A 126,034-nucleotide genomic window follows, 5' to 3' on the forward strand; every position below is an offset into this window, starting at 1 on the left:
TAATATAAAGTAGACTGTTTGACCTTAACGGGTTTGCTGATAAAAACAACATTTCTGATGTGACCGTCACGCCCTCAACTCTGCGCGATACTCAGGTAGAGTGGCGGTTCCCCTTGATATATTTTATTACAAAACTGTGTTGGTGTTAACTATGTTTCGTACATAGCTATTATCTCAAGCGAATTCAGTTCCAACTTGGCAACCAATTGACTCAAAAAGTAGTATCTACCGTCTCATCTAACCTGCTTATTTATAAAGACATTACATTAGGCCTAATCGGCCATCCTCTATATCTGTCGTACTAAGAGCTAAATCAGGCTTCATTTTAAGATCGGTTTGGTCCAGCGATTTCGGTATTTAGATGTTAAATTCCTCCTACGGAAGTTCTTGCAGATGGGCAATTAACCCATAGAGGTGGTACCTCCATGATTAGCCTACCTCTCTGAATTTCTGTTTGAAAAAGAAAACGGGGCCAACCTAAAAAAAAGTCCGCCCACAACCTTTTTATAGACTCGATAGTCCTAAATTCTTGTTACTCAAATAGTAGCTCAAATTATCTCAAATATAACTCAATAAATGTCAGTAATGCAAACATTAACATTAAGGCTACGTATGGCACAGTTTATCAAGACAAAATGGTTTTATTCTGTCTAAATTTTTATTTTTAAATGCTGTATTTTATAGACGCTTTGCTTCATGCCTGGCTATAATAAGTAAACTGACTGACAAGAATATAGGTGGCGCTATAAAATAAGAGAAGAGAAACAAATAATTACACAACACACACACACACGATGGTATAAACATTTCTTCCTCATGTGTTTCCACAGTTTATTTACAATAAAATGTCATTGTCAAGTAGAATAACACAGGTAAAATGTTTGGGTGCCATTTGAAAATAGTTAGTTTACCATTCAATGCTTTCTTTATAAGCAATTTACCCAGACATAGTTGCGGTAAAGATTTATAAATCGGAGCTAGGCCAATCATCCAAAAGAGGACTCCTGCTGCTCAAACGCATTTCGTTGGGTGAGAGAAGTAATCTTTGTTGGGCCTAGCTACCACTGTCTTGACTGTGTAAAGTGGTTTTTTGGGTAAGGTTAAATAATAAAATATATAAATGTATCATTGTATTGTCTTTATTTACATTTTTAACATTTTATTTTTTTAATGTGTCACGTTTTGTATATTTTGTAAGATCATTTTAATCCAGACCTTTTTATTTGAATTGCCCCGTGTGGGATGATTAAAGAATTTTGAATTGAATTGAATTAGTTGTATTGTTTATTGTAACTTTGTATGAGATGTACGCATACGCAACAACTATAATTATATTTTAATTTCACCTCAGGTAGCCTAGTTTGGTAGGGCTTGGTATTTGTAACATTTATTAAACCAAAATTGCAATTAACAATCTAAACATATCCTATTTTGTATAATTTAACTTTATAATGGTAGGGCTTTGTTATAATTGAAAGGGCTTGGTATTTAGGACGACCCAATATTTCCCATTTACTTTATCCATAGTAGCCTACATTTAGTATTTTCGCGATGGTGATGATACAACGTTGATAATGTAGTACAATCATGGAGGTATATATAATGGTACAATATAGTAATATCAGGCATTACACTTACTTCTACAGCAATGGTTAACGTTTGGTCGCATGTGGTACCTTGTAGATGCATACAAACAACCACCAGGTAGATTGGCTGCGATGGTAACACCCTTTTTAACAGGCAAAAATAAACCGATATACCATCCATTAAGTAAGTAAATGTTTAATTTCTGTAATTTCCTAAAAGCAGCCTTGATAGGGATAAAAACTTTCTGAAATCGCCCATCATATTTTTCTCTTTTTTATAAAGCAATAGCACAGTATAGATCCATTTTTACTACACTCTGCATTACTTTACATATAGTAGTATAGTATATTAAAAATCCAATTATGTCCATCATAAACAAGTTGCTTAATTTTTATTTAACACCTCTTATAAAGATTTTTCCACAGACTCTCAGCTTGAAACAGTTCCCAAGCATGTGCAAATATAATTTTGACTGTCTTTTTTTAGGTGATGTCGGTGACCATGTGGTTATTATAAACACCAAGCATGTTGCATTCTCATTAGATAAATGGAAGGAAAAGATATACCATCATCATACAGGGTAAGAAAGATTAAAATGTCATTCACCCTTTTAAACTTCTTAACCATTACCAAAAATAGCTAATTATCATCGTTGTTGTACTGGTCAGATGACAATTAAAATCCATGCTTCATTTTTCTACTATTTTTATAGATATCCAAGAGGTTTCAAGAGTATGCCTGCCTATAAACTTCATGAACAAGATCCAAAAAAAGTGAATAATTTAATTTATGAAACACCTAAGTAGATTGTTTTCATTTGATTGGACAATTGTTGGTCAGATAAATAAAGTCCTGCACTATAGCACGCGCGACATGTATGCAATAGAGTGCTGCATTTTCGTGGAAATTCAATAGCGCCGCATATTTTTTCTTGGCTTTTGCATAAATAACCTTCAAAATGGCGGTCAATCGGACATAACATTTTTGGCTTCACCTCGTGAAAATATAACCGTTTATTTCTCACCTCATGAAATTATTTGCCCCATTGCACTCATAAAAATTAATTATTTATATACTTTTTCTTATTTCCTATACTTTTAATGGCACACTATTTCTGGTTAAATATGCTGTACCATTTAAATATTCTTATTCATATTTTCCCTGATACTGCTTGTTTGTAGATAGTACATAAAGCAATATATGGAATGCTTCCCAAAGACTTGAGACGGAGAACTATTATGTGTCGTCTGCATTTATTTGAAGATGATGTAAGTATGGTGTATAGGTTTTAGGTTAACATGAATATTTTGATTCCAGTAAACAGGTCTTGGCACCATATTGCCATATTTACCATTCAAACATACAGTAGGCTAAGTGAAGTACTTACTCACAAATTCTTCACTTAACGGAATTTCTTAAATATTATATATTGACTTAAGTAAAAGTTTAATTTATTATATGTGTTTTTTCTAGAATATACCTGAAGATATACGAGAGAATATAGTGGAACAAATAAAAGGACCGAGAGAAATTCCACGAACGTTACGTGAATATACACCAGAGGAGATTGAGGCCTTTCCAACTCTATGGTACCCGTAAGTATCACTTTAATTTTAAAACATTTATCAGGCTGTTACATAATAATAATATATATTTGTTTAACATACATTTTATCAGCAACGCATTTCCTTTGTGTTAAGATGAGACATTGGATTCATTAAATATAATCACCCAGCTTTATAGCCTTCTTTTACAATAAACACTTGGACTTAGTTATTTAATCATGGTAAGTTACTGTAATTTTCATGGGGTCATTATCGCTATAGTTTGTGGGTAACCCAGATAAATCATTAAACCTGTACGGGCTTTATTATAAGGCATGTGTGTTTCAGAATCATTGTATTACAAATTGTGTCCTGGTTGGTAGGTAACTTCTTCAACTACTTTTGTTTTTTAATAGAAACGAAACCATAACTTTTTAGGCAGGTACCTCTCTAGTGTTAATATAATATTTCCATTAATATATTCATTTTTAGAAATGATCCTGTGAAGAAAAGGTGATCTTTATCATATCTATGGAGACGTGCTCAACTCAATAACAGCCATGGACAATAAGTTGGAAGTGCTAGTTTACTTATGCAAATTTATGCTAATTAGTCATCATGAACAGGTGCTCTTCTTGGAATTTGATGAAATATAAGATGTGTGGTGCTGGAGTATTTAACAATGTATTGTATTTCCATTGTACAAATAGTACTGTACTACTACTATAAACCTACTGTAAGCCTGTAGAAACATAAAAAGGTTACAAATATAGTATTAAACATAACAATTTTGAGTGAAGTAAAATTATGAGTTATTCTAATTCTAAACTTTACTTTAAGAAATTGCCATCATTTTCAAATCAAAAACATTTCTGTTTTATAATTAATAATCAATCATTCGCATCGTTGATCATTTTAAATGTTAAAATTTAAAAAATGATTGGAAAAAATGGTAAAAACGGCTTATTTTGAGATGAACTAGGATAAAAATAAGAAGGATGATGTCCTTGAATACTAGTTATAATGTTGTGAACGTTTGCTGCGCTTCATCAAAATAAAGTATGATGTTATACAAAATGAAAATAACTGATTTCAATAATGTTTAATACTACTCGTATGATTTAACCTGTTAGTGGCGGTTTCATCGCTGTTGGTTGTCAACTGAATAAAATAAATAAAGTAAATGACCATCAATTTAACATCCTGACAGTACTGTACTCAAGTTTTTATTGTGAAAGGCTATCAAATCTGGATCATTGAGTCACTTGTGGATCTATAAATGTCTATAAAGGCCAATACACAGACGAGCGGTAACAGTAAGCGGAAAACTGCGTAGCTTGTCCCACTATAGGTTTCAGCGGAACCCTCCGCTCCGCGCTTTATGTAAATGGTCATAAGGAATAACATAGACTATATTTTGTTATTACCTTTACCGCTCGTCTGTGTAAATTGGCCTTAATGCTTGGTTCCCACTTGAGACGCAACACAACGACGTAAACGCAATTCGCAAACGTATTGACCAATTACAATGGATGGATTATTCGAACGGTCTTGTCATTGGTCAACACGTTTGCGTTACGTCGTAGTGGGAACCAAGCTTAAAGTAGCGGACGGGCGGTTTCCGCTCAGGATAGATACAGATTCTATGTGGGGCAAGCTATGCGGTTTTCCGCTTACCGTTACCGATCGTCTGTGTAAATTGGTCTAAAGTGGATGGAAACGGAAATACATAGGAGGGTGTTATCCACCACTGGATCTGCTACGTATTATTACTTTAAATTACAATTACAAACATAGTTTTTTTACATAGAAATTGTCTGTGCTGTAATTTAATACAAGCATTGTATCCTCGTTTATGGTTACATATGACAATAATATTCATATATACACAGTTGAAAAGAATAACTTACTATTAAAATATTAAAAGCTCCCGGCATTGGTATAATTGTGTTTTGCAATGTTTGTATTAATCTCCATTAAATTAAATGCTGGTAGTCATGGCGATCACAAGCAATTTCGCTTCATATCTAGGCAACACGTGCATTAGAGTTGGAATTTTAACTGTAATAAAGCGATCCAGTGATAATACGTTTACATAAGATGTTCTCATTCATTAACTATCATATCGGTACGTTTTGTGTACACTGTATTGTATATGGCCTTGAAAGAAATAGAGGGCGAAACTTGTAAGTCGTCAATGTATAATTTGTACACCCTTACAATATTGAAGTGATTGATACATTATCATACTGGTATGATGGATATCTCCGACGCCTTTTGCAATTCTTACATTTGACGTAAACATAATTTAATTTCATGTAACCAAGTCAGTGTTGGCCTATACTGTTACTGTATATTAAATGACATACACAAACAGCTTGAGGCAACTAAAGATAGTAAGTTTATAGTCGCTACGCAACCAATCGGGACTTCGTGCTTTTGTAGATCTATAATTATTTCATTGTTTGTTAGCGGAAGTTTTTGCCAGTATAATATCTTGGGAATTGGTAATATTGCGTATTGTTGACTTGTACCCTGACGACTGAACTTCTTCTACGGTAAGTGTGTCTTTTAAATTTTGTCTTTGGAGACCTTAAACGTAAGACATATTGACCCTCAAAATTCAAATTAATTGTGCGTAGTTTAGTTATTTATTCTGAGGACAATTGTTATATTTATTTAAAACAGGGAAATGTAAGTCTACAACAGTAGCAATAAATAGAAGGCTTCCATGTCGGTTAATAATAGCATTTTAAGTATGCATTATAGGCGTATCTAATGCTAAGTTTTACATCTCCCTGCATGTACTAAGTTTGTTTGATAGCCTTAAAATCGATATTTCGAGTGGACACATTTAATTCTCTACCAGTAGACTTACTAAAGTGATCAATATAAGTCAATGTTTATCCCCACTCATTGCGATGTACATGCATATTTCTAATATGAAATAATCTTGATTGTCAAAAATTAGAGGCCCAAAAAGTTGGTAAAACTGACCCAAAACGAAAATTCAATTCTTTGTAAGATAAAAGATGTTCGGAAATTATCATTAGGTAATAAAGATTTATATTTAAAAAAACATGATTTTATTGTAGATACGATTTAAAAATATCCTAAGATAAAATCCTCATATCGAGCGACATAAGAACGTTTCCTACAGCCATTAACGGATACGGTTAAAAGAAAAAGAATTTTATGATTGTGTTATGTTCGTCAGTGTTTATATATTATAAACATAGTAAATAATTATAACAATCGTGAATTTTCTGTAAAATGTAAAACTATGCCTATATATAAGCTACTGTAGACATTATTACACCCGGTCTGTCTGCTTAGAATACCATCTACAAATGTAGGCCTATAATGATCGTATTATAGAATCACTACTGTACATAATGCGATGAAAAAGAAACCTGAACCTATGATGATGCTAATAATAATGTTATTTCAAATAACACGGTAACGAGATATCGAACGCAAAATAGCAGTTAAATGCTATTGATTGAGAAATTACTGTTTCAAGGCGATTATCTGTTAACGACACACTTATCGATTTGTATTGCTTAATATCCTACACTTAAGAGTAGGCTACGTGATAAGAGTGAGAGAGTATATAGAGCAAATAGCAACCACAACCGCCAATATTGGCTATAGCATGAGTGACACAATTAACAGCTACATTATCTATTTTTCTTAACAGTTAGATGCTGTTTTGGTTGTGTTTTGATTAGCTACCTTATGTCTACCAGATTTGATATCGTTAAAGTCAACGATGAACTCAGTAACACCACGAAGACAACGAACTAAACTCCGCCTTGATCGAGACCCGATTTTTAATTTGAAAAGATTAAAACTTTCTGGAAGAGAACTATGTGACATTCCAAACGAGACGTTCACCATGGTTAAGATTGAGTATTTAGATCTGAGCCCGGAACGGGAGTCATGTTTGCATTGGCGCTTACCCGAAGTACCACCACAAATCAACAAACTAGTCAATTTACGAATACTTTGTGTCGATACAAACGAACTTATCTGCATTCCGCAAGAGGTTGGAGAGCTCTATAATCTAGAGCGTCTATCCATAAGTAACAACCTTCTCACTGATCTACCGCCTTCTATTCAGAACCTGCAGCAACTACAGAGCTTACACATGGCTAATAACTACTTCGAAGAGATACCACGCGAGGTGTTCAAACTGAAAAAGCTGGAATTCCTCGACGCTAGTGACAATAACCTAGTTGTTATTCAAGAAGACATTGGTTTACTGGTTAAACTGGAGACGTTACTTCTGTTGTACAACTCAATTCAAGAATTACCAGATTCACTCTGTAACTGTACAATGCTACGAAATGTTTGGCTTGGTGTCAACCAGCTACGATCACTGCCAAGGAACTTTGGAAACCTCAAACGTCTAGATTGGGTCGATTATGCTCATTCGTCAAATATTGAAGGCAACCAGTTAATTTCACCACCGATTGAGGTTTGCAGACGTGGTGCTGCTGCAATAGAAGAATATTTCAAAAACCACCAAGAAGGTGAACAGGGAGAGGCTTAATACTGATGAACGAACGATGGTATGGTAGGTGACCAGTTTAATTTAATTCCCCCAGCATTTTCAAAAGTATTTACATTGCTTTTCTGGTGCAATTTTAAACTATATTAGTCCCGTTTATAGTTTGCCGTAGTATAGGAAACGTGTTTTAAAAAAAACCTCAACCTCTACCACCAGGATTTTTTTCAACTTTAGATAGATCCACGCCGGTGAATTATTAGTCTCCATATTAGACTATTCTCATGACTTGTCATTTCATACACTAGTATATAAATCGTATTTCTCATTTTCTTACAGCTAAAGCTGAACTCTATTAGTGGTGCTAAATTAGGCCACACACTAATCTACACAAGTAGAACTTATAACAATGTGAAAAGATAAAGGGAAGCAGAAATCGTTGAAAGTTCTCAACATCAAAAAAAAAAAAAAAAAAAAAAAAAAAAATCTTAGCATGTAGAATTCGCGGGGTAAACCAATGCTTACAGATCGATTTATTTACTGTATAAAACACCTGAATAAATTCCTGTCATTTGATTGGAGGATTGTGCGTCACATGGCGGGCAATAATACGCACTATTTAACGATCATTAAATAGTACTTTTTTGTATAATATGATAGTCCATTAATAGTAAACTATGGAAACAGAAGGTTCAGAGTTCAAACCTTCATAACTAAATAGCTGTGAACACTATTTATCTTGCTTACTATTTTCTTTAAAACTGTAATTTATTATAATATATTTTCATCAAAATTATACTTATTGTTATAATAACATTTTTTAAACGCATGTTGTTTAATCTGTTACTGAATTAGACATGTTATAATTATAAATAAATTAATGTTTAATTAAATAATATCTTTGCCAAAATACTTTATATTATGTGATGGAAATAAATAGTAGATAATAAATTATAATTAATAAATCGTTTACTGTATATGATTATTGAAATGTCTAGGAGGAATAATACGCAAGCATGAAACATCGAAACATCACACACGACCTTATCTTAACAATCAAATGTACACACACTACAAGAAGTACCGTAGTACGTTTACCGTTTCAAGCTATCTTTGGTATAATGATTAACTTAATTACATTATTCAAATCACTGTAATGGCAATTCCAATATAAAATAAAAATCACTTTGGTGAAGCTATTGTGTGAACTCTTTTTGTAACCGTCACACAACCAAGTAGTTTTATCGGATACGGTAACTTTTGACAAGGAGTCCATCGATTTAGGACGGGATCATAGCATTCTACAGTGTCAATTGGCGAATTTGGTTGACTTTCCCCTCCTACAACATATATCTTATCATTACAGACAGTTGCCGCACACAAAGCCCGTGTACTGTACATGCTTTCCACTTGGCTCCAGGTGTTCGTCTTGGGATCATACCGATGTACAATTCTAGACAAACAACCTACCACATAGATGTAGTCATTTAGAGTGACGGCGGCAATTCCCGATAAAGCGTGGGGTAACGGCGCGACTTCGCCCCATGAGTTAATTTGGGGGTCGTAACGTCGTACTTTATTTGATGCAGACTCCCCTGTCAATGCTCCGCCCAGCACGTAGATATTTCCTCGGAAAGTGACAGCAGCTGGAGAGCTTAGCGCCTCAGTTAACGGTGCAACCTGTTAAAAAACACCACATGGTTAGCAGTAGAATAACAACTAAAATGGAGTTCAACAACGCATTGAAGGATCAACAGAAAGGGAAGAAAGAATATTTGAATATGCCTTAATATCCTGTAACAAAACATGCGAATCATCACATAAAGCTCTGTCTACACTATCAAACCTTATGTTATGTGATATGGCCATATGTGGTAATGGTATGCCACAATATGGCAGTGATATGACATCATCATGTCCATATGGGCACATCACATTTTTTGTCACATGAAGTTTGATAGTGTATACAGAGCTTTATACAATAGTAAATTTAACGCATGCGCATACGCAACACATACCTTTTCCCATTTATTTTCCTTGGGATCAAAGCGCTCCACACTGGAAAGTCTTGATCGTCCATCGTATCCTCCGATGACGTAAACATAGTTCCCTAATGCTACCGATGCATGTCGTTGTCGAGACTGGATCATAGCAGACGATTCAAACCATTTGTTCCGTCGAATCTATACAGAAATAAAACAATTCATTTAATATGTAATAAAATACTGAGAAATATGCATTGATACATTAGACTTCATTGTAGTCCACAATCTGAAGTACGTAGATGTCGTAACCATTGCTAATTTGGTGGATGTTGTTGACAGGTCTATTATTTTAAACTGTCATACTGTACTGGCTTTATATTAATAACATCTCATGTTTCTTCGAAGACCAACAACAATTATGTATATTATGCCATTATATAGGAAGGTTGTGTCGTTTAACACATACCATATAGAGAGCAGTCGTCCCTTGCATGCCTGTTACATAAATATCGTTTCCCAAAGCCACAGCACTACATGCCGCCTTTCCTGATTTTGGCAGCTCAGTAAGAGTAGCCCACTTTCGTTCCACTGGGTCAAAAAACTTCAATTCTTTCATTTTCATATTCGCTGGACCTACACCTCCAACAGCCACAACCACCCTTCTGGAACGTGTATTTCGGTATTGCCGTGGTAACATCATCTGGTCACTATGCGCACGTTGCTGTGAAATTTTGGTAAACTCTGCGAAAACATCGGAACGAGTTACGATTTCTTCTGCTAGGATTGTATTCCCGATGTACTTTGCAGGAAGAAGGTGCAACCTTAGCTGTTCTAGAAGATTCGACAAGTAAGTATCTCGTTTTGTTTTATCAAATTTAATCCATCGTATTATAAGTTCAAACACAAGTTCTTCACTTTCAACAATCAAATCATCTGAGCTGATATACTTGATGATTGTATCGTAAGTCTGTTCTAACGGTTCGTGTTTTTTACACACTTCGTTGAAGTTATCAAGCGCAAACCTCCAGGCATCATCAGCCAGATTTGGACAAGCAAGTCTTTCAGAAAATACGTACAGATCTAAACAGTTTTCGGGGGTAATGTTTCTTGATAAGAAACCTATGCAGGCGTTTCGTACCGGTAGCACTTGGAAAAAATCGGAAGCTTCGAGAAGACATTGGACATTTTCACGAGTAATTTCAACTGATCCAGTATATGCAAAATCTAAAATAAGTTCTAAACTTGTACTAGTAGCACCTTGTATCTGCACCCGTTCTTCTTTACTTTCTTTCATATCGCTAGTAAGCATTGTTTCAAAATATTTGCTCGTTGATATAAGAACACAACGATGACAGTGGAACTCTTGCTTACCAACGCTGAGAATGAGGTCTATAAACCGCCCGGTCTTTCGCAGTTCTTGAAGACTTTGGATAAGGTTTGAGGCATGATTCTCCTCAGAAAATACATAGGGAGAGTCATTTTCATTGTAGACTGGCGATTGACGTTTGGTATTCCGGTTTGGTGAAAGACTATTGGATCTTGCCATTTCTGCTAGTTGAACACATCACAGTATAACCTGCACAAAGAATTTTATAACATTTTATATATATATATATAGGCCTACAGTATTAAACACAATAGGGATTATAGGGTGTACGATGGTCTAAGTGGTCTGGCCATTTGTGACTAATTTAAAAGATCTGAGACCGTCTGCAACAATAGCTTTTTAATCCAACAGGCTCGACCTTATCCACCAATAGGCCTATTTGATGTAAACATTGTTCTTAACATACCATAGTCACATCTATGTCAACAGCAAAATAAAATAAATACGGCCGTTTCTTCGGTAAATTTGCTTAGCTCATGTGTTTAACAGACATTGTCCTATATACGATTGCAGTTTTACACATGGACTGAACATACCTACGTTAAATAAGTATTTAGGGGGAACGTTTGCTTGAGGTACTATTAATGGACCACATCGATTTTGTTTAAATTGATTGGTTTTGAAATTGTAAACTTCCCTTTTCTTTCGAATTGAATAATTGTTTATTGATGTAGAAAAACACAGGTGCATCAAAAGACTCATACATTGTTCATTAAATGTAAATTTAAACAGATACTACATGTATATAATTATTCAGTTACATTGTATTGATTTATAATAGAGGTGTTATTAGGCCGACATTTACGGTATTTTAGAAGTTCCAACAACATCTTGCTAAATTTATTTTGAAATTTACAGATTTAGAGATTGAAATCGTGTTGAGTGTTTGGGGTAAATTGCATTTCCATTGATAAAGTAACATATTAAGTCGACTATGCAGTTACATTAACTCATTGATAAAAAACATTATTTCGCGAAAAATAGCAGAAGTTGCGATTAGAGTGAAGTTGAGAGCTTTTCAATAATTCAGCTTCAGGAAATGTTCATTAGATCTTTTATGTCCACGCCTATAAACATGGAAACAATTCAGCTATTAAAAATATTTTTATTTTAATAAAAGCACACACAGTGTGACTTGAAAAAACAGAAAGATACTTCTGGCATGATTTTTATTTTTAGGTAGGCATTTTAATTGTAACATACTGTGTGGTGTCACTGACGAATTATGTATTCGGCGTTCGATTTTGCTTAGCGAGATTTTCAAAGCGAAGTTGATAAATCAAAACATTATTTTAAAGTGTTGTTGAATCATCAATCATTATATCATTACACGTGTTCAGGACAACGTGCTGAGTTCGCCATAAAAATCAATAGTAATAATAGTAAGATCCCACGGTAACTTAGTCAACAAAGTTAATAGGCCTAGTAAACAATTGTTTTTTTAGTTGAATAGGTTTCGTCATGGAGACATTTTTCCTGGTTTTGTCAACTGAAAATAATAATTTTGTTATTACAGTATATCATAATTAGTATATCTATAGTATTTAGGCCTACATCAAAATATGAGAGATGGCACTGCATTTTTGTTGTATTAAAAATACCATTATTTTATAATGACGTGCTTAAATACATTATGACGCAGAGTACGCTAACAATTGACTTTCTAAGCAAGCTGAATGTATTCATATATTATGCTTATATAATTATTATAATTATTTTATTTAATTTATACAGAAATTAGCAACATGTTTATGCGCAGGCTCCTACAGAAAAAGGCTCGCATTTAGTATACAATCAATCGGGATCCTGAGTAGTAAATAATGCTAATATATAAATGGTAATACAGTAGGCCTATATACTGAACACATTTATTTATGTGATGTTAGGGTTATTTTTAATGAGCATCGAATATTATGAAAACAGAATGTCCTCCCGTTTGTATGCTTGCTAACGTTAAGGATAGGCTGCATAAACATGTATACGAATCGTACACAAGAAAACGTATTGTATTCACGGACAATAAGTATCTCATTAATACAGTTTACACGGGTAACCATGGTGTTGCTTGACAAATTGTCAAGCATATCAGTAACAGTGTGAACGCAAAAGAGTGATATAATTTGTAAATCATACCTTTTAATCTCGTTATAGGCCTACGTTGCTTAGTCGTGTAGCTGATCGTCTGTTAGTAAACATGTTCTGTGGCCTTTTCACGTTCTTAGGTCATCGAATTTTCGGTTCACTGAAGATTCATCAAATAATCGTATTGATTTCCATTACGCGTAATACAGAAGCTCTTTTGTTAACAATGTATTGTCGATGATGTCATTCCAAACCACCTAAGTTGCTAGAAAATGAATAGCTGTGATTAACCATGCATTGTTATATAAAGCAAGCTCATACATTTCCAGTGAAAACAATTTCTATAACTTTTCCCAAGACTTTACCAGAGCCTCCCAGAAGCAGCACATTTCGCCAATGGTTCTAATATTTTAATCAACCTGAAACTGTATTTTTATTGTTTGTTTACAGTCCCACAGCCCAAACCACACCCACGCCTATATATCCATCAGCACGTTGCCAAAACAACGACCAATCAGATGTATTTCTTTTTTCAGTGGGCGAGACAAGTTAAAAACTTCAACCAATGAAAAACTACTTATTTCGTTTTCTTGTAATCATGCCAAGCCATGGAAGTCTACTATACCAGATTTCAGTGTGTATGTAGTTTATAAAAAAAATATAAGTTAGGTTTGCAGTACACCATGTGTTTCCAACAGGAAATAAAGTATGGTTGAGAATGTCTTTTCGGTTGATATGCACAACTGTCTTCTGGAAAATACTAGGAAAGTACCGCAAACCTACCTGTACAGCTGTGCTTATTAATCATGCAAACCTTTAAACAATATTTTTATTCTGTTCTTATTTTGTTTTAATTATTATTATTATTTTAGGGGTCATTGTGAGACAAGTTTTACTTCTGATTTTGATCCCTAAGATGGTCTTATATTAATTGTCGATTATTGTTTATTGAAATATTGTTTGTTATATATTATTTGTAATGACCATCTTTAAATAAATGTTTATTGAAACTTGAAACAAATATAGTAAACAACTTATTATAAAATGGAAAGGATACAGGAACATAGTTTATAAACCTTTTATTTCAGTCAAGCATTCTTCAAAGAATTCCCCAATAATTTATAATACTGGATAATTTTTTTGGTTTTGTTTTTTTTAAATAGAAAAGTCAATGTGCCTCTTGTGCTAATTTACCCTGGATCTCCAAGATCACAATTAATTATATTTCAGTAAGTCAGCAAATAGAACTAAATTAAAACATTTTAAAAGGCATGTCCAATGTATTGAATTGGTTGTGTTTGAAATGCCCTCCAGCATTAATTACATACAGAGGATTATTTAGGATTATCATAATCTCTATCAGAGGATTATTTAAGATTATCATAATCTCTATCATACATAGGATTATTTAAGATTATCATAATCTCTATCATACAGATTATTTAGGATTATCATAATCTCTATCATACAGAGAATTATAATAATCTATATCATACAGAGGAGTATTTAGGATGATCATAATCTCTGAATAGAGAGGATTATTTAGAATTTTATAAAGCTTATACCAAGGAGTTGAACAACTCCCTGCTTATACATAGTATAGTCACTTTATTTTACGTTAAGTACAATATGAGATATCTTACTGAATTATCAGTAGAATCAAATTGTCATGATCAGTTAATATAATTGTAAATTAATATATTTCATGATGTCTAGTCAAATTTCAAAATCGAGTACTGTCTACTTAAATTACACAATTACAATTGTGACATTCATTTTAATGATTTACTTTTAAAGTTGAACTGCAAACAGAAATAAACTTTGTTCCACTGCAGGTGACTGTAAAATTGTTTTTCTCAGTTAATTTCAGTGCATGTAACTGGTCAGTTGAGTTGAGACAGCCTTTAGTTTACTATAGTCTATTGCAATATCTTTTTGACGGTCTCTTGCATCACTCAAACTTGATTCCTTGTGCTAGCGGCAGTTCCTTACTATAGTTGATTGTGCTAAACAAGAGGAAAAAAATGAGTTAGCATTGGACGACTGTATAAAATAATAAGTATATTAATAATATTTTTAAGATATAAATATTATTAAATATACTGTATAAATGGAGAATAATCTTATTCTCTTATTAGGATAAAATAATTTAGTTAAATTTGGGCATTTTTCTAAAATTTCCCTGTACTAGTACTACTTTTTTTCAAAAATGGTATAATCCCACCTTCTGATATTCAACAGTTTGTACTCAAGCCATTAAAATTATACTATTATAATAATAATTGGTATTGCTAGCTAAACAATACAACAATACAAAAAAGTATGTTATAGGAGTATTGAAATTGTGCAAAAGTGGGTAGTCAAATTATATTAGGTAATTGTTACTCTTCATAAGTTCCCGAAGGTCTTTTAAAATTGCACAAGATGTAAAGTTGGTCAGTATTTTTTCATATTTTGAAAATAAGAGAGAGATAAGAGAATATATATATATATTTATGTTAGACAGTGTTGGTAATAACTCACTCCAAATGACAGATACTGTTGATTAGGCTGTCATGATTTTGAATATTATTAAACTTTGAATATTAAAAATGATCATCTATCAATCAACTGAGATTACTATAAACATTCCAGCCATCAACTTTATATATTATTATATTTATTTCTTCTTAAAAATATGTTTTTTTACCATGTTGATCTTCTCATGTACTGTTTCCATGCATCACTGCCAGACTCACGGCCACCTCCAGTATGCTTTTCACCACCAAAAGCGCCACCAATCTCAGCTCCACTGGTCGGGATGTTTACATTAACAACCCCGCAATCGGAACCATGTGGTCTGTGAAATATTACGAAAAGAAAAGTTAATTTAAAATGTGTTGCAGCAAGCGATCCATATTTTGAATAGAATAATAGAGTAATTGTTGACATTTTTTCGCAAGAGAATTGATTAAAATTTGGTAGCCTTCTGCTTATAATGAAGACAATGGTTAGGCTTCTCACCCCATCCACTGGAAGATTCTTTCTAGGTTCTGGGTAAAGAGACTACTTGACAGTCCTTGTTTAACTTCATTATTCCAGGATATAGCTTCTTCTAAACTTTTGGTTTTTAGAACATAAAGAATCGGTGCAAAGGTTTCTGTGTGTACAATATCAGCATCATGCTTTAAACCACTCATAATGGTTGGCTCCACATAGAAACCATCCCGGTCTATTCTCTAAAAAAAGGAAGGAAAGACATAATCTTTCAAAAACAAACAATGTGGAAACAGTGTGCTGGACTGAACTTGAGCAATTACTATAAAACTACAATGTTTATAATGAAGCTGTAGCTTGGTGGTTAACATGGTTAAGGACCTAGTACTGTACCATGGTTTTAACTCATGGCTATAACTACTCCACCCCCTAAGCTTACAATGAGACGTTTTATAAGCACGGTATACATCATTCTATTTGGGCCGATTAGAAACAGCGCCGCCAATGGTTACGAAAATGTTATAGCACCTCTGGGGTACAACAATCACGGCCTCTGCATATTACTTCTTTCATCCAGTTTTAGCTTATAGTTTATATATCCACTGATATATTGCGTATTTATAGCGATGGACAATTGGGAAGAAGATGTTCGTGAATGGCCGATTTTAAAGCCTGTAGTACTAGGCCTAGCAGTTGATACTTCCGGGTTTAGGTTGCCAGGATCTCGTAAATTTTACTGCCCGATTCTCGCGAGAATGGTATATATTTTATCCTTCCTGTAAATAGCAATATAGTTGATGTTGGATGTGTATGTAACACTATGTGACACTTTCAACTGCAATTTTAAACAATGACATTGTTAAATAATGAGTTTTGTGACTTACTTTTCCTCCATATTCTAACTTAGCACCTTGAGCTTGTGCATCCGCTACTGCTCTATCATACAAATCAATCCCCATCTGAGAATGCATCGGTCCATATAATGTGTCCGCTAATAATACAAGAATAATACATTTATATACAGTACCTATTCAACTTTATCATTGATGACATTAGTCTTTCTTTTTGACCAAACCTCAAGCACTCACACCATGCAACTAAAACAATTGGAAAGTCTCCACATCATCACGAATGCTGAACATCTTTGCGAGACAGAGAACACTTAACAATCAGAGCAATTTTTGGCCAAAGTATGTATAGACTTATTTTATTTTACATGTATGCATTCTAACTTTTTTTAATCTGTTTGAGAAATTTACTTTTATGAATTCTCTTGTATCTTTATGTTAGAATGTCGTCTGTATAAATTTGTTTTTGCTTTTTAAGAGGGCCTAATCAAGTCAGCTGTACTCTAGTAGTACAACTGTAAAACAAAGTTGAATAAATAATAAATAAATAAATGTATAAACTTGCACTGATAAGATTTAAATTCTGTTATTGCAGTTCAAATCTTGACACAAGATTAAACAAGACAAAAATCTCCTACTAAAAACTGTAACTTAAATGAAGCAAAAATATCAGTAAACATTACTTATAGTTTCCTACATTACAATAAAAAACTTTAGATTATATTGAAAGATAAATTCTTCAACAGAATACTTAGACTTAATACAGTGACCTAGATTATTAGATAGTTTATATCTAGGTTTAGCGATTGTCATTCATGAACCAACATACAGAAGAGCTTTAGTGTATGCTGAATCTATTTTTACTTATGTTTAGGCATCAAATGACATAAATCTGTTAAAAAAAACTACTTTGGTTTAAAGTAGATTACATAACACAAGCCTGCATAGAGAAACTCCTAAAGCATAATGTGACATACTAGAAATAAATTAATTGTATAATATATATTATCAATACATTTTAACTAATTTAAAGAAAGTACATTTTAAAGAAAAAATCTTTTACAAAAACTAGGGGTGGATCCAAGAACTAAGGTTGCCCGCTACCCTTTGAGAACTTTTGTATCACTGAGGTTCTAGCCACTTTGTCAGAATTCATTCAATATACCCTTGAATATTACCATATTAATTCATTTTTAATTCATGTTTCATAAAGTACAGAAGAAAATATAGATTAAAACTTACTACGAACGGAGTGTGGGGAAAAAAATGGAACTTACCCTCAAGAGGATTTCCAATACGAACTTGTTGGTAGGCCTTCTTTAGTCTTTCAAGTACTTGGTTGTGTACACTTTCATGTACAATCTAAAGAAAAAAAATAAATTAAACAAAAAAGAATTTGGACACTCATAAAAAATAATTTTAAATGATTCAATAATAGTAAAATAGAATTTATCCTTGTCATTTGATTGGTTGATTACAACATGTGACATGCCCTGCGTTATTTGGATACATCCTCATGAAAAGATGTTCATTCATTTGTTTTTATTGTTGTTGTGCAATGCGATACTGGTGACTGGAACTAACCAGTAGTGTGTACAATATTGACTGTAACGGCTCTACTCCGTGACCATATTTTACAGTTTTATTTTATTTTTTGTGTTCTTCATTTTCCAATTCAACATGTGTGCAACAAATGTATTAACTAATCATTTACTTTATAACAGTAGGTGTATTATACAAAAAAATAACGTAGCTCTTATTCTTAATGTTATATAAATCAAAAATTAAAATAAAAGTGTATACAGTAGCATGGTATAAACGTATATCTCAAGTACACCAGCAGTGAATTCAACTGATACTATGTTTCTGTCAATGATGGCCACGTGTCTTCAGAAGAAGACAGCTATAAGAACATGGACGTTTTGTCTTCATGGAATTGCGGTATTATTATTCCTTCTGAAAGATGGCCTAACTCCACCAGTAAATTCATTCATTGAATAAAATGTTCATATAAAGAACTATTACAACAATTGTATGTAATGGCCACTAGCAAAATCTTAATATAATTATTTTAATTCATTTAATTATTCTGACTTCAACATCAATAGCATCCAACCAACAGCATTGCTAGTCTCACTTACCAGACGTCTTGTTGTGGTACATCGTTGACCAGTTGTACCCACAGATGCAAACAGAACAGCAGGCACAACCATGTCTAAATCAGCATCTTCCATAACTATACACAAATTGAATATATGCATCATCAATGTAATATAATGCTAGGTACACAAACCAGGGCACTTGTCAATGACCGCTAACCTCAAAACCCATTTGAACCTCAACAACGATGCAAGCATTTAACAACCTCAATTTAAAAATTGCCTTTTCCTAAATTACAGTTAAACATGCACAATAAATGTTTGCCTTTCTTAACAGCCACATCAATCATCTGTAAAAAGGCTCTAATTGACTCTTGCCTTTAATGCTGGTCATAACTCACAAATCGATTTCCTCAAAAAACGACGCCTTGGACCTCGGAAAGCAGAAACTTTACAGGCCTCTTAAAACTTACAGCCATTAATCACACTTAAACGTTACATTCGACAACTGCATATCAATTTCATTTGGAAAACTTTTCTCAAATGTTAAGTTAAATGGTTAGTTTAGCGCAAAAAAAAGTATTAGTATGTGAATACTGATTATAAGGTGGTACATTATTGTTTGTACAGTATGGTGAGTACCAGTAAAATTAGGTTATGGTACATTGTTTTTTCTGAAAAGGAAGTAAAGAAAGGTTGAGAATGTCGTTTTTGGTTGTTATGCTAACACAAACCTAACTTTTGTGGTACATTCTGCCTCCTGTATAGTTACCGTTTAAAATTAAAAATTCTTACCTATAATAGCGTTATTTCCACCAAGTTCTAAAAGAGAGCGCCCAAAGCGTTTCTGTACAGCTGTACCAACTTTGTTACCAACCTAAAAGCAAAAGTAAAAATCAAGTCTTATGAAAACAAACAAATAAAAGTAACGTTATTCCATAATTAAGAAAACAACAGAATAAATGCAGTAATAAGAAACTTGAAACTTCTGTAATTTATTTGTCATTAGCTCATAATTATTATTACTAAAGCTCTGTCTACACTAAATCAAACTTTATGTGAGAAAAAAATGTGATGTGCCCATATGGACGTGATGATGTAATATCACTACCATATTTGGGCACATCACACTTTTTTGTCAAACTAGTTTGATAATGTAGACAGGGCTTTAGACGAAAAATATACACTGTACAAACAACAAGGCTCAAAATCAACTCTAGGAAAGTAGCAATTTTATAGTCGGTTTTGGTAGTTGAATATATAAAAACTAGCTAAATGTTTGATGGTTGTAATGTAAAAAAAACAGTTACATATCAAAAGTACTAGAGGCTCAATAATTACTGTAAATTTTAAATGTTAACCAAAAATTGCTAGTTAGGTCATTTTGTTTTGGATAAACTAAGTAAAGTATATTTCTATCTCTGTACCGTAATACTTATTTATAATTTATTTTTTGTCCTCTTTCCGGCCTCTATTGTTGTCCTGTTTTTTTGGGCTGCCTGTCACACAAGCTTTGCTTTTTATGGATTTGCCACTCTTAATAGTTTAAAATCAAATTATTGTAATTTATTATTATGGATTTAGAAGAGAAGTAAATGTTACTTTTGACTTTGACATGGCCTCTAAGCATTATTTTCAGTGAACTGATTTACAGTAGCCAACAATCATTAATAGTGTGACAGCTGAAATTGCATAATTACTGGTATAAATAAAATGCAGATAGATCGATTGCCTAAGGACACAATAAGTTGGCAATAAGCATGAGTTAAACTCACCTCTGTGCTTCCAGTAAAGGATACAAGTGGAATTCTATTATCATGCGACATGGCTTCACTAAAATTAAGCATATAAATAAAAAATAAAGTAATGTCTGCAGATAATTTGAAAAAAACCTACACAAAAATAAAGGTACAATCAGTATAATATTACAAAGCAAAAATGACAATACATACTGTATATATATAATGTTTCAATATAAAAACATATTCTTGTTTTCATAATTTATATTAGTTTTATTGGCTACCGATGCGATCAAGGGGAAATATCCGCATCAACAGACAAAGTGGAAGAATTGGGTTAATAGGATGATCCTAATAGTTTGAACAATTTTACCGATGAATTTAAGGAAGAAAATTGTTGTTTTTTTCAAAAGGAATAAATTGATAGAAAATCATAGAGTACTGTAGGTTGAGGAGGAGCAGTGAGTCTACAGAATAAGCTTTTTTTATGGGGATAAAAAATACAAATAAAAATGTTTCCAGAATATTTCGAATTATCTTGGGCTTTTGAGAAAGTATGATATGAATGATGACCGCTTCTTAAGTTATGATGTCACATATGCCCTTTGTAGATTTTGAAATTTACGGTACTCTAGGTAGACTATGATTGGCTAAACTAATCTTGGACACTGGTTGGATGAAAACAGTGACACAGCAGCCGCTGCTCGTTGGCTGCTCGTTGTAATAAACATCAAATTTCTTTTAAAACTAAGTATTATTTAAATAGTATGTATTAAGCTCTGTCTACAGTATCAATTTAGTTTGACAAAAAAAGTGCTCAAATATTTTTTTTAACCATGTTTCATGAGGGTAGCTCATCCAGCAAAGTTGATTATTGGGGCCCTGAATACAACAATACAATACAAAATACAATTTATTACACATTAAATATGGTAGTGATATGCCCAAATATGACGTCATCATGTCCATATATAGCGGCGCATCACATTTTTAAGTTTGACAGAGCTTTAGATTATATGTGCCTTTAATTAACTTGTAACTTACCCAATGTCAGCACCTCCATTTACCATTGTGCAAACCGCTGGTGAAATTCCATTTTTAATTAGCGTTTCTGTCATAATTCTGGAAATTGAGGAAATAGATGTGAAAAATATGAGAGAAACTTATAAAATAATATAATACAGGGTTACCTAGATACCACCATCCTTGAATTCTGTACATATTACATTATTTTGACTCCGATGCTACAGTATGTAGGATCTTTTCTCCACACTTTTATTTTTTAGATCAGAAATTGAGGCCACTTTTAAAAATTGTAAAAACTTTTATCTATTTGTTGGAGAAATGGTATCTTCAATATTACACATTAAATAATAATAATAATATCGAATATTTATAAAGCCCTCTTTACCAGAGTCTCACAGCGCAACATGAAAAGAATAACTATTGAAATAGGTGAGTTTTTAGGAGAGATTTGAAATAAAAAGTGGACGGAGTACATTTAAACAGTCTTCCTATTAAAGATATTTCTTTCATTTCATGTTTAAAAAATAACAGTTAAATAGCCAAGAAATAAAATGCAAGCTGGAAATATTAGCATCATGATGGCTATTACATTTCACCAAAGTGGAATTTAGAAACATTAAAAAAAACATTTAAGATAATGAAACATTCAATGCCATAGGCCATGTAGTGTAAAAGAGATAAATCTTTGATTACAATCAGTATAAAATGTGAAATAACCTACTTTGTTATTGCAACACTGACAAGCGGTGTTGAAGGGGCGCCTTTCCTGCAACATGACACCAAAAAAATTATTTTAGGATTCGATTACAGAAGAATATTGATTCCTAAAGAAATTTGAACTTTATTGAAGGAGCAATAATACTACAAGAAATGCCTGTTTATAATATGATGATAATGAACGCTTAATAGATACAATTGTTTAAAGATAACGAAAAATGAAAATTAATCAAATCAGACTTTGAATACCGTAGGTCATTTTGTAGTTTTAATAAAGTTAATCACTTTCGAAGGTGAAAAAACACAAAAACAATGTTTTCACTTATAAAAAGACAAAATACGGTTACGTTCAACCAAAAACACATTGGTTGGTAGCCAATTTGACTATTTTCTGCTCTCGATTACATTTTTGGTCAATGTAAACTACAGTATTACTGTATTAAAATGGCATATTCAACAGGGGATAATATATCTTACAGGTTTGCATGGCGAACAAACAGTAGTAACGTTAGTTTGCGGTACAGGTTTGAGAATGTCTCAATGTTTTGGTTGTTATGTCTTTTGAATGAATAGATAAAATATAAATAAAAACTGGTCTTGACAATGACTTTAAAACTCACCATAATACTGTATTCCCGCAAGCCAATGATAAAGATGTATTCCAACCATACACAGCAATTGGGAAATTAAAAGCGGTTATCACACCAACGAGTCCAATTGGATTCCACTGTTCTAACAAGGCATGGCCAGGACCTGGAGAAGACAAATAGTAATAGATTAACTTTTAATACGATAAAGTTGTTCATTAAGGCAATTTGAATTATATTTTACATGGTGTGTACATGGATAATAAAATCATAAACTTTAATAAGGGAATTACAGTACTTTCAGAAATCATTATTTAAATAATAAGGATTAAGAATGATCTATTTTAATAAATAATAATAATTGGTCAGATTAGAGAGATATTATAATAAACGCTATGGTTAGATATTTTGCCTAACTCTGACATACACATCAGTACTTTGATAATTCTTCAGTAATTCTCCACCTCTCAGGTGGGACATTTTGTTTTCATTAATATGGTGTAAATTTAATAAACAGCGAGTCCAAAACTGTACACACATTGGTCAGATTTTCTTTTATCTCTAGGTCTCGCTAAGGTTTTTCCATTAAAAAGTTAAGTTCAAAATTCACTTGACATGATGCTTTAAGTTTTTAATATTTTTCTTTTGTAGACGAGACAACCTTTTGCTTGCCCATTTGATTTCCCCTTTTTTGATTTCTTTTAATGAACCTTATCATCGCTTTTCATCAGTTTTAATCTTAGTATTTTGAGTTGGAAAGATTTTCAAACAGTATTAATAATACTTTAAATCGTTGAGTCTGATTACAGTCGTGAAATTTCACTATGGTACAATGTGTGGTCAAGCAAAGTAAATTACAGGAATATGATTATATTGAAGTTTCAATTTGATTTAGTGTCTATCTGATGACAGGTTCATTTAAAACATCTTTTTTAGTTCATAATCTAGAAGGTCGGCAAATATATACACATAATTGAAACTAAGAGTTTGGTTATTTCGTTTGCCAGCAAAACAAATAAATCATGTTAGTTTGTCAATTAGTCTCATAGACAGTAATGACAAGCAGTAGCCATGGTAACATATACAAAGGATCATGGGATTTTTTGTTGATCAAATTTTAAGGCAATTCCATATAACTTGATTTCAAAGAGATAGCACATTTGGAAAGTCTGAAGTTTTATGAAAAATAATATGGTGAGTGTAAGGTATGTTTATTATTTACTTAATAATATTCCCACATATATTTATATTTCTTAGGATACAATTTATCTTATTATTATGTATACTCTATTCTTGTTTTAAAAATTGCATTTTTTTTTAAATTATTTTTTAAAAGGCAATAAATATCAATTGTAGTTGTTTTAATTGAGTGTACAATGCTAGAACTTTGGACTATCACAGGTAAACCTTATAAAAGAAATACAATATACAGCTGGTGTGTACAAATGTTTTTGTTCACGTTTTGCTAGAAATAAAGTTAGTTATTATGTTATTCAATGTGTACTGAATAACAATTGCAGTTTTAATTGAGTACTTTGGAGTACTGTTTGACTATCACAGGTAAAGCTTATAAAGAAATAAATGCACAGCTGGTGTGTACATGTTTTTTTCATGTTTTGCTAGAAATAATGTTGATTAATAAGTTTATCAATTTGTACTGAATTAAAAACAAAATTAGGTTTGACACAGAACCACTCAATTTAAAAGCACTAAAAACATTGTAACAAATATTTACGCTCTGAAGGGAAGACGTTGCCACCAAACATTCTGGAGAGTCCCACGGCATAGTCACAGACATCTACAAACTCCTGAATTTCACCTTCTCCCTCTGGTAAGATCTTGCCAACCTCAACTGAAAGCTAAAAATAAGAAATAAATAATAAATTTTGTACATCTCACAAAACTTTGTAAAAGATACTTAATTTCAGCTTTTGGCTGCCATTGTATTTTTTAATGTTTTAGGAAATAAAAGAAACAATTTTGTTTTGGTCAAATAAATGAATGAAATGAATGAAATATTCAGTAAAATAACAAATAAAATAAATCCCTTTCCATTTTAATTTTTAAAAAAAAAGAATTTTGGTTGACCTTTTACTTTAACAATTTTATGAAAAGAAATGGCCTTCTTTTATGATCAATTGATTTGTATGATCTTAAAAATTGTTGGATAAAGTACTTTGACTCTACTTCAAAAACTCTAAATTTAAATAAGAATGGTTCCCAGTTTTGTATTGTATTTTCATTATTTAAACTTAGGTCAATGATTACATCTTCATTCATTCCATACGTTTTAAATTCTTAAAAAACTGTTTCCAATTTGAACGTTTAAGCTTACTGTACCGTACATCAGTAGTTTATGATAGCATTTTTAACATTTTTTAGTGGAGCTGTAGCTTTGTGGTTAACATGCTTGCCTTCCAATCCCAATGTGCAGGGTTCAATCCTGACTAGTGCCAAGACAGTTACATCCTGACTACAGGGGTTTAGTAGTGTCAAAGTTACTTTATAGTGCCATTAGTGTTCAATCCTAAGAGGGATGTACTGTAACTCTGGCTATTTCTAATCAACTCTCTAAAGCTATGTCAACACTATCAAATTAGTTTGACAAAAAAGTTTGTGATATGCGCAAATATGGTTGTGATATGACATCATCATGTTTTTTGTCACATAAAGTTTGATAGTGTAATGTAGAGAGAGCTTTTAAACTTAAAAGTTTCAAATGAGACTTAGTTTATAAAAATAATAAAGTTTATTCATTGCTCTGTAAGTAATATGTACCAATGTGCTTACGGTTTCCTAAGAAGTCAATTCGGGTGTAATTCATTAGGCGCCTAATAGTATATTTAAATTTAAAAGGCAACCTAAAATTTATTACTCCAGTAAGCCTATGTTGACTTCACAATATAGTTTCAATTATCTATAACAATTCAAGTCAATTGAACCTTTCAACCCTTGCAAGCCCCCTACTTTATGTATGACATCCTTTATTGGTAACTTTAGTAAATCGGGCACTCATTTTAAAGGGTGAAACAGTCATACAATTTATTAGTACAATTGCTTTACTATCTAATCCAGGTAAAATCAAACTAAATAGGCTAAAAGCTTAATTTTAATTTGTTTTGAAAGACTAAATTGAAATGATTTAACATTTGTAGCAAAACATAATTGAAAATGGATAAATTCAATAAAGTTTAAATTCAGAAATGGACGAATTTTAATTGGTTTGGTAAAATGGTAGCCAAAGGGACTTTGTTGCCTAATTTATTTTGGAACATATAGTATGCACAAATGTAAGCTGGGTTTTAGCATCAGACATAATGTCTCCTACAGTTAGGAAGAAGATGATAACAGAGTACCTGAAGGCAATAAATATTACTATAGCTTATCCTTTATTTATAGCTGGAGTAATGCCTTAGGTGTTAATATTTCACTGTTAAGAATGATATTCTTAGTACAGTAAAAGAAGTGGCTCAAAATGATCTCTTTGTTGTAATCCACTTAAATTAAACTCTGTAATTCTGTTTGATGTAATTCAAAAGGTATCCATGTTGCATTAAATAATAACTAGAAAACTAATTAAATTGAGGCAAGATAAAAGGAATAAAAGGCAGGTAAATGTAACCGATATATTAGGTGAATTAAATGTCAATCCCTAGTATTTTCTTGCAAAAATATCACATTAAACAATCTTTGTTTAAGAATAAATTTACATTTGTAACAGTAACACACAAATATTGTAGAATGTATTTTGTTTTCTGTAGAACTTTTATTTTGTTTTATTAGTATAGTAGCATTTCATATGATGATTCACCAATTTCTGGTGCTCAATTTGATATATCAGTCAAAACAAAATGTTATAGCACCCCTGTATGTAGGGGGGCAGATCCAGGATTTTGAAATAGTGCAGGCTCGAACACTAAGTATTTGAGCCACATGGTTGGGCTTGTGGTGAAGCGAATTTCGGTAAATGATGGGTGGAAATGGTACTATCACACATAAAATTCATGATAAAATGACACTGTCTAGCTGGCCTGGAAATGACACATGTACAATATCGCTCGCAGCAATCAGCAAAACGATCATACTTTTTCTGACCGGTAAAAATACAAATAAATTGAAAACTGTTAAAAGAATTACTAACAATTGCTTAGATGATATTTGTTTTCACATCACAATCTCTTAGAGTCTTATTGACTAGATTGAGACAGCTTCAGAAAATACATAAAGTTTCAAATGCATACCAATTTGCCAAGCTCTGTTTTCTTTTCTCTCAAGGCATCTCCGATTTGACGCACAATTTCTCCTCGTTTTGGACCAGGTACCTATAAAATTAAAGGTTAATATTTTTTAGTAAAATTATGATTATTGCTGCAGAAAATTAAATCACACATTCAACAAAGAGAACAGGTGGTTTGCATGCGTATTGATTGGTGCAGGCAATAATTGTCCATTATTACGGAAAATAGAATTTTGTCATGGCGTAGAAATAATTGTTCTCCTAATATTCCAAATCGACCGTGGTATGTGACAGAAAATAGCAGGGCAGATCCAGTGTGTACCTTTGGATATAGCATATCATTTTAATTCTTGCCTCCCATTCCCACCTTTTACACCAAAACTGTGACAGCCTTTAGCATTGGGATAGCTTTGGTATTAAGAGATGACTGGTATGAATTTTTTACTACAAAATGAGAATGTATGTATACCTTAGCCCAATCATGCCAAGCTTCAATTGAATTTTCAACAGCTGTATTATATTCTTCCTTCGTTCCTTGCTGTACACGGGCTATTGGCTTGCCATTGAACGGGCAGACTGATGTCACAATCTGTATTACATAAAAAAATATCATCATGCTCATCATATCAATCTACTAGCTGAGGGTAAATAACATCATGAATATACCTAAAATGTAATTGTAGTCTTTCTGTAGTCCAGTCTTTATGTCCCATTCAATGTCTCCAGTGTGGAATTGCCATTTATTTATACAGTACCTACTGTAACTAGGCCCTATATTTATCTAGTAGATTATTATATTACCTATAATATTATCTAATCAATTCAATTTGTCAGCATTAAAATCAGTTGTAATTATGAGTTTACTGTATTGTGTTATTTGTTTTTGTGCATGTTCCTTTTTTTGTGGGTGGGGGGGGGGGGGGGGCGGGAGTCTGTCAGCCTTTTGAGTAGGTATGGCGGTTTGGGCCTAATAAATAAAATAGCCTAGCCTAGCCTAGGCCTACTAGGCTAGGCCTATACAATTATTATTACTTCTTATTACTAATATTAGTATTATACCAGCTATGCCTAGCATGGACGGTTAACCCATGGTCTCTACGCCTAGGCCTAGCTAGTAGTGGAACACACTCAACGTATCCGTGCCTGGCTACTAGGCTAGGCTTAAATCCTCACCTCGCCGCTACCGCACCAGCTCCCATTAAAGACACCCTTATTCTCGGCATTTAAACCTAAATCTTTTAGAAATGCAAATTGCGGATCACTGTCTATTAAAAGAGGACCATCTGTGCTTTGCATACGCTGACATATTGAAGCAGAAACGGTTCTTGAAAGTCTTGAAATTGTCACAAAACCAACACGTCTGCAAGCTGCCTGTAACGCCATGATGAAAAAAGAGAGAGTAGAGCAAGACAGGGGGCGTACTCCATGAAAGTGACACACCTCCAACACACCCCGCGGCGGTCCTGCCCCTCATCATAATCAAATTAATAATAACATTTTCAAAATTGTCGTTCTCAATTTTTTTAATCATAATAATCATACTATAACATTTGTTATTTTAATAGTGTTTAAACATTACACATTATTTTTAATGCCACAATTCTGTTATATTTATAATATAATATTTATAAATGCCTCAGGATCCTTAATTTGCATTTGTCTTTGTGACAATATATTTTTATACATCCTTTTAATGCTGAATTATGCAGTAATTACAGTTTCTTACATCTGTTTTTAATATAAAATAGTCTTGACCCAACTATGAACGAAAATATTCTTTCATTGCGGTTTAGGCTTACTGGCACTTTATCTCCCGTTACTTTTATGCTGGTGTAAACTAGACAGATCGGAGAGAATTGATTGTCAATCAATTCTCTTCGATCTGTCCAGTTTACACCAGCATAAAGTAACGTGAGATAAAGTGCCAGTAAACATCGATTACTAATAAAAAGTATACACGTACGTTGATTGTTTACGTGCATCATTGACAAATACTGTCAAATCTGTCAGACCAAAACAACTAAAAACGTTATTGACATCCTGCAAATAGATAAATTATAAACAAAACAATTATTTCTTTAACAATATTAGTACGCAGTGTGAAAACGACACAAATTTTGAATACCTTAATTCATTTTTTAGCCGCTCTCCGTCCGATATCTTCGCAACTCAAACAAGTAAACAGGGAATTTAGCGCAGTTGAAGCGTCAAGCCACCAAAACAGTTTAGGCCTACAGAGAACTGAAGAAAGAACTTAAATTTTCCCCCTGAAAAATAATTTTTTCCAATTTTTTGTATATGCCATTTTAATGTCACATAATAGTTATCCACTTTGACCAAAAATTGGATCTAAACAAAATTTATTTACCTGAAAAAACTGTAATTTAAAGCAAAAAATGGCTAAATTGGCTGCTAGCCAATGGATTTTTGGTTGAATTTAACCATTTATTATGTTATTTTATAAGTGAAAACATTATTTTTTCGGATTTTTTTCTACGGAAGGGATTAACTTTATTAAAACTACAAAATAACCTATTCAAAGTCTGATTTCATTGATCTTCATTTTTCATGTTTTGGGAGACAATAGGCCTACATCTTTAATTGATGAGTTTATGAATCGACATCTCAATGATCGACTATATCTAAAAAAAATTTCAGAAGAAGATTGAAAATTCAATTTAGTCTTCATATTATCAGTAGATTTGGTACTTAGCCTAAGTGGAAATCTACGGTTTGTTTCACTTGAAACTGAAAGAGAAATGAAATTATCAACAAAGAAACCATAACGAAAAACTGCTACTGTAATATCCTGATGTGATAGAGGTATATAATATTATTGTTCGCAAGCCGGCTCACTTGCGATGGTCGACCTAACACTTAAGCTGTACACCGGGCCGGCAGTTTATTATGTAAATGTCAAACATTAATACTAGTTGTCTGAAAATAAAAACAACATTTTCTACTTTCTACGTTATTAAAGCGTCTGGCTATTGTTTTAAAATGATCATAATAAGTGAAAATTGTTAGATAAAAGAACATAATACTATGAAAACGTCGCCTTATGACGTCATTAAATTGTTTCGGGCAGACAGATGAACGTATTTTTTTGGATTTCGGATTGTTCGTAAAGTCATCGTCAACTACCAGGTGCCTCTTAATGGTGCAACTAACATTATACGTGCACGGATACTAACTTTTGATGGATGTATGTTTTACAAGTATCACCAGCTATGTAAAATCATGGAGAAAGTAGGTCGCATCTAGCTTGTTAGAAGTGAAATACAGATTTACGTTTTAATACTGTTCATATTATATACATCGATTATAATTATAACATGCAGTGTATTAATAGTAGCGTGGATGTCAACGAACCTCATATATTAAAATAAACAATAATAAAGGTAATTGTTTACAGCCGTAAATTCCATGCTGCCACATTATAATACTAATGAGAATTCAAAACTTGAATTGGAAACATCCAGACAGTCAGGGGAATCAAAGACCATTTCCCATTAATAATCACACTACAAATTCTATCTAGCATATGGGCCTGTTCACTTGTTTCTTATCATCCTTTTGTCTCTTGACAAAATTGTGAATACGTAGGTCTTTATCTGGATTTGCCCCTGATGAGAGATATAATTATGATATAATTTCAACTTATTAGCTTGATACTAACATAAAAACAGAGGCGAGGTACCCTCAAACGCACCCTCAAAAACTTTTTTATGCCTAGGCCTGACATAATCAGTTTAAACTCAAACACAGTGAGAAAATTAAATCTGAAGTAAAGAAATTAGGTCTCGTACTAGGCCTAACGAATACTTTGGAAGAAGGCATGAACAGTTTTTACACGTCGATACATCACAATCACAGGTATAATGATAGAGCTCGAGTAGGCCTTAATCAACATTAATAGCATCCGTCAATTCAATGCATGCACCCAAAAATACTCTCTTACACTAAATCTCTCAGTTTTCAGCGGTTTAATTGTAATTCATTTCCTCTCTATGTAACAATTCTACAAAGTAATTTTAACTATTCGGCCCACATTCTCTTCTCCTTCATCGCTAAAGTGCCTATTAAAAAAATTGAACTATTTGTAAAAACCATAACATACATATTATATATAGAATAATTACAATGGACGATCAACAGAAATATTTCACTTTTATCACTATAATAATGGTCTTTATCACTATTGTCTTGTGTTTTGACTGACTCGGTGGTTCTGCGCAATGTGGAACATGGGTATGTAGGCTTTTGTGATTTAAATCAATCGTTTAATTACCGGTAATTGACGACTTGGATAGACATTTAATTCAACGGCCTGTCACGATATGTGTAATCCTGACCACTGCGGTACATATACAAGGAATGATTGTAGTTGATGTGGCATAATACCACGCCGAAACATGGCCATGGATGGAGTTACACATTTTCGTAGTGGGATTTTATCTTTTTTCTTCCAAGTTTACACATAAGCTGTTTTCTCTGTCGCATAAAGTATATAATAATGTTCCTGTCGGTTATTTCAGAGGAAATCAAAAGCAAATCGTTGCGTAACGGCCCTTCCTTACTGTTTTTTAAATTCCAGGAACTTGAACACATGAGCTTGAAGAACAAATGTGAGTAGGAATACAATTTAATAATAATCAAAGCATCATGAGCTCCACATGGGGGAAGACACAAGTTTTTATTTAATACAGCTCACTACGTCGGTCGGTTGGTCTGTCGGTCGGTTGGTCGGTAAACACAAACTCAAATTTGAGCACGCGAATGCAGCCATGTAGGCCTATATGGCCTTGTTATTATTACTAAAGAATAATTATAATTATTTGGAGGTAAGAAATCATAACATAGGAGCTTGGCCGACGCTGGAATTTCTTGAGTAGGCTAAACGAATAACATTTAAATGTATTCTAATAATAACACGCTGACTTGACAGCTTGATATTCATATTGACGTTTCGACGGTAAAATAACTAATTTATTAAATTGTTAAAGAATTAGTTTATTTTATATGTGCCGGTAAAATAACTATACATTTTGCGAATACTTGTGAGCAATTTTGTCTCGGGTAATTTTACTAATGCTCTGTGTTTGATACATTTAGACTGGCCTACGGCATGAAGGTGCTTAAAACCTAAATTGGTTTTTGTATCGCAGCCCCATATAATGACTCTAAAAGTAAAGTAGGGATATTTTGTTTCGATTAAACATTATGGATTAAATGTTATTTTTTCGTGATGTTTCTTGCAATGTTGTACACGAACTGTGGAAATTTTCACCTTCCCGGCTCACAAAAGTTTCAAATGCAACGAGTTAATTTAAGTATTTAGTCTCCCTAATAGCGTGTTGGCTCAGCGTATTTTAACATTCTCAATCGATTCAAAGCTTCAATTACCTGTCTTTCATAAATCATTCCGTTTGAGAGGCTTACAGAAAAAATGTTGTTGATTGGTTTTGTCAGAATCGGAACCACAATGAGAAGGCCATTGAAACAACTTAGAGAATAGTATGCGCATGCGCATTTTACTCACATCAAAATATATATATTTTATTATCTCTAGTAATTAAAATCATGATTATATATACTCATAAGAAACCAATACCGAACATAGGTAATTAAGATCTTGCATAACTCATCAGAAATTATTATTTTTGGCGTATTGTATCGCACGCCAGCGATGTACGTTGCACTGATGATCTTCGTGTAATCGATCATACACCATAAACTGGAAATATAAAACATCCATTATTTGGCGCTCACATTTAGAAAGTCGGAATGGTTGAAAAAAGCCTGAATCAGGTATGCTTGCATTTTCTATATAAATACACTTTTTATGTGGACGTTTCACTTATCATTGTAACATTGTTGTAGTAAGCACCTACTGTGTTGCTGAATAGTACCGTGTCTGGATACTTTACTTTAGGCCTAGTGTTGAATATCGACCACGCACATACTTCTTTTAAACAAGACAGCAGCCTCTTATAATCCGCTCGTTTATTTCAAGATGTATAGTTAGCACGAACTAATGTTTAATTGGGTAAGTTAACAATGATTTGTTTACTGAATAAAATAATTGCCATAACCTCTTGTAAAATCATCAAAATGACGATTTAGATTGAATTGATTCAAGTCAATCCATGTAAAATTACATTTAAATGCTTTTTGGCTTAATCAGAAATTGAAATTTATAATTAATTTAATTATGTCTTGGAAATAAGAATTATACTTAGACTTAGGTATATACTGTAGGCATATAACTTCATTATTAAACCATGTTTTATACTGGAATGCGCTGGAATCATCGGAAAAAATGAAATAAGAATAATAATTTTAATAATTGGAAAAAATGAAAAGAAATTTAAAACGTAACAATTATAGGCCTATAAACTGAGTATTGTAAACAATTTAATATAGCAAAAGTAAAAACTTTATATGTTTATGGTTGTTTTAAGATGAATTGTTGTTTTGTGAATTTAAATTAAGATAATAATGTCATCTCTCACAACCCCCGCTCAGTTCAGTTCAGTTTTATTCGGTTCACTCAAAAATACAAAGACAAACATAACAGGAAAAAAGCACAAGATAACAATATTAAAAGAATGAACCGAGGAATAACCCAAGAAAATTTAAATGAAAACTTATTTCCATTGGGGTCCTCAGACATAAAAATAACACTGATAATTGCACTTAAAGCGCCCTATGACTACTAAAAGGTTAACAAATTGTACAGTAAACATGATCAAACATTAAACATGATCAAACATTAAACCGTTACATGTAAATGTTTGATATTGGATACAGTGTGGACACATAGCTTCCACTTAAATAATCAAGGAAGAATATTCTTTTTTATCTTTTCAGTAAAGTTGAATAATTATCATAAATATTTTAAATTGTGGTTAATTGAACATTGGTAAATCCTTAGCCAAGTGCCTATAAAAGACATAATAACATTTAAAAAATACCATACATACATAAAGACATTTAAAAAGTAAATAACTGAGTCAGGCATGCCTAATTGTTACAATAACAAATATAGTAAAGAGGTTCACTATATAGAAGCCCTACGTTAGTACTGGAAATAATTTGATGATGAAGTGCTAGTTTTGCCCGAAAGCTCTGCTAATGTTTCTGGTTGTTTTACTTTATCGTTATGATTTAGCTTTTTGCTTATTTTATAATGTATTTCCATTGAGATCCAGCCATTGATACCCATAGCATTGTCATTTTTTCAGCAATTTGCCTTTTGGATTTATATATAACATATATAAATGATTTGCTACAAATATTATAGGTACTTGCTCGTACATGATGGCGCCATGTTCAATGATATTACTGAAATGGCGTCACTGATGGAAATGTAGCAGTCTAAACTGCTGTTATAGAGCATTATTTAAACTCATGTGACAGTCCATCGAAAACGATTAAACACTCTAAATAAGAACGGTACGCCAACGGCCATTAAATATCCGTTCTATTTGTGTTTATTGTACATTTATTATAAATGTTCACTGTCTGACTGAGTTAATTGCGCAAAATAGCTACTGATACCACCTCTCGCTGTCGAATGGCGTTTGGAAACTTGTTTCCACTTTCAAATTTCATTGCAACGAAATGACTGTAATGGAAACGAGTAACATCCGCTAATAAAAGAGAATGCACATTTTTGGCAAGTACTGTCCGTCGACGGAACAAAGAAAGCAGGCGGAATTGAGAGTGGTAACGGACGAAACGTTCGTGAAGAAAAAGATAAATATTGCTATCCTCAACCATAGAAAAATCGTTAACTTTTAATAAATTCAAACCAATGAAAATATCATTATTTTTCTAAACGTGTTAGGGCAGAATTTTACCAACCCGAAGTATTATAAAACTTTATCTAAAGTCTCAATAAAACAACAAATCTTTGTACATTGTATATTATGTTTTGTTGGTCAAATAAATAAATGAAATGAAAAACGAAGACGAGTTTTGAATATTGAATATTTTCCCAAGAGCAATTGGTCTAAAACCATTGTTTATGGTGTCTTCTTAACTGTATAGGTATTTGAGTAATTACAACCGATTTCTAAATATACAACTGAAATAAACCTTACCTTAAATAAAAGTTGTGATTAGCAAATTTTAATTAATTAAATATTATTTTATTTGAGAAACCATCAGTCCTGGAGACTTTAAGTGGCTCAAATTTTCCACATCCGGGACATTAATGGCATTTTTGTTGTTGAAACTAAACTGAAAGATACAAATTGTTCTTTTGAGCAAGTCTGATTTTTGTGAAGTCTACTTTGTGCTAAGTTATTTTTTGCAATTCGTTCCAAACTTTCCCAATATCACCAGACTTAAGGCCTACATTTTTGTCTTCATATTTGTTGTCTCTTTCCTTAGACCCCTATGTATTAATTTTCTTCTTTTTTTTAAACTTTTTTCCCCAAAGATTAGTTATGAAAACCATTGATCATGTTTTACTTTTGAAATCAATAATTAGCAAATTCTTTTCAGGTACTAAATTGAAAGTAAATACCATGTTTATTTTGTTAGGTGTTCTATCTTGTAAATGTTGATACAGACTTTTAACGCTAAATCGAATTATTGATCTATACTCACTTCTTCCATTCCATACCTATATATGACAATCCATGATCTATACTCACTTCTTCCATTCTATACCTATATATGACAATCCATGATCTATACTCACTTCTTCCATTCCATACCTATATATGGCAATCCATGATCTATACTCACTTCTTCCATTCCAAACCTATATATGACAATCCATGATCTATACTCACTTCTTCCATTATATACCTATATTTATTATATGACAATCCACGATACATTTGGCAAACAAGATGAATATGTTATTTTAATATCCAGTCAAAGTATATTATTCAACCCAGACCTATATATTCAAAGTATCGATTAACCCCTTTATGTTTCTTTGTATTATATGTTCACTGATCAATCACCACAAATACATTTATTTAAACTATTTCACACATTAAATTCCGGCTGCTAAGCTCTTCTTGCCTTGGAATCAATCTTCATTGAAACAATTAAATCGAGAAAAAAAAAACTCCCACCGCCAGTAGCAGTAAGCAGCCACCCTTTTAAGCTATACAATGTCATAAAAATCACGTATTTTAAAACTGATACACGTTCGGATGTTGTTTTTTTAATCCAAACTACTGTTTGGTAAATTCTTTTACCACCATCTTGTTTTATATAAATGTATTATAACTATACTGTACTAGTTTGAGTTGACGTTGAAAATTTTAAACTATAACTGCTGGAGAGTCCTCAGATATTTTACAACAAACACCCAGTCGTACAGAAAATACACAGTAGATGAGTAATGTGTACCGCAGGTCCATGAGAATCATGTCTAGATTAGTACTATCCCACTTTTGGTTTATCCACGTATCGTGATGTGTAGCCACGAGTAACTATAAATTACCAGTTCAATTACTCCCAGTGGAACATGTATATGTTTGCTTGAACACGAGTTTAATTTCGTTAAATTACTCTTAAGTGCCGCGTTGCATAATTAAACGCGATTTCTGACGTGCTGACGTCACCGTTTCTGTTTTCAAGAAGTTCCCTTATACCTGGATTGTTGTATCAGCTTATACTTTAGTAATCCGAGCTAAAACTTTGCTTGGAAAGTGTGTAGGATATCGTGTAGCGCGAAATTTGTAACGCGGCACCTCCTCTGATTTAACGCGGACATAATGCAAATGTCACACTGTTTACTGGCTGTCTTTTCTTCTTATTAGTATTTGAATTGAAAAATTAATAATTCATCCTTCAATAAGTCAAGTTGAAATATGAGTATGATAGGCGCTGCACTGTGGATCCGTTGAGTGCTTAATCCGAATTTCCTCAATTTAAGATAAAATTAATATGTCAAAAAAAAATGTAAAAAAATCACCAGTCGTATTCTTTTTTGTCTCTAAAGAAATATGTGTTTATTTCATTCAGTAATGATTATTTCTATACCTGTTTGAGTTACGATAGAGCAGATAATATATGTTTTTGATAAAGTAGAAAAGCAATATTGCTAGAACAAGGCCATATACATGGCTGCAGTCTAGTCGCGTGCGCAAATTTGAGTTAGTGTTTACTGACCGACCGACCGACCAACCAACCAACCGACCAACCGACATAGTGAGCTATAGAGTCGCGTTTGCACGCGACTAAAAATTAAGTACGTACTGCTAGGTCTACTGAGTATGCTAATGACTTTTTAAAGGAGGTTTAAAACAGGGTGGTTCAATTGTATAAGTGATTAATCGTTAGCACTTTCCGTGTAATGTTACTGTGGAGATTATATAAGTGCAATAATAGGCCTAACTAATGCATATGATGTTACCAATTGTGCGTGTAACTATATATATGCCGATAGCCACCGAAAAGTATTACCGTACGTTAACGGTTATTGGTAGTGTCGATTCGTTGTCCGATAAGCACGCTACAGCCATAAACCAATAAAACCTGTTAGCAGGCTGTTTATTATTGACTAGAGCATTGGAGTGGTACTTTAAGACAGTCCTTATAACAATTCCCATCACGAATCTGATATTTACCAATATGACTTGAGACCGTCTCAATTTACCCATCGATATCAAATATTACTACAAATGATATAATTCCAAATGAACTTACAATAACAATAATGTTCATAGCGAGGAGTGAGACTTGATAAGTAAACCAAGACTGACTAATAACGGTTTCCTTGAGCGTGTTATTACTTTGGTCATATTTCAGATTTGATTAAACATTATCGACATCACGCTCGATGCGTTTGTATCATCGAAATCAAACTCGAGTGAACGTTGAAAAGTAATTGGCCAAGTCGATCGTCGGATCACATCCCCCACGCAGAACTATAACGTAGGCCTATACTGTTATTGCCAGTTGCCAAGAACATGGGAATATTCAGTCGGGTCATGTCGCGAATAGTAGGCTACATCACATCAACACAACATTAATAATATCGGAAGAACAAATTGATCGTATTTAGTTCTTAAGATAAAGAGCAAGGAATAATAACGTGATGTATTGGAGGTAAGTCAATTATTTCAAGTGCATATCACATAATACAGTGCTCTTTTCTTTAGATAGTATGCATGATGGTCATAGTAATGACTTATTCAGTAATTAAAATACTAAATATATATTATTAAGTGCGAGAACCTCGAACCGATTGGGTAGTCTAGGATAGTCCATTAGGTTCTAGACTGCATTTCGAATTTTATTTGTGTATATTTGGTAAACAATAAACTATCGTTTATAAAAAAAGAAAACAAAACAAAAATTCGACCTTATATTGGTAAAAAAATTAATATTTTGGCACACATGTCGTATACGTATAACTTTAGCTTGAAATTAATACTATTTAATCTAGTGTTTTGTGATATTTCAGTAATATAATTTATATTAAGAAATGCAGTAGGCCTAATGTAGCCTCATTAGTAAAATAACTTTAGATGATTGTCAACAATAATATAAGAATGCTTGAGCCATAAGTTTAACGAAATTTATCCTGTCATATTCAGACGTTTCGGGGCTCGCACATGGTTGAGAGAATTTGTCTAAAGTTAAATAGTTTATTTTATTAGACCTATTAGGTTTGAAAATAAAAAACTAACCTCGTTACTTGTAGGCCTGATATACATGATTTATTAAACAATCAATTCCTGTCATTTTATTGGACGATTGTGGGTCACATGGCGTGCAATAGTACGCACTATTAAACGATCGTTTAATAGTACTTGTTTCGTGTACGAAACAAACAAATCTTTTCGGGTTTGGAAAATATTTTTTTTATACTATTACTTTTGAAATACAACAGCGCCACCTATTTTGTACTTTCGCCGCGAAGATTGAATGTTATGACTTGTTTCGCGATGGAAGTACATTTATATAGATGTATGTAGATATATATGTACTAATTTAGATCAAAAAGGCATTAAAGTTAGTCTTAGATCGTTTGTAGGATTTTTATTAATTAATGGGAACATCTCTACAAGACGTGGAATCGTTGGAAAACAATAATTAGCCTAGATGAGTTCCGGTTGCCTGTCGAAGTTTCGTATTTAGTATTGCCCTGCCCACTGCCCTTGAGCTTATCTAATAGGCCTGCCTGTTAGTTAGCGTTTTAGCATTGCTAGGCCTAGGATTGTTTGGGCGTTTGTTGACATAATTACACTACAGTAGGTGTGTTTATAAAATCCATATAAATATATAATAATATTTAATATATTATTAAAAACCCAATGTTACTGTTGTAACCAATATGAATCAAATGTAGGCCTTAGGCCAAAGGCTATGCATACCTTTTATTTGATTCAAATGATGACAGGAATCTATTTAGGTGTTATATAAAACAAATAATGAATGTTTTATATTCGTGTAATGGTACAAATAATGGCATTTGGTGAATGATGAAAGGTTATATATCAACTCGGCTTCACATTCATTCATTATTTGTATACTATTAAATCATTATTTATATTAATTAATTTTGTTCTGCAGCTAGCAACTGACTAGCCAGGCCTAGAGCTAGTAGTAAAGCAGTAGACCTATTGGTGGGAATACCCTCATGGAAACTACCGTGTCTATTTTGGGTTGAATAATGGACAATCGTATGTTATTTCAGGGAATAGTTAAATTACTAAATTAAGTAAGTTAAATTTAACTCTTCCCTGGTTATTTATAATGTTAATTTGATCCATCCTGTAATTGCTGAGTTGCTCGTTGTATGCGTGTGAAATGATAATAAAAATAATAATTTAAAAAAAATTGAAACTCGGACTGCTGGATTAACAACATAAAGGGTAGACTTAGGACAAGTCTATCGATTGGGTATAACTGTTGCTACTTTAGTTTCGCTACTCATTTCCTTTCGTTTATTTATCTAAAGCATATTTCAATGAATAACAAATAAACCAAACGTATAGAGCTAAAAATTAATCCCCAAAAAATGAAGAACACAATAAAATCGCTACTGCTGTTTTGGATTATGTCTCGGTGTTCTGATTTGTAATATAAACTGTTTTTTCTTTAAAATGTTTAGACACAAATATGACTTAACGGATGCTTTCGGCCCGTCTTGTTGAAATCTCATCAGACGTTCATTTAAAATGACTATTATAAACCAATTTCGAATAACGTCTCTAGAGGGCAACATTTTATAAACGCATGATATAGACCGATTTTGTTAAATGGGATTTAAAAAAGTAGTATCTTGTAACATTTGTGATGTTCGAGATCTAGTTGAATAAGCAACAGATGGAAGGTTCGAATCCTGTAAGGCCAGATTGTTAAATATGGCTTTAAATTATTTATTAACGCTGAAGAATAAGATCATCATGCAGACATGTACCACTTTTTATTAATGCATTTCCACCAATTTTCTTGTTCCCTAATGCAATGTAATCATTACAGCCCATTCAAACATTTCGACCATTAATTCGTTAACTACTTATCATTGAACCTATATAAATATACATTTACGTAAGGTCAAAATTCGGTAAATCTCGCGTTATTTCTAGAATGTTTACTCGGTGGTATATAAAGTTGGTTCGTACTTTCGGTACTCATTTTAACTACCTGAAGTAACCATGTTTACTAATTAAATTGAGTTCGATATTTAGTTATTGACAATTAAAACGAGTTTAGGTTCAACGATTTGCCCCAAATAGGGTGTTTTCCGATCGTGGTATACACTGTCTAATTGATGTCCATCTTGAAAAATACCCGCACACAAAAATACGACGATGCTTCGCATTTTCCTATCTCCTCCTACGATAATTATTTGTAATAGCTGAAAACCGTTTGAACAGCTCGAGTACAGCATCATAATGTTGAAGACAGGCCGATTTTCTATTTTGATAGATTTAATATACGTTTATACAAATGTATTGATTTGTGATGAATGGAACATTCCAAATTATTTGGTTTAACTATGGAGGTATAGGTACACAAGTAGGTAAATTTATGGGCCCTTAGAGAATAAACTTAACGACGATGCTTCGCATTTTCCTATCTCCTCCTACGATAATTATTTGTAATAGCTGAAAACCGTTTGAACAGCTCGAGTACAGCATCATAATGTTGAAGACAGGCCGATTTTCTATTTTGATAGATTTAATATACGTTTATACAAATGTATTGATTTGTGATGAATGGAACATTCCAAATTATTTGGTTTAACTATGGAGGTATAGGTACACAAGTAGGTAAATTTATGGGCCCTTAGAGAATAAACTTAAAACCTTAAGATATAGTATTGCAATACTACTATACAATACTGTAAATACCTTAATTAACCACTTTTGGTCGCCATTTGAATCGCAAATTTCTTACTGTGAGTGTTGGTACTGTTAGATTTTATGTAATTAGTTCATACAATTGCCGACTGAGGGCGCAATTTGTTTACTTCGATCATTTTCATGTTTTAGACCCTATATTTCGAAAAAAACTACAAGTCGGATTTTCATTATTCTTCATAATATATAGTATAATATTATAGTTTAGTTTATTATTATATTTTTAGTCGCGTGCAACGCGACACTACAGCTATTATGTCGGTCGGTCGGTCTAAAACATGAAAATGATCGTTTTTAGCCACGAACGAAGTAAACAAATTGCGCCCTCAGTCGGCAATTGTTGGTCGGTCGGTTGGTCGGTCGGTTGGTCGGTAAACACTAACTTGAGCACGCGACTGCAGCCATGTATATGGCCTTATTTTTTACAGTAGGCCAGACGATGTTTACTACAGGTTATTAAACAAAAATAATTGATTGATTAATTATTTTTTAAGCAAGTCGAGCGGCGTTTTTTGTAAGAAATAATATCTTGTTTAAATATATTGTTTCTACTTGTGAATTGTGTCTGAGATAAAGAAGAATTAATAAATGTAAGAAAATAAATAATTGTCATGAATAAAATACATTGAAATAATATATTTAAAATTATCATTACGTCTTCGCGTTGTAACTGGAAGTATAACCAAAAATCAAGGATAGAGATATTTGGACACAATACAAAGGCGGAATTGTGTAAAGGTCCTAATGTATAACCGTCTCGGATACTCACCCATGTCTGTTTCAGATGTTCCATTTTATACAGTTTATTAAAATTGTTATACACGATATTGTTATTGTTTTTAGCGATGGAAATCTTTTGAATTCGTGGCTAGGATGGATGCGCTAAAACCTCGGATTCGATTCGCGCCCTCTCTCGCAGTTTTTATCATAATATTTATAGCGAAGCTAAAAATAATCTGGTTCAATTATATTGTTATAATGTGGTACGGACAGGTGGTTATGTGAAATTATCAACGCTACTATTTTGAATGTTTCTGTAAAAAAACAATAAACACCTGATTGCAATAATTGATATTAGAAGGCAGAAATTCATTTTCAAATTATTTACTACTATACTCCATCTAATTAATACGATCATACTTATGTGGTTGCTGCTATTTTAATATATTAATTGACATTATATTTTTAGTTTGGGTCAATGTTGTTATGCCAATGGTCATGTTTAGGCTAATTAATAATTGAAATATCAACAGGTAAATTTCCCGAGGCATAAAAGTTACCGAGAACCACGGTATATATACACTTATTATATTACTTGTTTTATAGTACTGATATGAATATCTGCATTGTTTACAGTCTTTAAAATATTAAACAATATTAACCAGAATATTACCCTTCCTGTCTTAAATTAAAACGTGTTTTCCTGCACTTACTCCTAATTAAATACGGCTATATACATGGCTGCAGTCGCGTGCACATTTGAGTTAGTGTTTACCGACCGACCGACATAGTGAGCTGTAGAGTGGCGTTTGCACGCGACTAAAAATAACCATTTAAACAACCATGTCAAAGTTCACAGTTCCACCCAACATCTACACGTCTACAGTAGCAAAATATGCTGACATACTGTAATCTCCAACATATATCAACGTTTTGTGAATATGGGCTGCCCTAGTTTTTTTAACAAACTTGATTCGTTTGTGTCGGTAAGCAAGAAAATTAGAATCAGTCGTTTTGTTACAGTAATGCATTATTTGTGTTAAATTAATTAAACTTATGCATATAGGTTATTATATAATACATTTATCTAAATAAACTAAATGAACAGTAGTAATTTATTTTGAATATTATTATACTTATTGCGAACAATACTCGTAAAAATGATACTAGTTAAATGAGCCATATCAGTCTTTTGTTCTGTACACAAATCGAAACAGAATTGTATGCCTTATAATTTAGCGAAAGTCTTGTTTTTGTCATACATCAATTTGGCAAACCTAGTGAGATGTAAGATTTACCTTATAAAATGATCCAGTAAAATATGTTTTATCCAATCTAAACTTTTTTTAATTTTTCCCCTTCAAGCCAAAACAACCTCAATTTATTTTCAGTATACAAGTTGGCATTTTGACATCTTTTCCAAAAGAAGCGAAAGTCTTGTTTTTGTCATACATCAATGTGGTAAACCTACTGATATGTAAGATTTAACTTATAAAATGATCCAGTAAAATATGTATTATCCAATCTAAACTTTTTTCAGTTTTTTTATTTTTTCCCCTTCAAGCCAAAACAACCTCAATTTATTTTCAGTATACAAGTTGGCATTTTGACATCTTTTTCCAATAGAAGCCGTTGATTGTGATTTTTTTTCTCATAATTATTGCTCTAACATTAAAGCCCCTATATGAACGACAGTGCAGATCGACCCCTAATGTATTGGAAAACAAATCCTCCTATTATCAATCAATTATCTCTGTCACCAAGATTCCAGATACTTTTTTTCCAATAGTGCTACCAGATCATCAGAAATTTCCATATCTTCTTCAATCGGCTGTTTTTATATGTTGTTTTTTTGAACATTCTTTTTATATTGTTCATTGTTTTTTATGCTTTCATTTTTGGGAACATTTACTTTTAAAAAACCTTGCTAAAGTCTGATTAACCATTATTTTAATATTAAAATATATATTACTTTATATAAGTGACCAGCAAAGAATATATTTTACCAGTAACCTATGTGTAGGCCTTTTTTGTTAAACAAGTTAATAAAAGAAAGTAGCTTATTATTAATTTAACGTTTAATTCTTTTTTTTTTTTACAGAAAGTTTTGCGAATTTCTTTGAAAAAAGGTGTGACTTTTTTTAACAAAAAGGAATAATCAAGACTTTCATGTTGGATACATCTTTCAAAGTAAGTTATACCCAAAGAGATTATATAAATCATTGATTGTTACTTTGATTTATGTTTATTATTATTTAGGTTATGATATTTAAAATTGTTCGTCGGTCTTTTAAAAGGGTTTCTGCCCTGTTCACTATCACTAGTAGTCTTAAATCGCTGTCGCCTAGTTGACTCTCTAACAGTATATCTATGGTTATTCCTTTATGTTTTTTTTTCACGCTGGATTGAATATCATTTATGGCATTTTTAAAATTCTTAGTGAAGCAATAATAATTTGTTTTACTTTATGTTGCAGAAAATCACGCTGCTTTAATGTTATTAATATGACGCCCCATGGGCCGTGTTGCCATAGTTGTCCATTCCCTTTTAACCGTTAAGTACAGTAATTCCTCATACTATCGTCTTCACTGATTCGTAATGCCCTTTATAGAAATGAGTCGTAAATTTTTATTTAAAAAATAAATATAAACCAGGAGACAGCAAGATGTCATTGTCGTTAGATTATATTATCTCTTAAAAAGTAACACTTAAGACCAGTCTTAATGTCCCATTGAGGTCCTCTTTGAGTCGTCCGATTGATTTTTTGAAATAAAATAAAATAATACAAATTCCAAGATTGATAAAACAAAAATGTATAATGATTTGTTTTAATTTTTTAAAGAATAAGGTACACAATATTTTTGTGTATGAATTATAAATATAAATGTATATTTATTTTAAAGGCAATTTGTTGTGGTCATCCTCGCTCCTACGATTAACTACACACCGATTCATTTACCGTAATAATACAGGTTCTCTACTGTGCTTTTCAGTAACCCTGTTTTATTAAACCCTCCCAACAGTTAAAAAAAATGATATGGAAAACTGTGGTTGTATTCACCAATCAGACTATTCCTTTAAATCGTATTTTACTGAAGTAAAGTCCCTTAGTGACAGTTGAAATAATTTTTAAAAACAACTTAAATAAAAACTGTATAGAAGACCAAAAAGATCTTTAATATCGGCTTCTAAGTAAAAATGTTTTCTTATGTACTGGTCTGATTCTGAATTCCAGATCCATCAATATTGATATAAATGTGTTTGATAGCTAATATATTGCTATTTTAATCACAACTAATACATTCTACGAAAGGTAAATGCTCATAATAACGGATATTGAACCTAAATGTGAGGCTATATGCATAAAAAAAACACATTTAAATCTAATTTTGTATTCGATATATTATTTACAAACGTGACCACTCCAACCGGTTGTTTAGTTTCACCTGTTATCAATTTATAGACAATATTATTTTCATACTTACGAAATTTCTCTCTTCTAATCGATTTTCAAAATAATTATCCGTAAAGCAGTTTAATGGCCATGATGTTATTAATATTCATTGGTCAGATTTGCTTCGCATTGATCGCTTTGCAATTGCGCATTGACCTGCTGACACCTAGCGAGTGTGAGCCGTGTTTGGTGTTTCTATTGATCCATTTGTTATATTCACTAAAAGTGCGATACGGTCGTAATATCGCACAAGACCCAGTCGACGATCGTGCTGTAACCAGTGACAACTACATAGACGGAACATTGAGCAAAGGTAAGTCGATATATTTTATATCTTACGATTTTTAGATTTTAGATGTATGAATTAATGTAAGCATTAGCTGTTACCGTCTTAATGATCTGATCTCTATACATGCAACATAACAAACAGTAAACAAATATTCCTATATCATTATGACTCGTCTTTTATAAGAATTATAGCTCTATTATGGTGATCATGGTATAGTAAAACAATAATTATTCTAAAAACTACAAAAAAAAAAACCTGCAAAAAATTAAAAAAATAACAGGAAAGAAAAAAATCCTTATTAAATTAATATAACATATGCTTCAATAAAGTATTATAATCCCAAAAAACTACGATATTGATATATTTTGAGCGAAATGTACTTTGTTTTAGGCTTTTGGATTTGCTTTATTTACCATGGGAATATAGACTAAGTAAAATGACCTTTAACATGGCTTTATATACACTAACATTATATAAAACGTTGTTTTAATGAAGCATATACCTGTGATGCGATGCATCACATGCTGAATGTAATTCACACCTGAATGTACTTTCAATTGTTGAAAACATTTTAATGATAACAATTAGCCGAATTCGCCATATATAACTGTCTCTTTAAGTTTTAATTAGTTACATTTATATTAATTATATGGATTAATCTTAGATGTGAATTTTGTTTATTTAGATCGTCGTGTCTGTCTCAAGTTGTTTTTTTTTCTAATGCTCCAGGTTCCTAATTTTTGTTTTCTAATGCCCATGTTTCTAATAAACTTTTTAAATGTTTTCCTAATACTTCGCTTTCTTAAGATGTATCCTAATGTTACCGGTAAGATGTTTCCTAATGCTCAGATTTCTTAAGATTATTCCTAATACTCCGGCTTCTTAAGATGTTTCCTAATACTCCCGTTTCTTAAGATGTTTCCTAATGCTCCAGTTTCTTAAGATGTTTCCTAATGCTCCGGTTTCTTAAGATGTTTCCTAATACTCCCGGTTTCTTAAGATGTTTCCTAATACTCCCAGTTCTTAAGATGTTTCCTAATGTTGAGGTTTCTGAAGATGTTTCCTAATGCTCCCGTTTCTTAAAGCTCAGGTACAGGCATGAATTTTAAATATAATATTTTGTTAATTGTACATAAACCAAATATTTGTCACAGAAATCAAGACGAAAAAACATGAATTTCCCTTAATATGGTCAAATACAAAATTTGGCAAAATTCTTCCATAAAAACCAGAAAGACTTTTTTTCAGTAGTTAGGTAGTTAACCTAATGTAATAACATGTCTGGTGACTCCCTAGACGGTGAAAAAAGATAGTGGATATACGGTGGATAATTTTTGCTATAGCATGAAAATAAAAATCTGAAGTTGAATAAAAATATCAGAAATGTAATATTCAAGTTATATTACCTATATTTAGTCATCTGATAAAATGTTTTACCACACCGTTTATATTTCATAGCTTTTTAAAATGCCTCTCTATTTACAAAATGTGTGTACAAACGAATAGAGATTTTACTGTGTAATTTGAACTATCCCCCCACTGATAAGAAAGTGCTTATTTTCAACAAGCTTGTGTAACACAAATAAAATCCCAAAAATTATGAAACATAGGGGAAACTATAGATCGATAATTATTGGAATGTATGATCAATAGAAATTTTTTGCCCGCACCTGGCCTTTAAGACGTTTCCTAATGCTCCGAGATCTTAAGATTTTTGTTAATGCTCCGAGTTCGTAAAAATGTTTCCTAACGTCCAGGGTTCTTTTAAGATGTTTTCTAATTATTGGTGTTCTTGAGATTTCTTCTAATGCTCAGGGCTGACAACTCAGGGGTCCAGGATATAATTACACGGTGGCGCGTGTTTGTGGGCCTGTTTTAGTTGCTTGACATGAAACAGTCCCACAGTCTCTTTAAAGTACCGTGCGTAAATTAGCTGAACATACACATCTATATTTCTTTTCATGATATCTCTAAAGTGAATTTAGATAGCAATGATATGTTTAGTATGTGGAATATATACATTTAGTATGTTTCATTTTCCTGATGAATAATGTAATTATTTCATAATGTGATCAATCCCCGGGATATAATTATTAGATCATTACGATTCGCCGACAATATCCAATTTAAACAATCTAAAAACAGTTTTCCAAATCATCACAGAAAAGCACGTCATGAAAAGACAGAAGAAAATATCATATATAAAGTTAATGCTTCCTACCGTAATTCCCGTGTCTAAATTATTGTAGATAAATTAGGAGGCATCAACACATTTCTTAGCAAATTGTTTTTCTTACCGTCAATTTCGATCAACAATTACGATACAATTTTCCATATCATCACCGAAAAAATACGTCACAAACGACAGAAGCACTGTAATATATTTCTAAATTAGCAAATATGAGATCAATTATGTTTCCTATTTAGTACTCGTATCCAAAATCTTTGAGATTATCAAGAGGTAATGAAATTGGTACGAAATTGATTCTTACGCTAAATTTTGAATGAAAAATATTATTAAAGAATATATAATGAAAGTACGATGACTTGAAGATAATGAGGAGTATATGACGAAGTAAAGTGTATTAGTCACGGTATAATTGTCATAGACCTGAGAGTGTTGCGAGAGTAATGTTATTTCATTTCCCAAATTCCCAAATTCCCAAATTAAGAAATCAAGAATGTCAATGGATTTTGATTTTGAAGTTCTATAAAAAAAATATTTCAGTTGAAACCAAACACTTCAATGTAATTAATAACTCAGCGTACGGTTTTGTATTGAAAATAAAAACCATTTATACAAGTTTTTTTTATATAAATTAAAACATTACACGACTGTGTGTATAAATCAAGGTCAATATACATATTATTGAATTGTATAACGAAAAAACATATTTTGAATTTTTCTTATTTTAATTAATAATGAAAATGTATATACGGTAGCGCTTTTTTCGTACAAAGTCAAACCAATTTATTTGAAATTCTTGAGTGACAAATGGGTTCGGTTGAGCTGTACATTGATCAGCTGTGCGTTTTAGAATTTGTGAAAACAAAATAAAGAATCGTATACTAATAATAATAATAATAATAATAATAATCATTTATACAGATTTTTTTTAATTGTGGAATTAATTGTAAAATATTAGAACATTATTTTTTTTAAAATATAATACTTTTAACCTTTTAATATCGTTATGTAAAACAAAAGAAAATGTTATAACCCCGATTATTAATAACGCCATTTGTTATAACGTTGTATTGTTGCCTCGCCTGATGTGACTGCTATTAACCTATCAATGCACATCTATATGCAAACATGAATAATATTTTTCGCTGTCGATTGTGCTTGTAAGTATTTTGTCGATGCTAGTTTCTGAATTAAGCTTTAAGCGTATATCATCTGCTACAATGATGGACACTTTAATCCATTGGGATATAGTAGAATGTACCATTGTATAGTTGCAGTAGTTTCAGTCTATGCCCTTTAGTGCCACCACTATGTAATTATGATGTCTGACATTTTGCTAGGTAATTATACAATATATAATTGGATTTTTCTCTATAAATTCATCATTGCAAATGACATCTATAAATTACGTTACTAAAAAAATTGTTTAATATGCTATGTGTTGAAAGATAAATTGTACACTAGGGCATTTATTGATAATCCTGTGCAATCAAGATCAATCTCATCCATTGCCTAAAAGTCAAGTGAATAAAAGTCAAAAGGACAATAAAAAGGCAGATGTTTAAAAATAGTAAAAATGCAATCTCATCATACATGTATCAGTATTGTTGATTATTACTTTATTTGAATTGGAACTGATTAAACTATACTGTTGACATTCCAAGCCTTTGAAAAACGTTGCAGTAAAACAAAGCGCCCTCACCAACAAGGTGACGTCATGCCATTTTGTAACAGCAGTCTACTTGAAACAGAGCTTTTGCTAAACAAAGTCCTTTATCTGTACTTATTTATTTTTTCTCGTATGAATTTTAAAAAAAAGTTGTATCCTTGGAATAACGTTTCAAGTGAACTTATGAATATAAATTGTATTCACAAATTAATCATAGTTTTTATGAGATAAAGTTAACAATAGCGAGCATTCACCTCATTGCCGCACAAATGGGTTATATACTCATCTACTACTTTTACCTACTATATAAGCCTGTAGTAGATGAGCCTATAACCTAACATGTTTTAAAGTTCATCTTAAATAATCCGCTTACATTTATGAAGATGAATAATACACACAGTTTGTCATTCGTTCCACTGAGATGTGACTAATTTAGCATGTATCAAAATCCTAAGAACTGATCATGCAATAAAGTATGTAATCTTGACAATTGTGTTTAGTAAAATGCAATTAATAATAACTATTAAGTGAAAATACTCATTGTTCCACTCGTTATGCTACATACTTTGTTACGTGATGTGCGTATTAAGATAAAACAAATATAAATGTGGGTCATTTTCTATTAAATGTTCAATTTCATAATCATTCACCACCTATATAAACTTAAACTGACAAGAAAACATTTCACTAGAACAATCATAAAACATACAGGTATGTATAATAATAACAAATATTCTATAGACATGTCAACAAAATATAGCTATTCTTTCTTTATTTTAATATTACCCAGTAAGCTTCGGCTGACTCGGTTTCGTTTCTTTGGTCAGTATAAATGGTATCCTCTAGTCCCATTTATGTGGTGTTCATGATTTTGGGTCAGAGGTCACATAGAGGTCAATATGGTAAAAATCTACTTGTCCCACAAATAATAATATAATAATAGTCTTCTCCTTTACACATGTTTATTGTTGTGATACCGTGTCTTCAGGGTGTTACAGAAATTAGGGTCAAATGTCAAGAAAGGGTTATTCTTTCTTCTTTCTGGCAACATTTTAAAACGCTGCTAATTGCAGGCGACAACTCGGATTTCACTCCAGCTTGTTCAGTACGGCTGGTACCCCCTCCCATTTATGTGGTGTTCATAATTGTGTTTATGTTTTAAAACATAAAATTACTACAGAATATTTAATTTAATAATAAAAGTGTCATAATAGCGTATGGAGTAGATTATCAAATACCACTCAGATTTAAAAATCAAACGTTTAAAGTTCAAATTGTTGTTAGAAATCATTGCCACGTTATTTCACCTATTGTAATTATAATTAAAAATTAAAATTATTACGCTGTTTTCTTTATAGGAAAGACATAACATTCGCCAATTATGGACATGTGCACGTATTATGGCATATTAAAAAGGCTTGTAGATATTATTTAATGTAAACTGAAAAATTGCTTTTTGAACCAACTACTCAAAATAAGTTAATTCTCATAGATATCCACAAATATTTTCGTCTTATATAATTTTGCCTTTAGACTAAAGTTATTTTTTCCTGTTTAATATCACCTGCCGATTGTCAGCATTTCAATAGGCCGGATGATATTATATCAAATGTAAACATTAAGATTTACTGAGGTTGAAAATACAAGTGCATTTAATTCTCTTAATCTATTAGGTAGTATTTCAATGAATAGCGTTCAAGACGTTTCTCATAAAGTAATGGACTGTTTGAGGGGTTACACAACAAATAATTGATTAAAAGCCGTAATTGTCCTGTAGCTTTGACGTTTTCAATCACACTGGATAAGTAATGGATGGCAGGATCAACATAATTTACATGTCTAGTGAATATTTAGGTATTATAGTATGATGTACAGTACAACCAATGTACAAATAAAAAATGGTATTACCAACAACAAATTCATCTGTATTGTTGTAATTCGTATACCGTAATAATCGTAAAAAGAATGTCTAATTATTAGAACATCTTGATGGTTACAATAACAAAGATACATATAAAATGCGTAATATATTATTCTTTATTACCATTACAGATAACAAGGTCTAGATATAAGATAAGATAATACATACATACATTTTAATGGTTTGAATCCTTTTAAAGCTGTTTTTAATCATTTTAAAGCTGTTTTAAACTATTTTAATCTCCTGAATCCTATTCAATTTTAATACCTTGTCATTTTTACACCGTGTTTCATAACTTATATATTTTTGTGCAATTATGTGTGTGTAGATAATATATTTTATTGTATATCTATTTATTATTTTACTAATAATTGTCAATCTTCAAGAAGAATTTCTGTTGTTATTTTATGATGATGATGGACAAATAAAGCATTTCAGTATTCAGTATTCAGTATAAAATATACGCCCGATTCTGTAACTGTCACTAGATAGAGTCTAACATACTATTGCAAGTCATATAGATAAGAGTCTATCTGTATTAAGTACTTTAATACACAATATCTCTGTCATTACGTTCATATCAATGAGTGAGGTAGTACTACTCCCTTGTATTGTAAATAATTGTTCTTTACTCATTCAGTGATAGCATTTCTATGTTTATTTTTTGACTGGTTATGGTACATATCCCAAATAGTACAACGTTGCAATATCCTTAACTCAACGATACATTAGGCCAATGTTATTTATGGTATGACATAATTTACGTCACGATATGCTTGTTTAAATTACATAAGATAGACCTTACCAAATATTTATTTTGATAGTCTCTCAGACAACTAATCCATGAACGACTATCCCAGATGAGTTAGATTTAGGTTAGGGTTGGATAGTTTACAACGTAAAAACACCAACAACCCATCACAATCCTTCAGCAGTCAATACACTAGACAATAATTATTTTTAATACGCTATAATTTTCATTCACATATTGTGTTATAGCAAGTTAAATATATTTGACAAATAATATTACTAATTTAAACAAGTCGGCATTTAGAAATTCCCTTCGGCTGAAAGTTAATTAGAGCACATTAAGTCAATGTGACTTGTTGTTTTCACTAAAGTCGGAACTATCAACGTATAATTTAAAGAATTGTGGTTTGAAAGTAATAACGTGTTTTAGTATGTAATTAACTTGGTTACATCAAAATATAGAACTTGAAGTAATTAGAAAATTCGGTAAGAAAATACAGCAAAGTATTACCAATTGAACAAACTCAAATAAAAGCAATAGATCTCCAATTAGATTTGTCCCAGTTTCGTTTGTTCTATAAAATTTGTAAAAATGAAGAAACATTACTCATAAACATGGTGATAAATCTTCATTTTATTTTTACAAGTAGTAATTTTTTCGTTGTTTGTTGAGTGAAATGCTCGAGTATTTTTTTTCCGTTAGTTACATTGATTTCGGTATTTCTGTCTTCTTGGTTACTTTTTTTTTTATCAAATTTTACAAAATATTTATTCAACAAATCATTGTAATTTTACAAGTAACCTAGTTATTTTTCTTGTTTGTTTATTTATTACTTTCAACAATGTTTTACGAGGAACCATTAAAACAATTACACATTCTAGTGTTCAAAAAGATCTAATTTGAGAATGTAAATATATGATTTTTTTTTAAACTTGTTATATTTTTATTTAGATTTCGTTCTTGAATTGGAACTTTTGATCAATAAAAATGAGTTTTTTTTACGATGGATGATCTATGTATTTGTTTATTTATTTTATTTTATTTTATTTCCAAACCCAACCAACAGCAAAACAAACTCGCCAATAACAGGAGGGTATATATATATATATGTTTATATATATATATATATATATATTATATATGATCTATATCGCGAAATCTATTCGACGCTATACAACCGCAACCTTCATTTTATTTGGTTACTGGTTACTTTTTTAGGATGTTCTCACTCATCACTTTGAGCTAATATCCCATTGTGTTTGTTTGCTATCTATGTACTACAGACTTCATCGTTCTCTTGCATAATACATTCGAAACTAAACTGTATTTTGTGTATATTAGATATTTATTTACATTTGTATGTAGCACCTTTTTGTGAGACTATTTCATTTCTATTTCTTTTTTTTTTCATTTTTTTGACCCTATTGCATATTCGAAAGATCACGTGGTCCATTTTGTAGCAAAATAATTACTTATTTCATCTTTACGAGATTTGGGTCGTATCTGTTACATAAATTAATTAAACATATAATTCGGTCAAGATTGATTATCTTTATGGAAATTATAACTGTTATTAGTTTTCTTTGAATTCATTAATAACATTTCCTTAAACATAATATTTTCTGGCAAATATTAACTTAACATGATTAGGCCTACTTCGTCTTTGATACTAGTTAATAAATCCATATATCAAATGGCATGCTGATAATTGAAATGTATTAGTAATACGATACGTTTTATGTTTTAAGACTTAAGTGTGTATACTTCGAAACAATTTTCTTCAACATTCTTCCTTAAAAAATGTAATCGATAAAAAAAATTGCGTTGATAAATGTTTTGAATTTTAGTGTTAGATATAGGCCTAATATGTAAATATGTTTAGTTCTTCATAGTTAGGACTATCATTTATTACTGTAAATACGAGTCCTATGTTGGTGGAACACATTTTCTCTTCATTCATAAAGTTTAGAATCCAGCGCATCCTGGTACACAACGCCATTGAGCACCGTTAAGTATCAGGGATGAGATATCTCCGCGGATTTCCGCGTTTTTAAGTATTATTTTGAACCTCTCGATATTATTTCAAATCCGTAGAGTTTTTTAGGGGGTTGGGGTGTTAGACACCGTCAAACGATCGATTTTCGCGATCTGAATTGATAAATGAGAATTTTTTCTAGCAAACTATTGCCTTTGTTGGTGGCGCTATTCACTGTATATTAACACGGCGGTCGTTTTGTTTTTCGTAGGTATTTCAGTAACCGCGAACTGTTCAAATTGTGTGTAATGAAACCGGCCGCGTACGATCAACGATTAAGACGATCGGGCCCATAAAGAAATGGGCCCGACCGTCCATAGCCCGGTATTACTGTACTTTCGCACCACAATCTCTTTCTCTCTCTACCCTTCTGCGCGGCGGTGACCGTGAAATCTCTCTTTTAGGTGCGAAACTGCAATAGCGCCCCCAAACCCCCCATCACCACCACCCCCGCACCACATGTAATGTGTGGTTGGTATTTTCCTCTTTTTTTGATTTTCCTCCATCTCATCCCTGAACATGTAGTAATATTAGAGAGAGTTCAATATACGATGACTTTAGAAGAACTAGTCATGGGTTGCAAATCGAAATCTTCCTCATCATTGTTGCTGATAATAATGCTTATTAATTTGAAATTCACATTTTACAACTTTTATATTAACGTGAATTTACACGTTATGTTCGTTGACCATAAAACAGTAAGCTGGCTTGTGAATTAATAAAATGAAATTGGTTATTATGTTTATAATATAATAGAACGATACAATTACGTATTCTGCGATATAAAGAAAGATAGTTTTACATAATTTGTCAAGAAAACTAGTTTTGAAATGAAATATTTTTTCCATTCTCATTCTGACGGAATGTATTATTCGAATTTAGATAAAATAATGAAGTGGGCTATTATTGTAGGTAAATGCAGACGTTTAAAATGTACTGACCGACTTTACCGACCATCTTCTTTACCATCTTCTTTACTTATTATTGCCTAGAGGGTCTTTCTTAATTTCAATTCATTAAAACTGCACATGGCAATGACAAAAAATAGTTGTAGATGTACAATCGTATAATTAAAAAAAAGTAACTAACAACAAACAAATAATTAAAATGTATTAAAGCTAATATAAAAAGTTTCACATTACATATTTTGATTAAACGTCTAAAATCTTGAATAAACACAGAACAATATACATACAAAAGTAGAACATTCAACATTATTGGCCGGTATGTGGCCATTAGGAATGTTTCACCTGTTGTAATTATCATGAAGACGTAAAGCTCTGTCTACACTTATCAAACTAGTTTGACAAGAAAAATGTGCCCAAATATGGTAGTGATATGCCCAAATATGGTAGTGATATCATTATTCATATATGGGCACATCACATACATTTTGATAATGTAGAAAACAATCAATCTTGCTTGAAGCAAAGACAATTTTTCTACACTCATAATGTAGCAGTATTGAACCCTTCATCGTCGTATAATTAAAAACTGTAATTCAATCTTTTGTTGTTGCGATAGAATGTGTTTCCCAAGAAGATTGGATAATTAGACACCTTCCATTATCAATTTCAAACGCATGTGTTATAACAGATTATGTATGCGACGTCACGATTATAGAAAATAAAAATCAGAGACTAGAACACAGACACCACGCTGTCTCTTTTTAAGTAGGCTTAATTATGATTATATTGCGCATTGTTTCGCCAAACAATAATCGAGTTTTAGTTATACATTTTGGAAAATTAGTTAGTTTGTTAGGTAGAAAATCTCTTGTACATTTGATTAGCGTATGGGAATACTTGCCTGCAATATTATGGAAATAATATCTCCATTTTAGTTCAGTATTACTAGTGTGTACTAATAGTCTACACTTAGCAAACTTTACCAAAACTTTGTTTGAAAACTCCATACTTTACCTGTTACTGGAGATATTTTGTTCGCCTACTACCACGTGACTTCAAATTCTGTGATTTGATTTGATTGACTGATATGATATAATATATGATATTTGATATGAGTTCTCAAAAACATCAGCAAACTAGTTTGTCTAAAAGTCACATGACCTAATCTCTGCAAACTAATTTTCTTTAGAAATTCAGTTTTCTAGTACGTGTAGACTAGTTTTAAGCCAAACTGTATCAACTTGTTGGAGTGTAGTATATTAGTGACTTAAGTTATGAAACTTGTTTCTGCAGTATTCGTCAACTGGTCTACACTATCACACTTTATGAACTTGTTGGAGTGTAGTATATTAGTGACTTAAGTTATGAAACTTGTTTCTGCAGTATTCGTCAACTGGTCTACACTAACAAACTTTTCTTAACAAACGTTTTTCTAGTGTGAATTAGTTTATGGATGATATCTTGCTAGTGTAGATAAACATATATACAAGAGCAAACTTTAGTTTGAAAGCTCGAGGAAACTCAAAGTTTGGCAAAAGTTTGCTGTTGTAGACCACTTTGGCAAACAGCACTAGATAACTGGTTTGCAGAATGTTTGGTCGTACACATCTTGATAAAACTAGTTTGTGAACTCTGTGAATCAAATAAAGTCTTTTGGTGCTTCGATAACCATGGCATCATCCAGATAGATATCCTCTGGTAATTAGCCAGGCAGGAATCCCAAACTTCTCCAAACATTGGTTTGTAAACAAATGTTAGTAAAATGTGCTATTGTAAATTTGACGTAACCGCTGCAAATTTGAGTTGTTCCGCAAGAAAACATGAAACACACGTTTTCGCCAAACTCGGGGCTTACGTAACACTATAAGTGGCTAGTAGATGTTGTGATAAAGGAAGATGTGTGTGAACTCAGATAGTCAAGTGTGGAAAATACAAATAAAACGAAAAAAAATATTACATTTATTCATGGAATATCATACGTCTAATTGAAATCTTTTGTTTAAAGGTATTAGTTATATAGATATATTGATACTCTTTTTCAGTGTCCCAAATAGACCATATCATGTGTTTAATAAACCTTATTAATATTGAAAGCATTAAACGTAATGCGTCGTGAATAGTGAAACATTATGATGTCTCTAAAGGATGCACTTCGTGCATAGAATCAGTTCAATGTTCAGTAAAACATGACATTTTGTTGTTATTTGGGTTCATTCAACACCATCCTTGGGCATGGATCAATTATATTGAGTATGTGAACACCCTCGAGGTTTGTATACTTTCAAATTATGTAAATTTTAATTCAGTTTAAAGCTATCAACGGATAATAATGGTCGAGTGTATTTTGTCACTTGTCAGTTACAATTACATTGCAGTAGTATAGTTAATACTTATCTTAGACAAGTCTTGTATAATGTTAATACATTTAAATTAATTTTATCCTTTTTCATAAATGAGTAAATGTCAAAACAATTTAGATTAACTACATTGAACTTTAAGTTAATAATTTAATGCGCTAAAGCATATTAGGCCTAATCTCCTGTAAAATGCTGTTTTTACTTTATCTAGTCCTACCAGTGCCTATATATTATTATTGTTATTATTATTTTACCATTAACACCACAGAAAAATTCAATTCGATTATCCACGTACAAAACAAAATAGGCCTAGAGTGATTGATTTTTTTTCTTAAAATCAGTGTCACATACCTTAGACTACTAGAGTAGTATATATACCTTAGGCTACTAAGAGTATGTGCCCTCTAAAAAGTAAAATGATAACAGAGTTAAGAAATGATAATTAATAGAAAATAAGTAAAGCCAAATATCTTTTAATCAGATTTTATACAAATGTTTGTAGTTAGGCCTGATATTACAGTTACAGAACCACAGGTGTTTTTAGTTTATTGACATTAACCAATCAGATATTTGTAAATAAAAGGCATATGCAAATCTACCCCTTATTTAAATCAGTAACTGAATAATATTATATTATTGTTTTCTTCCTGCTGTGACGTAAATGTATTGGTGCAGTGAGTAATTATCGGCTCGAACCCAAGACCTCCTCTAGTAACTCACCCGGACGTGTCCATACCCAGACCGAGGTTGAGAGAGTAGGCCAAAACATTTGAGCAATTAATGTAGCTCCCTGACTCAAAAGTAGTACATCCTAGTAGTTAACTTATCCCTACAATATTATTGTTGCATGGGCGTGGTACAAGACCACATTGATCGACTTTTGAGATCGAATGTTCGTTTTTCCTCTTTGAAATAACTAAACTAAAAACTGAACTATTTCACTTACTTATTCACAGAATGTCATTGTAGATTCTGTATTATTCAATCAATCATTCCGTGTTTTTATAAAAAAAAAACTTGGTAAATCTAAAAATATAGGCCATGTTGTATGTATGTATGCATGCATGCATCTGTAGGCCTAAGTATCAACATTCAACGTTGAAAGTTTACCACAGGTTGGTCACGTTTCAATTGGTTGTCAACATCGCTAATTTCGCGTGACACTGTGCATTTTAGACATAAGTCAATAGTAATAAACTAATCCATACGACATGCGGCATATCTTGGGGATTTTCTATGATACACCTCCGTTAGTATTGACAGTGCACGAATTAATGTAGGGTTTAAAAAATACGTTTGCAACATAAATTATGACATTTCATAGGCCTAGTATTGAAAACAAAACGAATGTCGACATTGTAGTTTTAATACCGTAAATCGGATAATGTTGGTGTTAGCACGGAAGAGTGTAATCTCACTCTTCCCTTGTGTTATACTTTACGTTCTGTCGGCGTTTCGATGTTTATTCCAGCTAAAGTATAATACGTATGAAACGCCATATGTACCAATTTGTATTTTTACTAATATTATTATTTAGTAAGTCACCGTGTACAACATAGACTATAGTATTAGTCTTATGTAATAAAATGAGCATAAAAATCATCTATTTTTTATTTTTTTTATTATATTTATTCATTTCTAACGAGGCCACTTTTCTTGGCCTATATGGATTTATAAAAGTTTGATATTTTCCCACAATTCAATTTAGAATTAAATAACATAAATGAGAATCCAACAGAATATTTTTAATGTGATATAGGTGAAAATATTTTTTTTTTGTCTTGTGTGGGTTCGTCCCACTTTTATTTTCATACTCTGTTATAAATATTATATTTTTTAAACATATTTTTCCTCTCGTTTATATCTTACAATGTTAAAAGTAATTGTAATAAAAACATTGCATTCATTATTTTACATTTAAAAAAAAGTAATTTAAATATATAAAATAATTAACAAAATGCCTAATAAAAGACGATAAAAATTGATTAAAAACGTACTTTGTTGTACAGTTGTAATTATTCTATAAAGCTCGTGTTCGTGTTCGTGTAGAGAGGCTGGAAATACTTAGGTGAAAATATATCAAAATGTTATAAGTATTACTTTAATGCTCCTCCAACTTATTACTCAACAGCAATAGTGCGTAACAGAAGAACATTTTGAATAAAAATGATATTTTGATATTCCATGCACAAGCTGGAAATAAAATAATATTTCTAGCTAAATTTAGAATCATGTAATGATAAGATAACCTTGTTTATGAAACAAAGCCGCGTTACGTACCGAGTCTCGATTGTTTTAAACAAAAACGACACTCTAGAGCCTTGCCCCAGTTTCTTATTCATTTTTATTAGAGCTGTATTCAAACGTTATTGCACATTCGCGTATATGGATATTCCATCCAAATAGCGATTCGTTGATTAAACTAGTATTACATGACAGATCAATTTAGCGTGAAATATACCGGCGTTTGAGAAAGAGAAAACCGTATTGTTTTTTACCAACAACTCACTGAATAGCGCGAACAGTTGACTAATAATCTCTAAATTATAGTTAAGCTTGGTTCCCACTAGCACGCAAGCGAGTTGACCAATGACAAGCGAGTTGACCAATGACAAGCGACTGTTCCAATAATCCATCGCTTGTGATTGTTCGACTCGCTTACTTTGCGTTACCTCCTTGCGTTGCGTATGTAGTGGGAACCAAGTTTTAAGATGCTCACGAACGATCACCAGAAAGTTTAAATTTTGAGTAAAAAAGTAGACTGTAATACGATATTTATACATTTCTTGTTCGCATCCACTCGCAACAGTAGAAACGTCATTATAAGCATGCTCAGAAACATATGAGCATGTTGATGATGATCGTTAGTTGATTTTGTAGCCCTACTACGTAGTCCATGACCTGACCGGTGCATCATGAAAATGAAAGGTGATGGAGCATGATGGAACGTGTGCCAATGATGTCAAATTAATTGCACTCTATTAAATGACTCTATTATAAGGTATTGGCAGTAGGCAATACTGAAGTTGTATTTTCAATCATAAGCTGTTTGAAAGCTAACTGTAACAGTCATAATTATTTATGACGTATACAGTGATAAATTAGATTAGCAATTAGCGTATTGCCGTAGTTTATGCACAATAAAGTGTATTATTACTACATAAAAAAAAGTTTTTTGTAGCTCTTAAACAATTAGAAATAAATTGTTGACTACGAAGAAATTCTTTGATCGACAAACAAGATTACACTTAAAATGGTATATTTGAGCCATTTCATTTCCTTAAAAATGATCTCTTTTATTAACATATAAGATGATTATATAAATATGATTACGAATTTGTGACGACCTCAGTTAGGACATTTACTGCTAATTACACGAATCATCATTCCACGAGAAAGTAGATGAGCACATTTGTCGGATAATTTAAAGACGATGAAATATTCATCGTTTCCTAGGAAAATATTTAGTCCGTTAAAACAATTATTATGCACAACTAATGAACCGTCGTCTAAGCTTGATTGAATAGCGAATATAGAGACATTAATTATAGTTCACTATAATATCTCTATGAATAGCGAAACACTGCACATACATTGACAAGACAAGTAAGTCATTAGTGCATATAACTAATAATTAAGCGACCTACGCAAACAGGTCTATCCCCAGTCGAACACTAGAAAGTACAAGGGCAGGTGTCGACTACCCTGGTCAGAAAAAGGACGTAGCGAATACTGATCAGGGCACGGGACAGGTGTCCGCTACTCGTACTGTATCTATAGTCAAATGATTCCGCAGTAGGCCTAACACACATGCGACACAGACAGTTATAGCAATGCTGGTTATATCATGAGCTATAAAACAGCTTCTTAAAGTATATGGAATAAAAAAAACTAAGCTAATTGTACGTGCAATATAATCAGTATTTATAAGGCGTAGGCCGATATCTCCACAACAGTGCTCAAGGCACTATAATCAGACAAATATATTCTTTAAAAAAAATCAAAAATAAATATTTGGAATGTCAAACATCCGTCACTGCCCAATAATGACCTGAGGTTGTAGGGAAACAAAAGAACAGGATACGCGTCCTCCTCTCAACAGACGAACGATCGAAAGCGCGCCTACAGACATTAGCAAAATGGATTCAAATAACATTTTAAGTAGAAATAATTTAGTTCTTTTACACACAACGTGCACAATGTTTGTTTTTAAGATCATACATGATCTTAATTACCAAGTTACATTTAAAATAGAGCAGAAGAAACAGGTCCTTCTTGCTCATTATCAGATTTTGCTAATTTTCTTTTCTTCTTGATGTTCAAAGTATCCATTCATTTAAAAGCAAGTTTACACCGCCATAATACTTTGGTAATGTAGACCGATTGATTAAGTATTGGTATTTTTAATTGCATGTCGAATCATATTTCTTGATAATTGTAAACAATTTGTCGATAGCAGTTCATATTCCATACTATTTCAAAAGTTCACAAAAGAGTCCTTGTTTTTACTGTGAAGTACTCCCAAGACTTACTTGCATACCGCGTACACACGTCGCTCGTGACCGGGACCAACTGAACAGCCAAGCCTCGTTTGTACTGTAATGGCCCCTCGGTAGGCCGCTGTCGGACGGATTTCTTTGAGCCTATTCATGAGTTATTATCCCCAACTTAACTCTTAACCAATAACTGTATATATCATTATTATATTAATAGCGAGCTTTCGTTTCAGGACTGCAGACGAATATACGATACTGGCCGCGATCTTTTTTCTCGTAGGTAAAGCGATGCAAAAAAATAAATATTACAAGATAGCCGACCTACTTATATTACCAAACCCTCTAAATAACCTCCCCATCCCCCCGACCGACTATACTTCAGATTGTTACGTCACACCTAATGCATATTCAAAATAAAATAATGAATAATTCATGTTTTTTGCATCGATTACATACGAAAAGTTAGCATACTAGCCTTATACAATTACACATGCCCAGATTGATATCTTTTTTACAGTTCCGAATGAACAGAACAGTGTATATTGTTGGACTTATACGCCTGCGCAGATTAAAAAATGTATAATAGCGTCTACCATCCAGAATCGAAAGCTTCACAATGTCTGATGGCATAGTACTTATTTTAAATTAATTTTGAAAACATTTTAAAATACAACATATGATAGGAGAATAGTAGAAACGATACGTTAGACAATCATTGACTGTATTTTAAGCGTTTACTTTTGTTTGTAACATGCTTTAGAATGGCATTGTTCCAATCTGCTTTTCAAGAGTTCTAACAGCCGCCGAATAATCTAGTGTTTAATCGATAATATAGTAAAAGGGGTCGAGACACCTTATAATTTCACAGGTTGCTTGTTACATCGATTTGTTTTATCTCTTTTAAAGTGGTTGCCATTGGCACTGACTTCAATACGGAATTCTTTTGGTATCTCATTACCCGTGGTATACGCTATTAAGAATGTACGTGTTCATGATCAAGCGCAGCTACAATATAAAATATAAAAAATCTTTTTTTGTATAGATATCCCTATTCTAAGGACACCCCAGTTAAAAGGACACTTTCTGGACAACGAACTATACTAATAATATTACTTTTTTACAATATGGGAACACAAATATTCAGAGGACACCCCTATAAAGGCACGCTTTAGAGGGTCCATGTATTGTTTATCATAAAATATAGAGTTTGCAAAAACATTGATAGTATTTTTTAACAGCGTTGAGTTTCGTGAAATGACACTTAATAAATCATAAATGCATTAAATTTACATAAATGGGGCTCATTTCACGACGCTCCTTTTGCTTAATAATTGTTGTCAGAAAAAGTTGGGTTTTTTTTTTCAATGTTGTTTCAAAGGTTTATTGTGCCAATAGTGTTCAATAGTGAGAATGATCCTATTAGGTGCACTACGAACTAACTCTGTTACAATCTTCAAATATCTTTACTAAATGAGAGAAAATCCCATTTTAGTGTGATTTTCAGTTTTGTATTTGTTGTATATTATGGAATATTTATTCTGAAATAAAGTGATCAATCAATAATAGGCCTAGATCAGGCCTGTATGATATAAATAGAAATATTGAACCCGGAGCTACATTTTAAATGATTAGGCCTAGGCCTAGATGTATTGATATTTAATTTATCATTGATGTATTATTATTATGATCGAATAGCATGAATCCGGTTCTCTATTTGGATAAATATCATTCGTATCATTAAAAGACATTTATGTCTAAAAATAATATTTATGAAAATTGCATTAGTGTAATAGGAACACAAAGTGATGACAGAGGTCATGTCACCTCTCAACCTCAAGAGATATAGTTCGGGTTTATTAGAATTTTTCATAAATATACATTAATATATATTCCATAAAATAACATGCGGCAATGTCAAAGATACCTTTTTTTATATATAAGCGTCCTACAAACACCTCACATAATTACCTGGTTTACCATTGCTGTCAGTCCGCAAGGCCGTTAGTCTTGATGTACCGGCAGCCTAGATTAAAAGCCTATTTCACAGCGATTAAATAGTCTATACCAACGTTCAAACAACCGTTTGCCATTACATATCACCTACAATATATCCTAGTTGTATAGTGACACTGTTTTATAAATATCACATTTAAATATTACTTTCCATAAAATAGATTTCATACTTTCATCGAGTAGGTATAAAAATAATAATTATTTATTTACCTGCCTGCTTTTATGGTTGTCAATTTGTGTTGACTAGGTCTTGCCATGTAATTTCTCCTACGATATACAACAGTATAATACAGTATACTGACGCAATCAGGTCATATGAGCAGACGTGACACGTCCGCGCTCATTTTGTTCATATAGGGTATGTGTATGCGTGGATAACCTAACTCTTCCAAAGTGACGATTTCAAATCTAGTTTATGATTTAATTATTGATTTAATAATTTAAGAGACCATCAACATGGTTGAGACTTCATATCATGTACAGAGAGACACACGCATATTGTACATGCCTTGAAATACCATACGTGATCATGTTTGAAGAACGTATTGATGACAACACTAATAAACATCTCCGGTGATCGTCAAAGACATTATAGAGTATAGCATTAGATTGATGTAACCATCTGCCAAAACGAACCATCATCCAATGCTTTCAGAATTTGTTTGTAATTTAATGTCATACTTCATGTATTTGTAAAACCAAACAAAGCATTATATTTGAATATCGTAATGTGTATGTTTATGGAATTTAATGTTTCAATATATAATAAAATGTTAATATCATAATGTACATAAATCTTAATGACAATATTGAACTTTGCTGAACTCCTTTAAATGAGCATTTACGCCTTATAAAAAAATGAGTAGTTACTTCATTTGTATTTGCGTCGTGTTTCTATGGGAGAAAGCCGCTAGCTAAATGTTACAGCAATTGATCGATTAGATGGTATAACAGTCTTTTATTGAAGATGTTTCGTCTTTGATATGCAATTCGTTACAGTACCTGTATTTGTGTACGCTTTGATATCTGATTCAAATGGATCATTTAAGTGATTTGCAAACACAAGGAAGCAATGGTGGTTCAGTAAAGAGGGAAAGGAATATTATAAAAAAAGAAACAATCAAGCATTTAGTTGGAATTACTTGCTATTTTCGAGATAAAGTTTAATATTTTATAATTGTCAAAAGCAGTTGTCGCGATAAGCCAATACCAAATAGTTCCAACATCCTATTTCCTCGCTATTCGAACGCTTTGATGCACAACGCCTCGGCTTCTTTAATTATAAATAGGCCTACAGTTTTAGTTTACTAAACCCGGCCTGTTGAGATATTGGAATATCGATATTTCATATAGAGACCGTTCGAAAATATCCGTGAATGAATTAAACGCAGTTATAATAATGCACCTGTCCTTTTAGTAAAACTCAGTGATGTTATGTATTAGCAACGAAACTTTCAACCATAAAAGCATACGGATTTTATATGATCGAGTTATAATGCCTGTTAATGCGAATATGGATTTATTACTTTATTATTTGGTAAATGCATTAATATCCGCCATCCTCTTTAACATTGATTCGAGGCCTACATCCATGTTACCCGGATGTTCAACGTACACGTATGCGCATCGCAAGTTCGGATGGTCTCCCGCGTCGTGTGATGGATAATTACTTACTACGCTATACGGCGCGCGCTGACATATTATAATAAATCAGAAGATGTCATGAGCAGTGTTTTTTTTAGTGAACTCACGTTCGGCGCACACTTGAGGAAAATGACACTCGTGCCAAAAAATATTAAACACGATAGATATTTTCCTCATTATCAGCGGCACGCGTGGCCGATTCCTCGTGTGTTACTCGTGCCATGCCAGTTGGCTCAGCCGATAGCTATAGTGTGCGCGCCGGGCTTAAGTGCGGTGCGGTTACGTTCTCGCGGCAGCGTCCAACTGAGAACCAAACTTTAAACCTCCTAATAGTTATTTTAGAGTGTATTTGCATTCTATATGCGTATAATTCTATACTTTTTTTTCTAACGACAACATTTGGGAATTACATCTCATACATTTTCATCAATATTACACACGTTCAACATAAACCATGATCTGTCAGAACAAAAATAGACTCACTGGTCTCTTTATATGACGCGTATCATAGATTCCATAACATGAACTGAATAACTATGACATATTATGGCATTACTGCTTTTTTCACTTAGCATTACATAGATTGAAAGTGACTTTCGCATACCGGAAAATAGTCATCAAATTTTGTAAGGGTAATCTGAAGATTATAAAGTATACATTAAGAATCTGTTATATTCCCCACATCATTAGTGTTAATAACACTGTATATTGATTGAACACGAGAATTAATTGAAATACCAACGGATATTTTCTACTTATACATTATTAAAATACGCACCCCGTGCCCATACACGCCTTCCTATATTTCTTGCAAGTTTATGAATACGATTACGCATGCGTATACGTGGATGACGTCAATTTTTTCCAGGGAGGTTTTGTTTCGAATGAATGTTAAATCGACCAAATACAGTTCCGATAATGAACGGGTTTATACACATGCGCAGATTAATTTTGTATAAAATACCAGGGATTTAACTCTTCCCTGAAAATACGGAGAACTCCTTCGTCCGTCCTCATCCGATTCTCCACATAGGCCCTACTATTTATGTCCGAAGTATCATGGAATATTTGTTAATACAGCATCTCATTTGTATCACATGTGGTGCCTGTATCATGTAAGATTTTAGTTACTACTACTAGATACATTTCTAACACATGTGATCTTGTATTACCAAATATTCCTACGATATTTCGGAAATAGATAGAGTACCGATAATCGGTTGCCGTCCTGAAGCGAAAACTCGCTGACATATAAATCTCACTACTGTATTCAAGCAGTGGCTGCTATATATTCGCACGGGTCAATACAAGCAATGGAGTCATCCTGTTGGTCGATCAATCACTCGTACTTAATTTTAATGGAATTCCTTTCAATTACCGTTATCGATCTTTAGAAACTATTTACTTTGACTCTAAACAACTACGTTAAAAACTGCAGTATTATAGAGATTGAATACATACCTGGTTCAACAGATTATCATGATAAAAAGAAACTCATCCGTTAAAAAAAAACCAATTCAGATAATCCTCTTTCAATTTTATATCATTGCAATACAGGATGTCTCTCGATGTCAATTATATTATTGTATTATTGTGGAATAAAATATGGAAGTAAAATACACGTAATATCAATAATGTGGAATTTAGTTTGCGGCTATATGATCTGGTAACGGAAGAATTTTAAGTGATTTCCGATCTGATTTTCTTTTCATCTCTCGAACAAAAAATAATGCCACCGCTAATTTGTAAATTTCTGTGTATAGAATAGGATAAAAGCGGATGCGAAGCGAATGGTTCTGATTGATTTCTGGCTTTAGTCCGCCGCCGCGCAGCATTATTTTACACGATGCTTTTTGTCCATGTTCACTATCGTAATAACATGTTTCCGTCGTTTACAATAAATTATAGAACTTTCGTTTCGCGACGATAGACGGACGGATACGGTAATTAAATCTACGCATACTCTTAAGCCCAGTATACACCGTACCATTCGTTATCGGACTGTATATTCGATTTATCGTTCGTCATTTATCGACCGTCCCAAAACAAGAATGAGAGTTTTAGGCTACCTCCGCTGGCTGGAACATACTTTTGTACAACCGCCCTTTTACCACACCAACTGCATACCTTCCACGCCGAATATCATTATGAGCATAGCCATTTCCACACTATTAACTAAATCCAGCTTCTGTGCCCCGCTCGATTTTATGGAGCTGACTCTGTATGCATTATATTAGAAGTTAGCCTATGACTACTGACCCCTAAAAAGTTTTAATGTCATAATGTATGTCAATGAATGCAATTGGTTTCATTTAAGGCCTTTTCATACTAAACATTTACACCTGAAACTTGAAAAAGTTGCCCATTCACCGCGTGGAAGAAGTTGAAGATCGACTGACGTCTACACTTCATACTAAATGTAATGTTGTTCACACTGACATCGTTCATCGCGTCAAAATTATTATTCGATTTGTCGCTTGACGCGTGTCGCTTCACGTATCCATTTTGACCAAATACGATCATAAACTTTGTAATGAATTGTGTATTTTACACCGAAATAGGTTTTACCAAACACATGCGTGATATTAATAAACCCAAAAACACAGTGATCATTAAATTTATTAACAAAACATTCGCAGACATTTCTGACACAGATTGTTGTTCAAGTTTACTACATTATAATGCTGTTAGCAGTAATATGGTATGATATTAGAAGATGCTTTGTATTTAAGCTGTTGTCATTTGAAACAGTCAATTTACTTTCTTTCATTGCATAGACAGCTGCTGGTAAAGGTATATTTTCAGTGCAATATACAACTAATAAGTTTTAAATCGAAAAGGTAATTTAACGACTATCAAAATGTAATTGTCTGCGTTATCCTAAAAATAAATGATGTCGTATTTGTGCAGTACGGTCAGGTTGTCATTGCATTCGTCAATTAGTGCCTTGTTTGTTGCTGTTGCACCGTCTGTCAGTTGGTTTTTAGACGCGTGCGCGCAATGCGACTCTACAGCTCACTATGTCGGTCGGTCGATTGGTCGGTCGGTAAACACTAACTTGAGCACGCGACTGCAGCCTTGTTTTTTCTTTTTCGCATTTGAATTTCCGACGAGATGTCAAATTGTTGTTGTTGTAATGTTGTTCTCAAATTTCTAAATGTATATTCCATGGAGAAATAAGTTCTCCATACTTGATATAAAGTTTGCGCTACACCACGTATATATAGTTCTGAAAAGAACTGTTGAGTTTCTCAACGTTTCGATCAATATACTTTGAAACATTCTCACTCTGAGGACGTCGAGGAACTCAACAGTTCCTTTCAGAACTATGTATACGTTAGTGTATTGTAAACTTGATCCATTTGAAACATTTGATTTTGCCATGCAAACCTTCAAACAATATATTCCCCAAGCTTGTTCGTATCAAAATGCCCAATGGGATATCCAGTTGTATTTTGCCGACGAAGGGCCGCCGGCCTCAGCGAGTAGGACATGCGTGCGAAGCGTCACCGGGTCGAGCGGATCCTCAAAAAGCTCCGACGATATTAGACCATTAAAGATAGTTTTAGTCACCGGTAATCAAACGTGTTACTAACAGACATATTTTACACCCAGATGCTTTATTTGACAGGTTTTATAATCATAAATATTAAGCCTCAATTAAATCATACGTAGAAAAAAGATATTATATATTAGATATATTTAATTCGTGACATTTTAACTGATTGCACCTATCAGAATACAATGATCATTATTGTGAGAGCATTAGTTATTGCTCCAAATCATCTACTTTACCATCTGCATTTTGATAGACGTCAAATATCCTTTTTGGCTACAACCTTTATTATCTTAGTTTAGGCATGGCTTATCATTGATATTAAGTATACTTACTGTTAGTGATTAAACACTTAGTGTTGTCTGTATACCAAAACCACTTTTACTTACAGTTACAAACTAATATTGAGATATTAAACCCTGAATTAATTATTCAGATAAATACAAACGCTTCGTGCAAGAAACACGGACGTTTTTGAAACGTGATCTTGCAACGAATGAAAAAACGCAAAAGACAGTATTCTCTCATTTACAATACTTAAACACGGTTTATCATAGTATTACTATTAATTATTTATATTGAAATTGGTATAATTATCTCTTTTTTATCACAAGTACAATTAGTGTCATCAATATGACATGCTTTGTTACGTTTTTTCTTGGTATCAAATCAATCAATGTAACATTTATTTCTCTTATAAAGTTCATAATAAAAAATGAACAGTTGATTAGAACGGCAAAATTAAAAAAAGCCAGGCTTGTATGAGGCATCCCATAAAACTAAAATAGAAAACATGACAAAGCAGGAACCGGAAGCAGGAACCGGGAACAGGACAAAAACTGTAATGAAGGCTTTTAGTTTCAGAATACCGAAATATGCTAAATTAAAAAAATCTACCGTAGTCAAAGGATAATTACACATTAACTGGATAAGAGGTGTCGTTCCAATTTAAAAGACAAACTCTTTGATAAAACTTTTGATGGGAACTGGTACATTTTCCCATAGTTTTGGACCAGTGAACTGAATGCTATGTTTGAAAGAATAAGTTTTGTAAAAAGGAATACGTATTTGATTTGCGCTCTGAGGTCTGTAATTATGAAAATTAAGATTGAAACTAAATAAATCATCGAACTGAGATGAAAGGAGCGAGTTTAACCATGAATAGAAGAGAAAATTATATTGCTCGTTAAATGATTAAAGCCCCGAATCCTTTGGCATACAAAACATTCCTGAGCTCTTATGTTGAGCATTTATTCGCTTCACAAACAGTAGATGGGAATATAAATACGCATGCGCATAGACAAACGTTTTCGATTCGCACGAATAAGTTCGCTTAGTGGATATTAGTGCTTGACCTGATTGGCACTAATTGCATTTAGTCTAGGACCTGGGTCAGATTTGTATGCATTTAATTTAGGAGAGAATTTCTCAACTGTTATAGGATAATTTGACCCCAACGAACAACATGGAATGTGTGCCAAATTTGCTATCCGGGACGAACATGCCCAAAATCGGGGTCAAAGGTTAAAAATGTGTGGTTCTTATATCTCGACAACCATTTGTCGTACAGATTTGTTTTTGGTGTCAAATTGTTCAGAATATACATATTTATATTCGGTCTAACACAACCTTTAGCGAAAAAATGACTGGAAATGCTTTTACTGACCTTTGACCCAAAAATGACCAAAAAACACATTTTCAGGTTAAATTATTCTTTAAAATGCCAATGGACAAACTGTATGGTATCCAATGAAAGCATACACAATATGCTACCCATTGCTACCCGAATTGTATTGAACATTTTTAATTATGAAGCTATATATATTGTATGGAAAATGTGCATATTTTGATTAATTTTATACAAAAAATGAATATTTAGTAGCGTAATTGTTATGTTTATTTATATAATATTAAATAATTTAAGTGTTTGGAAAAACGATTTGGTATCAAATGAAAGCCCATAAAATATTCTATCCATTGCTACCCAACTTGTATTCAAAATCTGTAATTATGATACTAATTTTGTTTAAAATGTGCATATTTTATCACTTTTTTACTAAAATGAGTATATTAAAGACCCCTTCCCTGCAATTTTGGACGTTTTTTGGAAAATAATACATATATATCACTTTAAAAACATTAAACCATGTCATTCCTTGTCTTAAATGTACGTTTTATGGTAAATTATGATAAAAGTGAGAAACAATGCACTACCTAAGTAGCTCGCAGCGATCGACCTCTCGTGGACGGTCTTAGGCCTAGCCTAGCTAGGCTTAGTTTTGTAGGCCTAGCTGGTAAACATCGGTAACGTACGAACATCGTACGCTAGCTATATACCTAGCCTGACGTTGTATAGTTGCTGTATTAATTGTCTTTCTATTTTTGCCAGACTCTGTTGATACAAATTGGGGAAAACCCGGTATTTTCGCTGAAAAGTTAGGAGTCTTCATTTGTTTTGGCCTCACGATCGATCGAAAAGTGGGCGAATTACAGGTGAAAAACAAAAATATCAATCCGCGCGCAATGCATTTTGGGATTTATAGCGGGCCGCTATAATTATTAGAATCGACTTATTTTTCACATTATTAACCGTTTAAAGACGAAAAAAGTTATCGCAATAGGACCATATAGTATTATTTTTACATTAAATATAGTTTGTGATCTTAAATTAGATCTAAAAAACGTAGGGAATGGGGCTTTAAATAGTGTAAATTTATTTTGGTTTATTTATAATATTAAATAATTCAAGAGTTCTTTTTGGTGTCAAATTGTTCAGAATATACATATTTATATTCGGTCTAACACAACTTTTAGCGAAAAAATGACCAAAAATGATTTTACTGACCTTTGACCCAAAAATGACCAAAAAACACATTTTTGGGTTAAATTATTCTTTAAAATGCCAATGGACAAACTGTATGGTATCAAATGAAAGCATACACAATATGCTACCCATTGCTACCCAAGTTGTATTGACAATTTTTTAATTATGAAGCTAATTGTATGGAAAATGTGCATATTTTGATTATTTTTATACAAAAAATGTTTGGTAGCGTAATTGTTATGTTTATTTATATAATATTAAATAATTTAAATGTTTGGAAAATGTAACATATTGGACAAAGTAACATCCAATATGAATAATATTTTTAGTTAAAATTAATGTCATAGGACCTGGGTCAGATTTGTATGCATTTAATTTAGGAGAGAATATCTCAACTGTTATAGGATAATTTGATTTACCCTCAGCCTAAATATAAAAAAACATAATTAATATCTAAAAGTTATAAAACAGTAAAAATGGGTTCAAAATGCTTGGTAAATTTACCAAGATCTTCTAAACACTTGAATTATTTAAACCAAAATAAATTTACACTATTTAATATACTCATTTTTGTAAAAAATAATAAAATAATAAAAATAATATAAAAATAAATTAAAAAAAATAAAATAAAATAAACAAAATTAGCATCATAATTACAGATTTTTAATACAAGTTGGGTAGCAATGGATAGAATATTTTATGGGCTTTCATTTAATACCAAATAGTTTTTCCAAACACTTAAATTATTTAATATTATATAAATAAACATAACAATTACGCCACCAAATATTCATTTTTTGTATAAAAATAATCAAAATATGCACATTTTCCATACAATTAGCTTCATAATTTAAAATGTTCAGTACAAGTTAGGTAGCAATGGGTAGCATATTGTGTATGCTTTTATTTGATACCATACAGTTTCTTCATTGGCATTTTAAAGAATAATTTAACCCGAAAATGTGTTTTTTTGGTCATTTTTGGGTCAAAGGTCAGTAAAATTATTTTTGGTCATTTTTTCGCTAAAAGTTGTGTTAGACCGAATATAAATATGTATATTCTGAACATTTTGACACCAAAAGAACACTTGAATTATTTAATATTATAAATAAACCAAAATAAATTTACACTATTTAATATACTCATTTTAGTAAAAAAATAATAAAATATGCACATTTTAAACAAAATTAGCATCATAATTACAGATTTTTAATACAAGTTGGGTAGCAATGGATAGAATATTTTATGGGCTTTCATTTGATACCAAATAGTTTTTCCAAACACCTAAATTATTTAATATTATATAAATAAACATAATAATTACGCTACCAAATATTCATTTTTTGTATAAAAATAATCAAAATATGCATATTTTCCATACAATTAGCTTCATAATTAAAAATGTTCAATACAAGTTGGATAGCAAAAGGTAGCATATTGTGTATGCTTTCATTTGATACCATACAGTTTGTCCATTGGCATTTTAAAGAATAATTTACCCGAAAATGTGTTTTTTGGTCATTTTTGGGTCAAAGGTCAGTAAAATCATTTTCGGTCATTTTTTCGCTAAAAGTTGTGTTAGACCGAATATAAATATGTATATTCCGAACAATTTGACACCAAAAGAACACTTGAATTATTTAATATTATAAATAAACCAAAATAAATTTACACTATTTAATATACTCATTTTAGTAAAAAAATAATAAAATATGCACATTTTAAACAAAATTAGCATCATAATTACAGATTTTTAATACAAGTTGGGTAGCAATGGATAGAATACTTTATGGGCTTTCATTTGATACCAAATAGTTTTTCCAAACACTTAAATTATTTAATATTATATAAATAAACATAATAATTACGCTACCAAATATTCATTTTTTGTATAAAAATAATCAAAATATGCACATTTTCCATACAATTAGCTTCATAATTAAACATTTTCAATACAAGTTGGATAGCAATAGGTAGCATATTGTGTATGCTTTCATTTGATACCATACAGTTTGTCCATTGGCATTTTAAAGAATAATTTAACCCAAAAATGTGTTTTTTGGTCATTTTTGGGTCAAAGGTCAGTAAAAGCATTTCCGGTCATTTTTTCGCTAAAGGTTGTGTTAGTACGAATATAAATATGTATATTCTGAACAATGTGACACCAAAAGCAAATCTGTACGACAAGTGGTTGTCGAGATATAAGAACCACACATTTTTAACCTTTGACCCTGATTTTGGGCATGTTCGTCCCGGATAGCGAATTTGGCACACATTCCATGTTGTTCGTTGGGGTCAAATTATCCTATAACAGTTGAGATATTCTCTCCTAAATCAAATGCATACAAATCTGACCCAGGTCCTAGACTAATTATCGTTCTCAATATTACAGCTTTGTTTTGAGTATTATTTGAATTTGAACAAATGAATAAGTGTTCTTAGAACACACTGATAGATCATTATGACAGTTGTCTCTCTTCTTATGGCTTTATTCTTAATTAAAAAGTAGAACGATATTATTTCATTTTCTCCTGAATAAAACATGAACTTGTAATAAAATACTGTAATTTAACACCATGGGAATCAGCTTACTGTATAATGAAAGCATGCCAAAATTATCTGTAGATATGAATTATGAATAATGTAATTATTAAAATCTTATAATACAGTATCGTATATTAAAAATATAATTCGATTATTCCTATTTATTGAAATATAAAACGTACGCCAAACAATATGAAAGACATGGATGCAAAGAATTAACTTTTCTCTTTAGGCCTATCCTATGTCTGTTATTAATGTATGTAGCCTATGATAGTAATCCTTAATTTTAAAATAGAATATAATAGAATCCTAAACAGTTGAAAAACCTATGTGTTTTCGCAATGCGAACCTTTTATAATTTAACAAGTATACTATTACTATAGTATACTCACTTTCCCCCTCATTGGTCCCTCTCCTCAAAACGTGTGATAATAATATTTTATTCAGTAAATTTGTATGCCTAATTATATCTGGCAGCTTAGATAATTGGCAAACACCTGCTGTTGCCATAGTAATGACCGGCTTTTTAAACAACCAATAGAGCTCCCTCTTTCGATAACTGTCATTTCAGTATAAAATCACCGATCGGTTAGAAATACACATTAAACACATTACAAGCCTTATTAGTATTACTATCAAACTTCTCGACATTGAAACATTGAATTCCTCTTCCAGAAGAAATAACCGTCAGGTGAGAAAGAATGTTTTATTAGTTTTGTCAGTGTGGTTACTATACATATTTTAGGGTCCTATTCGCATAAATGGAATGTGTTTTTATTTAAATGTTGCATCAATGGAGAGTTCCATCGTTGCATTAAACACACTTCAAGCTTAGTTATTTATTTTACTTGTTTGGTTGGTTTCATCTTTCCCGTACACGTTAGCGAGAACTGTGCCCATCACCGAGTATGAGGTTTTTTAATCATTAGTTATTTTTTCCTAGTGGTGTGTACATCGGGTAATACCTTCACTATTTTTAAGATTATTGGGGTACAACTTTTAAGAAGTCGTCATTTAAAGATCTCAAAATCATTTGCAAAATTTTAACTGTGATTTTATTTACTTATTGCATTAGTGCATTTTAATTGAGTTTTGTTAATATTATATAAAATATGTATTTAGGTATGTCTCTTCTTTCATCTCGGGGTGTTGATTTGAATTGAATGTAATTGAATTACTTAATAGGTTCTGCTACAATATACTAAGACCCTAACAAAATCACGATGTGGAAATGGGCACTATTACGTAAAAGCTCAAATTAGGTACAACCGTGGATGATTTAAATTGTTAATTCCTCTATGGCACAAACTAAACACTGTCACAACTTACCAGACAAAATAACAATATAGGTATTGTTATAAGATTATGCGATTAGGCAATGCCGTTCTAAATTGATAATTAATTTGCCTTATTTTATGTATTCTTATTACACAGATATCATATTATTTATTGTTACTGTTTAGACATTAACTTATGGTTATTGTCTTCTAATTGCTTAGTACAATTATCCGTATAGACGCATGATCATTTGTTTCAGATCGAATCACTAAAAATTACCTAATTCTCGGTGAAGCGTTAATGCGATAGATTATGAAATCTGGGTTATCTTCAGACATTTGAACGTATCTTCTCAAATTACAAAGAGAAATAATTAAATATAATGTGTATGAACATACTTAGTAAAATGCCAAGAACAGACTTCAAATGTGGCAATAAATGAATGTATTTTGTTTGGGCATGCTGTTATTACTGAATCGAATACGTGACATTGAAGACATTTGGAGACAATGAAGTTACATAATTAAAATGCCTATGGACAGTTTAAACACTATCCCCAGCTTAATTTACCAATACGACATTTGACCCCCGACCCCCTCACCTTTTACGTAATTGTAATAGTCTCTATTATATGTAATCATTATTGTATACCGATTTTTTTAATCATTAGAACTGTGTGATGAATAGTTTATTGATTGAAATAATATTATACGTTGACAATTTTTTTTATGATGGAATTAATGGAAAAGACGCTAAATTACATCTGTTGATTAGAAACATTAATGCACGTGACACCAAATACCCGCACAATTCAATACACATTTTCATTTAATTTCCAACACATATAATATTTCTCATTAGCGGCCTCTATTCATTCCCCAAAGCCACCATTATGCCCAAGGGTCATCATTTAATTAAAAATATATGGATTTCAAGGCTTTTGATTGCGTTAATTGTTATAATAATAATTATTTTTGGTAAAATTGTAGTTTTTACAATTTGCAGAACAAGTTGCTCCACCGTCAGATTTTTATTCCAAAAAATATAGATAATATTTTTATTCCAATGCAATAATACAATATTTTTAGTTGCTTGCAAACGCGCCTCTACAGCTCACTATGTCGGTCGGTTGGTCGGTCGGTCGGTAAACGCTAACTCAAATTTGCGCACGCGACTACAGCCATGTATATGGCCTTGTTTACAAAACATATTGTATGAATCTATATTCATTGCTATCGTGGTCTTTTCCAAAAAATTGTCAGCATATCGTTAAGATGTTTTGGTTACATCTAAACGTTTACCCCATGCAATGTAACTATACCGTTAATAAAATAAACAGAAAGTTGTTCTTTGTCAAAGAATAAATCAATTCATACTTTTCATTCCAATGCAATAATAGAAATACGATATGCTATAATACATTTTGAATGGATGAATCTATATTCATTGCGTGCCATGGGTCTTGATAATTCAATTGCCGCATAATCACTGTGTGTATACCATAGGCCTAAACATTGGAAGTTTCGCTGTGTCAGATAATTTTATTCCAAAGAATAAATCAATTCAAATTATTCATTCCAAAGCAACAATACAATTTGCTTACCTACTCTTGGTAACATATAAGTAAGCAAATTGTATTGTTTTCAATAAGCAAATGTTATGTGACTGGAGATATTCTAGATACAGTACCAGTAATCTGGTAGAATGAATATATTCATTTCTTAGACACCTTTGTGTGTGTTCTCATCCGTTTTTTCCATTTTTTAAATTCATTTTTTCAGAAAAAGGGAGACCTTATTTTCTCTCTCTCTCTTTTCAACTTGTTAGTTGTTTTAAATCAATTTTCGATTTTACTTCAAACGGAATGACACGATATGCTTACACATTCGAGAGCCCTTAAGAGCCATTGTCTGTAAAAATCAAAGATTTGGTGGCAGATGTAAAAAAATGGATTTCGCTCAAATTTTTACCATGAATAGACATTTCAATAAAAAGCATATCTACAACATTCATTTTAATTTTTAGCCTCCGTTGCCATGACAACGGTCAATTATCCAAATGTTGATGTTTTTGCCATTTTTCACAGATTTTCTATAGTGAAAAAGTACAAACTTGTATACTTATTTTAACCAAAAATACTTACAGTATACAGTTTTTGTTTATAGCAGTGTAAACAACATGTATTGAGTTCCATTTAATGTAGAAAAAAAAAATTTACAAAATGGAGTTTGGTTGATACCATTATTTTAAAAAGGGGTGTTTTTAAAAAATATTTTTTTTATAAAAGTATACCTCATAAACGTACCTATAACTTCCAAAGTGGTGTTTTTATATCAATGAACTTTTGTAATTTGATAGTCAATAGGTTTGTCAACAATAATCACAAAGAAAACACTGGGGTAAATTTCGTACATAGGTTTTGTGTTGCCAGGAAAATACGAAAAATACAAAAAAATACAAACAAAATATCAACAAACAAAACACATGAAACACAATTTAAATATGGCTAATACAATGATAAAATGTATATTTGGCTTGTCATAATGCTACTAGAGTCATACGAATAGTTTAGATAAAATAGGAGAATGTGTTGCCAGGTTTATTTCAATTAATTGCCAGAAAAACAGTATTTTGCATTGAAATATTTAGTTGATGGAAAATAATGTTAAACTTTGAAATAATTGCGTCAATGGTTTTATAAATTTTTACATCTATTTTGTATAAAGAGATACAGAAAGACCTCCCAATAAATCTGACCTTGTAAATAGGTCATTTGAGGTCAAAAGGGGTCAGAATGCAAAACAGGACAGGTCCCCACTTTACTACAACTATTAATGTTTGATCAAAATTTACAAGATAGTTCATAAAAAATTCTCAACAACTTTCATTTTTTACCTATAGTGTTACCTTAGCAACCATTTCTATGTGTAACTAAGGAAAGTAATTTGTTTAAAAACGTAAAAAATGGCGTTTTTAAGAATACAAAGAATTTATTGCATTTGTAATTTTTCTCAATTTTACTTCTACTGCATTCTAATAATCTTAAAGTGATGACAAACTTGACCTTGTAAATTCATTCATTTTGAGGTCAAATGAGGTCAACATTTTACCATAGTAACTGTTTCTATGCGAAAATATTTTAAAAATAAGGGGTTTTTCATAAATACAAAACATTTTTTCTACATAGTTTTACATTTCTTCTTTTTGCCAAATTTACTTTAAATACTGAATCCTAATAATCTCAGAAAGAAAGTCTTGACAAATCTGAATAAAGGTAAAAAATTGACCTTTAGTGTTATCTTAAACCTGTTTACATAACTAAGGATAATTTTTTTGTAAAAATAAAATAAGAAATACAATAAACATGGACCTCTAATTCATAGGTCCATGCAATAAGTATCACATTTTTCGGGTGGCCGCTTACGGGAGGTCATTTTAAATCAAACAAAAAATTTCATTTCATCAGAACAAACAGGCTTTTCAAATTGCGTCCGTTAAGGGAGGTGCCCGCTGTAAATAAAATAATATGGGGTTTTCATGAATAAAAATAATCACAGAAGAAAGTCCTTACGAATATGACCTTGTGAAACGGTAATTTGAAAATGCAAATAAGGCATGCCTGCTAATTAGTAATAATCTACAAATTTAAATTTGTATAAGATAAGTATGAAAAATCTAAAGAATATCTCAATTTTAGTTACCATAGTAACTGTTGCTATGCATAACTAAGAGAAATTAAATAATTATCAGATAATTATTAATTAATAATTAATACTGAATCCAACCATCACAGTAAAAAAAATATAGAATTTAAAACCAATATTTAATATAAAGTGTGATATTTTACATGCTGACCTTAAATGAAATGAAATCTCACATCAGGGCTTCAATATTTGTTATGTAGCATTAACATACCTGAGTATATCATTGACTTTTGATTGGTTCAATTTTGGGGAGGGGAAAGTGGTGGATCCAGGAGTTTGAAATAGTTAGGGGGTTGGAGGCGAGGGTCTAAAAACTTTATGTCCTATCTTTTGCATTGCAATTTTTAACTTGGGGTGGGTGGGGGCTTTGAGAAAGGGGGAGGGGATGGGATGGAGGAGTTTGAATCCGTCTATTGGTTGGGCGATGGTAGCGGCAGTATGGGTGGTGCTTGAATGCATGCATTTGACACTCTATAGTGGATGATCGACCAAAGTGTTGCAGTTTATCTTTTTGTGGTTATTGTCGGGGGGTGGGGGTGGTGGTAGTCGAAAGTGGTGGTGGATGGGCATGTGGGATCTGCTTAGGTTAGCAAATAAAAGAAGTAAAAAAATGAAAGAGGAGCTTCAAAATAAGAGAGGAGTAATCTGTTGCAAAGATTAAAATTCTGATAATTTATTCAAATTTTCAGAGGATATAACCTATAAAATGACATTAAAACTGGGAATTACAGAATCTATAATTAAAATTATTGTTTTTTTTTCTTACAACACAACTAGAACTATATAAAACATTAAGAATTTTTCTGACCAAAGAGTTTCAAATCAGATAATCAAAGAAAATAAAATGTTTTTACTAATATACCATGTTTTTTTTTATAAAAATGCCTATGTTTCTCGCAACACTGCTTGTAGATTTTTAATTTACCCCAGTATTTTATTTTAGAAATCAATTATTAAACCTTAAAAAAACCTATTTCTAATAAATCAGCTAAAAAAATACACCACTTTGGGCGTTATGGTGAAGTAAAGTTTAGTTGCATTTAACAATTTAAAAAAAGTGAAAAACACCCCTTTTTAAATAAATGGTATCTCCCAAAGTATAAAATCAAAAATATAAAAAAATTATGAAACAGGTACACAATGCATTGTTATTATGCATACACTAATTATTATTTATAATTAAATGAACAAAACAAAAATATCGTTCATCAAAGTAGTACCAATATCCATTTTAAAAAACCTTAAAAAAGGACAAAATTTGTCAAAAATACAAATTTGGCCGTTGCCATGGAAATATATGTGTGAAATAAAAAATACTTCATATTTGATTTCTCTCAACACATATATAGCCATGTGCAAAATTTTAAAGAAATCCATTTTTTTGAGTCTGCCACTATTTTTGATATTTCTTTGATTCTTACAGACAATGGCTCTTAATAATCAATTCCTTCACTGGAATGGATATAGGCCACCCTCATTAAAGAGGGTAATAAATAAATAAATTGAATGAATCTCGTATTTATTGTTTACCAAATGTCTAGCAAAATCAGTTTCTAAGTTACATTTTAATCTCTTCATATCGTGAAAGAGTCGTAATCAATAACCGTGCTTAAAGGATATGTTAAATATCATTTTTTAGCAATTATTACTCAATATCAATCAATCATCTACTTAAATGGTTGATGCACTGTCATTATTGTTTGCTAACTGAATATAGTTACTACGGATGCTCTCTTATTGCCACGGAGATGTTAAACATTTTCGAAGCATAATGCGATTTTCTGTGTACTGAAGTGGTAACTAACGGATGCTACTACGTTGTTGTACGTGAAGATGTTTAACAATCATTGTGTGATAATACGATTCATTAATTTCATTTATTTATTTCACCTTTATAGGCTATTAGCTCATAGCAGATAACAAATACTATTATGTAACAGAGAGCAGCTTTTGCATAATGAAATATAGTATATTTTAATTAACCTGTTCATCCATTACTAACAGACAGTTTTTATGTCACTTAAGTTCTAAAAACTTATTTTCTTTTTCCATAGCGCTTTAAAAAAATTAACGATTGATTTGTCAAAAACAAATTGTATTGTTCTTTCAAAGTTTTATGTTTGATAAAAAATAAAAAAATAAAAGGCATAAACGGAACGTTTAAACTCGGAGCTATACTGTTAAGTTGTAAGCTGACATAGGTTAATGAAATGGATAATTAAACACAAGGCTTAAACGGAACGTTGAAACTCAGAACTACAACATGCATTTAAGTTGTAAGCTGACATAGGTTGTCGCATTAATGAAGTAAATAATTAATATTTATCTTTAGAAAACTGTCCAACAAAGGTCAGGTAATTGTTCAAGTTGTGAATAATGTTAAAATCACGTAGCATACTATACACATACTCTTCGGCAACCGAAGTAGTCCACTACATATTAAAAAATCACAGTACACATCATTAACATGAGACAGCTACTGCGAACTAATCAATGATGACCATGGGATTTCATAATTGACTTTTTATTGTAATTATAGTCGGAGTAATGGTAGAATGCACTGTCAGTGAAAACAAAATGTGAATACAATTCATGAATACAATTTCAATACAATGGCTATATTTCTCGTACTGTATGTCATGCCGATTCATGGTGTATGTAATACTATATGCCAAACACTACACGGATAATACATACGATGATTGTCCCGGCTCAAAATTAAATACCAATACAAACACATCGAGTATGACATTTCTTAAGCTCTATCCACACTATCAAACTAGTTTGACAGAAACAAGTGTGATATGCCAAAATATGGTAGTGATATGCCAAAATATGGTAGTGATATGACATCATCATATCCATATGGGCACATCATATTTTGTTGTCACATCAAGTTTGATAATGTAGACATTTTTTACTAAAACACTTGACTATGGATATAATGAAATGTAAAAATAACATTATTAATAACCGATTCCCTAATTTGAAAATGTGTATAGAAATACAATAACAAGTTTTCATAAATTTGAGATTTTATATATTGGTTCGCACAGTAAAATGGAGGGGTTCTGTATCATAAAGGAAGAGGATGATATTATTAGTTAGGCCTACTCTTTCTCTGGAAGTGAATACCTTTACGATGTGCATAAGTGCATAATATTAATTGATCACAGCATACGCCTAGTGCAAAATTTAACAGATGACCATGATTTTAACATTTTCGTAATTGACTGTTTTGTTGTCATTGTGCGGTGTAATTCAAACTCGTGTTTTCTAACCGTAGAAATACAATAGAATTCACTCTGTCAATATTGCTGTTATCATATATCAATTCATTATTGTCGACAACATATCATCTTGCTCACAATTACCAACCTTCGTCTTTTCAAACTTAAGTGTAAAATAAGGTGCTCTTCTTGCGTCTTGTTGGAATGGTACATAATGTTAAATTGACAAAATATATTCCTTATTGCAATCAAGAAAACTTATGCCTCTAATGTCGGAAATATTCTCAATACTCATTTTTAATTTAATTCCACAAAAATGAATAACAACATGCAACAACATAATTGTGTTCAATATTGTAATAAAAAGCAAAAGAAAAAGAGGATAGTACAGTACTAACTTGAAATAAGGTGTTTTGTGTGGGAGAGTCATGTAAGTCAGAACCAAGACCACTCAAATAAATATTTAAAACATACTAATCATTACTTTTAGAACGGTTTCTAAAATAATACCAAAATAAAATAATTGAAAAGAAATAATTAGTTTTTTATCAATGTAATGTTGATGCAAATCTTCTATTAATCCTGTTATTTTTTTAAATGATCAATCTATTTTAAAATTCATATCTAGATAATAAACGAGTTATATTTATCAATAATGAACCAATCGAAGATGTAATGGTAATGTTATCATTATTATAATTCTGTAATTCTATTTATTTCAACTGTATTATTAGAATAGTTCATTGCGTTTATTGTTTAACTAAACTGTTCATGAACTTACAGAAGGTTGGAATGTGTTGCCATTGTTTGTATAATGTACATTAAACCATAAAGTATGTGTGTGAGAGTGCGTCATCCTATATAATAAAGAAACGTGCATATTGAAACAGTAAAAATAAGAAGGTTATTTTGTGTTTTATTTTTTTAGAAGATAACCAAATCCATTAAAATGATTAACGACACTTATGCACATCTAGAAACTCAACCAGCAGGTTTAAAAAAAAACATAATTATTTTAAATTCAGTTTGCACTTTTGCTCTAAAATGTCAAGGATAAATGTGCAGTTATTAGCTGTTAATAATAATCTATTTTGGCAAAAACGAACGAAAAGTAGTATAAATGTATATACACGATCAACTGTTTACTTAGATGTAATGTTATTCCTATCAGTGGTTCTCAAGAGTGAATACAGACCTTACTTAAACATGCCTAGTTAAACCTAGCCATCAACTACACGTCTCCATCTTGCACGGTCCCATGCGATTCTTCCACTTCTGTCCAGTATGTAGTCTGCAGCATTCTTCAACTCTTCGTCAAGTTCTCTCATCCAGGTGTTTCTTGGACGATTTCCATCTTCGATGTCAGGGTGTGCCTAAAGTGATGTTGTGTTTTGGCTTCCTTAATGTGCGACCAATTTCATCTTTCCCGTGTCTATTTCCACTAGCTCTTACCCAGTCTTTCCCATATAGCTAACGTCTTCCATAATTCAACCTACATCTGCGTTGGTGCAAATTGGTATTTTAGGATATTGTAGGTTGGTTTTGTGGAAGTTGCTTTCCTGGTGAAATTGTTTCTCTTTTTGTTTTCTGTATGATTTGATTACGGATGTTCTATCCGAAATAAAAAAAATGAAATGAATAGCTCCAGAACATCATTTCTTTTAGGCCACTACAATCTGAAAATCTTGATGAACACTTATTATTATTATTATCAATTACTAAATATTTACGAGTGCATGGTTGGGCTGTTTCAATCTTCAGACACGATACTCCTGCAGGCTGTTTAATGTCACTAGACATGATATTGTAGGAGAGTCATAAGCATTCCAGCGAGATTACAATTGAGTTATACCGTGTTATATTCTTTCAGCTCATTGCTTCATTTTAGAATGTTAATTAATTTGTCTCTAATCCCAAATAACATTTCTCAAAATAATAGAACTGTCATAAAACGTCTATCTTGTTCAATTATCTTACTTATAATGACAATTAAAAGAAATCGACCTTGTAAATATTCATTAAACGTATTTTAGTCACATTTTTGACATAATGAGACGCAGGGGTTTATCGAAGACAAAGAATTATTTTTTATAATCATGTAAAAATCTTAATCGCTGTTTATGGTTTTTTTTTTTAAGTTATGTCTACGTTTTGCGGAAAATTCATGAATTGAGTACATTATTTATAATAGGATCGTAAATTATATCATGTCCATTAGACTAAACAACTAGACAACTCTACAGTCGATTAGTCTAGGCCTACTTATATTATTACTTAAATATGGTTATGGTTTATGAGTAGGTCCTCCATGATCTATCTAATTTATCTAAAATAATTAGTTTATTTTAATATTGTATACGGAGATGGTCGGTTTTTCGTCGTCAAAGTAAAAGTCCTTATATATTACAGTCTACCATGAGAAGTATATATTGTATTTGTTTTTTTTTATAAATCAATCTTCAGTATTGTTAAATTGATATTAATACATATTTACTGCAATAAATATTCGGAAGAAAATAATGATGATATTTTTATTTTACACTAATATACAATTTTAACACAAATTGATTGGTACATTGAATAAATAAATACATGTCTGTGATTTGATTATATATGTTTAGTCTCCTTCCAAGTGGTACCTGCAGCAATTGTGTGTTGTTAAAATCCCTTTGGGCTTACCATGATTTCGTGCCGTGGCACCTATCTGAGTCTGATGTTGTTCAGCGTGTTAAAATTATTTATTAGTAAAGCATCTGCACGTTAACATTGACTTCATTTTATGTGGTTTCTTTTAAATTTTCAATCAACGTGCTTAATATTAAATTGGAGAACATTTATAGCATGGTCATTGATTGATGAATGATTTTTACAAAAAAAAATGAATTTAATGACCAAACATATGACCATATTTGTCAGTTACACATTATTTATCTTTAAATATACTGCAGAAATGACGACTAAAGCTTGTTTGACACACCAGAGTACTACAATTTATTTATAGTACCCCAAGGCTGGAATTGCCAAAGAAATTGATAATGAAGTATAGTATATAATGAGGCAGATATTTGTTAGAATAGGGTATTTTTAAGATTCCGGATGAGCCGATGGGTATACTTGTATTATATAGTGTTTCATACATACTGTAAAATGCACTGATATTATGTTATTGCGAATTTCATTTAAATATTCAAAAGGACATCGATAAATATAAACATTTGTTTCTTTTTACAATTGTTATACTTTATGTTTTCTTTTTTATGTTGACACCACTTTTTAAGCATTAATAATAAAAACCCACATAATTCTCAATAATCCCAAATTAATTCTTAAGTTGCTACCCTTTTCTGTTTAATGGTTTTTTATTTATATATTTAAGCTCGGCATAGAATAGTGATAGAATTGATTTTGCTCTGAATCTCTGGGTTAATTCCATTGATATTGTACAGCACGCTTATTATGCCCAATGTTCAGTTAGTTCATAACCAAGAGCTACGGTATGTAACTGTGTATGAAAGTGATTTTAAAAACACGTGTACACCGTACTTTAATCCTGGAGATTGCAGTGTGGTTAAATTTGTAAATGGATTGCTTTCGCATCCACCACAAAAGCATCATAATTGTAACTAGTCTAAACTACTACGGTTTAGTTGTTATCTTGTAATTGGTATTATAGTGTTTCTGAAATCGAAAATAGGATATAGTTAGCTAAATATAAATGCCAAAGATTAAATTGTAGATTAAATTATTTTATCAAAATGATTAAAATAATGCGTCCATAAGTTAGGCTTATTTATACTAGGGAAGAGTTAAATTACAACTCTTCCCTGTTTATACTATTCCAAGGTTATCATATCTAGGTTAAACAAAATAATTATATTAACAGAATGTATAATAATATAATAATCATTTTCACTTTTTTTTTGTTTTTAGATGTTATAAAGTGAGTTGGAACTGCATTAAAGATTGCTTCCTAAAAGAAATATCGTTTTTTTTTTTCAATTTAACCACTCGACAAGAAAATGTGTTTGGCTTAATTAACAATCATAATAAAGTAGTTCCGGTAAACTGCGAGAGTTGTTTTCGCCATCCGCACTAGTCCTAATTATGACATTTTACCTTGAGTTGGCTAATAGTCTGCTTCGTCGTTTTTACCTGATGCAGTAATAGCACTAATACGACAGATTAGCTTATTTGACTGTCATACAGAGTTGTCCTGGCGGTCAATAGCAACCAAACATGGCGGGGATACAGAATATTTCATACGCGGTGGTGGCAGCGGCAGCAGACGATATCGTGCAAGCAGACGACCCGTACTATTACTACAACTTCACATGTGAACATATGGAATTGCTTTTTCCGGAAAGTATAAATAGCTACTTAAGAATTATTAAAGTTGTTGCTCCCCTGATTCTTGTACTTATATCAGTTATTGGAATACTTGGTAATGCTACAGTGTTATTTATTATTTATTGGTATAATGACATGAGGTCCGTGACAAACTTCTTTATTGGAAACTTGGCAACGACGGATATAACCTTTTTGGTGATTTGTACTATACCAACAGCAGCCGTTTATATGGGATGGTCTCCGAACTCATTCATGTGTAAAGGAATGAATTACATGATGTTTGTAAGTATCTATATCTATTACTTCATAATAAAAACATAACTTAGTATTTTAACCGACCAAGTTTAATTAATATTATATTGTCATGACTTAATCTTGCCAGCAGACTTGCGACAAGAAAACATCATGTACATGATAAACACAATTTAACAAGTTTGGCATACCGTAGACATAATGCAAACAAAAAAAACAAATCCCAAATACAGACCTATTCGGAGAAAACCTCGTTGGTCCCAAAAGTTTTCGATCCTGTATCTAATCCGAAATCAGAATTAGCTAAATGATACTAATTATCACATTTCGACTTCAGATATCATACTGTGCACATCTAATTTTATTTTACCATGATGTTCCATTATGCCTATTACCATTGAGCCAATTTGGTAATTACTTTGTCACGAATTTCATTACATATCGATAAAATAAGTCCGACATTACATTATTATAATTTTCTGATTAGCATTTCATAGATCTGATTGTTTAATCTTCTATTTAAAAAATTAATAATAAGTATTGTTGTATAATCATTGTTTGACCCTCTCAGTATGTGAAGACGATCATGTTATAATAGTTTTCCGTTAACAGAGTCACGAATTTTGATTTCTCTCAACTAGCCGCCTACTGTGACTTTTTCGTAAACAGCATATGTTTAGCACATCGTAAAGTTATTTATTATCAAACGACTCGAATTGTCGCATATTCACATCACGAACATAAAGCGAATGAGTTTTTAACGTCAATAGTGGTCTTCCAAAAAAGTCACTATATTTAACTTCTAATTTTGAAGACGTACTGTAGAATAATTATGGCCTACATAGCATTTCATTTAGGTAACATAAAACTAAGATATACATGTAAAAACTGCATGAATGACATCAAAGAACTTATAACACAAGAATCTCCTGTTCGTCCGAAGCGCGTAACAATTTCGAAAGGCATTGTGGGATAGAATAGAGCTAATGGGTGGCGCCATTGTGAGAAATCAGAAAGTCAAAATCACAGAGGGGATCTGCTAATACTCTAGGGGGGGATAGAGTAATTGACTGAGTAGGGCGCCCACATCAAATTAGAAAGTCAAAATCATAGAGGGGATCTGCTAATACTCTAGGGGGGTGGGGGTAGAGTAATTGACTTCCTAGTTTTGAGGGGGCGCTGCTCCATGCTGTGAAATGGCGTCGCCCAGCTTGACCTTTTAACCCTGTACTTCCGATACTGTGTTTTGAATGCAAATTGAAGAACAGGAGATTCTTGTGTTATAAGTTCTTTGATGACATTCATTAATATTTGCTGATCTAAATTTAGTTATTATACCAGCTTTCGATAATATAAATTAATAAAGTGTCTTTCAACAGAGATTTGCAACGTACGAAAATAACATTAATGTCCGTAATGTCAAACATCGAGATTTAATTTTAAAAGAAATGGATACGGCTTATTTTAAATACATGTCAATCATTTGTGCATAACTAAACTTTTAAAATATTTCATATTATTAATCATGATTGTTAGAATTATAATCGATTGGACAGCTGTGACATCACGAAGATAGTGGCATCCTTGTATTAATTGCTCAATTAAATACACATTAAGTAGAGCATTTGCCGCCCTCTATGCTGTTAGCTTTATTCCTTTTCCAGTTCTTTCATTGATAATTAATCGATTAATCCAAAATGATTTGTTTTATTTTTCAGGTTACAGTGCAAGCTACGATATTGACATTGACAGCAATGTCAATTGATCGTTACCAATTAGTCGTACATGCAGTGCGCTCACGTAACACGCGCACAACAAAAAAGGTTTTACTACTGGATGTCAGCGCATGGATTGGTAAGTGTTATTTTGCCGTGAAAACACATGTAGGCATACATTAATGTGTTTGTGTATACCTATAAATCCGGTACCATCATATTATCTAACGTATTATGATATAACATGTCGACATTAAGTTTGTACATAAATGGATATTAAAACTATAAGATTATTGAACATATATTCGGTACATATTCTACATAGACGGGTACATTTACAATTACAAAAAAAAAAACGTTTACCAAAAAAAAAGATAGTTATTTAAACCGAATATTACCGAAATTTTGTATAGCGCCACCTATAGATATAAAGGCAAACATAACAAACTCTAGAGTGCGAACATTCTGTTTGTTCAACTACTAGAACATAACAAACTCTAGAGGGCGAACCTTCTGTTTTGTTCATCTCAGAGAGTTGTTATAAGCCGGCTACAAAATCTTTAGTTCAATTATTATTATGTTAAAAAACAAACAGGTTCGCCCTCTAGAGTTTGTCATGTTCGCCTTTATATCTATAGGCGGCGCTATAAAAAATATCGGTAATATTCGGTTTACAATTTCAACGGTGCTACTGAACGTCTCATGTAGTCAATTTCATTGTTTTTTATTCAAAATGATTAACATTACATCTGTTTCTTTTTTGTTACAGTATCTTTTCTTGTATACATTCCGATTCCAATATATTCATACTCAATGCCTTCAGGTTGTACATATGAATGCAAGCTAGAATTCCCGGAGGAAATTCAAAGGCGACTGTTTATCACAGGATCATTTCTGATGCTATATGCATTCCCACTCTTAGTTATACTCGCATGCTACTTCAAAATATTAATCCAGGTGTGGCGCAAGAAATCATGTGGGACCGAAAGTGCACAAGCCCAAGAACGTTCGATTCGTAGAAAGCGAAAAATCACAAGAATGGTGTTTATCGTCGTGTTACTTTTTGCTGTATGCTGGGCGCCCAGTCACATCGTCATTATGTTGGAAACATTCTGGCCTTCGGATGACTTTTATAGATCCATAGAAATGTTCAAGATTTCAACCTCTTTGAAACTATTCAGCCTGTGTCTTTCTTATTCAAATAGTTGTTGCAATCCGATTGTTTACGCCTTTGCAACTGATAGTTTTAAGAAGCATTTTAAGAGAATTGTTGGATTTTGTCAGAAGACAGAGTTCACCTCAGTGTCGACAAACGTTACGCCTCGCGAAGATTCAAGTCCGGAAACGGTTATCTAGAAACGATCTACTTCAAAATTGTGTAACGTTATTATAATTATGTTGTTGCCCAATTCTTAAAATGTGAAATAGATTATACTAACTGTTTGGTCGTAGTATTTTGTACCAAAATAAATTATAATTTTGGCCATCACTAATATACTAAGTTTGTATGTCAACTCAATCAATTATTTTGTAACACATTTTACGTTGTCAGAAGTGTGACGAATGTATATGCAGAGCGTTTATTTTATTTGACTGTATGCAATTTATAACTATGTAATAATACAATTATTATATACATTAAAGTTATTAAATATATGTAAATATAATGTCATTTTTGGATATAGTCATAAATTAAAACAATAATATTGATAAAAATAAAATAATCAGACTGGGAATAAAGTGTGGCTGCTAGCTAATTGTTAGTATATATCAGTGAGTGCATTTTAGCATATTATATTTGTACTGAAAGATGTCGTTTTATTGAAGTCTGGAAATGTATTAGAACGTATTTTAAAACCACACAATTAAACTGTGTCACATCATTGTTTCTATTATTATATATCTATTATTAAATACGTATCACAAACATTATTATATTTAATCATTATTTAAAAAAACATATATTGAAAACATAAGTCTTACGGCTAAAATAGAGTACAAATTTTCTTTCTTCACATCTACATATTGAAATGCATAAAACACAATAATTCTTTCTATCATTTTTATCATATTAAGCCAATTTGGGGCTACTCCCTAGGCTGATTAACAAGTTAATTCGTACACAATAGTTATTATATACCAGAAACCCCCAACAACATTATCAAACATTCTATGGTTTCCTATATGCAGATAAATATTATGATGGCGCAGTGTTTTGCACATGGTCATTTTTAGTTTCACATGATCCGTGTAAAGAAAAATGCTTTTCTATCTTCGTACATGATGTAAATTGGTAGTGATAACGAAATGAAATCAGACATAAACAACAGACAGTGAGATAGGTTTAAGGCTGTTTTATTTAACATGATGTTATTAAAATCCGCCTATAAGCTACATTTAAATTAAAATCACACATAAAGGCACATTGACTTTTAGCGAAAGATATGCGACGATCTTGGGCCGCCCACGCTAAGGGCATATTATATTGATTTCCCTTTTTTGTGATTATATTTCTATATTCCAGGTAAATATATTTTTTAAACTATTAGATCAAGCAAACCAACTTTACAATAATGATATCATAGGGAAAGAGAGATCAAACATCCAACACAATTGTTTTTTCCACCACCATTAACAGTATTAGTAATACAATACTTCATAACCAAGCACATATTTTATTTTTAAAAGATAACAAAAACTGGCTATTCTCATGTTGTTATCACTTGCTTACTAATATAATTCTACCCGACTGGTTAAGTAATTCAATTATCAAATCAACATTACGAACTTTTGGTTTTCATTGAATATTAATAATTATTCATTAATTATTGTTTTTAGTTCACTTGATAATTGTATTGTTATATTTATCATTTTATTTCGTCACACTGCTTTATTTCCGTAGAGATTTTCAGAAAGATCAGACGTGCAAAAGCATACGCTATTGAATTTATTAAGGTATGTAGTTCACCCTTTCTAATTTATTTCCCTTAAATTACCATGTAAAACCAATATACTGTGTACAAACCCATGGAAAACATTTAGGGGTACGACCTGTATCTATGTTTATATCATGGAAGTATTCATCATCAACATAATTATTGCCATGTAACTAAAAAGTGGGTCAAAATTAATATTCACAAAATCGTAACAGTAATGGAAATATGGAACATGCCATACAGTTAGCAGGATTATATATAGATATAAGATGCTATGCCGTCCAATATTTCCACGTACAAAAACAAAATAACGAAATCAACGATTTATAATAGACAGCGATGTCGATCCACCCGTACCAGAACTGAACAATTGGGGAATCTGTCTGCGTAGTGTTTCATATTGTTAATACGAATCCTGTACGTAACAATTCGTATAAATTAATCATGCATAACAAAGTGTAACTAGCGCCATCACACTACAAACATTAGAGAAGTTGTCTACATACGGCGAAATACAAACAAATACTTTAAATATACAAAGAAAAGAAACAGAATTGCACATTGCTTCTAAAAGTATTCAAACGCATCTAAAGTATTTAAAGTAACATTTAAAAAACATACTATAATTTTAAAACAATATCTATCTATACCTTTTGGAAAGGTCAACTGTTTCATTAAAGATTATAAGGAAGGACAAGGCGTACGAACACGTTCAAACATTTAACAATAATTGAAGTAATTTTTCTTGATGAACACTGGGAAGTATCAGAACCTTTAAAATTCAAATCAAACAAAATGCACAGACTACAATTGGCCAGATTTGTAAGACTATTTAATCCGCAAAAAGTTCACATTGAATGTTCAAGAACGCAGTAAGACACACTCAAGTACTTTTATGTCAATGCTTAACGTCAACTCATTCGTATAAAATATCATTATTTTTTGTAAATGTCTTTTTATTGACAACAATAAAACGTAATATAGCTAAGTATTATTGATATTTTGTTGTCTAGAACTGACATGAGTGTGGATAAATATTCCTGTTTTGTGATTAAAATTCTTGCCAGGTATTTATTGTTTTATAATGTTCAATTTAACTGCTATCAGTTCATTGATAAAGTAATCAAACATAATCTTGATGGCCTCATCTAAAACATGGATTGGAGAGGTTTATGTATTTGCGCTACTAAATTGAACCTTAATGCAGATGATGCTGTTTCTAAAATAACATGCTTTTCATTATCTTATGTTATTTACTATATCGATGAATTATATAATTTATAATGTAAATCTAATAAACTTGGAAAATTCGGAAAAAAACAACCTAAAGTGTCTTCTTTTTTTTAAAACTCATTACGGCTCTGCCCAGGACGGTAATGTACGGTAAATCGTTGTCAAAGTACATAGCAATGCCCACTTACAGACTACTAAGATACTATCAATATGAAAATTAGTTAGGACACGTGCTTATTTACCAGAATAAAAAGCATATAGGTAATTGGAAGTAGAATTATAAAGTCTGTCTAAACACCCTTCCCCATGCTTTGGAACATGACGGAGTTTCATTCAAAGTAAAATATATTTGTTATACAATATACGTACCGTACACATTTTGGTATTTATTTCATTTCACTTTACGGATTCACATCCGTGAGTATTCTTTACACATGATATATCTTTGTAGTTGGAAGACCCAATATAAAAATGATGCCAGGCCATGAGGAACAAGCTATAACACTTTTTTCTACAAACTTTAAAAGTTAGCTTATATATGCTACAGGAACATAAAAGAAACAACATGTGTACTATACTTGTATACGGTGACCTATTTTCATATGTTTTTTATGTTATGCCGTAAGCCTAACCCATCACTACGCACCCGTGGCGACGATCACATACATCACAAGACGAGAACCTTTTCGATACTTGCGTCACTTTACCGCATTGTTACGTATGTTCGTATATTCTAAATTTCTAGTTTTGAGTATTGATCTTTGTTTTCGCCTGGAGATGTTGGTAGACCATTAGTGTTATCGATTTAGCCAAATACTTAATCCTAAATTTGATTTCAATCCGTTGACAATCTGTGGCTCAATATTATAATTACAAATCATAAATATACTGGCAACTGCAGCCAACACTTGAATTGCTAATACAGGGAAAACAATCATGTTATAGTGGTCTATTCCATGTGTTGTGATGGTGACTATTGTAATACTGACTGCCTTGTTGAATATTCACAACATTTTAAGTGCAGTGGACTATAATCTTCTAATTAATTCTTTACATCACGGCTGCAGTTGCTGAAATATCAATCATTCCAACAATCATATCCATTGATTTTTTTTTATCGCCGGAAGATTTTAAGTGTTGTTTTCTGCTGTAAATTCTACTTTAAATTTACATTTCTATTAGCAATTGTCTGGAAAAGTAGATTAGAATCAATACGAGCTATTGATATAGATGTTATTCAAATTTAGCATACATTTTATTGATATTATCAATGTATTTGATCATTTATTACTTAACGTTTTTAGTTTATTTATTCACGATTTTAAAGACTGTAGTAAGTATTTATTATTTATTCCTGATATTCGGATCTAAAATCTTGGTCTCGGATTGTGAGTTTAATTTTACAGCATAAATCAAGTCAAAATTGTAAACAGTAATTAATTTTATTTTGAAGATTTGATCACGAACTTTTTTAGTTGGATCTGCTTTAAAGTTGCATTCGAGGAATTATTATTAGTGTAAAAGAAATGAATGCCCGAGTTACAATATAATACTATATACACACCGCGTCGCAGACGGTGATACTGGATTTTACGGGAATTTTTTTTTCGTACGCGAGAAGATTTTTTTTTTTGTAAAATCAAATGTTTAAAGTACTACCACACACGATCGTTTAATAGTACATACTATTGAACGCCATGACCCACAATCGTCCAATCAAACGACAGTAATTTATTTAGGTGTTATATAATATTCTACTATTATTATCCTTGTTGTATTAAAATCAACGCGTTCGGAACACCTTAGCACATTGTTTGAACAAGATTAAGACGCGTCATCGATTTTAATCATTAACTTTATCAAGATACACACTTAACTCCTGTCTTCTTAGGTGTGCTTTTGCATGAACTGTCAAATACCATTAAGACTTGCTCATAACATAAATAATTAGCAGTTGTTTATGCAATGGTGGCATATGCATTACCTGTACCACATATACCACCACATTAACAGAAACTGTTGTGATTTCAAAACATAAATTGAGGAAGAACATATTAATAAAAAAACAATCAGATAGTACTATTCTGCAACTTGTAGCATTTCTTCGTTTCTAATTACAGTGTATAATCCCGTAATCGTAACCAATCTGTAAAAGCATTAACCTAGTTTGTTTCATGTTGTCAGCTTGTTATTTAAGATTAATGAATGTACTTGGTGTCAGGAAATTGAAATACAAAGATTGAATTCAATCACGTAATTGACCGCCGTTAGATTTATCAATAAAATAGTTTAACAAACAATTAATACAATTCCGGTCACTGCTCTATATTTTAAAGATGTATTGTTCCCCAAAAACTTATAAAATCAGACTTTGAATAGGCCATTTTGCAATTTTAATAAATTTTAATCACTTCTCTAGACAAAAAATAATAATTATTTCACTTATAAAAAGACAAAAGAACCGGTAAATTTTAACACAAAAAAACAATGTCTGACAGACAATTTATATTTTTTTGCTTTAAATTTTTTTCAGGAAAATAATTTTGTTTTTCTATCCAGTTTTTGGTCAAAGTAAATAACTATTAGGCCTATGTGACACTAAAATGGTATATTTTTTAAAATTATTTTTGTAGGGGGACAATATACCTGTAATGATTTTTTTTTCAATTGTCATAGATTATTAATGTCTACCCGATTCTTAGTGCTGTATGCCTATCTCTTTTACATTACGACAATATTGTCCCAGTGTATCATAGAAAATCCCATCTTATGTGTATCACATGTTCCTGGTATTCTGAGTTCGTTTGTTCCGATGTTACGAGTGTATTAAACTCAATCCCATAATACAGCATCTTATGTTTATCACATGTTCCTGTCTGTATTCAGTTTACATGATGATGGTGGTATTTGATAAATCTAGGTATTCTGAATTCGTTTGTTCCGATGTTACGAGTATTCAACTCTTTTTTATGTTGGCTAGGCGTGAAACGTAGTCTTGTTAAAGTTAACTATGCGATTTTAATTATGGAATGATTTATAATTAAGAATGTACTTTTTTCGACAATTTTATACTAGAACTCAATCATAATCTTTAGTTTTAATCAGTTTGTGGGCAAATAGTTGATTAAACATTAAAATATTAGTGCATTTACCTAATTTTACAGAATTTTTACAGTAAGATATAGGTGTATCTTTTAGCTTGGAAGGACTTTTTAGAAGAGTTTAGATTAATGTTAATTATCTATGACACGCTGTTATACTCATAGATCATTGACTTCTTCAGAGAGTCCAACAGTTTACAGGAGATATACATCATAAGAAACTGAACGCATGTTATTATTTTTTCAAGTACTTACCGTAGATATTAGTTAATACTGCTGTGATTATATACATTGGTTGGACCGTTAGCGCGTGGGCGTGTTATACGTGATGAAGAGCCTATGCTAAGAAGAATGAGCCAGTGTTTTTGCATTTAATACTTAGTACCTTTCAGGAGGAAAGCACTAACTGTCCGTGTCATTTCCAATCAAGAGAAGAAGCACATGATTGTGTCGCTACCTCTGGACGTTAAAGTACTGTGATCACACCAGGCAATAGTAAAGGTATGTACACAACGTGCTGTAGTTGTTTGTATATCACTTAAATAGCCTATACCAAGAAAAGGTAAGTAGGTCCCAGGAAGCCTACTTATTTTTCCACCACCACCACAATCTATAGTGTATCTTAGTATAGGCACATTAAATTCCATGACCAAGATAACGCATTCATTCTGAGAAGAAAAAGTAGTAAAAACTACATTGTTGAACACTTTAGCATATTATAGGCTACACTAAATTAAAATTATTACCTGCTTTTAGATAGTACTCGTAGTATCTGTAACAATGAACATGTCATAATTACCCGTATAATATTCAAAACAAACTATTTGGCAACATTATAATTACTAGGCCTATTGCATATTCACATGTGCTGTAAAACGATCGTACAATGCACTTTATAGAAAAAATGTATTATTGTTAATAGTTAGTGGAAGAAATGGAGTAAATTTAAGAAATTGTTTTTAAGCAACATATTACATTGTCACCTTGCAGTGGCATAATGGCTATGAGCGCTCATTGGCTAAACCCAGGGGGTCCGGAGGTTATGGGGGGCACCTGAACAGTGTCCAGCGGAAAAAAACAGGCATTAAAGTATGTCGAAAAAGCCTAAAAACGTCCGAAGCCTCCTGCGTTAGGGGGTCACTTGGGGTTCCTAAACCAGGGGCATCAGGCCTCTGCGTTACGCCCCTGTCATCACCATGCCTATTACAACGGTCTGTAAAGACGACAATAATTACATGTTATACCTAATATCAAGTTTACCCCCCTGATATACTGTATTAATTATCATTATCAGATCTTAATCGGCTATGCTATGCTATGGGTTAATATGTTTCAGAGTCGCACTCGATTTAAACGCGTGTTTTTACACGTGTGTACACCGTACTCCGACCTTATTGGCAGTCAAAGACTGTCGAAGACTCGACTTTGTGAAGTCACCGTTAATTACGGTACGCCTCTTACGACAAATCATGCTATTTGATGGTTATCGATTTCAGAGAAAAATAATTTTGTGTGACTGCTCGTAGATGATAATTTATCACCTTTCCACGTACCCATCCTAATGCAAAGTACAGTGATCAGTTAATGTCGTTAACTAAATATTGAAAATGTTGCATAAACGCCGTTTGATCGATCTCAGGTTTAGTGTGTTTGGCATTCAACAATGGTCAACAACATAGTTAATCATCGTCAGCCAACCTTTCCAAAACAACGTCAGTTACTGTTTAATTTCAAGTAATTAATGTATAATTGTTTGCTTGTCTGTCGTGCTGTTGGCTGCAGACATAGTATAATAATGTGAACATGTTTTGTTTATGTTTTAATGTATTTGTTTAACACAAAATGTAAACATTTTCTTTGTGGATATTACTCCACTGTTCAATCCCTTATTGTTGTTTTTATCAAAGAATAACATATTTTATATGTCATTCACGCACAAAGCACAGGGAATATTGATGTTGTTTTTGTAATGTGTTGACTACAGTATTTGATTTGGTAATTCCACGTAGCTTAACCAGCATTTGTTGTATTGTATTGTATAATCACTGAAGAGTTCCCTGGCATAATGATATGTATATTAATAACATATACACACCCACACAACCACATACTTATTCATATACATACATTTTGTTTTCAATCATTGAGTTATTATACTTTTATTATTCTTAATAGACCATATTAACAAGTTAGTACTGCAAACATTTACATAATTTAATATATTTTTTTAAAGAATTTAATTTTTCTTTCGTTAAAAAAGGTTGATATATAATGTTTAATTTTAATTACTTTATAATTGCTTGACTCATCGTATAATCATAAGAATGTTGTGCGAATTTTTAATTTAGATTTGTTCATGTTATTTTCTGATTATTATTATTTCCATGATATTTTCGCATACGTTTTAATAGATTATTTATTAGTTTCACGCAGTGACTTCTGCATGGTATTGGTCAAAGATTGCAAAGATTGGCCTTAAGAAGAGATAGTGTTGTTTTCAGTATAAATCATTGAATGGAGAATCATTTTAACCAGTTATCTGTACATAATGTGTTCACTCATAATTTCTGAAGAATACTATTATTCTTCGATTGAAACTACTGCTATGGAGAATGTCATTAATTTTCAGTCCATCATGTTTACGATAAACGTTGTTTTTTTTGTATTTCAAATAGATTTATTTAAAGGGGTATGCTTCCAAGGTCGCCTGGCAATTTATATTAATATTGGAAAAGACACGCGTTGCATTCAGAGTTCATTTTAATAGATGTGGTGATTGAAAGATAATGTTCTTTCGTAAAATCTAATCACAGGGATGTGGCATCTTTAGCACTTAACCTGTCATGAGATGCTTTTCGGAACCGCCATAACAACATTAAGTTGACGAAACTATTCCCTTGTTCCCCTTTCTTCTCCTCTTGTTTCGACATCCGTCCATGTCTTACAGTTTGTTTATATGAATCTGTAAATCACACTTACGCTTCTAACAAAAACTATCTGCCTGATTCATTGATTTCAAACTCCATTAATATTGATATCGCTATTCTTCCATTTGACTAAACACGTGTAAGAATCACCAAGTACAGAAAGAAAACGAGTTATATTGTGGCCGATTTTGAGTTTTTCTCTTTCTTTTCTAAAACAGGAACATGTTGGTAAACCAATTATAGACATTGTACTTGCGTAGAACTTGTACTGTTTTCCATCACACCATGGATTGCTTTTAATCCGAACTATGAGTATATAAAAAAAGATTAAAGGAAAGATTCCGAATTTCGTTCACGGCAATTGACTTATCTTCTTATTTACCGTTCCCCGTTATTTATTGAAGTATTGTGGCACTTTCTTTCCGTTATATTAATATTGTAGCTAAAAATGTAAACGGTAATGATGAGTTGTTAGGATCAAGGGTATAGAGTTCTGTGCTACTAAAATAGATTTAATTAAAGTAAGTATCGAAATATAAAGAGTGAGATTCCCGCAAGACCTTTGAAGAAACCCATTATTTCCCCCTGGATTTGTCTATCATTTAGTGTTTGATGGTCAACATATTAAAGATGTCATCTTATAATGACGCAATGAAGGAATATATTCCCCTGCCTTGTCGTTGTCAATAACATTACAAAACCCAACACTAATTGGTGAATAATTTCACTCTTCCCTGATTACACTTACAGTTGTAAAATGACTGATCGCGATAATCATGCATGGCTAACTATAGCTATTGTACTATTTTAGCATCCAATTACGCTCCAAAAACTGGAATAAAACAAATATTCATACTTTTAAAACTGTTTACAACCTATTGACTCAATTATTTCTTCATATCGCAACCCCAACAGAAAAAAAAAATGTTTCTATGCTAAAGCGTCCCCAGCGTCTATTGATTGTCATGTTAAGCTTTTTGATGCTAACTTTAGAGGGCGCTGAGGCCTACATATTTTCCTGTTTTCAAATTGAAATATAATCTAGTTCTTTAAAAGACGTTAGTAATGCATTAGGTTAATTAACTGAGCAGTAATGTTTACATTATGATGCATATTAACTGTATCATCTTTTGTGAAAAAAGATAACAGCAGTGACAACAATTGCATGCCTTATGTCTACAGAATATCATCGTGATTTAAAATAAGAAAATTATAGTCGTAAACATCTAATGAACTCTTTATATTGAAAATTGTAAGTAGCAACATCTCAATTCGCTCATGTGACTTGTTTATGTGATCTATTGAGATGTTCTTTTGCTATCGTGGGCGATGTTGGTACACTTTGTACTGTATGTCTTACCGTTATTTCACTTTTAATGTCCAATCGCGTCGATTGTGTGCGTTGCATATTAAATACGGTGATCAGACTTTAAATAATTTATTAGGCGTTTTAAAATCACTGTTATTCTTATCCACGAAATAGTACACATGTTGTGATTATAAAACATATTGATATAATTATAAAGGTTTATGCTTGCAGTTTCATTTCTTTATGTTAGAGTAAAAAGATTTTGACGTATTGAGTATTTTAAAATTAGCAGATATAATGATAAAGCTTTTTAGGCAAACCAGTTTGTTAAAATGTATGGTTTCCATGGTCACCACTAGAATATAATACAAATCCATATATTATTTCAATAATAGGCCTAGTTAATAAAAACATTATATATATAAGGTTTAATTATTTTTCTATATGAGTTATGTAGCTTATTTTATACAATTTACACTTTATTTTATTAATATGTGCTGCTATTATAGTGAAAGAACACTTTTATACCGTAACATATTACGGCAGGGAATAATTTTCCAAACAATATGACAACCAAATTAGAGGAACAAATAAATTCCATTTAATTTTTATTTTGCCTTTTTAATTGTTAATAATTTGTATTTCTATCTGCACATGTACTGTATATCTACGATCCACTATTAAAAACTGTGATAAAGTGTACAAAATAAATAAATAGGACCTAATAGTATTAATGTTATTGTTGCTTTTATAAATAATTCGATAATTGAGCCAACATAGAACAAACATTTCGGTCCATGACACTGACAGTATTGTCGGCCTAAAATAAAGTAATATCGCTGGGAAATACCAATATAAAAAACACTTTATACGTGTATTAATATCAAGTATGTCAATAAATAATTATTAATACTGAAATAACTATATTATACAGGGTTGTATCAGTATTATTCTAAGCAGAAGTAGATTTTAATAAGATTACATTTCTTTTACTTTATTACATCGTACTGGATTTTAAATTTATTTTAAATTATCTGAACGCGAATTTGATCATGTTTCAGAATTTGAAGAGCAACTGAAATTACAGAAAGAAACAAGATACTAAAACACATTGTTTTAATGTTCTGCTCGTCTTCTCAGGTATTTCATTTCTGAAGAAATGTTTGGCCTTGTTAAAGCAGTTATCATAATAATTTAGACAAATATTATATTTTTCTATGCATGCGAATAAGCTTTTACATTTGTAACACACATTATCAGAAATGAGTAACGGTATTTTATTCAAAGTAAAAATGACGAAACTAAAACGGTGTAAATTTCTTTTTATTATCGGTCAATTAGTTTTATAACTGTGTTATTAAAAGTAATGAAATAATACTGAACAGTAATATTCAAAACTGAGGCTTAATGTAAACATTACCTTTTAGCGTAGGCGTTTTGGGGCCATCATAATCCTCTCACCACCAGGTTTTCATATATAATTAACATAATCTCATACAAATGCATAAAGTATATTACAATAATCTATCTTAGAATGGTCTTATGTCCTGTCTTTCCCGGTTGATTCCTCAAATTGTATTTTTCTTTCTTCATTTTTTTTCAGTAGAAATAATAAATATATTGTTTTAATTAACTTATTCTAATACAAAATGCATAAAGTATAACATCAATCTATCTTAAAATGATGATTTATTCTCAAATTATATTTTTCTGTCAAATCTTCAGTAGAAATGTAATACATTTAAAAAGTCTCGATGCAATGTTCCCGCTTTTTTGCTACAGAATTTCTGAAAGCATCTTTAGAACTAATTTCTATTCCCACTCATAACCAATTTCTATCTAAAGCTAAACAAAATATAAAAAGTACAATAAATACATTACATACTAATGACAAACAGCTTTAGAAACACCGACTTGGTTGAACGATAACCAAGTAACGATAATTAATAAGTAGTCTCATGAGCATGCGCGAGAAATAAAATAGCTTCAATTTAATTGTACAATTACTGTACATTATTTTGTTCAATGAGAATCGATTTTTATGTAAAATAGCATTAGTATATTTTAAAATTTGGTTCTATATATTTGAAGGTCAAAAACGTCGAGTTTTGGCAATAAAGAGCCAATAATATCTAAAAGAAATTAAATAAAATAGATCTGCAAAACGAACATAAACGGTCATAAACGGCGTATTCGAAGGTCTAAATATTGATATAAATCTTTGATATCCCCTTCACAATTTCCCCTTTCCATGAGAAATCCACTCAATGCGCGTTTTAATGAAAATTTATTATAGTACCTAAAAGTAGGATTCATTAGCGCCATCTACAGTTCGACAACTTTATAAATGCAGTTTCACTTTGTGCGTTCGTATAACCGAGACTTGTGGACGAATTTCTAGCCAATCGGACGTCACCTCACAGTCCAAGTGGTCTAATAATAAACACGGGGATATTTCAAACGATTTCTCATCTACAGTATGTTGTTTCATAATTATTGCTTGTATTGGAATTTTAGGGTGTTTCTGTTAGTATTGTATAAATATTTTAATAATTAAATAATTAGTTGTTGTTCAGAGCTGGAAATGGTAGTCAAAATCTATTTAGAGTGACTCCAAAGAAGAAGTATTGTCTAGTTTAGTTTTAATTAGTCAAATTCAGATTATACTAATATATAACAGTGGCCGGTAGGAGGAGGAGCTAAAACCGAAAACCGTATCGTTTTACATTAAAAATAGCGGTAGCAATGCGCAGACGGCAGACGATAAATACAGAACAGAAAATTGAAAACAACAAAAGGAACCCTTCAAATGAACAAGATTGGACAAATTGCTACAAAACTATACGCATTATTTTGATTTCATTGACGATAGTTTTGATTGGTTGATGGAGAGTGTACAAAATTGAAACATGTTATTAGGTCTAATGTTTAATGAAGACAGGGACCTTATTCAGGTGTATTGCAAAGCACTCGATTAGCACAAAATAAACCGCGTTTGATCAATCAATTGCTATGGAAACCAAGTAAATAATTTAGTTATACCAATAATATGAATTCAAATGGTCGTCATTTGTGTTTTTGTTTCTTTTGTTGTTATTACTATGGTATCTGTGTTAGCAATTTGAAATTGCTATTGAAATATTTACGAGAATATTGTATTGTGTTCAGTGTCGTAAAGCTGTATTTCACTCCTAAGAGATTGCCACTTAAGGGTATTAACTTCCCTCGAGGCCTCGCATGTAATAAAATGTGTATTTCTATATCCATTTTATAAATTTCGTGTGGAATGGTAATGCACATTAAGGTATAGATTGTTCAAGAATGGCATTTGAAATGTTAGACCAAAGCTGAAAACAATGTACTTTTTTCTATTGAAAAGTCATCTAGTTTTCATTAGAAATTAAGTTGTGTACAATTAGATCTATCAGAAACATAAATACTGCCATTCATGCTAAATAACGAAGAGAAGAAGAGCACATAAATTTGGCTGATGAATAAGTATTTCCCGATAAACCTAAACTTTAAAGATGTATTACCACCCTGAAAAAGTAATTCTTAAACATTTTTTTGTTGAATATGCCATTTTATTGTCACGCATAGTTATCCACTGTGACCAAAAATTGGGTCGAAAAATGTATTTACCTAAAAAACTGTAATTTAAAGCAAATAAAAATAGTCAAATTGGTTGAGTTTTGGTTGAATTTAACCATTTATTATGTCATGTTATAAGTGATTTGAAAACATTTTTTTTTCCTACGGAAGTGGTTAACTTTATTAAAACTACAAAATAATCTATTCAAAGTCTGATTTTTTTATTCTTTATTGTTCATATTTTTGGGGGACAATACATCTTTAAAGCTATTTCCCAACATGCAACGCGTAATATCCGGCGCCTTTTAAAACAAATTGATATGTCCATGAACTTCAGTTCCGAACGTCGTCATTAACCGTGTTTCTATTAAATAGCGTAGAAAAACGTTAACCGCGGCGACCGGTAATGACACATTGAATAATTACAACATTTTAGCAGTTAAGGCTTTTTTTTAAGAAAACAAGAATTGTTCGTAGCATTCTATAAATCCAACTGTTCGCTATAAAAACGTCTCTGTTATGCAACTGAAGGATGTTGACGTCATCCACCGCTGAAGTTCAGATTTAATTATTGTTCGGGCGAAAACTACTTATTGTCCCAATAAAGCACACTGAATTTTTACAATCACATGGATTAAGAAATTATGAACGTCAATAATGATTTTTACTGATCGTGTTGAGCCTATTCGTATCTTGTATCCGGTGACATTTTATTTGTTTTCATAACGTAAATGTAATATTAATGGAAAATCTTACCGCTTTATTGCAACCTACTGGTATGTTTTGATTTCTGTTAAAGCAATTAACAATATCATAATACAGTATGTCCGTTGCCGTAGGCTGACCAAGCTCAGTCAATACTAGCATACGGTACCAACGTTATTGGATACTGGGATGAAACAACTGATATTGTTTGTATTTCATATCAAAAGTTTATTTTCGTATAAAGGTTGATTTTGCTTTGCTTTTGATGACTGCATGCAAGCGATGTGTATGATCTTCAAGAGCGTTTTGAGAATTTACAAACATTAATTTTCTTTTTAACTGCTTTTTATAAACTAAACACCGGTAGGCCTAACGTGATGCTCGATATATTGTTGTTTATTTTATACCTTAGTGCTAAATTGTCTCAGACAAATTACACATGAATACTATATTTTACGTCCTCCCGCCGTCCATGATACGTTAAATTGCCGTTTACCATCCCGAACGAAAGATTTATTCACGGAGATTATGACATTTTTAATATATATCTTTGAAGTTGCGACATTATGAATGTAATTGGCTAGGAGGTTTAGCATAATTTTAATTTAAAAATGGAAACAAGTTATAGGAAATTAATATTTTAAAATGAAAAGATGACAAGGTTACGGAATTAGGAATCGATAGATTTATATATACAAACGACGTCGCTTGATGTAATAACAAAAATAAGCAGCTCCTGTAATTGTTAAATGTAGTTTTTTTTAACGTAATTAGGTTTTTATATTACCTTAGTGCGCATTTAATTATATTTCTTCTCAAACTAAAAAATAGGTCTAACAATATTCCTCATTCCAATTGTATGGTTGATAATTGGACTCTTTGTGAAGGTATTTCTAACAAAATATGGTTGGATGAAAAAAATGAGTTAATATTATATATTTAAAATCCAAGCTTCTAAAAACATTAAATAATCGGTCCTTAGCAACGTACATAGAATAATATTCATGAAGAAAAATACAGGCCGTTAATATTTTTAATGTAGTTTGAAGGTACTGGCAATAGCTAGTTGATATAATTATATGCTTGTTGAATCCAGGCATGGTGTGGTCACGTGGTGGTCGTAGATATAACAAAAATGTGGATGTATAGAAGAAAAGATAACGTTAATGTATAAATATCATAAAAGATGATCATAACATTTTTAGTCTACAGCTCACTATGTCGGTCAGTTGGTCGGTCGGTAAACACTATCTTAAGCACGCGACTGCAGCCATGTATATGGCCTTGTTTGATAAAAGAATAGCAATGGAGAAACTTGCACTATAGCTAATTTTAAAACGCTCTTTTGAGACCTAAGGCTCTGTCTACACTATCAAACTTTATGTGACAAAAACAAAATGTGATGTGCCCATATATGGACATGATGTCACTACCATATTTGGACATATCACTACCATATTTGGGCACATCACACTTTTTTTGTCAAACTAGTTTGATAGTTTAGAGAGAGCGTTATGTTAGTTTGTTTTGTTTTAATGAAAAATAATAATACACTGGTTCTGATAGACCCCCGTTATAATCGAATGAAAACCGCCATCAAAGTGTGTCGCAAAAATCGTATTGACTTTGATCACGACAGCAGCATTATTCCATTATAAAATTCAAACTAAGCCTTAAAACGGTTGTATTCAATCTGTATCCCGTTCGTTAAAACTCTCTAGGCAATCAAAAAGTCCGGTTAACACAATCCTGTCGGTTTAAATAGAGAAAATGAAAGATAAATTAATTCATTATCATGATGTTATCAACCTGATAGAACGGTATCCAAAAATAGCGACAGTTATCGATATTGGAAACTTGGACCAGATGGGATTATACATTTGGCGACAGCGCTTTGATATTAATACAGTAAAGAATGTATAATGCGTGAATCGAACCTATAGGTTAATAGGGTCTTTTTTGTACTCAAAATTAAGCCTTACTGCTGTCATTTTACAGTATAATGCAAAAAAAAATACGATTGATAAATAATTTTTTTTGATGCTTAGTCTACTTAATCGTAGTTTAACGAAGGAATATGGGTTAATAATAGCTTTGTGCCATCTAAAAAAGCCAATGATAATGAAGATACGCTCCCTGATGCAATCATCGCGAATAGAATAATTGGATCAAATGCAATAAATAATAATGATGTATTAAAAAATACAATAGCAATGATAATTTGTATTTTAATAGTCGTAGCGTTGCATTTTGAATAATACTTTTGACTTGTAAAATATGGTTTTATGTAAGGTTCAACTGCACTTTACTCTAGACCAAAGTCTTACAGTTTCACCTGATCTATCATATAGTTTCTGTATAATTTTAAACAAAATAGAGAGAGGGGAGGCGGGTAATGAATTTTTTATTTTTATTTTTATTTCTTTATTCGAATTCATAAAATCACAACATAAAAAAAAAAAAAAAATACAAAGAATGAATTCAGGGTAACACAAAAAAGTAACCAAAGGTCAAACTTATTTCCATTGTGGCCCTTAAGGATAACAAACACCAAGAATAAACATTTACAATATAAACAGAACACATGTAGTAACAATAAAAATATAAATTATAATCTTTCTAGCATAACCTCTTTGAGATGTTTCCTGATATTTCTTTTGAATTGATTTATGGTTTCTGAACACTGTATCAATTTTGGCAGGTGATTACATGACGTTATTGCCGTGTTAACAAAGGTTGATTGGGAGTGGTTACCTATATATGGTCTATAAATTGATTGGGTTGCAAATCTAGTATTGTACTGGTGAATTACATTTGCTCTACTAATACCATCATTCATAAACGTAGGGCTTAATCCATTAATAATACGATACATGTGACAAAGTTTTATCTGTTTAACTCTTAAATCCACTGGGAGCCAATTCAGTTTGTTTAATTCATTAGCCCCAATGTGATCCCTTGGTTCTAGACCAAGAATACATCTGACTGTCTTATTTTGTGCAGTTTGCAATTTAACTTTTAAAGTTTTTTTTAATCCAGAGTACCACACGCTACAAGCATAATCATAAAGGCATAACACCAAACTATTTGCTAGTAACTTAAGATCTCTGAAAGTTAAGTACTTTCTATTTCTATATACAAATTTTACCCTTGAGTTTACTTTCTTTATAGAACTGATTTACCTATATAATCTCCAGTTAGATTGTTATCTAGTTCAAGTCCTAGATAACTTACTGTCGGTTTGTTTGTGATTATATGATCATTACAAGTAACTTTCAATTCTTGTTGATTTCTGAGTTTACGTTTAGATCCAAATAGAATTGAATACGTTTTTCCTAGATGCAATGACAATCTATTATCTAATAACCAAGAATTAATAGATTTTAATTCTTTTGACAATACATTTTGAATATTAAGAAAGAAAACAAATTCTTTTTTATTAATTACTTCGCACTGTCAGTATAAACTAAGTTTATACTGCTTACGGTATTTAGTATGTCTTCCTTCATGCTGTACTGATACCAATTATATTTGTTAATAGTTTTCCGCCTATCATTTACCACTCGTCTGTGTAAATTGGCCTTAAGGCGGGATTTTGGAAGAGAAAAATATTATGCATGCGGCCTACTAGGCCTATATAATTATGAGGGTATTAAATCTATCTATTTTATTCTGCTCTGTAACTCTCTAATTTCAATCAAAAAGTTCACCAACACACCCGTTTTTTTATTTTGTTTTTATTTATATCAAAAACAGTAATAGTGCTAGATTAAAAAAGATAACTGTGTATTATGCACCATACACCGTATGCATGAAAATGAGAAAAGCTAGAGTCAAATGGAGCAGTAACCTTCAACAATGAAGTTTGCTCCAAAATGGAGGCAAATATCACTAAAAGACTTATCTCTCCAGCCCAAGGGCGTGTCCCTCCAACCCAAGGGCGTGTCGTTCTAACTTCTTTATACAAGATTAATATAGCGAAATACTAGATAAATAAACACTAAAGTAAATAATTCGCCCACCCACAGTAAAACCCATGATTACTAAGAAATGGAATTAAAAGTAACTTCCTCGGAACATCAGTTCTTTCTGACAGTACGAAGTCATTATTTCCATTTATCATTAAAGTCGTATAATTTACAGTTTAACGTAAATTAAACTGGTGGATTTGAAGTATTTTGGGCGACAGAGCGTAGGATAACAAATGTTAAGTACTCAACCATTCTAATACTTGTTTAAAAGTAATAACCCTCAATGGAACATGTTTTTAATTTTGTTCATATCGTTCATCACCTTTATTATTGCTGTTTTATTTGATTGATTCCGTTAAACGTTAGAAGCGCATCCGTATTTAAAGCGAACTTCATTACAAAAAGCCTCCATACATACGATGAGTTATGCTCAAGCCCGTAGCCAGGATTATTATAGCTTTTTTTCACAATAAGGGAAAAATTGTCTAGAGGTAGTTAGGTCTTATTTCTCCATAAATAGTTTCTAAAGTTTGAAAAAGGTACTTCAGCAGTTCAGTTCTCGGACACATCGTATGTATCTAAATATATATGTATCTAGTCTCATGGCACCCGTGTAATCATGTGATGAAATAATGAATACGTCTGAAAAAAAACATTTTCGATAGCGTAAGCAGCCCCAACACATTTTAAAATAAATTAATCCTATGTGTAACAATAAATTAATGTTGTTACGCTCATCTGCTTGGTAGATCATGTGTGGCGAAGTAGGGATATTATTTAAAATATTCATGCGATTGTCTTTGCACACAAATTATCAATAAAATATAGTAATTGAACCTAATGGGACTCATAGAGATATTTAAACAAGTAAAGTGTAAACGGAGTGTTCCATGACCATTTATTGCATCTAATGTTAGTCAAACATTGGAATATTGATTCTATATAAGGGATTTAAATATTAATAAAGACCCGTAACCTATAGATTGTAATCCAATGATATGTTTTGTCTGCTTGGTAGTATGGTCAGCTGTTGATAGAAATTTCTTCACTTTTAAACACAGAATTATCACGTGTTTAAATGTTAGTTTAGTAATGTAAGCTCAGATTTTTTTTTTTATTCGATTGAGGAGTAGGCCTAAACAAATCCACAACAATGCGTGGTGTATTCTCAGTTTCTGCGTGTTCTTTGCAGTAGAATCATAATGATATCACAGGTGTTCGGATGCCTGCGTATGTTCTTTTTATCGCTTTAATTATTTTGTGTATGAAACGCCGAATAGACTGGTTGTAACATAGAGATATTATACTGAACTACACTATAATATCTCCATGGTTTTAACAAGTATAGTGTACACTATACAGTAATATATATAAGGAAGTAAATCAATGCCTTTCTGGCGTTCCATGTGAATGTTTCCTGCGATACATAATTAATAAACTGTATTACTTTTAATGATATTTACACAATAATACTATCAGTCAATGTAAAACATGTAATTCCAACCTTCGATTAACATACACACATTTCAAGGTCATAACTCGTAAACAAATGTCTTTAATGCAGTTATTAATCAAAGTATAATATTATTTTTAAACGAGCGTGAGATATGTAATGTCACAGTTATTTTGCAGTCACGCACAAATACGTTTAACTAATCATCTGGATAAAAATGCGTAGCTCCACGTGTATTTTATAATTGTAGTTTCATATTATTGAAGATTAAACATAATTTAGGACATTTTAAAATGGAATTGACAAAAATACAGGAAGAGCTGTCCTTTGAGAATAGAATCAGAATATACATAGGCTATAAATAGAATGTGTTTTACTTTCTGATCACAGGAAAATATCTTAAAGAGCAAGAGGATAGATGTACAAATATATCACCTCATCACTGCACCGTGGAGGGGTTTCATGCAGTCAAAGGCAGTAAAATAGGCCACAAAAACACCCGTTGATTTGCAATGGTCAGTTAGTTATCTAGTGACAGCTGCAGAATTGCGTTACAGTGTTTGATAATCAATTCGGACCTACTCCCATAGGCCTACGATTACATATTCCTACAAAATGTGGTTATTGATAGATAAATATAGAATACATACAAATTAATTAGTTTAATTCTCAAAAAATTTCATCTGGTTTCAAATGGATATTTAAAAAATAAATGTTAACTTTTTTGCTAAACCAGTTGACAAGTACTTACTTGCAATAACTTTCCCGTTTTTAATGGAGTTAGGTAAGGGCACGTCCCGACTCGAAAATCTGGTTATGTTACGTTATATTCACAAACTAAAAATAGGCCCTGTATATACAGTGCATAATATCGTACCTTGTGGATTTAGATGGGTTGTAGGCCTATGTTTCTATATTGTAGTGTTTAAATTATGACTGACCTTACTATGTCATTTGAGTTCAATTTGAACTCGCGAGTTTGTCCTAGTTTGAATGTAAGACCAATAGTTTTTAAGTGCGTTGGTGTGTATAGTAAATATCCAAAGACAAAACCGAATCAATATGCTTGAGTCTGAAGCACTCTCGTGTAAAGAATTTATCGATAAGGGGATAGTTAAAGGTACTTGAAAACATAGAATGAATACTTGATATTATATAACTTCATGTTAATAAATCCGCCACTATTATAGCTAGGCCTGATACTGCACAGACAATGATTAACAAGATGATACACATTTGAAATGGTACGAGTAATTAGAACAACTATTATATCTTTACGTTTTGGGAATCCAGACCGTAAAATACCGAAATACAGACACGAACATGAAACCTACGTGTCTGTTATAAAAGTGTCATGTCAATGTTTACATCCAAAATAAACGTACAGTAAGTTAAACAAATTGAAAAAGACCGTCAACATTACTATTTTATTTGTTATGGATGTTTTGGTTCAGACAACGAACGATAAATTTCTATCATTGAAATGATTACGTATACATACATGTTTACATCAAAAACGTTGTACTTGAAAGGCCTTGAGAATTGAGCGCTGTAAGGACACTTTACACGGACTATTTAAATCATATTGCATGTACTTGAACGACTAACAAAGTAATACTTTGAAACAACGTATTCGCTCGTAATATTAAGATTATAAATCCGAAATAATTCTTTTAAGGCATGAATGATTGATTGAAGTCGATTTCATTAAGTTATACGTTAATTAAAATGGTAATATTAAATGAAAAACAGTTTTATCATCATAAATTATTTTGTTTAGGATATAGCTTGATTGGGAATAATTCGAGTCATGTTATTAAACGAATCACACGTACAGTTGTATACCTTACTAGAATATATATCCATAAAATACATCACCAATTAGGAGGAAATCAAGAACTAATTGAGAGTGATATTTAAAGCAACAACACGATTATATTATATTCAGAACATGTCCATTCATTTCTCAGAGTTCATAAAATAACAATAATTATTTAACTAAACAACTAGAACATTACAGGCTCAAACAATTTGACTAAAGGCATGCATATGCTGAAACTTCCAGTACTTATAGAGCGAAATGACCGACAAACGTTTATATTGTTAGGAGTATAAAATCGTAATATACCGATGGGGGCGCTAATTTTGTCTATGTTTTATACAGGTTGTGTTATCAGTGTTTATGGTGTAGAGCTATTACATTCATGTTGTACTTATAATTTTAAATACAAGTTGTTGTCTCTTCTTTATAATTTATATAAAACTCGCAAATTTTATGTGATGTCATCGAGGTTCGCTATTTCTAATAATGATTACGAAAATTGTATTGGAATCGCATCTCTATTATATCATTTCTCCGCGCTGCACATGGTCTTAAAAGTTTACCTCCGCCATTGTATTTTTGTGTAATTATACGATCCATTATCAATGTTATTTACATTACTTAAACAGTCCCGGGTTTAGAGGAAAATAATGTAATATAACAACTTGTTCATAATCCTTAAGTATTTTCCTGGATCCCATGTCGTTGATTTTCTTCTTCTTCTGAAGTTTTTTTTTCAGGAAATAAAGTAGATAAAGTATAAATAAATTGCCGATACTGAAAAGTTTGAACGGATCAAGCGTCTTATAGTTTGGCATATTTTAAATGTAAGAGTTGGTGCGTTATTGAAGATTATTAATGATCCTTCTTGTCATCAAACAGCCATCAACTGCCGCACAAGAGTTATATTAGATTGAACGTGTGTTTAATGGGATCTGGTCTGAACCTGGGCCTACTTATTTAGAGAATAAACTCATTCTATTTACAGCTATAGAGAAATGATGGAGAAGAGAAATAGATGCGATAGAAGTTGTTCAGATATTAGGTCATACAGTAGGATATAGTAAGATTTTTTTTTTAATCCCATGTGTTAAGCTACCTTTATTCATGACATATCCATTCTAACCTCATTTGAAAGTTCTTCTGTTTTATTTTATTTGTAGACTGAACTAATATTATAGCGGAATACACATACGAAAAAAACGTCTTTCCTACTTTCCGTGTACGTTTAAGAACTTAAATCGTGTACTTAAAGATGAAAGCTAGTTTCGATCTAGCCTACATCTATTATTTCATTGGATATATGGTTCAAATGTTAGCAATTAAAACACTTTTTTTTGCAGCAGGTGTCGTCATCGACAAGTCATGAGAAGGCTGGCTGCACATTTAACTCATTAATGTTCACACCATTGCATCTTATATCCATTACGTTAGACCAAGTAATACGTTTGTTTTGGCAATAAAATCAGTTAATTCTGTTATTTATCTAACATAATTTCGGTTGGATTTGTGGATTACTTTGCTGAAAGTAGGTGTTTTGAAAATATTGAAAAGATTCTGTTAAAACTAGGTCGATATCACATTTGAGTTTTCTTAACTTTGTCTACATATGTTTTGCATCATATGGGCCATTGTTTGGTAATTCTGCATGGTCATTATTTGTCAATAAAATAAAGATGGCAACATGTTGGTATAGTCCTCGGTCAGACTTTAATGAGTGACATAATGAGTTTCAAATCTTGTAGGTGTCCCAAAACACTTCTAATCTGAATTACACTATCAAAATTGGTAACCGAGAAAGGTGTAAACGTTTTGCATTTTCCATTGATTTGATATGATAAGAAAACATTTGATTTGAAGTGGACATGGCTCCAGACTTCAGGAATAATAACATTATATTTGTATTTGTATTTCGAAATGTCATTTTTGTTTGTACAAATCAAAAATGTACCTTTCTCTTCACGTACATTTCTTAAAGCAAACATTCAAATAATAATAATTGTTGTTTGTCTTCGTCTATCTTTTGATAGTTGTAATGCCTTACCTTTATCCTATATTTATGTGTATTACTTACAATACTTCACCGAACACACACTTGCAGGTATTGTGAGCAGAGAGTGATATTTTAATATTTGATGCAAGTTTTTACATAATTGATGGATGATTCTGTATGTTGTTCAAAGATATTTGTTGTTATCTTGATGTTCTTTGTTTTTATAACACTTTACCTTATCAGACGATACATCAATTAAAGTATTTTCATGTTTATTTAAACAGATACCTTGCAATTATTTACATTAGACGTATGTCGTTGGTGAAACTAATGGGATTTAAATGTTGTTAGTTGATGACATTCAGGCGAAGTGATAAACATTTAAACCATCACTCTCCCGAGTTTTACGTGGTCGTATAATACATTAAGGATTTCAGACATATATGCTGTACCATAAACAACGTTTTCTATTTACTGATGCCTGGAATTTACTTTTTCATAATTATTACATTTTCTGTAAACATGTCATTCCAAATCTATTATCATGTTCTCTAAAAAACGATTTGCTATATGTGTACGAGTTTTGTTGCATTCATGAATGTTGCCACTAAATAATGTGTACAAGAAAGGCACATAAATTAGGGGAAATGGTGTCTTATTTACCTACCACCAAAGCAGTGAATGCTAACTTAGATATCATTTAAGTCTTCGTCTGGAACAGAAACAACCAAAACTCTGTCGAGGTGGGGGAGCGGGAGTCTTTTCCGCATGCGCACAATGAATTGTGTTGGTCGTCGCAAATCGAAAGCTCCTGTTTCGATATATATTTTTTGAATTTAAAAAGAGTTAGTAATCTCTATCTCGAGCCCTGGCTTTATATAATATACGGCTCGCGTTTATGAAATCAAGGCTTACCAGTTAAGACGATGACAGCGATGAGGAAATACGTTATTTTCTATTGATTTATGTTTTTCTCATTAATCCTATCGTAATGTAGACATCTTAACAGATCAATGTGGTCGGGTAAAACACAGTCAATCTTGGCATTTCAGATCAGCCCGAGGGACTCTGTTTCCATTGGGCTACCGTAAGCAATGTTATACAGTATATCCATATATATCCATTATGGCAGTTAACTTGCTGATTACGTTACCGCAATTGTAGCTGGTTGATGTTGGTCGTAATGCTATTTTAGTGGCCACTCACTATTATAATACTTCCACTACGTCATAAGATTACAGCAAATATTGCGTCGTCCTAGTTTTGTATGTTTCGCATAGGAAATGCGTTTATAACTGTATGGAACGCGTTTTCATTACTTTTATCGATCTTGATCCGTGTACGTGACGTTATAGAAACGCTTATTAAAATGTATCATTCAATCAAAATGATAATATCTAAATCGATGAGAAAACATACTCTCATGTAAATGATAAAGATATTTTCCCTTGAAGAAATTATTGAATGACCCTGGCATTCAAAATGTGATTTGGTACATCTTTTTGTCATGGGGACAATCCATCTTTAACAAAACCGACAACCTAACGTGAATTCTGCAATACGTAATGCATTACTTATTATTATTATTACATTATTTATTTTCTATTTATTTATTGAACTATGTTTCATGAGGTGGCCCATCCAGCAAATCACCATTGTAGACATCCACAAAGCAATACATACAGGAGAGAAATACATTTCATAACATTTCAATTATAAAAAAACAACTATAAAGATATAAACAAAATTCCATCAAATTCAAAATAACTATAACATTATTTAATTTTGTATAAATAATGAAAATATTTCGACATAGGCTGTACACAAAGGTTCAAAATGTTAAGCATGTATGTAGGCCTACAATTTTTAAAATACAAAAATATTCAATTAAATTCCCTCAAGATACAACAAACTATTTTCATTTTTAGAAAAAAAGATCAATTTCGATTCGAAAAAGTTTATCAAGTGTACAGTAACATAAAAAGAAAACTTTTAAATGTTAGTTGTTATCAAAAGAATGCAAATACTATAAAATTGAACTTGTACGTTCTTGAGACATTCGTGTTAAATATGTGTATATGCCCTATGTATTTGGCAAAGACGCATCCACTGTGAGTGGCGGAGAAAAATAAAAAATCAGATTGTATTGTAAGCCCATTTCACGAGAATCATCATTTTACATATCGACAGCGACGGGTATACTGTAATGCGCTAACAAGGCTGACATCACATTGGCAGACGTATCGTACTTAGCCAGAGGACTGAGAATTAACGAATAACCTTAATATCTTTTTTTATTCGTTGTCAATTAAACGTGTATTATCGATAAACCTCAATTGATCTTTTACTACCGATGATAATACACATATTCCATGTCCTGATTCAATAATTATCATTAATTGCAGAGGTGATGATCTTTGCAGGCGCCTCACGTTGCGTCGAGAAATTCGACCTAATATATTTTTCGGTTTGAAAATGTGTGTTTGTATGTCAACAAATTGATGTTGTGTTAATAATGTATGCCTATACTATTAGCCCAATTAATGTTTTATATTTGGCATAAGTTGCTAGAAAGTTGTGGCTTAAAAACATCTGAAATATTGTTAACAAGTTTAATCAGTTGTGTTGATATTTTCTGTAATCATGCAGGAAAAACTACGTCACATGTAGCATTGTTCCTATCACATGTGATGTACGCTATTGTTGAATTTGCCACTGAAACATTGCCTTGATACATTAGAATCGGTCGGCTTCGAGAACGTACTTTATAACTGCATCAACAGCCGTTTCTCGTATGGTATGTCTCGTCGTCGTCGTCAAAGCAAACTCTGATCGTGGCTTCTCTAACAGTATTCTGAAACCATCTCCTGTCTTCTGCCATCCTACTTGTTATATATGCTACATCTGTTATAATCTTCTACCATTTGCATCTTGGTCTTCCTCTTATCTTTCCTGGTATGATGTAAGCCTCCAACACTCTCTCCATTCCATCTTGCTGCTTAATGTGACCAAAGTAGCACAATTTCTGCTTTCTAACATACTGCAGCAACCAATAATTTGATACACCAAGCTCCTCTCTTATGCTATCATTTGTGCGGTGTTGAGTCCATGGGACTCACAAGATCCTTCGGTAGCATTTGTTTTCAAAGGCTGTTTTTCATCCATCTTGCGCAGTACCCAGGTCTCGCAGGCATGATGTGGCCTCTAGTGGAAAGACACATGATTTGAGAATCTGCAGCTTGGTCACTTTGTATTGTCCACGCCACAGCGTGTTTGGTGTAGAGATAAAATAAAGCATTGTATGTGTTTTACCATTAGGCCTACATCTCCCGACTGTAATTTTGAAGTCGAAGCCTACATATTGGACTTTAGTTTAAGTACGTGTAATGGTTAAACTTTGGGTCGAGTTTCATTCAATGTTTTTTTTTATTAGCATCGTAGAAATGAAACGTAATAAACTTCAGAAGCGAGTTATATATTGTATATAAGTAGGGCAAAATCGATTCGTTCTGTAGCCATAAATAAATTTCTATTCATCAAAATGAAATATATTTTTACCACTTACGTCAACATTGCAAGAAATGTTTAATATGCTATATATATATTGCGAGTTTTGATTTTACATAATTGTTAATTTGACATTTGACCTTTAAAACCGTATCTATTTTTTCGAATTCAAATTTCGAAATAAATCATCATTATATTTAGCACACACTTTTGTAACTAGTAGATTATTATTGTATTAGCTTTATTCTTATATCAGTGGAAATAAATATTAATTATATATTACTATTTTTTGTTTGTTTTTAACTGTTTCATGAATGCACCTCCATTTTGTGTCCACAATATCAAATGTATATCAAAATAAATAATACCATAAATATTAGTATTTTGAGATTAATTTTAAAAATAATATTCAAATGTTATGTGGGTGCAAGTCAATTATGGTCTCAATTAAGGGCTTTCATGCTTTTATGTGATAATTTCTAAAATAAATTTCCTTTCTGACGTCACCAAAGTGTAGAGTACAATATTACAATAAAGGTATAGTAGGCCTAGTAAGTTCACCTACATAATTTTACCATAGAATATAATTACAAATAATGAATGTTTATGAGTGTAATGGTACAAGTAATGACATGAGGTGAATGATGAAAGGTTATATTTCAACGAGGCGAATTTGTTTTTGTACACGAAAAAAGGGACTATTGAACGACCGTTCAATAGTGCGTAATATTGCACGCCATGTGACCTACAATCGTCCAATCAAATGACAGAAATTTATTTAGGTGTTATAAAAACTGTAATAATATAATAATATCTAAAGCATCTCAAACACTGTTAAGCATGGCAATGTTAATTTAAAATAAGTTATATTTAATATAATTATAGTGGCTGCAGGCTAGACATTGGCCCAATTTCTTATATAATGTTATTTTTGTTAAAAGCATTATAATGGCTAATAATGTAAGATTGTGTTCATTATCATTATCACAGTAATTATAAACTCGGCTATTGGATACTTGATCCTTGACACCACTTCGTTTGGTTTATTCTTTCAGACGCGTAATCAGTTATATGTTCATCAATATAATGCTGTTGCTAATTCATCTTATCGAATTATGTCGCCTCAAGCAAATATCCATTGAAAATAATTAATTAAGATTTGTATTATTTTGGTTGATGTATAAAAAAACAGATTATGACCATTGATGTTGTTTAAAGAACCTTTGACCTTCTTTTTAGTTATATTTTCCAATTAAGTTGATAGCAATGTCTCTATAGAATCAGGGTAATTTAAAGTGAGGGTGAATAGGTTATGCGTGAGTTACGAAATTAACTTTTTTTTTGTATAGATGCTTGAATTCAGGCGGTTAAAGAATCCGATCAGAATAAGAACTCGTTTCTGCCTTATATAGGCCTAATCACAATTTAGCCGTTGTATGACTAGGCCTATATATATAAAGATACAGTACAGAGAATACAGTATATACGTTTATATATCGGTAGAATTTACACTCTGATCGAATTTATAGTTACTTAGAACTTGTCCTAACACTCAATTCTCCGGTATCCTTCTCATTCAGTATGAATCGTTCCATGATACAACGTCACATGATACAACGTCATATTAATGTATTAAAAATGTGTCGATGACAAATTATGACATTTTCCTATAGGCAATCTGTTATAATACTAGACATTTAAAAGTCATTGTTGTTTTGAAATTAATAACCATGTCTCATCATCAACATGTGTTATTGTTCCTACGACTGTTGTACGATGTGGTTGAACAATGTCTAGGCCTGGGGTTCAAATCGAAATAAAACTTTAGTAGAATGGAAACATGTATAGTTACATGTAAAGATGAATAACGTAAGACGTCATGGATTCAAAGATTATACTATATTCACATATTCCCTGTGATTGATTGACAATGGCTGTGGTTTCAAATGTGTGCCCGGGGATTCGTGTCTACATTTCTGACGGTAAAATGTAGACATTATGATCTTAAGACAAGACTTTGATAGAAAATCCATAGAGATATGTTCGTGTCAATCACATTATTGAGAGATAAAACACATTAATTCACGTGATCCTACGTGTTTGTGATGCGTAACGTTTGTTACAAACACAAATTATGGCACAGAAACAACGCATTTTTTTTTTTATTACTGTCCGCGAAGTGGTAGAGCATTCGTCGTTTAAAAAAGTATACCACTCGATATTCAGAATTAATTATCTTAAGCTTTGTCTCCCACGTAACGTGATTTGACCAATCACAAACGACGGATCATCCGGACTGTCACTTATGATTGGACAACGTACTCTGGCGTTGCGCGTACGTCCTTGCGATGTGCGCTATGTTCTTTTTCAAGGAAGATATCCTATTTATTTTCTAACTTTACAAAATGTTGTAAAATGTATGTCAAACACAAGCTTATCCGATATTTGATGAACAATTAATCAGTACTTAATGTCTACGTGTGCCGACACTGGCCAAAGAATTCCCAAAAAGAGTTAGCCGTTGAATGCCAGCTCACTACAAAGCGGCAATTTACTTCATAACTAATTGCAAATATCTAATTTTCTATTAAGTGATTACCACTGTACATTAATTATTTGTGGCTGACGATTGATAATTTATCATGGTCCATTACGATTCAATAAGCATTGAAATGTATGTTCACAGTTCGTTGATTATTCTACCACAAAAAAAAACCATCAAGTTATAGGTGAAAATCATTATGTTATTAATATATCGGAAATGTATCAAATTATAATATGGATACCGTTACTGTAATGTTAAAAAGAATGTTGATTAAAATGTCAAATTCCGTAAGTCAATATGATAAATTCAGAAGTATAGGCCTAATTAAATATTATATTATATATTATATTATCTAACGTTTTAAAATAACGTTGATGTTATTCATCTTATCGAATTATGTCGCATGTAGCAACCGTTTTATATTAGGCTTAAATCTAAATTATCTTAGAATGTTCTTTGATTCATATTAAAAAAATATGAATTTCTCTAGTGTTTTTTGTCTGTCTCGGTATTTCATCCCGAATTCATATATGAAACTGGTCCTTTTTGGTTGTTGATTTGAGCAGCAGAAAACAAGTAAGTGAAGTTGATAAAGTTTTCTCGTGTTCCGTAAGGAATCCAACTGATAGGTTCGTCATCCAAATTGTTAAAATCGGTATTGATATATTTTGCCATTTGGTGTTTATTTCTTTTTTATTATTTGATCAATCAAACAAAAACAACAAAAGTAGTGAAAAATGCCAAATTCATGTGTTTTTATTTTTTAATGATTAATTTATAAAACATCTATATATTGAATAGGACAAACTGTAGGCCTAATTTTAAATTATGTTTTTTCACTGAAATTTTGGTTTCAAAAGTTGCCCATGGCTTTCATTTGTATTGTGTGTGTGTGTCTACATTATACTTAAGTATTAAGTCTGTATTATATTTTTCATGATCGCAAGGATTGTTTTTTAGTGCCAACGAGGTGTGTTTTCAAATAAAATAATCAATCAATCAGTCAATGAAAATGCAATTACTGAAGATACGTATAACGTATATGTTATGTAGTAGTGGCTGATATTGATGGAGATACAAATAAAATAAGCAAAGCACTAAATCAAAACAATAAATAATATAGATGAAATGCTTTAAATGTATTGATAATAAGTATATACAAGTTTATATTGCTCTTACACGTGTAGACTCGGAGTTATAATTTTAATAAATCTGTCTCCCCGAGTATATATCGATTACCGTAATTTTTGTGTAATAAATGACAATTTCAAACAAACGTTGGTAGCTGTGTTTTCTTTGATTGCGAAGCGTGTATGTAAATACTATATGGATTTTGTTATGATATTTCATGAATGATATCATTTTTCATACGTTCTCACGCAACATCATCGTGGTTTAAGGCCAATTTACACAGACGAGCGGTAACGGTAATATAAAGTAGAGAATCTATGTTATTACTGTTGACCATTACACATAACGCGGAGCGGACGGACGGTTTCCGCTCAAAACAGATACATATTCTACGTGGGACAAGCTACGCGGTTTTCCGCTTACCGTTACCGCTCGTCTGTTGTGTAAATTGGCCTTTACTGCAGCGGACGGTTCCACGCCAAAGTAGAAATGCTAAATACAATAGCCAAAATTATTTTAAAAACCAGGTCACCGCGTGGCTCGATGTATTTTTGATAAGGTTTGAATCATTGGTAATAGAACAAAATTGTATTTATTTTTTTAACAACATATTTATCCAGAATCAGGTATAAGGTAAAATCTGAATGAATGAATAATACACCAAATGGTAATAACATAATGTTCCAATTTAATTTTACTCTATCTGTATATTAATTTAATACATTTAACTCAAACGTAACGTACGTTATTTGGAGAATTAATTTCCCGTATGGATTGTTATGATGAACCATTACTATCTTATCTTTTAAGAGTGAGATTGAATCTTCGTAGACATCATTATTAACTAGACTCACTTAACAATAATTATTATTTTCCTACCCATAATCCGTATGATATTGTTATTAATACTAGGCTGTGAATTTCAACTATTTTATTTAATTTTTTTAATATATTTTTTTTTTATTTGTTATTCAATCCTAAATCATTTCCAATTTACCATGACCATGGATCGATGCAATAAGCTTTTGAGCGTGATCGATCAACATGATACACCACGCCATTTTTTTTCTAATAAAGTAATAACACACGTGATATGGCAATTTGACGGTCAAGTGTACTAGTGGCTGATCCGGGACCGCATCTGGGACTTTTAAATAGGATGGAGGGCCTAAAAATAAGTAAAATGATGTGCCAATCAATTGTGTGCATTGTAGTTAAAAGTTAAAGTTAAAGTGGACTAGGCCTAATCTACCTACAACATAGGTAGATTTATATTAATTAGAGATCGGGTCGGCTCCACCCCCGGTCTTTCTCCCCTCTATCCTGGTTTCGCCCCTGTTCCACAAGCTATAGTCAACCATTGCGCTCTCACGATTTTTTGTTTGTGAAGGTTTTTTTTAATTTAAATTATTAATTACTGGAATCTAATTCGTATCGTGATGAATTACAGTTCTAGTTTTTTATAGTCTGTTGTTGACAGAAATTATATTTAATTTCAAGTCCATTGTTTCTACGTAATAAAGTTAATGTTCATGGTCACTTACGCAGATACCAATCTATTGATAATGATCTTTTTCACTTATTTAATTATTGTCTAATAACTTCAAATAAGCTACGCATGATTTACCTGATCATTTAATTTAACTTTAATTTCATTTGTTGCCGATATTTACACTGCAGTAAATCATGCGTAGCCCAATCCTATTTTGCTTAATGTCTGTAAAGCTTCTATGAATAATAAAATAGTAAGGTACAGATAAACATGCTAATCTTTTTTTTAATTATGATAAATAAAATAAATAATTTTTATGAAAGGCTCGTCTTTTCCACAACAAAATTTAGTGTGAATATAGTTTCCTAAAGTCAATTCACTGGAATCCGGGTTTCCTTTAAGCCCGGCGCACACTATTAGCTATCGGATGAGCCAACTGGCACGAGTACCACTTTGCTCACTAAAAAGTATCGGACGCACACTAAAAGCCTTTCTAAAAATTTTCTGATTGGATAATTACTTACTACGCTATACGGCGCGCGCTGACATGTCATGCGCAGTGGATTTTTTTAGTGAGTTATTAGCTCACGTTCGGCGCACACTTGAGGAAAATGGAACACGTGCCAAAAAATAATAAACACGATATTCCTCAGCGGCACGATTCCTCACGAATTCTCCGGCGCACAAGTTGGCTCAGCCAATAGCTATAGTGTGCGCCGGGCTTAAGTAACAACCACCGGAAAATTGTGTAAACCATTAGTTATGAATAACCACTATTAATTTTTTCTATTGATTAAGGATTAATCATTGAAATAGGAAATGCATTGTTATACTGATTATAACATGAACGATTCCAATTTTCTTCATCGTTCATAAAATGTACCATAATTTTATCCTCACGTTTTGACCTTTTATGAACACGCAAATCGAGTAAATATGCTTTATAAATAATCCATGCGATTAGCATAGTGAAAATAACCGACTGATAATGGTATAGGATAATATACAAAATCACTAATTTTATATAAAAGGCAAAAACGATTATAGACACTTGTAAAAAATTATATATTATTAGCATATGATTATTGTATTCCTTAATTATTATTATTATTATGATTATCAACATCACTTACTTCCCGCACAGCATATGGTAACACTGTTGATTTATCCGTTAATTATGAGGTGTGACCTAGAATTATTAAACCTTTATCAAAATTCGAAGATTACCCAAATATAGACTATCTGACTATTCACGGTAAATACATGATATAAGATACTCGTCACTTAACATTTATTCATAAAAAATAATGAATAGGCCTAATTTACGTTTCAAGTATTTCCTTCTAACAAAAGTGTACATGTGATATTAGGGGCGCTGTACAAAATGTACGACAATGACGTCACACCATATTTATTATTAATTCTTTATGTCGTGCCATTATTTATTGCAATTAAAACATGGTTTTAAAGTTTAATCACCATAATAGTTACGCTAGATCTGTTTATATGTTTCTATTCTGTCCTGTTTTAGTCGTGTGAAAACAGCTCACTATGTCGGTCGGCTAGTCGGTCGGTAAACACTAACTCAAATTTGAGCACGCGACTGCAGCCAATAGGCCTAACACTGTATATTTATGTTTCTTGTATTAAAGTCCTAATTCAATGGCAATAAATATCAATGCAACTTTTACTTTGTTATTTCAGAGGGTTACTGAAAGACTATAAACCTACATGCCCAATAGGCGATAAATTATTGAACAAAACCTATCATAAATTATTTTATTGTCTTTAAAAGCTCCTATTTCTCTCTTTTTGTACATAAAAATATATTAGGAATAAAATGCTATAAATTATTCTACTTTCTATCACTGATTATACAAACACTGTAACATGATTATTTATGAGTTGAATGGAGAGAACATTTTCATGAGTTGAAAGACGACTTTTATTCAATGAGGCGGAGTTATAGTTATTATTGTCATTACTACTGTTGTTGTTGTTATTATAATAATTATTATTTATTATAATTGTTATAGTTATTATTACTATTGTTATTATAGTATACAAAACATTCGATTTTCTTTTTGTATTACGCTTCTGTTCTAAAGTTTTTTTTTGTTTTTTTTAAAGGTGGCGCTCGGATTTTGCCCCCGGAGAACTGAACATCTATATTTTTGCGACGCCGCGCGATAGCCATGAAAAATTCGCGACCAAAAACCCACCTGTATTGTGAATCGGATAACTGCTTTTGTTCCGCGGTCATAATAATGAAGATTACACTATTATAGCTAGCAATGCGAACTTATATTTACTGTAATTATACCGGTAATCGTGTGAATGTTGCTCAGACATTGAAATGAAGAAATATTGGATGAATATATGTTTTGACTTTTCAAATTACCCGACTCAACAAATATAATAGGCCTATACGTTATCTGATCAAAAAGAAAAAAAAAAGAAGAGCAGTCAGGCTTTCGAAGAATTATACAAAACAATTCGATTTTCGTTTTGTATCACACCTTGTTCTAAAGTTTTTAAAAAAAGGTGGCGCTCGGATTTTGGCCCGGATAACTAAACATCTAGATGTCTGCGACGCGATAGGCATGAACAGTTCGCGACCGAAAACCCACCTGTATTGTGCACCGGATAATTGCATTGGTTCCGCGGTCATAATAATGGAGATTACAATATATTATACCTAGCCATGCGAACTTATATTATTTATATTTACATTAATTATGGCACGTCTAT

General features: G+C 31.9%; 5 protein-coding genes across 8 annotated transcripts; 3 read left to right on the forward strand and 2 right to left on the reverse strand.

The window, feature by feature from the left end:
• Positions 1–771: 771 nt before the first annotated feature.
• LOC144853915 (large ribosomal subunit protein uL13m-like) lies at positions 772–4,330 on the forward strand. Its single transcript, XM_078711782.1, has 7 exons — positions 772–872; positions 1,647–1,770; positions 2,074–2,167; positions 2,300–2,360; positions 2,769–2,855; positions 3,061–3,182; positions 3,624–4,330. The coding sequence occupies exons 1-7, from the start codon at positions 846–848 to the stop codon at positions 3,646–3,648; spliced, it is 540 nt and encodes a 179-aa protein (XP_078567908.1). The 5' UTR covers positions 772–845; the 3' UTR covers positions 3,649–4,330.
• Positions 4,331–5,289: 959 nt separating this feature from the next.
• LOC144853910 (uncharacterized) lies at positions 5,290–8,551 on the forward strand. 2 transcript variants are annotated; one of them, XM_078711774.1, is made up of 3 exons: positions 5,290–5,689; positions 6,832–7,710; positions 7,981–8,551. In XM_078711774.1, the coding sequence occupies exon 2, from the start codon at positions 6,904–6,906 to the stop codon at positions 7,684–7,686; it is 783 nt and encodes a 260-aa protein (XP_078567900.1). In that variant the 5' UTR covers positions 5,290–5,689; positions 6,832–6,903; the 3' UTR covers positions 7,687–7,710; positions 7,981–8,551. The 2 variants fall into 2 exon arrangements, with proteins under 2 accessions (XP_078567900.1, XP_078567901.1); XM_078711775.1 differs by having other exon boundaries at positions 6,832–7,705.
• Positions 8,552–8,614: 63 nt separating this feature from the next.
• Positions 8,615–13,207, reverse strand: LOC144853895 (kelch-like protein 24). Its single transcript, XM_078711755.1, has 4 exons — positions 13,147–13,207; positions 10,093–11,202; positions 9,660–9,824; positions 8,615–9,321 (listed from the first exon to the last, which is right to left on the reverse strand). Exons 2-4 carry the CDS (start codon positions 11,170–11,172, stop codon positions 8,824–8,826), a joined length of 1,743 nt encoding a protein of 580 aa, XP_078567881.1. The 5' UTR covers positions 11,173–11,202; positions 13,147–13,207; the 3' UTR covers positions 8,615–8,823.
• Positions 13,208–14,159: 952 nt separating this feature from the next.
• Positions 14,160–28,723, reverse strand: LOC144853569 (alpha-aminoadipic semialdehyde dehydrogenase-like). The gene is made up of 15 exons (XM_078711275.1): positions 28,498–28,723; positions 27,794–27,913; positions 27,329–27,409; positions 24,823–24,946; positions 23,121–23,253; positions 22,505–22,549; positions 21,802–21,879; positions 20,794–20,851; positions 19,814–19,895; positions 19,061–19,155; positions 18,197–18,281; positions 16,956–17,062; positions 16,099–16,313; positions 15,785–15,934; positions 14,160–15,101 (listed from the first exon to the last, which is right to left on the reverse strand). Exons 1-15 carry the CDS (start codon positions 28,705–28,707, stop codon positions 15,047–15,049), a joined length of 1,638 nt encoding a protein of 545 aa, XP_078567401.1. The 5' UTR covers positions 28,708–28,723; the 3' UTR covers positions 14,160–15,046.
• Positions 28,724–31,750: 3,027 nt separating this feature from the next.
• LOC144853902 (G-protein coupled receptor 54-like) lies at positions 31,751–91,151 on the forward strand. Of its 3 annotated transcripts, none has more exons than XM_078711766.1 (4): positions 31,751–31,952; positions 44,494–44,582; positions 89,571–89,706; positions 90,337–91,151. In XM_078711766.1, exons 2-4 carry the CDS (start codon positions 44,562–44,564, stop codon positions 90,921–90,923), a joined length of 744 nt encoding a protein of 247 aa, XP_078567892.1. In that variant the 5' UTR covers positions 31,751–31,952; positions 44,494–44,561; the 3' UTR covers positions 90,924–91,151. The 3 variants fall into 3 exon arrangements, with proteins under 3 accessions (XP_078567892.1, XP_078567890.1, XP_078567891.1); XM_078711764.1 differs by lacking the exon at positions 31,751–31,952 and adding an exon at positions 87,184–87,882 and having other exon boundaries at positions 44,506–44,582; XM_078711765.1 differs by lacking the exons at positions 31,751–31,952; positions 44,494–44,582 and adding exons at positions 45,886–46,159; positions 87,184–87,882.
• The last annotated feature ends 34,883 nt before the right edge of the window (positions 91,152–126,034 follow it).

This window comes from Antedon bifida, chromosome 10 (assembly GCF_963402885.1).
Source record: "Antedon bifida chromosome 10, ecAntBifi1.1, whole genome shotgun sequence".
In the NCBI taxonomy this organism is placed as follows: Eukaryota; Metazoa; Echinodermata; class Crinoidea; order Comatulida; family Antedonidae; genus Antedon; species Antedon bifida.

Coding starts and splice junctions, on each gene's coding strand:
- LOC144853915 (XM_078711782.1), top strand. CDS start 846: ATGTCATTGTCAAGTAGAATAACACAG. Junction 2,361..2,768: donor ATGAACAAGATCCAAAAAAA/GTGAATAATTTA, acceptor GCTTGTTTGTAG/ATAGTACATAAAGCAATATA. Junction 2,856..3,060: donor TGCATTTATTTGAAGATGAT/GTAAGTATGGTG, acceptor TGTTTTTTCTAG/AATATACCTGAAGATATACG.
- LOC144853910 (XM_078711774.1), top strand. CDS start 6,904: ATGAACTCAGTAACACCACGAAGACAACGAACTAAACTCCGCCTTGAT.
- LOC144853895 (XM_078711755.1), bottom strand. CDS start 11,172: ATGGCAAGATCCAATAGTCTTTCACCAAACCGGAATACCAAACGTCAA. Junction 9,825..10,092: donor GGACGACTGCTCTCTATATG/GTATGTGTTAAA, acceptor ATTTCTGTATAG/ATTCGACGGAACAAATGGTT. Junction 9,322..9,659: donor AGGAAAATAAATGGGAAAAG/GTATGTGTTGCG, acceptor GTTTTTTAACAG/GTTGCACCGTTAACTGAGGC.
- LOC144853569 (XM_078711275.1), bottom strand. CDS start 28,707: ATGGCGTTACAGGCAGCTTGCAGACGTGTTGGTTTTGTGACAATTTCA. Junction 21,880..22,504: donor GTCAGTGTTGCAATAACAAA/GTAGGTTATTTC, acceptor CTCAATTTCCAG/AATTATGACAGAAACGCTAA. Junction 15,935..16,098: donor AGAATCTTCCAGTGGATGGG/GTGAGAAGCCTA, acceptor AATATTTCACAG/ACCACATGGTTCCGATTGCG.
- LOC144853902 (XM_078711764.1), top strand. CDS start 87,490: ATGGCGGGGATACAGAATATTTCATACGCGGTGGTGGCAGCGGCAGCA. Junction 87,883..89,570: donor GAATGAATTACATGATGTTT/GTAAGTATCTAT, acceptor TTTATTTTTCAG/GTTACAGTGCAAGCTACGAT. Junction 89,707..90,336: donor GGATGTCAGCGCATGGATTG/GTAAGTGTTATT, acceptor TTTTTGTTACAG/TATCTTTTCTTGTATACATT.